Below are 144179 nucleotides of genomic sequence, written 5' to 3'. Positions count from 1 at the left end.
AGATTGAAGGGGGACAATATGGCTTTGAGTGAGGCCTGATAAAAGGGAGTTGCAATTGTCCGGGGCGGGAGATGACAAGAGCTTAGTTAAGGAGTTGGTGGTGTCAGTGGACAAGTAGGAGTGGATCCTGGAGAGGCAAAAGTTGCAGGATCGGATGAGGTTTTGGATATGGGTTGCAAAGGAGAGGGCCGAGGCCAGGGTGACACCAAGGCAGTGGGTTTAGAGGGTAGGGTGGATGGTTGTTTTGTCCATCATGATGTGCAGATTTGGGAGGGGTGCGGCTGTGCAGGATGGGAATATCAGGCGCTCTGTTTTATCCAGGTTAAGGTTCAAAAACCTGGCAGACATCCAGGAGGAGATGGTAGAGAGGCGTGAGGAGACCTTAATTTCTATATTAAAGCTTGTGTTTCCCCTTTAGAAACGGATCAGTTTTGCAGCAATAGGCTCTTGATTGTACATGGGAAATTCTTGCAATATTTCAGCGCTTACAGTAAGTACAGCTTCCGCACAGAATTTCTATAAGTAAGCTCCCCCCCCCCTTTCTAATGTCAAATATTAACATTTTGTGCCTGTCATCACTGACACTGTTTACATTATAAGCCAGTGATCCGTGTACAGTTCATAGTTATTTATTGTGGGATTACACTACGAGGAACATCAGTTGTCTTTTATTAATATGGTGAGGCTAGAGACCTATTTATACCTTAAGTAATCATTCTCAATATATCAAAGATTACAAGAAAATCCAAGTTATCCATGAAACAACAGAACAGCAGATGGATTGAAAACTTTCTATGGAGCATTTCATTTGCCAACCACTTTTTTTCACACACACAGTTATTTTCCTCACTTTTACTGCTTCCTAGTGGTTGTTATTAGAATAGCTTTACTACATTATGCACAGTACTCTGTATCATAGAAGTTCTTGTTGGGCTGTCATTCCCATGTGAACCACAAACAATCAGGGTATGACATTCATCCCACTTGGCGAATAAAGGTGATTCTGATTCTGTTTGAGCCAGCCAATGAGCGTGGATCTTGGTATCCCCAGAGGCAAACAATAGATTTCCCACAATTTATACCTGTAACTAGTGATGATCACTGGATGAAATCCCAATAGGTTTTATTCGGATTTCATCCAAGTAATTAACCACTTGCCGACCGCCCCCAGCCGATGGGCGGCGGCAAAGACTGGGCCCAAACGACCGCAATACGCCCATCGGCGGGGGCGGCTGCGGGAGTGGCTATGCGACGATCGCGTCATTCGTGATGCGATCAGCCGCCGGGGACTCGCTCCCCCCACCGCTCGTAGTAACCCGCCGGCCGTTCGGAAGCGCCGGCGGGTTACTAGCACCCGGATCGCCGCTGAACATATGTATAATAGGCTTTGTAATGTATACAAAGCCTATTATACTGGCTGCCTCCTGCCCTGGTGGTCCCAGTGTCCGAGGGACCACCAGGGCAGGCTGCAGCCACCCTAGTCTGCACCCAAGCACACTGATTCCCCCCCCCTGCCCCCTGATCGCCCACAGCACCCCTCAGACCCCCCCCTGCCCACCCCCCAGACCACTGTTTGCACCCAGTCACCCCCCTAATCACCCATAAATCACTCCCTGTCACTGTCTGTCAACGCTATTTTTTTTATCCCCCCCCCTGCCCACTGCCCCCTCCTGATCACCCCCCCATCCCTCAGATTCTCCCCAGACCCCCCCCCCCAGACCCCCCCCCCGTGTACTGTATGCATCTATCCCCCCTGATCACCTGTCAATCACCTGTCAATCACCCGTCAATCACCCGTCAATCACCCGTCAATCACCCCCTGTCACTGCTACCCATCAATCAGCCCCTAACCTGCCCCTTGCGGGCAATCTGATCACCCACCCACACCAATAGATCGCCCGCAGATCCGACATCAGATCACCTCCCAAGTGCAGTGTTTACATCTCTTCTCTCCTCTAAACACCCACTAATTACCCATCAATCACCCATCAATCACCCCCTATCACCACCTGTCACTGTTACCCATCAGATTAGACCCTAATCTACCCCTTGCAGGCACCCAATCACCCGCCCACACGCTCAGATTGCCCTCAGACCCCCCCTTATCAATTCGCCAGTGCAATATTTACATCTGTTATTCCCTGTAATAACCCACTGATCACCTGTCAATCACCTATCAATCACCCCCTGTCACTGCCACCCATCAATCACCCCCTGTCACTGCCACCCATCAATCAGCCCCTAACCTGCCCCTTGCGGGCAATCTGATCACCCACCCACACCAATAGATCGCCCGCAGATCCGACATCAGATCACCTCCCAAGTGCAGTGTTTACATCTCTTCTCTCCTCTAAACACCCACTAATTACCCATCAATCACCCCCTATCACCACCTGTCACTGTTACCCATCAGATTAGACCCTAATCTGCCCCTTGCGGGCACCCAATCACCCGCCCACACGCTCAGATTGCCCTCAGACCCCCCCTTATCAATTCGCCAGTGCAATATTTACATCTGTTATTCCCTGTAATAACCCACTGATCACCTGTCAATCACCTATCAATCACCCCCTGTCACTGCCACCCATCAATCACCCCCTGTCACTGCCACCCATCAATCAGCCCCTAACCTGCCCCTTGCGGGCAATCTGATCACCCACCCACACCAATAGATCGCCCGCAGATCCGACATCAGATCACCTCCCAAGTGCAGTGTTTACATCTCTTCTCTCCTCTAAACACCCACTAATTACCCATCAATCACCCCCTATCACCACCTGTCACTGTTACCCATCAGATTAGATCCCTAATCTGCCCCTTGCGGGCACCCAATCACCCGCCCACACACTCAGATTGCCCTCAGACCCCCCCTTATCAATTCGCCAGTGCAATATTTACATCTGTTATTCCCTGTAATAACCCACTGATCACCTGTCAATCACCTATCAATCACCCCCTGTCACTGCCACCCATCAATCACCCCCTGTCACTGCCACCCATCAATCAGCCCCTAACCTGCCCCTTGCGGGCAATCTGATCACCCACCCACACCAATAGATCGCCCGCAGATCCGACATCAGATCACCTCCCAAGTGCAGTGTTTACATCTCTTCTCTCCTCTAAACACCCACTAATTACCCATCAATCACCCCCTATCACCACCTGTCACTGTTACCCATCAGATTAGACCCTAATCTGCCCCTTGCGGGCACCCAATCACCTGCCCACACCTCAGAACGTCCTCAGACCCCAGCCCTGATCACCTCGCTAGTGCATTGCTTGCATCTATTTCCCCCCTCTAATCACACCTTGAGACACCCATCAATCACCTCCTGTCACCCCCTAGCACACCTACCCATCAGATCAGGCCCTCATTTGCCCCGTGTGGGCTCCTGATCACTCGGCCAAACCCTCAGATCCCCCTCAGACCCCCTTCCGATCACCTCCCCAGTGCATTGATTGCATCTATTTTCCCCTCTAACCACCCCCTGAGACACCCATCAATCACCTCCTGTCACCCCCCTAGCACTCCTATCCATCAGATCAGGCCCAAAACATCCTGTCATCTAAGAGGCCACCCTGCTTATGACCGGTTCCACAAAATTTGCCCCCTCATAGACCACCTGTCATCAAAATTTGCAGATGCTTATACCCCTGAACAGTCATTTTGAGAAATTTGGTTTCCAGACTACTCACAGTTTTGGGCCTGTAAAATGCCAGGGCAGTATAGGAACCCCACAAGTGACCCCATTTTAGAAAGAAGACACCCCAAGGTATTCTGTTAGGTGTATGATGAGTTCATAGAAGATTTTATTTTTTGTCAAAAGTTAGCGGAAATTGGATTTTTATTGTTTTTTTCACAAAGTGTCATTTTTCACTAACTTGTGACAAAAAATAAAATCTTCTATGAACTCACCATACCCCTAACGGAATACCTTGGGGTGTCTTCTTTCTAAAATGGGGTCACTTGTGGGGTTCCTATACTGCCCTGGCATTTTAGGGGCCCTAAACCGTGAGGAGTAGTCTAGAAAACAAATGCCTCAAAATGACCTGTGAATAGGACGTTGGGCCCCTTAGCGCACCTAGGCTGCAAAAAAGTGTCACACATGTGGTATCGCCATACTCAGGAGAAGTAGTATAATGTGTTTTGTGGTGTATTTTTACACATACCCATGCTGGGTGGGAGAAATCTCTCTGTAAATGGACAATTGTGTGTAAAAAAAATCAAAAATGTGTCATTTACAGAGATATTTCTCCCACCCAGCATGGTTATATGTAAAAATACACCACAAAACACATTATACTACTTCTTCTGAGTACGGCGATACCACATGTGTGACACTTTTTTGCAGCCTAACTGTGCTAAGGGGCCCAAAGTCCAATGAGTACCTTTAGGATTTCACAGGTCATTTTGAGACATTTGGGTTCAAGACTACTCCTCAGGGTTTAGGGCCCCTAAAATGCCAGGGCAGTATAGGAACCCCACAAGTGACCCCATTTTAGAAAGAAGACACCCCAAGGTATTCTGTTAGGTGTATGATGAGTTCATAGAAGATTTTATTTTTTGTCACAAGTTAGCGGAAATTGATATGTATTGTTTTTTTTTTTTCACAAAGTGTCATTTTCCGCTAACTTGTGACAAAAAAAAAATCTTCTATGAACTCACCATACTCCTAACAGAATACCTTGGGGTGTCTTCTTTCTAAAATGGGGTCACTTGTGGGGTTCCTATACTGCCCTGGCATTTTAGGGGCCCTAAACCGTGAGCAGTAGTCTAGAATCCAAATGCCTCAAAATGACCTGTGAATAGGACGTTAGGCCCCTTAGCGCACCTAGGTTGCAAAAAAGTGTCACACATGTGGTATCGCCGTACTCAGAAGAAGTAGTATATTGTGTTTTGGGGTGTATTTTTACACATACCCATGCTGGGTGGGAGAAATCTCTCTGTAAATGGACAATTGTGTGTAAAAAAAATCAAACAATTGTCATTTACAGAGATATTTCTCCCACCCAGCATGGGTATGTGTAAAAATACACCCCAAAACACATTATACTACTTCTCCTGAGTACGGCGGTACCACATGTGTGGCACTTTTTTGCACCCTAAGGCTTCTTGCACACCAAGACGTTGTGTTAGGTGCCACGTTAAGGTCGCATAACGTGCACCTAACACAACGTATGGTGCTGCAAAAGCCGACGGTAGAGTGAGCCGCGTTCGGCGGCTCGATTCCTATAATGTCTCCCAGAGTGGCGCTGATTGGCCAGCGGGACCACGTGATGCGGAGCGAGACACTCCGCATCACGTGGTCCCGCCGGCCAATCAGCTGCCGCCAGTGCAGTGAATATTAAGTAGCCATGTGCGCGGCTACTGTAGCTGGCTCTCCCCGCCTCCTCTCCGCCCCCCACTGCGCATGTGCAAACAGTCTAACGCGGCTATAGCCGCTCCAACGCCGTAGCATGCTGCACTTTGCACCGAACGTGCAGCATTACATGTAACGCAACGTGGGCTGTGTGAACAGCCCACTTGTGTTACATTGCTGTGCGTTGGGGGAGCGTTACAGGCGCACTAACGTGCGCCTGTAACGTCTTGGTGTGTAAGCAGCCTAAGTGTGCTAAGAGGCCCAAAGTCCAATGAGTACCTTTAGGATTTCACAGGTCATTTTGCGACATTTGGTTTCAAGACTACTCCTCACGGTTTAGGGCCCCTAAAATGCCAGGGCAGTATAGGAACCCCACAAATTACCCCATTTTAGAAAGAAGACACCCCAAGGTATTCCGTTAGGAGTATGGTGAGTTCATAGAAGATTTTATTTTTTGTCACAAGTTAGTGGAAAATGACACTTTGTGAAAAAAAACAATTAAAATCAATTTCCGCTAACTTGTGACCAAAAAAAAAAATCTTCTATGAACACACCATCCTCCTAACGGAATACCTTGGGGTGTCTTCTTTCTAAAATGGGGTAATTTGTGGGGTTCCTATACTGTCCTGGCATTTTAGGGGCCCTAAACCGTGAGGAGTAGTCTTGAAACGAAATTTCTCAAAATGACCTGTGAAATCCTAAAGGTACTCATTGAACTTTGGGCCCCTTAGCGCAGTTAGGGTGCAAAAAAGTGCCACACATGTGGTATCGCCGTACTCAGGAGAAGTAGTATAATGTGTTTTGGGGTGTATTTTTCCACATACCCATGCTGAGTGGGAGAAATATCTCTATAAATAGACAATTGTGTGTAAAAAAAATAAAACAATTGTCATTTACGGAGATATTTCTCCCACCCAGCATGGGTATGTGTAAAAATACACCCCAAAACACATTATACTACTTCTCCTGAGTACGGCAATACCACATGTGTGGCACTTTTTTGCAGCCTAACTGCGCTAAGGGGCCAAAAGTCCAATGAGCATCTTTAGGCTTTACAGGGGTGCTTACAATTAGGCACCCCCCAAAATGCCAGAACAGTGAACACACCCCACAAATGACCCCATTTTGGAAAGTAGACACTTCAAGGTATTCAGAGAGGAGCATAGTGAGTCCGTGGCAGATTTCATTTTTTTTTGTCGCAAGTTAGAAGAAATGGAAACTTTTTTTTTTCTTTTTTTTGTCAGTCATTTTCCGCTAACTTGTGACAAAAAATAAAATCTTCTATGAACTCACTATGCCTCTCACTGAATACTTTGGGATGTCTTCTTTCCAAAATGGGGTCATTTGGGGGGTATTTGTACTATCCTGGAATTTTAGCACCTCATGAAACCTGACAGGTGCGCAGAAAAGTCAGAGATGCTTGAAAATGGGAAAATTCACTTTTGGCACCATAGTTTGTATATAACCATAGTTTGGCACCATAGTTTGCTATAACTTTTACCCAATCCAATAAATATACACTGAATGTTTTTTTTTTTATCAAAGACATGTAGCAGAATAACTTTCGCGCTCAAATGTATAGGAAATTTTACTTTATTTGAAAAATGTCAGCACAGCAAGTTAAAAAAGTCATTTTTTTGCCAAAATTCATGTCTTTTTTGATGAATATAATAAAAACTAAAACTTGCAGCAGCAATCAAATAGCAGCAAAAGAAAGCTGTATTAGTGAGAAGAAAAGGAGGTAAAATTCCTTTAGGTGGTGGGTTGTATGACCGAGCAATAAACCGTGAAACCTGCAGTGGTCTGAATGGAGAAAAAGGCTCTGGTTCTTAAGGGGCGAAAAGACTGTGGTCCTCAAGTGGTTAAAGCACCTGTGCGGGTGGGCGAGGGGGTGGGGGTATATAAACATACAGAGCAGGCTTATTTAATCTGTCCCACGGTGCTTCCCACGATGCGTTCCAAGTGTGTCACGTGACTAAAAACACTTCCTTCTTCAACCCGGACCTTCTTTCATCCCGGTGCTACCTGGTACCTGGATGAAAGCCGTATAAAGGTGTGTGGAACGCGTGACCAAGCGTCGGGAGACGCAAAACGGCCGTCGCCTGTCACACCTGTGCCCACCACCCACCTCCTACCTAGGATCCAGCACCATTGGGATATGTAAGATCCACCCTGTTTGAACATATGATTGCACGCAGTACTGTATATTGTGGAGTTTTGTTTGCCACACATGCTGCCAGTGTTTTGACAATAAAATCCTGGACGGATGGTGCACGCCTCTGAACATTCTTTCATGTTGCATGATTATACTGTTTCTTCTGACATACCTAAGCGGAGCACACGTCCAGTGGCTATTTTTGGATACAGTACAAGTGAAGGGTCCCAGAGTGTTGCCTAGTGTGAATATATACCTGAGCTCACCATTAATATAAATGAGAAGTGCCACACGGTTTATCTTCTTTCTATTGCCATAGATGAAAGCCGAATAAAACCTATTAGGATTTCATCCGGTGATCATCACTACCTGTAACACAACCTCATATCAATAAAGAACATTTTGTTACCAGTTACTTTCCAGTTACCGGTTATTTTGTTACCAGATACATTCTGTACTGTCAACAGATGACTGGCCTCTTCTCAAGCTTATTATCTCCACTGTCAGTCACTGTATTGTGTTTTTATCTGCAGAGGATAGTTCAAAAGTTCACTAGCCTGCTCTGTAAAATCATTTAGAATGCTGAGTAGTGTGTAAACTGCAAATATTAGAGAATGATGCAATGTTATAAAAAACTATATAACTGAAAATAAAAATATCAGAATATTGTTTTTGCTGCTAATGTTCTAGTAATAATCCACACTACGCAACCAATTCATTATATCATATTTTTTATTTTTTATTTTCTTCAGTGTCTCTTTAAAGGCAACCTGTAGGGAAAAAAGTGCCCCATAAGAGTGGCTGGATGGTGCAATGGTTAAGGCTCTGCCTCTGGCACAGGAGACCAGAGTTCGAATCTCGGCTTTGCCTGTTCAGTAAGCCAGCACCTGTGCAGTACCTTAGGCAAGTCTCCCTAACACTGCTACTGCCAATAGAGCGCGCCCTAGTGGCTGCAGCTCTGGCGCTTTGAGTCCGCCAGGAGAAAAGCGCGATATAAATGTTATTTGTCTTGTCTATTTGTCTACTTACCTCAATACCCCATCCTCCTCCACAAGGCTGTTCCAACACTGTATCCCATGAAAAGATTGTCAACTAGGGCTTGTCGACGGCTCAAGCCTGGGCAGTAGCATAGACCTGCTTGGGCTTGGCATTTTCTACCGAAGCCTAAGAGGGTCTGTGCTACTGTACAGGCTAAGTACGGCTGCACGTTCACAATTTTAAGGGGTCTAAATGCTGAAACGGCCTGGCAGAGGAAGATGGGGGGGGGAGCCTCTGGAGGATCCAGATGCTTCCCTCTACTGAAGTTAGTATGCCATTTTTTTTTTTATTCTCGCAGGTTTACTTTAAGAGAGTAGATGACACCTTATAGGTGTGTTCTTAGTCATTATATGTCAGCTCATTGTTAATACAGTAATCCATAATGTATTAAACATATGGGGCTCGATTCACAAAAGTGTGCTAAGTGTTAGCACGTCTGTGAAAAGACCCTTAGCATGACTAAAGGGCTTTAGGTCGCACTAAGCTTAGCGCGCAAAGTTTAGTGCCGTGCAGTGCGCGCGGAACGGCGAAAACGGCGCACTAGGCACGCCTATAACATCGCACCGGGTGAGCCCAAAACGTCACACGGTGCGACGATTCAGGTGCACCTGGTGCAACATTATAGGCGTACTCAGTACGCCGTTCTGCGCACACCGCTCAGCGCTAAACTTTGCGCACAATGAGTAAAAGCTGTGAGCGGGCTAACTACTTAGCACTGTAGTTAGCACGTCCAAAGCTTTTAGGCATGCTAACTAAGTTAGCACGCTGTTGTGAATCAAGGCCATATTCTTTCTAGCCTGAAGAAACCACTTGTATATGCATATTGGCCCCTGTTCAAACAACTTTTTCTCCTAAGTTTTCTCCTAGTAGATATTTCACTACCTCATCATTAAAATGCCTTTTAAGCCACCAGCAAGCAAGAAAATACCTATTATAATTTTGACACTTGACAGTACTCTTTCACCTACTTGTTCATTAGCAGAGTGCTTCAAAGTTATTTTAACAAGACGTTAAAAAAAATGATCTCTTGGGAGAAAACTTAGGCGACAAAGAAAATTGTAAAAGATCATCTTTTATATGTCTTTGAATAAAAATGATGTGTTAACTGCTTACTGTTTTACATGTTGTTTATGAGAGCAGGGTACACTTTTACACATATTTTGGGCATAATGTAAAATCCAAGGCAACTGGACCAAAATAATTCAAATCATAGGAAATGTAAAGCAAGCTAGTTTAGTTAGCTCTTAAAATAGCTTTGCCCTGATGTCTTAAAGATGCTACTATGCACATACTGTACATTATAATCCTGCTCCGCCTTTTATTATTTTATGTGGAACAAAATAATATATGTACGTGCATGTGAGAAGAATAAGGATATGTGGAATATGTGGGCAGCACAGTGGATGGCACTCTTGCCTTGCAGTGCTGAGTTTGTATGTCTCTCCGTGTCTGTGTGGGTTTCCTCCGGGCACTCCAGTTTGCTCCCACATCCCCAAAACATACAGATAAGTTAATTGGCTTCCCCTAAAATTGGCCCTAGACTATGATGGACACATGACTATGGTGGTAGGGATAAGACTGTGAGTCCCTCTGAGGGACAGTTAGGACTATATATTCTGTACAGCGCTGTGGAAGATGTTAGCACCATATAAATACTAAATAATAATGCAAGGCCCAGGAGGCAATAGTGATGATCATAATGTGCTAATTACGATTATGCAAAATTATGCGTACATTTTCGCAATTACCTATATAGTTAAGTACATATTCGTAATTCAATTGACTTTGTATAATCATTCATAATTACATGTGAATATACGCGTAATATACGCATAGTTTTGTGCCAGCTTTGGCGGTGAATAGCAAAGCCCCCATACATGCCATTGCTACCAAAATTGCTACATATGTTAAAGGAATCATCAGCCAAAATAAAAAAAGAGGATTACTCACCTGGGGCTTTCTCCAGCCCCTTGCAGCCGACTGCCCCACACCGACTGCTCCGCTCTCCACCGTCGTCCTGGGTTCCCCGCACGGTGCAGAGGCCGACCGCAGGGACTACCACTGTCAATCAAGCCCACGTGGTACTCCGCCTGCGCAGTGTGTCGCGGACCACGTGGCCATGATTGACAGCGGCGGTTCACGCAGGCGCAGTAAGGCCGACCCCGCAGTCGGCCTCTGCACCGTACGGGGAGCCCGGGACGGTGACGGAGAGAGTGGAGAGCAGAGCAGTCGGCGTGGGACAGTCGGCTGCAAGGGGCTGGAGAAAGCCCCAGGTGAGTAATCCTCATTTTTTAAATTTTGGCTGACAACTCCTTTAAGGATAATAGTGGGTACAAGTACAAAAGAAACTATTTTTCAAATAGACCTTGTAGTTTTTGAGAAAATCAATGTTAAAAAGAAAAAAAAAATGTTAAACCCAGAAAAATGACAGTTTAAAAACCATTTTTTTTGTATTTTTAAAATCGGGGGTCTTTTTGAACAATTCTTGTTGTAACTTACACCTATTATTCTTAACATATGTAGCAATTTTGGTAGCAATGGCATGTATGGGGGCTTTGCTATTCACCTCCAAAGCTGGCACAAAATGACACGTAAATTACGCGTAAATGCATGCGTAATTACGATTAGGTACAATTAACTACGAAATTAATTACGCTATTATCCCAAAATTTTGCATTACAATGATGATGCGTAGTTACGTATTACGATGTGTAATTACGGTACGCTTGGGCGTAATTTCTGATCATCACTAGGAGACAATAACTACCTGGAAATGGTGCTTTACCTACTTAAATCTATCCAAACCCTAAATTAGCTTTTCCCAAATCTGTCCTCACAACCCACCATGAGGGTCATAAGCACAAATTTAAAAAAAATGCTATAAATGAAGCTTTTGGAAAGAGTTATATAGGCTATAAAGTAGACGAATATTTCACTTTTATAGCTTTCCCTGATTTGGTTGATGAATAGCAATTTCTGAGTTGTACAGATGCCTGTGCCCTCTTTGAATATTGTTTACTGAGGTTATTTCTATACAGAACAATGACCCTTTAAGGCATTATGCTGAGTAACAAAGTAATATCCCCTCCACATTCTTCACGCCAAACTCACTCACCACCACATGTTCTCTGTTTAAAGTGGGCCTGAACTCTTGCACGAGACAGAAGGAAAACAGAGAGAAATGCACCCTGTATGTATTTAGAGAGTTTAGCCTGTTTAATTTCCCCTCATTTGTGTCTAATCACAAGTTGTAATTTGATCTCCTCCCTGTCACATGACTGCTATGGCAGATAAGCTCATTTGAAAGCACAGGAGGTTAACAATATGTTTGCTTCCATGAATCGGGAAGTAGAAACAGTGCAGATTTATTTTAGGATTTGGGATCAGGTGTAACAAATACATTTTTTTTGTTTAAAGGTTATTATGCTGTTGCGTATCTTTTAGAGCAGAGAGGATTTCTGGGTTCAGTTGCACTTTAACCAAAGTCCCATCCATCCATCCAACCATTCATCATCTGCCATCACCTGAGGGACAGTTAGTGGGATGACTACAGATTCTGTAAAGCACCATGGAAGATGCCAGCACTGTAAAAATACATACAAATAATACAACTGATTCATGAAAAAAATAAGAGCAACCATATTATATTTTCATCAGCAGGGTGCACTGTTGAGCAGTTATAATGCATCATAATTGCAACTAAACACTTTTTTCCTTTTTTTGTTGTATACAATTTTTGTACAATGAAATATTTACTTTTCTTTTTACCATCCAGCATTGATCTATTCTGCTTTGCATTTGCTCACTAAGGTACAGATCTCTATTGGCAGATGTATACCAAAACTATAGTGCTATATAAAATCACAACAATTATAATAGCAGTAGTTTTTGAGAAAGAGTGATACCATTTATTGACTATTTATATAACTTTACAGATTGCAAAAGCAAGCTTCTGAAGCTTTGGCTTGCATGACTAAGTGGTTTTAAAAGCTTGCATTTTGTTAGCCATAAACTTGTAACATCTTTACTTCAAACAGGTGTAGGAAAATGTTTCGGGATCTCTGAGAGACTGCAGAATGCCCCGTTCTCTTTCAGACTTCTCTTGCATGGTATGATCTGAATTCCCTTTATTACTACTTATCACACCTAATTGATCTATACAGGTATATTGGGGGATTTTTCAGGACAAGTTAGGCTTTTAGTGATATTTTTGTTTAGTAATTACCTTATTTTCTATGCATTTTAGAGGGAAAGTAGGGGAAAAAATTTAAAGCCCTCCACTATTTCTCCATTTATATCCATTATAGCTTTACAATAAACAGTGCTCCGTATAAGTTAAACTCTTAACCCTTAACCCTAAAACACCCTAAACTCTATTCTACTACTTACTACGGGTAAAATGTTACCACATATGTGTTGTGTAGTTTTACTAATGCTTTCCCAAGTTTAATCATAATTTTGAAAATTAATTTTTATGTTGGATTGAGTTTGTCCCTACCTAACCTATTTCTTATGTGATGTGGGTCCAAGCTTTAAACTACACCAAAATGTATTCTACAACTAGTCCCAGTTAAAATGATACCACATGTGCCTTATTTAGTAACGAACTGGTGATGCACCCTCCACAGCTACACTGGACGATACACTTCCAGTTAAGCTTAAGTGGTTAATTACTTAATAAAAGTTATTTACCCCCTTGACTCCTTCCTCTCCATTCCTCTGTGACCAGGTGCTGGAAAAGGATGATAGGCCAAACCAATGTGTCAGGGCAACTCCACATGATCTTGTCCAGCCAAACCCCACTTGACATTGCTTCCATCACTCCAGTGGCGGCTCCAGGATTTTTTCTTAGGGGGTGCTATGCAGGTGCTGGACCAATTTCCGGGGTAGCTGATAACCTGCGCGTCGCGGCAAAAAATGGGCGTGGCCATGACCGGATGAGGGCGGAGCTAACTGTAATTTAAAGTGAACCCGAGGTGAGAGTGATATGGAGGCTGCCATATTTATTTCCTTTAACACAATACTAGTTGCCTAGCAGCCCTGCTGATCTATTTGGCTGCAGTAGTGAACTGAATTACACCAGAAACAAGCATGCAGCTAATCTTGTCAGTTCTGACAATATTGTCAGAAATCCCTGACCTTGTTCAGGGTCTATGGATGAAAGAATTAGAGGCAGAGGACCAGCACAGCAGCCAGGCAACTGGTATTGCTTAAAAGGAGATAAATATGGCAGCCTCAATATTATTCTCACCTCGGGTTCCCTTTAAAGTGCAATGCAAAGACAGTGGGCCCAAGTTTTGGTGACCCTTTCCCCAGAAAATTCACAGAATTGTGCAGGTTTTCTCAAGAAAATACACGTAATGTGAGCAGATTTGCCCAGAAAATATGTTCAATCCTGTCGGCAGATTTGAACAAAAAACACATTCAATCATGTTGCATATTTGACCAGAAAACATGTTCAATCATGTCGGCAGATTTGACCAGAAAATACGTGCAATCATGTGGCAGATTTGACTAGAAATACGTGCAATCATGTCAGCAGATTTGACTAGAAATACATGCCATCATGTCAGCAGATTTGACTAGAAATACATGCAATCATATCAACAAATTTAGTACATAGCAAGGAAATGAGCAGCGCTACTTAAAAACAGACTAGTGCCTACCTGCAAAAAAGTGCAAGCCCCAGTGTATATGCAGAGCTTCTGTTTGGGTTCAAGGTGCGTTTGTAGTTCCTGGGGGGGCTCAGCGCATCTCTGATGGAGGCCATTCGGAGGCGGCCTGGTGTTGCGCTGATCCACCTTTTGCGCATATCAACAAATTTGACTAGAAATACGTGCAATCATATCAGCAAATTTGACTAGAAGTACGTGCAATCATGTGGCAGGCAGACCTGGCCAGAAAACCGTTCAATCATGTAGCAGAGACTAGTTGCCCAGAACATACACCTGGCTGGCTGGCTGCCTGTAATAAAAAAAAAAACATTTACTCACCTGAGGAACTCCTGTCCCGCCCGACCTCCGTCCGCGCCGCTCCCACGTCCTCTGCCAGGCAGCAACTGAAACTCCCATGCTGAGCAGGGCTACAGAAAAATGGCGCCTGAAGCCCTGCACTGCAGACTCAAAGTCTCCAGAGCAGGGCTTCGGACGCCATTTTCCCATAGCCCTGCTCTGCCGCTGCCGGAGCTGCAGGCTGCTGCTGCCGGTGAACTGACTACGGCATCTATTAGGCACCGAAAGTCAGTTCACGCCAGGGGGTGCTTTGGGGGTGCTTGGAGAATTTTAGGGGGTGCTTCAGCACCCGAAAGCACCCCCTGGCGCCGCCCCTGCATCACTCCTATTGGAGTAACAGCTGTGGGCAGCCTCTGAGGGTGTAATGTGTAATATGCATGCAAAGTCAGAGGGAGAAGCAGAAGGACAACAATGACTGTGGAGGCACCCCGAAGGAATGTAAGTGGTGGGAGTAGCTTTTCAGAAAAGGCAGATGCTGCCACGTGTGGTAATTGTAATGTGAGGCCTGAGTTTCACAAAGTGGTCAAGATACACGTTTGCTGAAAATATTTTTTTTCAATATTGTTGTCTCCACTCTTAAAAATTATTAAGCCAATTTGTATTTCCCTTTAACTTTTCCACCTTGCAGCTGCCCATGTGCACTGCACTGCACCACACCACTGCCACCACCTTTTTAAAAAAATCTGCGTTACCATAGGCTAACCTGACTTCCGTCACACACTAACATAGGTTTGTACTCAGCCGGACTACTTCTGGCGCACCGCACCGCTTGTAATGTGATTTAACCCATAGACTTACATTGGGCGTGCGTCAAGCTGCGGTAAAATGCCGCACCATTCCAGTGTGAAAGGGCCCTAAATCTTTCTTCTCTCTTCTCCCTCCATCCTTATAATTAGAGGTGTACCGAACGGTTCGCCGGCGAACGGTTCCAGGCGAACATTGGGGGTTCGCGTTCGCCTGCGCCAGGCGAACTTTTACGGAAGTTCGATTCGCCCCATAATGCACTATGATGGTCAACTTTGACCCTCTGCATCACAGTCAGCAGGCACATTGTAGCCATTCAGGCTACAGTAAGCCCTGGAGCCCCACCCCCCCTTATATAAGGCAGCCTCCGGCGGCCATTACAGTCACTCATGTGCCTGCTAGAGAGAGGAAAGCTGCTGCAGACTTTTTCTCTTAGGGACAGATTAGTTAGGTTCTAGGCTGCTTTGCTTGTTCCTGACTGATTAATATTGCTTTTAAAGCACCCAGCAACAGCTCTTTTCAGAGCTCAACCTGTACATTTTTTTTTCTGACACTTTTGTTGCATGCACAGCCTTGTTAATTGATAGTGTGTGTGCCACTGCCAGCAGCCCAGCACATTCAGTGACTGACTGCCTGTGTGTGTGACAGGGAGCTGCACATTGTACTACCCAGTACTGCATATACCCCAGTACCTGTTGTGTTTACTTAACCCACCTCATCACTGCATATACCTAGCTTTGTGTTGAGTGAACCCAGCTCACTGCATCTAACTACCCAGTACCTGTTGTGTTTACTTAACCCACATCATCACTGCATATACCTAGCGTTGTGTTGAGTGAACCCAGCTCACTGCATCTAACTACCTGTTGTGTTGAGTGTGAACCCACCTGGCCACCTCACTGCATCTAACTACCTGTTGTGTTGAGTGAGAACCCACCTCACTGCATCTTAAGTACCTTTACTGTTGAGTGAACCCAGCTCACTGCATCTAACTACCTGTTGTGTTGAGTGTGAACCCACCTGGCCACCTCACTGCATCTAACTACCTGTTGTGTTGAGTGAGAACCCACCTCACTGCATCTTAAGTACCTTTACTGTTGAGTGAACCCAGCTCACTGCATCTAACTACCTGTTGTGTTGAGTGTGAACCCACCTGGCCACCTCACTGCATCTAACTACCTGTTGTGTTGAGTGAGAACCCACCTCACTGCATCTTAAGTACCTTTACTGTTGAGTGAACCCAGCTCACTGCATCTAACTACCCAGTACCTGTTGTGTTTACTTAACCCACCTCATCACTGCATATACCTAGCCTTGTGTTGAGTGAACCCAGCTCACTGCATCTAATTACCTGTTGTGTTGAGTGTGAACCCACCTGGCCACCTCACTGCATCTAACTACCTGTTGTGTTGAGTGAGAACCCACCTCACTGCATCTTAAGTACCTTTACTGTTGAGTGAACCCAGCTCACTGCATCTAACTACCTGTTGTGTTGAGTGTGAACCCACCTGGCCACCTCACTGCATCTAACTACCTGTTGTGTTGAGTGAGAACCCACCTCACTGCATCTTAAGTACCTTTACTGTTGAGTGAACCCAGCTCACTGCATCTAACTACCTGTTGTGTTGAGTGTGAACCCACCTGGCCACCTCACTGCATCTAACTACCTGTTGTGTTGAGTGAGAACCCACCTCACTGCTTCTTAAGTACCTTTACTGTTGAGTGAACCCAGCTCACTGCATCTAACTACCCAGTACCTGTTGTGTTTACTTAACCCACCTCATCACTGCATATACCTAGCCTTGTGTTGAGTGAACCCAGCTCACTGCATCTAACTACCTGTTGTGTTGAGTGTGAACGCACCTGGCCACCTCACTGCATCTAACTACCTGTTGTGTTGAGTGAGAACCCGCCTCACTGCATCTTAAGTACCTTTACTGTTGAGTGAACCCAGCTCACTGCATCTAACTACCTGTTGTGTTGAGTGTGAACCCACCTGGCCACCTCACTGCATCTAACTACCTGTTGTGTTGAGTGAGAACCCACCTCACTGCATCTTAAGTACCTTTACTGTTGAGTGAACCCAGCTCACTGCATCTAACTACCCAGTACCTGTTGTGTTTACTTAACCCACCTCATCACTGCATATGCCTAGCCTTGTGTTGAGTGAACCCAGCTCACTGCATCGAATTACCTGTTGTGTTGAGTGTGAACCCACCTGGCCACCTCACTGCATCTAACTACCTGTTGTGTTGAGTGAGAACCCACCTCACTGCATCTTAAGTACCTTTACTGTTGAGTGAACCCAGCTCACTGCATCGAATTACCTGTTGTGTTGAGTGTGAACCCACCTGGCCACCTCACTGCATCTAACTACCTGTTGTGTTGAGTGAGAACCCACCTCACTGCATCTTAAGTACCTTTACTGTTGAGTGAACCCAGCTCACTGCATCTAACTACCTGTTGTGTTGAGTGTGAACCCACCTGGCCACCTCACTGCATCTAACTACCTGTTGTGTTGAGTGAGAACCCACCTCACTGCATCTTAAGTACCTTTACTGTTGAGTGAACCCAGCTCACTGCATCTAATTACCTGTTGTGTTGAGTGTGAACCCACCTGGCCACCTCACTGCATCTAACTACCTGTTGTGTTGAGTGAGAACCCACCTCACTGCATCTTAAGTACCTTTACTGTTGAGTGAACCCAGCTCACTGCATCTAACTACCTGTTGTGTTGAGTGTGAACCCACCTGGCCACCTCACTGCATCTAACTACCTGTTGTGTTGAGTGAGAACCCACCTCACTGCATCTTAAGTACCTTTACTGTTGAGTGAACCCAGCTCACTGCATCTAACTACCCAGTACCTGTTGTGTTTACTTAACCCACCTTATCACTGCATATACCTAGCCTTGTGTTGAGTGAACCCAGCTCACTGCATCTAATTACCTGTTGTGTTGAGTGTGAACCCACCTGGCCACCTCACTGCATCTAACTACCTGTTGTGTTGAGTGAGAACCCACCTCACTGCATCTTAAGTACCTTTACTGTTGAGTGAACCCAGCTCACTGCATCTAATTACCTGTTGTGTTGAGTGTGAACCCACCTGGCCACCTCACTGCATCTAACTACCTGTTGTGTTGAGTGAGAACCCACCTCACTGCATCTTAAGTACCTTTACTGTTAAGTGAACCCAGCTCACTGCATCTAACTACCTGTTGTGTTGAGTGTGAACCCACCTGGCCACCTCACTGCATCTAACTACCTGTTGTGTTGAGTGAGAACCCACCTCACTGCATATAGCTAGCATACCCCCGAGATGGACAAAATGGACAAACCAGGTAGAGGAAGAGGTAGAGGCAGACCCAGAGGAAGGCCACCAGGCACCGGCAGGTCTGTGGCTGTGCGAGGTGGTGTTGCTGTGATTTCATGCGGACCTGCCCCAAAATACAGTGCTCAGAAGAAGGCACGTGCCATCACTTCCCAAAATCTTGAGGGGGTGATTGAGTATTTAACACAGAACACCTCATCTCCCGCAGCCACCAGCGCTACAACAAGCACCACATCCGCTGCATTTGACACTTCGCAGGAGTTATTTGGTGGTGGTGGTGAAATCACTGATTCCCAGCCACTACTGCAACAACAACAAGAAGGCGCAGGTACACCACCTCATACGTCTGAGTTAGGTGGCGATAGTATGGATGTAACGTGTGTGGATGGGGATGATGGTGGACCACCTGAAGTTGGTGCACTTGAGGAGGTGTCTGAGGAAAGCGCAGCTGGCCAGGAGGATTATGATGACGATTATACGGATACCACATATGTTCCCGGTAGAGGAGATGACCAGGGGGACAGTTCAGAGGAGGAGTCAGAGAGGAGTAGGAGGAGACGACTCCATGATAGAAGCAGAGGGAGCTCGTCCTCAGAAACAGCTGGGGGCAGTGTCCGGTGCCATGTATCGCCAGCTATGGCCAGGGAGCACACATGCCCTTCAACGTCAGCTGCTGCTGATGCCACCGTAGCGCCATCACCCCAGGGGGGCTCAGCGGTTTGGAAATTTTTTCACGTGTGTGTCTCAGATCGGAGCAAAGCCATCTGTTGTCTCTGCCAGCAAAAATTGAGCCGTGGAAAGGCCAACTCTCACGTAGGGACAAGTGCCTTACGAAGGCACCTGGAGAGAAGGCACAAACAGCTATGGCAAGAACACCTGAGTAAAAGCAGCACTCCTCAAAAGACAAGCCAAACTCCTTCTCCTCTTCCTCCTTCAGGTGCATCGTCTTCATCCACTTTCTCCCTTGCACCTTCACAGCCACCCTCCTCCACACCGCCTCTTCCCTTGAGCGGTTCCTTCTCCTCTGCCCACAGCAGTACCCAGCTGTCCGTGAAGGAAGTATTTGAGCGGAAGAAGCAAATGTCTGCCAATCACCCTCTTGCCCGGCGTCTGACAGCTGGCGTGGCGGAACTATTAGCTCGCCAGCTATTACCATACAAGCTGGTGGAGTCGGAGGCTTTCCGTAAGTTTGTGGCCATTGGTACACCGCAGTGGAAGATACCAGGCCGCAATTATTTTTCTCAAAAGGCCATACCCAAACTGTACCGTGCAGTTGAGAGGCAAGTGGTGTCATCTCTGGCACACAGCGTTGGGTCAAGGGTCCACCTGACCACGGATGCCTGGTCTGCCAAGCACGGGAAGGGCCACTACATTACATACACAGCCCATTGGGTCAACCTGGTGACCGGAGGCAGCAAGCAGGGAGTACGTGGCTGCGCAGAGGACCGACTTGTCACACCTCCACGGCTTGCAGGCAGGCCTCCAGCCACCTCCTCTCCACCTGCTATCACCGCTTCGCTGTCGTCATCCTCCTCCTCCTCCTCCTTGGCTGGTGCCGCCATCTCCTCCCCAGCTACACAGCCCCAGCACCCCAGGGCCTATGCTGCATGCCAGGTGCGACGGTGTCATGCAGTGTTAGACATGTCTTGCCTGAAAGCGGAGAGTCACACTGGAGCAGCTCTCCTGGCTGCTCTTAACAAACAGGTGGAGCAATGGCTGACCCCGCACAAGCTTGAGATCGGCAACGTGGTGTGTGACAACGGCAGCAATCTCATTGCTGCGTTGAATTTGGGAAAGCTGACACACATACCCTGCATGGCACATGTGCTTAATCTGGTCGTGCAAAGATTTGTGTCCAAGTACCCAGGCTTAGAGGACGTCCTGAAGCAGGCCAGGAAGTTGTGTGGGCATTTCAGGCGCTCTTACAAGGCCATGGCACGCTTTGCAGAGATTCAGCGTAGAAACAACTTGCCGGTGAGACGCCTGATTTGCGATAGCCCGACTCGCTGGAATTCCACCCTGCTGATGTTCTCTCGCCTGCTAGACCAGGAGAAAGCCGTCACCCACTACCTGTATCATTACAGTACAAGGACACAATCTGGGAGGATGGGGATGTTGTGGCCCAACAACTGGACACTGATGCGAAATGCATGCAGGGTCATGGAGCCCTTTGAGGAGGTGACCAAACTGGTGAGTCGCGATGAGGGCACCATCAGCGACTTGATCCCCTACGCCTACTTCCTGGAGCGTGCCGTGCGTAGAGTGGTGGATACAGCTGTGGAGGAGCGTGAACAAGAAGAGTTAGGGCAGCAGGATTCATTGGAGCCATTTACACACGAACCCGATGTTTCCACAACACCGGCGGCAGCACAGAGGGGGGAGGAGGAGGAAGAAGAGGAGTCGTGTGGGGAAGGAGAGGAGTCAGACTCTGATGATGGTGATGATGAGGAAGGTGTTTCTGTGGAGGAGGAAGAGGCGGCGGAAGGAGAACAACCGCGGCAGCCATCACAGGGGGCTTCTGCTGCTCCACGTTCCCGTGGTATTGTTCGTGGCTGGGGGGAGGAAGAGGAGTTGCGTCCCGTCACTGAGGAAGAGCAAGAGGAGATGGAGAGTACCTCTGCATTCAGCTTTGTGCAGATGTCCTCTTTCATGTTGTCCAGCCTGTTGAGGGACCCCCGTATCAAAAAACTCAAGACGAATGACCTGTACTGGGTGGCCACGCTACTAGACCCTCGGTACAGGCACAAAGTGGCGGACCTCTTACCAACTCAACAAAAGGCGGAAAGGATGCAGCACTTGCAGAACAAGCTGTCGATGATGCTTTACAATGCGTTTAAGGGTGATGTGGCTGCACAACGCAATCAAGGTACCACTGGCAGTAACCCTCCTCCTCCCAAGTCCACACAGGCAAGAACAGGACGCTCCAGCGATCTCAGGGTGATGTCGGACATGCGGACGTTCTTTAGTCCAACTCCTCGCCATAGTCCTTCCGGATCCACCCTCCACCAACGCCTGGACCGGCAGGTAGCCGACTACCTGGCCTTGAGTGTGGATGTAGACTCTGCGAAAAGCGACGATGAACCCTTGGACTACTGGTTGCGCAGGCTTGACCTGTGGCCAGAGCTGTCCCAATTTGCCATACAACTTCTCTCTTGCCCTGCCGCAAGCGTCCTGTCAGAAAGGACCTTCAGTGCAGCTGGGGGCATAGTTACTGAGAAGAGAAGTCGCCTAAGTCACGACAGTGTTCAGTACCTGACCTTTATCAAAATGAATGAGGAATGGATCACGGAGAGCTACTGCACGACCGAAGACTAAGTCAGTCCACTCCCCACACACAGCATCTCTGCCTGCAGGCCGCTTGACTGCCTTCTCCGCCACTACCAACAGGGTCCAGGACTCTAGGCGGATTCCTGAATTTTTAAGGCCGCTGCTAGCCGCGGCCGCTACACTAATTTTTCTGGTGCGTGTACATGTGCCCATCCCCCTTCGTGATCATTACCTTGCCACGGTGAAGGGGCTTGCGCATCACAATGAAGCAATGACCAGAGGCGTCCGAGCCATTAGGCAGCTATAAATTTTCGCCTAAGGCGACAGGAAGAGGCAAGGGTGCTTCTGCACTGAGTAGTGAGAGAAGAAATGCCTCTCAGCTGACTCAGGTGTCAGTTTACACAGCAGCAGCGGGGCTGACTGGACTTCAGCTCAATGATTCAAAGAACCACAGTAATGAATGAGTCAGTGAGAGAAGGCACTCATCCTAGTCAGGGATCCGAGGAGTACAGCATCATCAGCTCCTGAGTCCAACTCCTGAGAATTCAGTCCCTCTCTCTCTGCTACTGCTAACTGTGTGGATGTAGAGACTGTGTAGCAGCCAGGCATTGACTTCCCCCCAGGCCGCCTTTCATTCAATGATTTAGGGTTGGTCCTGTGTCTGCTGTATTCAGGTTTGTTGATGTAAGGCAATGTAAAATACTAGGCTAGCTGATAAAAGTGCAATTAGAGGGCAGGCTAGCTGGTAAATATACACAGCATGATGTAGAACTCGTCTGGAGGGTCAGTGGGAAAAAATCTGTCTGGTCTCTCTCCATTGTTATAATGACTGCATGTGCAGATAAGGTCTTAAACAGGTTGAAAAGTTTTGACAGTCCCTAGACTCCAGGAGGGCTGCTTGCTGACTTGTGTAAGAGATTGGCAGGGACAGCAGTCCTATTACCAGCAACTAGTCTCTGTGTAATGTGGGACTGCAATACAGATAAACTGCTCCATCTCAGGCTATTCTCAGTCTCACTCCACTCCTCCTATCTCTGTATGTGTATAGTGTATGTCTACTGTGTGCTGTGTATAGTGCGCTCTCTGTGTGTGTGTGTGTGTGTGTGTGTGTGTGTGTGTGTGTGTGTGTGTTGTGTGCAGTGTGTGTACTGTGTGTGTGTGTGTGTATGTTGTGTGCAGTGTGTGTACTGTGTGTGTGTGTGTGTGTGTGTGTGTGTGTGTGTGTGTGTGTGTGTGTGTGTGTGTGTGTACTGTGCTGTGCGTGTCTAAAGTGTGTGTGTGTGTGTTGTGTGCAGTGTGTGTACTGTGTGTGTGTGTGTATGTTGTGTGCAGTGTGTGTACTGTGTGTGTGTGTGTGTGTGTGTGTGTGTGTGTGTGTGTGTGTACTGTGCTGTGCGTGTCTAAAGTGTGTGTGTGTGTGTGTGTGTGTGTGTACTGTGTATAGTGTGTATGTTGTGTGCAGTGTGTGTACTGTGTGTGTGTGTGTATGTTGTGTGCAGTGTGTGTACTGTGTGTGTGTGTGTGTGTGTATAGTGTGTGTACTGTGCTGTGCATGTCTAGTGTGTGTGTGTGTGTGTGTGTGTACTGTGTATAGTGTGTATGTTGTGTGCAGTGTGTGTACTGTGTGTGTGTGTGTGTGTGTGTGTGTGTACACTGTGTGTGTGTGTGTATAGTGTGTGTGTGTGTGTACTGTGTGTGGTGTGTGTGAGTGCATGCCGCAATAAGTATATTTTATGGTGAAACGCTCTGCTACATAACAACTATTTTCTGGTGAACCCATGCCGCAATAAGTACATTTTCTGGTGAAACGCTGCTGCATTATGATTTTCGGGGGTCTTGGGGGTGGGGTTCACTACAGGAGTGGTGTTCACCATGAGGGGTGCGGGGTATGGGACTGGGGGCAATCACGGGGGGGGGGGGGGGGTGCCACAGGATTTCTCGCCTGGAGTGACAAAATGGCTAGAGACGCCCCTGGCAATGACCGCCGGCTATTTGAGTGTCTCGGGTGGGGGTGGCACACAAAAGATATTAAGGTCGTTGCTTCATTGTGGTCAGACCAAATTTGATCAGCTGGAAAGTCACTGTTCTGTCATTCAGCTACATCAGCCGGGCAAGCATATGGGCTGAAAAGCCACCATCACCTGCACTCTCGTCACGGTGCGCACCAGTCCAGCACGGCCGTCACTACACAAACGGCTGTTTGCAGTCACTGCATACCTTTCACTGCATCTGTGACTGCACATTATACCTGGCAGTCAGTGCATAACTTGCACTTGAATGGATACACTTTCAAACAATTTAAAAATACAACCATCTAAACTTTCAAACAATTTAAAAATACAACCATCTAAACTTTCAAACAATTTAAAAATACAACCATCTATCATTTTCAAAAAATTTAAAAAAAGGGCAAAAAAACTTGCCCTCTGTAAAACATTCTTGGCAAATGCTTTCGACTTGGTTTGTCTTCCGCTGGCTCAAGGGTCCATCTGACCACAGATGCCTGGTCGGCAAAGCACGGTCAGGGCAGCTACAGCATGGGTCTCAGCAGGCTCCCACTTCGGGCCGGAATCCAACCTTCATTCCCCACGGTGACAATGGCAGACTTGCCCTCCATAACGAATTCCCGTTAAAGGATTTAAAGTTAGTTCATTTCAATTAGGGCCGCAAAAGGTCCTCCTGAGTCCTGTATTGTTATTTTTGGTCACTACCTCGGGGCGGGCATGCATGCCTGCCTGCTTCCCTCCTTGCCTGGATGTGTGGTGGTAGACGTTGATCAGGCTCCAACTCCGGAACGCAATACAAGAGGGAGCTCGTCCTCAGAATCAGCTGGGGGCAGTGTCCGGTGCCATGTATCGCCAGCTATGGCCAGACAGCCAACATGCCCTTCAACGTCAGCTGCTGATGCCACCGTAGCGCCATCAGCCCAGGGGGGCTCAGCGGTTTGGAAATTTTTTCACGTGTGTGTCTCAGATCGGAGCAAAGCCATCTGTTGTCTCTGCCAGCAAAAATTGAGCCGTGGAAAGGCCAACTGTCACGTAGGGACAAGTGCTTTACGAAGGCACCTGGAGAGAAGGCACAAACAGCTATGGCAAGAACACCTGAGGAAAAGAAGCACCCCTCAAAAGACAAGCAGCGGAGAACAACCGTGGCAGCCGTCACAGGGGGCTTCTGCTGCTCCACGTTCCCATGGTATTGTTCGTGGCTGGGGGGAGGAAGAATGGATACACTTTTAAACAATTTAAAAATACAACCATCTAAACTTTCAAACAATTTAAAAATACAACCATCTAAACTTTCAAACAATTTAAAAATACAACCATCTAAACTTTCAAACAATTTAAAAATACAACCATCTATCATTTTCAAAAAATTTAAAAAAAAGGGCAAAAAAACTTGCCCTCCGTAAAACATTCTTGGCAAATGCTTTCGACTTGGTTTGTCTTCCGCTGGCTCAAGGGTCCATCTGACCACAGATGCCTGGTCTGCAAAGCACGGTCAGTGCAGCTACAGCATGGGTCTCAGCAGGCTCCCACTTCGGGCCGCAATCCAACCTTCATTCCCCGCGGTGACAATGGCAGACTTGCCCTCCATAACGGATTCCCGTTAAAGGATTTAAAGTTAATTCATTTCAAATACACAGCAGGGCCTCGAAAGTCCGCCTCCTGTATTGTTATTTTTGGTCACTACCTCGGGGCGGGCGTGCATGCCTACCTGCTGCCCTCCTTGGATGTGTAGTGGTAGCCGTTTCTCAGGCTCCACACCGGATTCCATCCCTCATTCCCCGGCCATTACCCGGGGTCACAAATGACAGACTTGCCCGCCTCCATATGATTCTCGTGAAAGGAATGTGGCGTCATCTTTGCCCGCCATAACTGGTTCTCGTTAAAGGATTTAAAGTACATTCATTTCAAATACACAGCAGGGCCTCGAAAGTCCGCCTCCTGTATTGTTATTTTTGGTCACTACCTCGGGGCGGGCGTGCATGCCTACCTGCTGCCCTCCTTGGATGTGTAGTGGTAGCCGTTTCTCAGGCTCCACACCGGATTCCATCCCTCATTCCCTGGCCATTACCCGGGGTCACAAATGACAGACTTGCCCGCCTCCATATGATTCTCGTGAAAGGAATGTGGTGTCATCTTTGCCCGCCATAACTGGTTCTCGTTAAAGGATTTAAAGTACATTCATTTCAAATACACAGCAGGGCCTCGGAAGTCCTCCTCCTGTATTGTTATTTTTGGTCACTACCTCGGGGCGGGCGGGCGTGCATGCCTGCCCGCTGCCCTCCTTGGATGTGTAGTGGTAGCCGTTGCTCAGGCTCCACACCGGATTCAAACCCCTCATTCCCCGGCCATTACCCAGGGTCACAATGGCAGACTTTCCCGCCTCCACAGGATTCTCATTGTAGCGGTACTGAACAAGTACACAGCAAGTAGAAAATGTAAATTAAAAACAAAACGTAAGCTTTTTAACAATGCCATGGAAAGTTGAGAAGGAAGTCACACATTACCTGACATCACTGAGTGAGGAAGAGCAATCACGCCATGTTGCGCAGTAGTCCAGCATGGCTGTCAGTACACAAACAGCTGTTTGCGGTGCGTTACACGGTGAGTTTGGTGTGTCAGTGTGAAGCAGTACTCTAATTACACTACCTGATTGATGTATACACATGCAAGATGTTTGAAAGCACGTTAGGCCTGCAATTTAGCATTCAATGTGATTTCTGCCCTTAAAACGCTGCTTTGCGTCACATCCAGATTTTTCCCCGGGACTTTGGGCATGTATCCCACTCCGCCATGCCCCCCTCCAGGTGTTAGACCCCTTGAAACATCTTTTCCATCACTTTTGTGGCCAGCATAATTTTTTCTATTTTTCAAAGTTCGCCTCCCCATTGAAGTCTATTGCGGTTCGCGAATTTTTCCGCGAACCGAACCTTCTGCGGAAGTTCGCAAACCCGGTTTGCGAACCGAAAATCGGAGGTTCGCGACATCTCTACTTATAATCTGTGTTCTCTCTCCTAACCCTTTTCATATCTCAAACTTTCATTTCACAATACAAATACTCCCACCAGGATGTACCGGCCTCATATATACTGTATCTTTTTTTCTGAGCACATTTAGCGGCTTTCTTTATTTTAATGCACATTTTCTAAGTTTCTCCACCTTTGCTGTATCTTTATTCACTTCACTATAATCATGGCTACAATTTTAGTCACATTTTTGACATTTCCACCAAAGGAAATATATTTACTTCATTTATATGAATTTAAAGTAATATGAGAACAGGTAACGTGCAGCAGCTGATTTTTTTTGGTCTCCTTTGTGTTCATTTCTCCTTTAGGCACCACTAAGTAACACTTAACAAACTGCATAGATGTGTGACTAGTTCAATATCATGCAATTATGGAAAGATTCTGTAGAATAATATAACCCATGAGTCATTTGCTGCTAAGTCTTTTTATTAAAATTCAGAATACATGTACATTAAATACTACTCAGTGACCAAAAGATATCCACTTTCCTAAAATATCTATTTATTATAGCCTTACTTGCTTTTCATAAATAAACAGTAATGCTTAATTTCATGATAACCTTTCTAACACCTCTCTCTCTCTCACACCTCTTTGTAATCTCTTTTTTCCTTATTCAGACCCAAGGGTGTATTTCTAAGCAGGCCAGATATACATCCTTTGGAGATTGTTGTCTTTCTTCAACTTTAATGATCTATTTTTTAGTTGTTTTATGCCAAATCCCTTTATTGAAATTATTGTAATTTTAACAAGGTCAGATAAAATTACAAAAATGATAAATGGTTGTGAGGGTCCTTTTACACTATGAAGAGTATGCTGCGATGTGATTGTTCTTCAATCGCACCACAATGCTGCAGAAAAGTTGCGTCGCACATTACCGCTGCACTGCAACCATACAACGAAGCATACAGTACCATGACAGTATGCCTCACTGCCAATGTAAACAGGCACATTACCCTATTCTGATGGAAAAAAATCCCATAGCATTGCACCGTGATCAATGTATTAGCCCCATAGGACTATCTGATCAATGTGATAACATGCATGACAACATGTAGTTGACTCCAATTGCATGTACTAGTGGAAACTTAAACGTCAACCAGAAAATTCCAGCACAATGTATTGGGTTTTGTTACTTGAGCTGAAACTGTACTGTACACAGATACTGTGTGATCTCAATGGAGAACATCTGATCCTGGTAGGAGTACAAAAAAGTTCCCATAGTAATTTGGGTGTCGGGGAAAGCCACTAGTAGAATATCGGTGAAATGACCAATATTCTATTATTGGGTATTGGATATTTTACTACCACCTAACCCTCTCCTCACACCAGGCCTCTCTCTAGTGATGCCTAGCCTTAACCCACCCCCTACTGAAATCATCACCTAACCATACCCTATTCTGATGCCTAATCTTAACTGACCTCCTACTGCAATCTTCGATATTCATCACCAAACCATACACTATTCCAATGCATAACCCTAAATGACCCCCCACTGCCACATTACTGAGCAGGAAAGAACACCAGGCAACCTAGGCAGGTTTCTCAGGCCTAGTGGGTGTTAAGGGGCCCACCAGCCACTTTCTCTGACCTCTCTCCACTTCAAATTACCCAAAAAAACACAAGGGGGTCCCAAATCTACTACCTAGCCTAGGGCCCCATTACATCTTAATCCATCTCTGCCACAATATCTGCTAATATCAGCGCTGCCTTCCGGAGCAAAGCACTCCCTCTGCAATATCTGCACTACCTGAAAAACGTTATTTATACACAGTCGTCTCGCTATAGCAGCAATTAACATTGCAGTCTATTTGGCGCCCATTTTACCAACCAACCAGCCATCAACGCCCAAATTACCTGCTTCACCTGGTAACGCTTGGCAAGTTCTTCTCAGCATGGAGCCTATATTAAGGGAGTTTGTTTTTCTGGGTTAATATGGCAGGTTCTTTTATAAGTTAAAGAGTAACTGTTAGGCATAAAATCGATTCTCTATTTTTATCTGGTAAACAAGTAATAAGGATGCTAACCAGGCAATTCAAAACTTAAAAATCGCTCTTACTTTTCTTCTCAATAGAATATCATTTACCAGGTCCTCTGGCGCAAAAGAGAAGTTGCAGTGCATGCTGTTTTTTTTCCTTGTTTACTTTCCTCCCCTTTTCCCCTCAGACATAACTAATGCAGCCTGATGAAGTTTCTTTCACCCCCGTTTTCCCCTTCCACACCTCTGTTCCTCTCTGATTGGCCAATATTTCTTGTGCTGAGAAGCTGAGAAAGTAACTCAGCTGAAATCCAATCCATACAAATAAACCAAGTCTGCAAAGTCACACAATGATTTGCGACCTTACTGTAGAGCTGTGTGGGAGTTTTTGGAGACTGAGAGGAAGCCATGCAAGCATACTAAATCTGAAAGATGAGAGCAAACAGAGTAAGGGAGGAAATTACATCAGGATTGGTTTCAGACACAGAGATTCCAAAATGGCAACTGACAGAAACAGAATTCTCTTTATTTATTATATAAAACTCACTGAAATAAAAATGTGGACAGTGCAATGCATATGTTATGTAAGTAGAGCAAGTATTTATCTACTAGCATATGTGGTGTTTTTATGAGATAGAATGGCTAACAGGTCCTCTTTAAAAAATAGTAGTAGACCCCTACCATGTTAGGATATTGCTATGCTACTTAAAGGGTAATAGTGTTGGGAGTACTGATAGCTTTAAGTGACAGGATATTGTTAGACATTGTGGGGAAGATATGGTTCATTGTGGGTTAAAGTCACCAGGCATAGTTTACAGCGAGTAAAATGTTAAGGGGAAGTTACACACTAATAGATTTGTGTTTTTCTTTATCCAGGCTTTATCCAGGCTTGGAATTCATGAATCTCTGGTTAAGCAGGGAAAGCCATTATTGCCTACTCCAGCTCTACAGCTTTCTGTGTCCCATACTTCCTCATTTGACAATTACTCAATATAATTATGTTACTAATTCATTGAGCAGCAAGGGTCAGGTGGAACGGGAAATAGTGGTGTGCCTGTCTATGCAGAATGGCAGAGCTGTGAGCACTGAATGATCTACCGTATATTCTGACACATACATCTATTGACATGTATTTATTTAATTTGTTTTTTGTTGGCGGTAGTCTACTTTAGGGGACCCACCGCAAATCCCCATAGACAATTTGAGCTGTGCGGAATGAATTTCTGCTTTCAGCTCGTCTAAACCCCCACAAGCCATATATCCACGGATAGCTTAAAATGTCCTTTAATGACTTATGCTATGGCAAGTTCGCTGTGGCATAATTTGTGGCAACGAATTCGATGGCAAATAGATGAAACTGACTGTGTACGAGGCGCCGAACGGCCGCAATCCCGGGTCCGTCGGCCATCTTAGTTCTGTGCTGCAGTATTTTCTCCCTCCTCATTGGAGGGATTGTTAGCTGGGGGCGTGATTTTAATATAATAGTATTCATTAAATAACCCATCTCTTGTATTTTTACATGTATTAATTATTTCCTGTTATTATTCAGTAGTTCGGTGGGAAGTACTTTTATTCCACAGCCACTAGGTGGCGTGTGGAGTACGCTTTATTTTTTACTGGCACGCCCCCAGCTAACAATCCCTCCAATGAGGAGGGAGAGACGAACCCGGGATTGCGGCCGTTCGCCGCCTAGTACACGGTCAGTTTCAACTTTTTGCCACCAAAAGTAGCATAATTCGTTAGAGGACATTCTAAGCTATCCATAGATATATGGCTTGTGGGGGTTTAAATGAGCTGAAAGCCAAAATTCATTCTGTATTCAGCACACCTCAAATTGTCTACGAGGATTTGCGGTGAGTCCCCTAAAGTAGACTAGCGCCCTTTTTTTCTCCTGATATCACCCTCTTATTGTCTAAAATACTTTCGAGTTAAAAATACTGTTTTTTACCTCGCACATTCAACACATCATTATAATTATGTTTTCAAAACAAAACCCACATGCCCCAACCAACAGTGCATTTATATAACCTTGGATTTCTTAAGAGCATACTGTATACAATGCTGAATTTTTCCACGCATTTCCAAAGGTTCTGAATGCTGTACAGTCTTATCTAACTAGGTAAATTAAGGCTACCTTGGATTCAGCTAATAGCCCTATGGTAATAGCTAAGTGTTAAATGTGCATACTTATAAGTGAACTCTGTAATAAAAGCTTCAAACACCACAGGAAATATTTATAAGTCACGGCCACATTCGATGCACAGAACATCATCATCCTGCTGAAGGAACTGCTGGCCAACAAGTGAAGCGGAGCATTTCGAACACATGAAACAGTGAGGGTGCCAGTGATGATCCTCAAATGAGATGTATTTGTCACCTCCTTGACCTGTGCAGAAGAAAAATATCTGATTACTTTGGCAAGTGTGAGAAGTGGTACATCAGTGTAAAGCAAAGTGCTCGGTCCATATAATGTAATCTACACGTCTTTATCTTAATACGTGTCCAGAATTGACTGCTACATAGCAACCAGCACAATATTTTGCTCGCTACTTATTTTAGTATGAACAGTGAGTCACAAAGAATGTGACACTAGGTAGACATATGAAAATAAATGTGAGACATCATGTACTAAAAGCTGTTGTGAAGTTCAAAGCATTGCAGCAGCATTGTAAATCAACACCAAAGCCAACATCTACTGTATATTACAAACAAATGCTAGATATTGTCAAATGTTCATTTACATTTCAAGGCCAATAGGTTCAGAAATGTAGACTGCACGCCAAGGTCCTCTTATAATTACATTCAATCTGTCTATAGAAATTATAACAATAGAGGGAATTCTAAAGTTATGCCATATTTTTGTTCCGAGAGGAGATGGTGTCAATGGAATTGAGTATAGTTGAAGCGATGTTTCCCATTAAAAAAAAAAAAAAAGAATTATCTATACTTCTTGTTCCATATGAACGTTGTGATCTATTTAGCATTCTATAGGATCACAATGAAAGAATGAACCACCTGGTATGCAAAGCTTTCAGTGCACAGAGTTTGTACAACTTTTACCTGGCTTGTGTTGTAGACTAGAGATATCCAAGTAATCCAAACTTTGCATAACTAAAAGCTAAACTAACCCCAAACTTGAAACTTCTAAATTCTAAAAGCATTCCTGTTTTTTTCATTTTGGCATTTGTTGAAGTTTAAAACTCCTTGTAAAAAAATAAACTGTCTTGTTTTGGGTGTGCCTTCATGGATAAGCGGGTCTGGACATGTCTGTATTCTCAGGGAATCACTTGATTTGCATGTAACTGAATAAAGAGCTGAGAACAATACACCAGCCCTCAAACCTGACACCTCTACTGGTGAGTAAGCTGATGCCCAGCTGGGAGGATAGGCCCAGGATCTAACTTCAAAGATGGTTTACCACACGACGTTTTGGAGATGTCACATCCGGTGAATATAGTGGATGTTCTTAACACAGGGGAGGGATTCAGCTAAATCCCCCCCCCCCCCCCCACTGCTAAATACATAGACACTTGCTCTATGCCATGGAGGAGGGGTCTTCTTCACTTGATATATCAGAGGAACTACTTTTGAAGATTGCTCTTAGAAGGATGAGATGGATAGAGAAGGCCCCTTGCATGGATGTTTGATGACATAGAGTAGATTGGATGCCTCCCATTATGTTTTCCCCATTCCCTTCGCTAGCACTTACTATTTTATATGCCATAACTTGTACATTTATTTATTTGTAAATAAACTTACCCTGTTCACCCTATAACATTGCATTTTTTAAATGTAAAAATCTGTTTTTATTAATTACTTGCCACTGTATACCGATCCTTACTGAGGCAAGACCCCAGCAGTTTGCTGACTTCCTGTTCAGAAAGTGAGGTCTTGAGATCACACCTGCGAACTACAATTTTACAGTATCTGTGTGAGCATAGTAATTAACACAATTCTCCGCCTTTCTCTTCTTCTACTGTAATTATGGGAAATAATCTAGCCTCATCAGTAGAATCTACAGAGAGCAGAAAACAAGCTGTAGTGTACTAGTACATTCATTTCACTCGCAAGAAAGGTATTTTCTATATCACTTTGCTTTTATAGACTGTATATTTAGGTATTAGGCATCCTGCACACTACATGCGATTCCAATTTGCATTTTGTAATCGATTTTAACATGCGATTCCGATTTACGGTTTTTAATCGGTACTGCATGCTGTGTATTTTGTGTTTTTCTTTTGAAAGCACCCAGGGAAAATCAGAAACGCAAATCAGAATCGGAATTGCAAATCGGATTTGCAGTGTGCAGGCGGCCTAAAAGTGATTTCTATCAGAATTTGACTTGTTTTGGGTTTACTTAGACTTTTAAAGTAAACCTGAGACTAAAGAAGGCAAACGTTTTATACATACCAGGGGCTTCCTCCAGCCCCCTTCACGCAGATCATTCCCTAGCAGCTGTCCAAAGCCTCCTGGATCATCTTGTAGCAGTCCCATTCTCCTCGGCCAGTTAGGTGTACTGTGCATCCACGGCCCGGCTGCGTGCCACGCTTTCATCGCCAGGAGCATTCTGTGCCTGCGCAGGCACAGAACGCTCCCAGCCACGGGAGTGTGCTTAGCCACACTGCACCTGCGCCGACTGTCTGAAGATAACAGGGCTGCTATTGGAGGATCCAGGAGGCTTTGGAGGGCAGTGAGAAAGCGATCTGCATGGAGGGGGCTGGAGGAAGCCCCAGGTATGTATAAAACATTTGTCATCTTTTGTCTCAGGTACACTTTAAGTAACTGACCCCACCCCTCTAACCGTCCCCAAGGTGCATTGAAAATAAAACTGTGCCAGCTGCCTAAAATGCCTGGGTACATAGATCTGGTCACTGCAATCAAGTAGGTAGAAATGTATTCTGTCTACACAAAGAAGCTAGGGTTAGAAAAGAATTGGGTCTTTTTGTGGATGGATTAGGGCTTATGCTACTCAGGTAGGTACTTCTAAAATGACATCTACTAACTGGCATTGTCCATTCCTGCTCTCTTACCAACCTTCCGTTTCAATTTTGGGTACACATCCCTGTTGTTTACAATGTCAGATTAGACTAGAGCAGCTGTAGGCCACAGCGGCCAGCTCTCTGTATGACATAACATATGCATTTTAAACACAAAAACCTATTATTACTGTTAATATTATTATTCTTCCCCTCTAAGGAGAGTAGGACTGTATGAGACGTGTATATGCCACTTACCGACAATAGGTTTAGCACAGGCACTGCATTTATTAGCAAAGAGATTGCCATAGCAATCTATGCAGTATGGATCATCATCTTTTGATGTGAACTGCTCTCCTGCCAGCATTTTCTTACAGTTTGTACACACAAAGCATTCAGTGTGCCACGGCTGATTTTCAAAGGAAATCCCTGATGTTGTGATAGCCTATTTAAAAGACAAGGTACAACTTAACATTGTTCTGCACAGTCAACATATCAATAAAAGCAAACGCAGGGGGAGGGGGGGGGGGGGAGAAAAGAGAAAAGTTAGATACTTACCTCAGTAGAGAGAAGCATCTGGATGAGCCAGAGGCCTCTCCGATTCGCATATGCTGAAAAGAGGCGCCGTAGTAATTTGGGAGCTGGGTGAAGCAGAATATCTGTAAAATTTCCAATATTATACTATTGGCCACTGGCTAATATAAGTACTAATAGCAGAATATAGAACATTATATGGATATTCACCTATCACTTTCCTTAACCCTCTTCTCACAATAACCCACATAACTACTCCTAACACTAACCTATTCCCTTGGTGATATCTGCACCTCCTTCTCTGTCTCCGTCCTTCTGCCGCTATTATTTGGCGGTAAATATCCAGCACCCAAATTATACACTGGATGCCATTATAGCTGCAATTAACATTGCAGTCTATAAGAAGCCCATTATGCCAGCCAGCTAATGCGCCCAAATTACCTGCTTCTATCCAATCCTTCTTTACCCCACTAATGCTTGCCGGGACCATCTTTTTCTTTGTGGATGCACTCCTGTCCATGTACAAGCTCAACTGCACTGCCCAGGTGCAAGTACGGCCCACGCTTGTTCACTAGCATGGTGCCACAACCGATTCTGTGCTACTGTGCAGGTGCGGGTCATACTTGCACTGCTAGAACAAATATGACAGCATGTGTGTTCAGAGGGTCTTAGCACTGTAACGGTAGGGTCAAGGTAGATGGGAAACAATTCTCTGGACTATCCAGATGCTTCCCACTAATAAGGTAAGCATTAATTTTATTTTATTTTTATTGTTTTGCCCAGGGTCGATTCTAGCCTTTTTGTCACTCCAGGTAAGAAGTCCTGTGTCACTACCCCCCCCCCCCCCCACACACACACACACACACACTAAAGAATATGAACCATGTGGTGTATAAGGTGGATGTTTAATACAGGGAGTCCCCCAGATACAAACAACTCGCCGATCCTGTCGCATTTTGCTGCACACCTCCTTCTGCACTTCCCCAGCCCTAGTGTATAAATGCAGAGTATATTGTATCAGAAGCTGTGCTCTCAACTCTCCACCAGTGCTGCTCAACAGGATACCGGATATCCGAATAGACTCGGATATCCGACTTTTTTAGGCCTATCCGATCGGATCCGGATTCCGGATAGCTGGTCCAGTATCCGGATAGCTATCTGCGGATAGTTGGCTGGGCTATACGGATATCCGCGGATAGTACGGATATCCGCGGATATCTGGACCAGTGAAACACTGCATGAGGTCCAGACGTCATGGGAGCCAATCAGAGGGCTCCCAGCAGAAGCACCAGAAACCAATCACAGAGGGGAACCCTGGCCAGCCCCACCTGACCTCATTAAGCCAATCAGAGGCCTCCCAGCCTTAACCCTGGCTCCCAATCACAGAAAGGAACACTGGCCAGCCCCCCTGGTATAATAAGGAGGGCTGCCATGATGAGACAGATCGTCCTGGCTTGCTGAATGCTTCCTGAGAGACATGCTCCTGCTCCATTGCTGGTGCCCTACAAAGGGCTGTACATAGTTATAAACCTAAGCTGTTCAGTGATTAACCCCTTCACTATCACTACAGTATAGTTAAATCATTCATTTGCTTGATTGATGTCATAAATGTGACATTAAGAGTGTGTGCTGCAGTGCTGCTGCAGCTGCCTGCTATGTGATTGTGTGTGTGTGTTGTACACACACCAGGCCAGGTGCTGCCTGCCTGCCACGAGCAAACACGTGCAAAGTGCCACGTGCAAACAGTACACATGCACAGTGCAAACACGTGCAAAGTGCAAACACGTGCAAACTGCAAAAATGTGCAAACACGTGAAAACACGTGCAAAAATGTGCAAACACGTGCAAAGTGCCACTTTGCACATGGCACTTTGAACGTGTTTGCACGTGTTTGCACTTTCCACATTTTTGCACTTTGCACGTGTTTGCACTTTGCACATTTTTGCACGTGTTTGCACGTGTTTGCACATTTTTGCATGTGTTTGCACATTTTTGCATGTGTTTGCGCGTGTTTGCACATTTTTGCATGTGTTTGCACGTGTTTGCACTTTGCACATTTTTGCACGTGTTTGCACATGTTGGCACTTGGCACTTTGCACATGGCACTTTGCCCTTGGCACTTTGCATTTGGCACTTGGCCCTTTGCACTTGACACTTGGCCCTTTGAACTTGGCCCTTTGCATTAGGCACTTGGCCCTTTGCACTTGACACTTGGCCCTTTAAACTTGGCACTTTGCATTAGGCACTTGGCCCTTTGCACTTGACACTTGGCCCTTTGAACGTGGCCCTTTGCATTAGGCACTTGGCCCTTTGCACTTGACACTTGGCCCTTTAAACTTGGCACTTTGCATTAGGCACTTGGCCCTTTGCACTTGACACTTGGCCCTTTGAACTTGGCCCTTTGCATTTGGCACTTTGCACTTGGCCCTTTGCACTTGACACTTGGCCCTTTGCACTTGGCCCTTTGCACTTGACACTTGGCCCTTTGAACTTGGCCCTTTGCATTTGGCACTTTGCACTTGGCCCTTTGACAGCCTTTTTTTGTGGGGGGGGATTTTAAGTCCCCACATCATTAATTAGTGTTCCCCTTTGAAAAAGAATGATGCTACATGCCTAATTGACCCTTACAAACCTTTTTAAAGCAATTTATAGGCCACTTCCGGTTTTCAATCCGGATATCCGAATCCGGTCGGATACTGGGGTCGGATATCCGAATCGGATTCGGATAGGAAAATTTTGAATTCGGATATCCGATCCGGATCGGATAGCGGGGTATCCGGATCCGAATCGGATTCGGATTTTGAAAAGGGGTATCCGAGCAGCACTGCTCTCCACTGGAGTCCAGTGTGGCAGAGAGATGGCACAGAGGGACACATGGGCAGCTGCCTGCAACTTACCTTACTGGACGCAGCAGAAGCTGGTGATAGAACACACATGGGGCGGGGCTTAACCCAGGTGCATGGCGCCGCCAGGACCAATGGCACTCCAGACAATGGCCTGTAATGTCTAAAAACGTCCCTGGTTTTGCCTCAGGTACCCTTGAAAGAATATGTTAAAGTGGAACTGAACAAGACAGAAGAAAAATATAGAGAAATGCACTCTGTATGTATTTAGAGAGTTTAGCATGTTTAATTCCCCCTCATTTGCGTCTAATCACAAGTTGTAATCTGATCTCTGCAGATTGCTGCAGATTTATTGCAGGATTTGTATCAGCTGGAACAAATAAATGTTTTTTTTTTTGTTTAAAGGTTATTTTGCCGTTGTGTATCTTTTAGAGTAGAGAGGACATTCTGAGTTCAGGTCCACTTTAAGAAAAGATATTTTCAATGTAAGTAAAACTATAAAGATCAGTCGTTTATCTGAAATTACCTTGCCCAGCTATTATTTGCTTTTATAGATAATCAGAGAGTTCTACATTAATTGTCCTTGATGATGATCAGGTGAGATCCAATCACATCATTTAATTACATAAAGTCTACAGAATCATTCAGATAACCAAATTATAAGTCAAAACAAAGTTGGAGGGTTGTTAAAGGAAACCTAATATGATATGGCTAAGAAAACAGACTATCTTAGTTCGTTTTAATAAATGGCAGTAGCCCGGCGGGCATAATGATAATCTTTTGTCTTGAGTAGTGTGTGAGTGTCACATCTGGCCAATAATTAGTCAATGGTGTGAAATGAACCATTTGAGCAGTATCCAAAATTATTTGTGCCTATGGTACCCTGGCCTTCCCCCAAAACACATAATGGGTACATACAGTATACTTGCAGAATTAATAAAACCTAAGTACGGTAGTTGTGTTTAAATTAAAGCTGAGGTTTAAACCAGCATGAATGCAGCCCTTTTATAGCCTAAAGCATTTCTAATAAATCCCAAGAGCCTGAATGGCATGACTTGAGAGGTAAGAAATGTGGACCTTTCACAAACAAACATGGAGACAATGGGAGCCCAAATGGTGTAGCATTTTTAATCAAGGGGAAATAAATCAAGGGTTGTAGGAGGGTACTCACAAGAGAGGGTTGCTAGGTAGTACAACCAACCAATAGAGAGTAACTGTCTCCACCCAGGTACAGGATACAGGATACAGGATACTTTACGGCTACTTGCACACCAAGACGTTTGCGTTAGGTGCTACGTTAAGGTCGCATAACGTGCACCTAATGCAACGCATTGTGGTGCGGGAGAGGACGGTAGAGTGAGCCACGTTAAGCAGCTCTATCCGTATAAGGTCTCCCAGAGTGGCGCTGATTGGCCGGCGGGACCACGTGATGCGGAGCGAGACACTCCACATCACGTGGTCCCGCCGGCCAATCAGTGGCCGCCAGTGCAGTGAATATTAAGTAGCCATGTGCGCGGCTACTGTAGCAGCATCTCCCCGCCTCCTTTCACCCCCCACTGTGCATGTGCAAACAGTCTAAGCCGTAGCATGCGGCACTTTCGGCAGAACGTGCAGCGTTACATGTAACGCAACGTGAGCGGTGTGAACAGCCCACTTGTGTTACATTGCTGTGCGTTGGGGGAGCGTTACAGGCGCACTAACGTGCGCCTGTAACGTCTTAGTGTGTAAGCAGCCTACAGGTGTAAAGTGAAGCAAAGATCAGCTACTGCTGTGATACTGGAAAGTGCTGGCACTTACACAGTGAGCATGTGAGGAAACGCGGAAGAGCCGCCGTCTCTCACAATGAGGCGGCTGTTTCCACGTTCAGCAGCGCGTCACAACGCGGAAAAACCGCCGCATGCCGCTTAGGCAGAGCGGCGGAATCTGCATTGGTAATGGCGGAATCCGCATCAGAGGCGGCCCCCGCACTAGATACATTGCATGACAGTACTGGTGTGGCTGGGACTGATAGTCCACCAAGATTCAGACTTACACGCGCGTGAGCACAGAGGCAGAGCTTAAATAGCAGTTAGAAGGGTGTCGGCTGACCAGCTGGGTCAGCTGACAAATTCCACTGCTCTCATTGGACCAGCAATTAGGGAGGTCCTGGAAAGGTCCTAGAGTATATATACTGCTGGTTGTTCACTTGCTCTTGGTCTGGCGTGCGATCACATATGTGGGAGCACCCAGATCCGTAGTCAGATCCGCAAGTGTGCCGGGACCAGCTGGAGCTGTAATCCTACACTTAGCTAGATTCTGTTGATAGCTAAAGTACTAGTTTGATTGTATTTATTTGTTATGACTTTTGCCTGCCTTGACTACCCTTTTGAACTCTGATCTTGTACCTCGATATTTCTGATACTCTGTTGCCGAACCCCGGCTCGTTCCTTGACTCTGATTCTGCCTCCTGATTTTGTACCCCGATATTTCTGATACCCCGTTGCTGAACCCTGCCTGTACTTTGACTCCGCCTTTGCCTCCTGATCTTGTACTTTATCTGTCCGTGTGTGTACGACCTGGCTTGTCCGACCTCGAGAACCGACCTTACTATTAGAGGCGGTTCCTCGTTCTGTTAAGTGACCCTTCCGCCAGAGGGTTACTTTCAGTATATCCTTCCCGCTGGCAGCCTGACTCCTCCCGCCTTGGAGAGCTCAGGTTTGCGGAAGGAATCTGTACAGTACGCCTTACTGTACTGAGGCCCTGTCCTCTAAGTGTTACTGTTACACCAAAACACTACACTCTACTCAGGTGAACAGAGGTTAGCTAGTATATCGGATTATCAGTGATACTGCAGATCACGTATAATCTGGTATACATCTGTATTCCCAGTGGTTCTGCAGATCACTGATAATCAGATCCTCTCTGTGCTTCATCGATCGTTACAGAACGCCAGACCCAAAAAACAGATGGAATCACGCGCTGATCCTCTGACTGTGCTTGCCACTTCGGTGGACAGTATCCATCAAGCACTGGGCCAGCACAAAGCCTTAATCGATGCCCTATCAGGCTCAGTGCGAACCCTCCAGACGTCAGTTGATTCAGTGCGATCCCCTCCTAGTGACGACATTCGCATGCCTGTACCTGATAAATTTTCCGGCCACAAATCTGACTTTCGGAATTTCAGGAGTAGAGTGTTATCGTATTTCGAATTGAGACCCCGATCCTCGGGGACTGAGACCCAACGGGTCACCTTTATTAAAACTTTGCTGGCTGGTGACTCCCAGTCATGGGCATACAACCTGCCTTCTACCAATATTGCCCTGACCTCGGTGGAGGAATCCTTTAAGGCCATGGCCATAATTTATGACGACCCTGACCTTGCCGCGTCCTCTGAGCGGAAGCTCAAACTTTTGCGGCAAGGCAGAGGCTCGGTCGAGGATTATGCGGCAGAGTTCCGTAAGTGGTCAGTCACCGCTAGATTCGATAACTTTGCTCTGATGGATTACTTCCTGTTTGGGTTGTCGGAGGAAGTCTCTGATCTAATGTTAACTGTACCCGAGCCCAAGACAGTCGATGAGGCCATATCATCGGCCATTCGAGTTGATCGTAGGTTACGCCATCAGAAGCAGGTTAGGGGTAGTCACCGCGTCAGGGTGACATCTTACGCGGCACCATCTGCTACACCCCTAGTAACACCTTCTCCGCCTGTCTCACCCTCTCCGGCTTTGCCTCCGCCCGAACCAATGCAGATTGGTCGTTCGAAGTTGGCCCAGGTGGAGCGACGGCGGAGAATGACGGAACAGCTGTGCCTGTATTGTGCAGCAGCAGGGCATAGGGTGCGAAACTGCCCTAACAAGTCGGGAAACGAGTTTGCCTAGGAGTAGTAGGGGGTGACACCCTAGGCACACAATTTTCACCCCTTAAAGAGAAAAAATTGCTTCTCCCCTGTACTATCACATGGGAGAATAAGTCCGTAGCCACTGAAGCGTTTGTTGATTCTGGCTCAGCGGCTAATTTTATGGATCTTGAATTTGCTCAGGAGTTGGGTATTCCCCTCACTCCAGTGAGTCCCCCCATTCAGGTCACGGCAGTAGACGATTCCCCTCTGCAACGGGTTCGCCCACTGTCACAGACCCCGGAGGTGAAGGTCGCCATAGGGGTACTGCATGGGGAACAGTTACGATTTTTTGTGTTACGCATGTCTACCTCCACTATTATCTTAGGCATGCCGTGGCTGCAAATCCATTCTCCGCACATAGACTGGGCTACAGGTCAGGTAACCAGATGGTCCGATCATTGTCACCAACGGTGTTTAGGGAAGGTGACATTGGGTCGGACCAAGATTCTTGTGGAGGGGGTTCCCAAAGAGTATGCAGAGTTCTCTGATGTATTTTGTCCTAAGTCTGCTGATCAGTTACCCCCTCATCGCCCGTTCGATTGCCCCATTGATCTCCGTGCTGGTTGTATGCCTCCTAGGGGTCACCTGTATAACTTGTCCGGTCCAGAGAAGATGGCTATGCAGGAATACATTCGTGATAACTTAGCCAAGGGGTTCATCCGGCCCTCCCGGTCGCCTGCTGGGGCCGGTTTCTTTTTCGTTAAAAAGAAAGACGGGGGTCTCCGACCTTGTATTGATTATCGGGGCCTCAATAAGATCACGATAAAAAATCGCTATCCGTTAGCCTTGATAGACGATTTATTTACGCAAGTCACAGCCGCAAAGATCTTCTCTAAATTGGATCTGAGGGGGGCATACAATCTAATCCGCATCAGAGAGGGTGATGAGTGGAAGACGGCCTTCAACACATCCGACGGGCATTACGAGTACCTAGTGATGCCCTTCGGGTTGTGCAATGCGCCAGCCGTCTTCCAAGAATTAATCAATGAGGTATTCCGGGAGGTTTTGGGTAGATTCGTGTTGGTATACCTCGATGACATACTAATTTATTCCAATAACCTCTCCGAACACAGGGTTCACGTAAAATTTGTCCTAAACAAATTAAGACAGAATAGGCTCTACGCGAAGGTGGAAAAGTGTATATTTGAAGTGACCACGGTCACGTTTCTGGGATACGTAATTTCCACCTCGGTCCTCTCAATGGATCCTGCCAAGGTCACAGCCGTGTTGGAGTGGCCACAGCCAGTGGGGTTGAAGGCCCTGCAGAGATTTTTGGGGTTCGCGAACTATTACAGGAGGTTTTAAGGGATACTCCACTTTAGTTGCCCCCCTTACCAGTCTCACGAAAAAAGGGGCGGATACCAACCACTGGTCTCCTGAAGCCGTGGCGGCATTTGCTTTATTGAAAAAATTATTTTGCTCAGCACCAATTTTGAGGCATGTTGACACGTCCTTTCCCTTCATTGTGGAGGTTGATGCCTCAGAAGTTGGGGTGGGGGCGGTGCTGTCGCAACGGTCTGGGTTGCAGGGCAGATTACACCCATGTGCTTATTTTTCCCGCAGGTTTTCACCTGCAGAAAAAAATTATGATATAGGCAACCGGGAACTTCTGGCTATTAAGTTGGCATTTGAGGAGTGGCACCACTGGTTAGAGGGGGCAGAACACACGATCACAGTTTACACCGACCATAAGAACTTGGAATACATCGAGGGGGCGAAGAGATTGAGTCCCCGTCAGGCCCGATGGTCTTTGTTTTTTACAAGGTTTAGGTTTATAATCACGTACACCCCAGGCAGCAAAAACGTCAAGGCAGATGCCCTCTCCAGGTGTTTTGAACCAGAAACGGCACAGCCACCCGCTCCTGAGTCTATCATCCCGCGGGAACTAGTGTTAGCCGCAACAGAGACTTGGGAGGATTGGACGGAGGTTTTGGGTCCATTTCAGCAGGACGTTCCTGAGGGAAAACCCGAGGGGTTATGTTTATCCCTTTGCCCTTTTGTTTACAAATCCTGCACCTCTTTCACGCCCATAAGAATGCTGGTCATCCTGGAGCTGCTAGAACGCAGGATCTGATTGCCAGGTGTGCTTGGTGGCCTTCTTTGGCAACAGATTGCAAAGAGTATGTCAGGGAGTGTGCGGTCTGTGCCAAGAGTAAACCCTCCCGGCTGGCATCTGTAGGTAAGCTGCAGCCTTTGCCCACCCCGAGTGAGCCATGAACCCACTTGTCCATGGATTTTGTGGGAGAATTGCCCAGGTCTGAAGGAATGTCGGTCATTTGGGTGGTAGTCGACCGTTTTAGCAAGATGGCCCATTTTGTGCCCCTGAAAGGACTCCCCTCAGCTCAGGAACTGGCCGAGTTGTTCATCATTCACGTCTTCCCGCTGCATGGCATTCCGGAAGACATTGTGTCGGATAGGGGAGTCCAATTTGTCTCTGGTTTCTGGAGGGCATTTTGCCGCCAAATGGGCATGAAGTTGTCTTTTTCGTCAGGCTACCACCCACAGACTAATGGGCAGACGGAACGTATCAATCAGTCTTTGGAACAATTCCTAAGATGTTACGTTGCGGAAGCACAGACTGACTGGGTAAAATTTTTGCCCTTCGCGGAATTTGCACAAAATAATTTGAAGAATTCCTCATCTGGGTTCTCTCCATTCCAGATTGTGACAGGGAGATCACCCACATTTTCCCCTTTTCCAGTCGTGTCATCCCCATTTCCAGCACTGGAGGATTGGCAGAGATCACTTAGGGACAATTGGGGAATTGTTAAGGGGAATTTGCAGAAGGCGTTCCAGAGTCAGAAGGGTCAAGCAGACAAAAGACGATCCGTGGAATGGAAGTTTCAGCCAGGGGAGTTAGTCTGGGTGTCCACACGTCACTTGACCCTGAAGCAGCCTTCTACCAAACTGGGTCCCAGGTTTGTGGGTCCATTCCCAGTGACTAAAAGAATCAATAACGTGACTTACGCCATTGATCTTCCTGCCAGCATGCGGGGCGTAAGGTCGTTTCATGTGTCCCTACTCAAACCTGCGGTCCAGGTGGGTTCCGCTCCTCCTCCCCCTGTGTTGGTAGATGACCAACCTGAATATGAGGTGGAAAAGATTTTAGATTCACGTGTTGTGCAAAACTCAGTACAATATCTCGTACACTGGAAAGGGTACGGCATTGAGGAGAGGCAATGGGTACCGGGGACGCGCATGCATGCAGACGAATTAAGGAGAGAATTTCATGCCTTACATCCAGAGAAACCTGGTGGGAGTTGTCCGGAGTCCACTCCTCGGGAGGGGGGTACTGTGAGGAAACGCGGAAGAGCCGCCGTCTCTCACAATGAGGCGGCTGTTTCCGCGTTCAGCAGCGCGTCACAACGCGGAAAAACCGCCGCATGCCGCTTAGGCAGAGCGGCGGAATCCGCATTGGTAACGGCGGAATCCGCATCAGAGGCGGCCCCCGCACTAGATACATTGCATGACAGTACTGGTGTGGCTGGGACTGATAGTCCACCAAGATTCAGACTTACACGCGCGCGAGCACAGAGGCAGAGTTTAAATAGCAGTTAGAAGGGTGTCGGCTGACCAGCTGGGTCAGCTGACAAATTCCACTGCTCTCATTGGACCAGCAATTAGGGAGGTCCTGGAAAGGTCCTAGAGTATATATACTGCTGGTTGTTCACTTGCTCTTGGTCTGGCGTGCGATCACATATGTGGGAGCACCCAGATCCGTAGTCAGTTCCGCAAGTGTGCCGGGACCAGCTGGAGCTGTAATCCTACACTTAGCTAGATTCTGTTGATAGCTAAAGTACTAGTTTGATTGTATTTATTTGTTATGACTTTTGCCTGCCTTGACTATCCTTTTGAACTCTGATCTTGTACCTTGATATTTCTGATACTCTGTTGCCGAACCCCGGCTCGTTCCTTGACTCTGCTTCTGCCTCCTGATTTTGTACCCCGATATTTCTGATTCCCCGTTGCTGAACCCTGCCTGTACTTTGACTCCGCCTTTGCCTCCTGATCTTGTACTTTATCTGTCCGTGTGTGTACGACCTGGCTTGTCCGACCTCGAGAACCGACCTTACTATTAGAGGCGGTTCCTCGTTCTGTTAAGTGACCCTTCCGCCAGAGGGTTACTTTCAGTATATCCTTCCCGCTGGCAGCCTGACTCCTCCCGCCTTGGAGAGCTCAGGTTTGCGGAAGGAATCTGTACAGTACGCCTTACTGTACTGAGGCCCTGTCCTCTAAGTGTTACTGTTACACCAAAACACTACACTCTACTCAGGTGAACAGAGGTTAGCTAGTATATCGGATTATCAGTGATACTGCAGATCACGTATAATCTGGTATACATCTGTATTCCCAGTGGTTCTGCAGATCACTGGTAATCAGATCCTCTCTGTGCTTCACCGATCGTTACAGAGCATAAAGGGTTGTTTGCGTGACCTTATTCAAAGCAACAGAGGGTATTGACAGGATTTGACAGAGTAATAAAAAAAAACTTCTAAATAGCATTTTTTTGGAGGGACTAAAGAAAATTTGCTTGTAAAACCTATGTTTTTAAGCTAGGTTCACAGTGGGACGTTGCAGAGCTGTGTTATAAAATTGTATAACGCAGCTTACCGCACTGCAATATAAAGTGTATGCGACTTTCACAATATTGCATGGTAACGTGTTGCGTTATGGTAATGTACTGCTGCAGTGCATTACCTCTAAACGCACACGTTACCAGGTACAGGAAAGCATACTTTTCATTGCATGTATGCTTTACTGTACCTACTTAATGCAGTGGTAACGCAGTGTTAATCTGCGTTACCACTGTTTTGATGCATTGCAAAGTTGCGTTGCAACTTTACAACACAACGTCTCACTGTGAACCTAGCCTCATTCTTTTATATAGCTGACAATTTCTCCACAGAGGTGCCAAACACTCATTCCTCTATCAAATGAGATTAAACTGTCACCTGAAGTGACCACAAAGTGGTCACTTAGGCAACATTTATTCCCCCCTACCCCATGTATGTACATTAAGCCATAATATTGGATTTCACATTGTGTTTGTATTACACACTTAGGGCTTGATTCACTAAACTGTGATAACTCAAATATCACACCTTATCAAAGATATCACACCTTATCAAAGTTAACACGCCTTATCAGAGTAGCATAGCGAACGTTACTTACTTATGCCTGCTAATTGGCAATGGCACTCGTCCTGCCCTGAGCCCCTGCGGGTTCGTAGTGTTCGCTATGCTACTCTGATAAGGCACATTAACTTTGATAAGGTGTGATATCTTTGATAAGGTGTGATATTTGAGTTATCACGGTTCAGTGAATCAAGCTCTTAGTGTGCAACACAAACACCCTGTAGATACAACCTGACTGAGCAGCTGCCATTTTGTCTCTATAAAAAGGAGCATGTCTTGTAAAATCTGAAAATAAATGATCTATAAAAATGTATTTAAGCAATTTACCTTTTTGCAGGACTGGCAGCGACTTGCAAACTGATTTTCAAAACATGGCACACAATATAAGCTGGACTGCTTGGGAATAAATGGCTTGTTTCCTAAAGGCTGCTGACAGCCCTGGCAGACAAAGCATGTTTCATGCCAGCTGCACCCTTTGTAATCCATTTTACGAGAACCTGAAGAAGGGGAGAATCAGGACACCATTCACGAAAAGTACACCAGCAAAATACACCAACAGAGACATGGTATAACTTCTTAAAGGCATCTATAGTTATTACGATGAATTCTATCAGATTAGTTTTGTTAGGTGGTTGTAATGTAAAATGAGCACAGAAACTCAAGGGCCTAGCAATAGAGGATGCAGAGGTTCTGAATGCACCGGGGCCTCTGGATCAGAGGGACCCACTAGGGGACATCCTGCAGCTCTTCATTGGTGTTATGCTGCTAATGATCACCTCTGCATGTCCTTTGAATCATGATAATCATTCACAAACTGTTTTCCTTGCCTGCTTACACCTCTCTGACACTGCAGCTGTCCTTGGAAAGTGTTGGTGCTCCATAACAATTGTTATGTAGAATGTGATTGAGGATGACCAGTGTGAAACTCGCACTATGGCCCACAGGCCCTTGGCTATGTCACTGGAGAAACTACAACATAAGTGTCATGTGACCACTGTACTTCAGAATACCTTAAATATGATGGTAAACATAAACAAAGGAAATGTTATAATGAGGCAGGAATAACCCAGGACTGCCAAGGCAGACATGTTATGCACTGTATTTAGACGCGTAAAACATTACCATGTGTAACTTAAAGAAAATAATGTAATAAAAAAGTGCTTCATTGGTGCAATAATTATGTATAAATGATTTAGTCACATGGTGACATTTTTACTGCTGGCAGGTGATGTCACCGGATGGAGATGCTGCTTGCTATTCTGTCAGTTGGAAACAGCTGTTATTTCCAACCATGCAACAAGGCTCCCACAGTGTGATGTCAGTACCTCAGTGCTGTGAGGTGCTGACATCACATTGTGGGAGGGGTTTCACCACAAAATCAGCCATACAGAGCCCCCTGATGATCCGTTTGAGAAAAGGAATAGATTTTTCATGGGAAATGGGGTCTCAGCTACTGATTGGGATGAAGTTCAATTCTTGGTTACGGTTTCTCTTTAACATTCATTCTTAATGTGCGTTAACACATTAGGCACATACAGTAAGTAATCCACAAATGATGACTTAACTCATGTCTCAATTAGGTGTATTTTCACCATTACATACCATTTACATGTGCATTATGTACGATATTATCATTTCATGCATGAACACTGTACTAACATGTGTATATTACCTGTGTATGTGTGTATATACGCATGGTATTACCCTATTGTATTATGCTATACTAAGACTTTATGCACACTATTCTAATTTAGTGAATATACCCCTATATTACATTGCCCGGTAATGGATGCAGAAAATAGTGGGTAACAATCATTAATGATAACTATGTAGCATCCAAGAGTATACAATACAAGTATCCTATAGTATAAAACCCCTGTGTCCCCTCCTGTGTGTGTCCGTGCTTTTGCACTACTGCCCATGCGCGACACTTAGAGCAGGAGGAGGATGGGGCCAGGGGCAAGCGTGTGCATACGTGGACGTGTGCTGCATATGGCTTATGAGGGAGAGAGAAAGTGCGGGGGTTGCGGCCAGATCCTAGCACCCGTTTTTAAACGGGCCTTATGCTTAGTAATACGATATGATAGTAATAGAAGTTATAACAACATACAACAATCCTGGTATATGCATAGGTAGAACCATTACACCATAAGCAGAAAACAATAGGGGGAAGAAGGTCCTACTGTTACAGGTTTGCAATCTAGAGGACTAGTGTAATGATCTGCTCAGCTGCCTGTGCAGGCAGGCAGTTTTTTGACCATTGTTTAGGTTTGCATGCTGCAGGACTCTGGAAAGAAGAGCTTCTGTCCGTTTTGCAGATTGTGCTTGCTGAGGAATTTGCATACGTTGTCATGCAAATTGCCTGGCCACATTCATTGGAGGCGTGTACTATAAGTACTATGTGTTTCCCACAATGCTTGGCTGATCATAAGGATTTAGTCCTGTGTAACACTCCTGCCGGGAGTGTCAGCCTTACCCTCTGTTTGAAGATCAGCTTAGAGTAATTCCTGGAAAACTGCACTAGGCAGGTTTCCTTAGTGCAGTTAGGATTGCTTATCTGTTTGTTTGTTCTGTTGCTATTGTCCTGTCCCAGCGGTGGTCGACAGGAAATGGTTCTGATCTCTGTTCTTGGAGTATAGCTGGTACAGCGGTTGCTACCAGCTATCTCTTCTGATCTGTCTCACTTGGATCGCGCTAGCATCTTGCGCTAGCGCTGTGGATCTTTCTGTTCTGTCTCCTTGGATCGCGCTAGCCACTTTCCACTAGTGCTGTGGATCCTTCTGTTCTGCTACTCTGTACCTGGATCGCGCTAGCCACTTTCGCTAGCGCTGTGGATCCTTCTGTTCCGTCTCCTGGGATCGCGCTAGCCACTTTCCGCTAGTGCTGTGGATCCTTCTGTTCTGCTACTCTGTACCTGGATCGCACTAGCATCCTGCGCTAGTACTGTGGATCCTTCTGTTCTGTCTTCCTGGATCGCGCTAGCCACTTTCGCTAGTGCTGTGGATCCTATCTCTTGCTTGTCCCTGTTTTCGTGTGTCTGTCTTGTCTGCTACGAACGCTTGCTGGAGGCTCGGTGAGGTAACAGTTAAGCAAGCGCTCGCGTCCTCTGTTACATGTTTGTCTTTTCTTGGTTAGTTAGGCGTGCTTGTCTCTATTGTGCTTATCACGTGGAGACCGCGCACGAATGCGTGCACTGTTGCGAATGAGTGCGGTGTTCGTGTTCAGTTAGCGTTTGTTATTTTCCTTTTTATTCTCATTGTATTATTTGCTGTGCCTTTGCTAACCTCGTATTCTGTTCTGATCTGCCTTGTGTCACGTCTGGCGATCGCACCTCTCGCGATCGCGTTCCTATTTCATATCTGCTGTTGTGTGTGCACTGTCGCGGGGTGGCGACTAGGTTGGCGCACACACATACAACCTGTCCCTTTGCTCGTTCTCATTCGCAATCGCCTCTCTTGCGATTGCGTTCTGCGCTTTGTACAATTCCTGTCTGGCATTTTTGGAGGTACAGAGGATTGGTTCCTCTGCACTCCCCAGCGCCATCTGCCGACAGAAATTTCCCTCTACAGGTGCATAGCACCTTTTGCTGGGTGCCTGCAATTACACGCTTGTGGAGGATTTCCGCCGTGTCAGCGCACGCGTTGTGCGCTGATCGTGGAGAAAGTTCCACAATCGTTACAACTAGAATGGAAACACTAGGCACAGATGGAGTAGAAGATACAACAATTTGGCTGGTTTAGGGTAAGACAAGTGTGGAATGTGACTCACTCTCTCTCTGTGTCCGGGAGCTCCTGCACAGTCAGAGTGTGTGTCACATTCCACACTTGTTACATTGTGTTTACTTAAATGTATCTATCTAAACTTCGGATGAGTCTGCATTTCTCTCCATGGAACTTTAAAGCTCTGTGTGTAACCCTTCCAATGCTGGTCTAGTAAAAAAAAATGCTGGTTGCATATAATATATATGCTGTAAATAATGTTTTAGAGCAAAGTTGAAATGCAGGGTTATATTCTGCTTCAAGCAATGGTTGTAGCATTCATCACCCAATGCTTTTTAAACGGTATTGTTGTTTCCCATTGTTCACACTAGCACTGTGCTCAATCCCATTGTCTCCTTGTAGCACCCAGGACCTATGGGAGGCAAAAATGTCACGCAACAACCGAGCAATGGGAAGCACTACTGAAGGTTGCCCAATGTTTTCTGCTCGCAAGCTGATTCTGACACCCATCTGAAGCAACCCTAATGCTATAAAGCCTGGTTTTATGTGCAGACTACTGCTTCAGTCTCTAATACCCAGAGCTTTAATGTAAGGTGCATTATTTTTTGTGTCCTGGTTTGATAACTGTTTATGCATGTAATAGTTTAAAGATAAAATTACCATGCTAGTGATCCATAATTTGACACGCTGCAAAATCTTGTGCAACGTTTGCATATTATGCCCTGTCCTGTAGCGAACCCTAAATTTCCCCCCACCCCCTTTCCTCCCGCACCTAAGAGTTCAGCTAAACACATCATTAATAATTCCCCTCATCCCCCATAGCACTTACCATAAGATAGTGCCTAACTTTAATTTTCTTTCCCTACCAAGCAAGCACCAATCTTATAATATGAACTTTCACCTGAACCTTAAACTATCCTGTAAATGATTTCATCTACCAATCTATAGTTAACACTGTCTTAAAGGGGAACTTCAGCCTAAACAAACATACTGTCATCAAGTTACATTAGTTATGTTAATTAGAATAAATAGATAATATAATCTCTTACCCACCCTGTTTTAAAAGAACAGGCAAATGTCTGTGATTCATGGGGGCTGCCATCTTTGTCATGGGGGCAGCCATCTTTTTGGTTGAAAGGAGGTGACAAGGAGCAGGAGACACAGTTCCAACTGTCCTGTGTCCTAATAACCCCTCCCAGCTGCACACGCTAGGTTTCAAATGTCAAATTCAAAATGTATATAAAAAAAAAATTGCACCAAAACAGCAGAACGAGAACAAAAAATCAGAAATCCCATCATGCTTTGCACAGCATCAGGGGAAAAAAGCCCGGGCAGTTTTCTTCTGTGCAGCTAAAAATGAGGCTTGTATAAGAGAAACAAAGTTCTGATGCTGTGAAACTGTTAAAGAAACACAAAGCCTTTTCAGTGCTGCTGAGTCGATTTTTAGTCCGGAGGTTCACTTTAACCAAACACTTTCCCCCAAAATTAAGTAATAAACCTTTCTAACCCAAACAGACCTTAACACTTTACACTACTCTGTCACTTAAAGGGACTCTGAGCGGACCCTTAAAATGAAAATCTGCACTTACCTGGGGCTTCTTCTATCCCCCCATAACATGCGAGGGCCCTCTGCATCCTCTGGGTCCCTTCTGTGGTCCTGCTGGTGGCCCCGTTAGCCTGGCGACTTTGGGCGAAGTCGTGCCCAACTGTGCATGTATGGCCCTCCTACACACCTGGTTCGTAAGCCTCTTGCGCATGCGCAGTTCAAACTATTAAGAACCCCTCATGCGGCGCAGATGGGCCGCGCCTGTGCAGTTACGCCCAAAGTCGCCAGGCTAACGGTGCCGCCAGCAGGACCGTGGAGGGGACCCAGAGGATGCAGAGGGACCTACAGGGGGCTGGAAGAAGCCTGAGGTAAGTGCAGATTTTCATTTTAAGGTTCTGCTCAGGATTCCTTTAACTCTTGTTCTTAATCATACTCAATCTTTGTAATAACCAAAACCATTGATACTTACTTATTCATGATATCTGACATTCAAATGATTGGCCATCCAAATTCTTGGTACCGAATTTTCCAGATTCATACATTGAATTTGTTACCCAGTTTACTTTGTTTTTACAAACATGAATTTCTAATGTCCAAATCTTTTACCAAGTCCATTTTTACAGAATACAGTACTTTAAACAGATAACAACAAGATTTTGAAAGCATTAAGTCAGAGAGGAACTGGGGATTTAATTTATGCCATTCTTGTGAGAGAATTATTTGAGCAATGGAAGACTTACCAGGCATAATGCTGGCCTTGCAGTTGAAACACTTTGAGGAATACTCATTAGAATAGCAATCAATGCACAGCAGCATCTCATCCTTGGCAGCAAACGGCTTCTCCACTAGGGAGCAAACGCATTTAGCACACTTGAAACAAGCTTCATGCCAGTGGCTGTCTTTATAGGAAAGATCCTAGTTGACACAAAGAAATCGAAGAATTACAGGACAATTAAAATCTGTATGTATTGGTAGCTGACATCATAATGTTATTATCTTATGATATATAACATAAAATGTTGCTGTTTATGTTTTGATTTGCTTGCTGATGATGTGCAATTCTGAGTTGATTGCTTTTATTTACAGGCTTGTGCTTTTAATGCATATTGGCCCATATGCAATTCAGCTTTTCTCCTATGTTTTCTCCTAGAAGATCATTTTTAATCATCTGTTTAAAATAACTTTCAAGCACTTTGTAATTGAAAAATATATGGAATATCTAATCATTTGCAATGCACAACATTATTGTTTGTATTCATTTTATAACCTGGTCAGCTGTGTTTGCAATGCTGACTTTCTGTTTCAGTGTCAGATGCTGCATGGCTGGAGCAAACAGAAGTCTCTGTTTGGATGGTTAAAGAGAATCTTTTAGGTTTTACGGCGCACCAGTCAGACTTTCCTTCTGAGCACAGAGTTGACTCTACCAACCTACAACTCCGTGTTGCTCCTCAGTATGGTAACTTTGTGGCCAGCACTGCAGCTACATTTTAAAAAGTGCTCAGTGTATAATAATGCTGCTCAGAGTATAATAATGCATTCACCCTCCCTACAGCCTTCCTAATACCTTTTATAAAAAGATATTTAATAAAAGCAGTGAACTTCCTATTGCAGGCTGGGCCGATGAACATGTGGCTTTTATAAACATACTGGTGAGGGTGTAGAAATGGTTAAAAGTAACTCCCACACTGCTGGAAGCTCCATACTTTGTATTCAGATCTCTGGGTCATGTGACTGTCCAAAGTGATCTCTGAAATGACTAAATAAAATCTGAAAATGCCGTAAGTAAAGGATTTGGGTTTGATTCAAAGCAGCTAATTGATTGCTGATTGCTAAAGCGGCACAGCTTAATTACAAGTGGTAGTGCTGCGTAGTGTGTGCTGGTAACTTCTGCACGCTCCTTTTAAATAACAGCGGCTCCTTTAATCCCGCCCTGAGCCCCGTAGGGTCTACTAGCTTTCTAGGACGTGATCCCCGCATTTTGATTAGCCCAATAGGCTGCCTGTCACTTGCACCCTGTATGTATTTAGAGAGTTTAGCCTGTCTAATTCACCCTCATCTGTGTCTAATCGCAAGTTGTAATTTGATCCCTCAGCTGTGTCAGCTGACTGCCAGGGCAGAGAGGATAATTTGAAAGCACATGATGTTGACTATATGTCTGGTTCCATGAAAGCAGAAGGTAGATTTATTACAGGATTTGTATCAGCTGTAACAAAGAAAGGTAATTATGTAACAAAGAAATGTTATTATGCTGTTGTGTATCTTAGAGCAGAGAGTAAGTTCTGATTTCCTTTAAGGATTGTAATAAGTTCTTTATTCATGAGAAAATTATATTATGAACATGTTTTATGATCTAGCTTTTTATATGGGGGGATTCTATACAATTTCAGTGTCTCTGAGTTAATACGGTAATTTTTTTTACCATAAGACCAACCTAGGTTTAGGGGACAAAAATCAGGGAAAAATATATACTAAACCTGGTGTGTTCATGGTGCAGGGGAGTCTTGTAAATCTTTCCCCTCCAAACTGTCCAGCTACACTAACCCCTGCTACCCCCACTGGCAGAGGCGGCCTTAGAGTATGCGGGGCCCGGGGCGAGTGTCATATGCAGGGTCTAGAGACACAGATATGCTGTGGATACACACATACATGCTGTATATGCGCACACACACACACACACACACACACACACCTACACACACACACACACACACACACACACACACACACACACACACCTACACACACACACACACACACACACACACACACACACCTACACACACACACACACCTACACACACACACACACACACACACACACACACACACACCTACACACACACACACACACACACACACACACCTACACACACACACACACACAGTATAGATTAGATAGGAAGGGCCCCCCTGTATAGGTTAGATAGGTAGGTGCCCCCATTATAGGTTAGGTAGATAGGTGCCTCCAGTGTAGGTTAGGTAGGTAGGTGCCTCCAGTATAGGTTAGATAGGTAGGTTACCTCCAGTGTAGGTTAGATAGGTAGGAGCCCGCAGTATAGGTTATATAGGTAGGTGCCTCCAGTGTAGGTTAGATAAGTAGGTGCCGGAGTATAGGTTAGATAGGTAGGTGCCCCCAGTATAGGTTAGATAGGTAGGTGCCTGCAGTGTAGGTTAGATAGGTAGGGTCCCCCAGTATAGGTTACATAGGTAGGTGCCTCCAGTGTAGGTTAGATAAGTAGGTGCCCCGCAGCAGCAGGGGAGCAGGCATAGTAGTTACAACTCAATTCTTTCAGCTGAACCCCTGCAGTAGTCTGTTAATGGAGACATAATTGTCAGCTTGGATGTAGGCTACTCTTCACTGAGGCTCCACCCCCTCCACCCCCTACTCTTTATTAAGGCTGACCTGGGAATCCATTGATCATCAGGGCTCGTTTCCACTATCGCAAATCCGCATGCGTCCAACGCATGCAGATTCGCACATGTAATGCAAGTGGATGGGCCTGTTTCCACTGTAGCGTTGTTGAGGTGCGTTTTTTTTCAGCGGTGAAAAAACGCACAAAAGAGCCGCAGGATTCGCCTGCGAGTGGAATGCATGCGAATCGCATGCAATGTATTTAATAGGGAAATCAAATGCGGTTTCCCCATGCATTTTTTGCCGCAAATTCGCATGCAAATTCGCATAGGTACGGATGTAAATTCACACAGGCAGTGACATGGTTAAAATCGCATATACCCTCACCTATGCGAATTCGCATGCAAATTCGCGGCAAAAAACGCATGGGGAATCACATCCGCATGCGATTTCATCAGCGGTGGAATCCAGGCGATTCTGCACTGCAATAGTGGAAACGAGCCCTCAGAGATATGCCTTGATTGATTGACCAATCAAAACATTTGTTTGCATATTGTCAATCACTTTCACCTGTATAGAATTAAATGCTATTACACCTGGAAAGCTTCCAGATCCAAGTGACATTTTTTTAACTGCTGTAGAAATGAAAAAGACATTTTGTCACCTAAAGAGAAACATAGTTTTTGCTGTAAAAATGATTTTACAAGATCAAGCTTATCCCTAGCACTGAGAGATCTAGACTCCCAATAATTGCTCCCGGCAGCAAGTTTGCCCGTCTCTGAAAAAGTGACAATTGGGAAATTTAAATAAAAGGCTCCAAAAGTTTAGCTTTTAATTATTTATTCATTGCTTCCTACTTTGCAAGTGCAGCATAAATTAAAAAGGTAAAAGCAGCTTCTTCACTGTCAATTTTCAAGTTAAATAATACAAATTGAGGCATTACCTTAGAGTCACATTCAATAGGTTTTTTACATCCTTCACATATATTTGCAAAGAGGTTTTCAAAGCATTTGACGCAGTAGGGATTACCCTCTTTAGTTGTATACTTTTGTCCATAGAGGGATTCCTTACATTGATGGCACTCAAAAGGCTTGTTATCCATTGCAAAACACCAACTGAAAAAAAAAAAGAAAAATACTAATTTAACAGGATAATAGCAAAAGTCTGTGGAGGTAGGCACAGAAGGAATCAAGCATTAAGGCCTGGTGCACACCAAAACCCTCTAGCAGATCCGCAAAATGCTAGCAGATTTTTTAGCGCTTTTTTTTTATTTTTATGAGGCGTTTTGCTAGCGTTTTGCGGATTGCTGCTGCAGATTTCAGTGTAGCATATTTCCTATATTGCTACAGTAAAGCTGTTACTGAACAGCTTCTGTAACAAAACCGCCTGGCAAACCGTTCTGATCTGCCGTTTTTCAGAACGGTTTGCTTTTTTCCTATAGTTAACATTAAGGCAGAAACGCCTCCGCAATCCAAAAAATGCCTCACCCCGGGAGGATTCGTTTCTGCAAAAACGCCTCCCGCTGTGGTGTGCACACCCCCATTGAAATACATTACCCTAGCGTATCCGCAGCCGCAAGGGGCTGCAAAAACGCTCAAAAAGCCGCTCGGTGTGCCCCAGCCCGGAGATAATGAAATATGATGACTATTTATACTCCAGTCTTTATCTTGTGTCACAATAGACATACCAAAGTGACATCAGATAGTTTCTATGATTACTGTGGCATTTGCCAGAGCTGCCATGTGGGGTCCATCCCATACAGTTTGCACATTGCAGCACTTAATGACCTAGTGCATACAGAGCTACTCCTTGCCCTTCAGTGACATACTTCTACCGTCCCTCCAATTGCCCACAGCCCTCTTGCTGACAAATTGTTGTTCCTGAGGGCTCGTTCCCACTGTTGCGACGCGATTTCGGCCGCATTCCGACGCTTGTAAAAACGCATGCGGATGCGTTTCCACATGCGTTTTTACCCGCGATTTCGCATGCGATTTCGCATGGCAGGGTGCCCTGCGAAATTAACCATGACACTGCCAGGGCTAAATAAAATTGAAAAAGGTGCAAAATCGCACGCGAAATCGCGGGTAAAAACGCATGTAACAAACGCATGCGTTTTTACTATTAAATACATTAGCGGCGATTCGCACGGATTCCCGACGCAGGCGAAATCGTTGGCTCTTTTGTGCGTTTTTTTCACGCTGAAAAAAACGCACCTCAACAACGCTACAGTGGAAACAGGCCCATCCACTTGTATTACATGTGCGGATCTGCATGCGTTGGACGCATGCAGATTCGCGATAGTGGAAACGAGCCCTAAAAGTCTCAGCCCTCCTCAGTAACAAAATGCTGGCCACATAAACTTCTACTTAGTAAGAGCTGGTGCACACCAGAGCGGTTCTGGAGCGTTTTTTAAAACGCTTGCAGGGGGAAAACCGCTTGGGTAATGAAAATGAATAGGATGGTGCACACCAGAGCGGGTCGTTTTTTCCACAAACTCTGGACTGCAGCATTTTTTAGATTTCTGAGGCATTTCTGCCTCAATGTTAAATTATAGGAAAGTGGAAAACTGCTCTGAAAAACGCTAGATCAGAGCGGTTTTCCAGGCGTTTTTGTTACAGAAGCTGTTCAGTAACAGCTTTACTGTAACAATAGTTGAAATGTGCTACACAAAAACGCTCCAAAAACGCTACGCATGTTTAGAAAGTATGCCTAGAATCGCTCTGAAATCTGCTTCAAAAACCTCTAGCGTTTTGCAGATCTGCTAGAGGTTTTTGGTGTGCACTGGGCCTAAGACTGTGCTTCCTCTCCACTCTGAGCTGTTTACTTTAAAATGAGCGCTGCTGGATTTTGGGTGCCTGAGATAGCTGCAAGTAGAATGTCAGTCAATGACTGATTAATCACAGGTAATTCCTACAGTAGAATATTGGTAATCTTTACAGATATTTTACTATGACATAACCTAACCTTACTCTCACACAAGCTCTCCGGCCTAGTGCACACCGGAGCGTTTCCGCTGCGGTTTGCGATCTGCTTGCGGGTGCGGATCCGCTAGGGTAATGTATTTCAATGGGCTGATGCACACCAGAGCGGGAGGCGTTTTGCAGAAACGCATACTCCCGGGCTGCTGCAGATTTTGGATTGCGGATGCGTTTCTGCCTCAATGTTAAGTATAGGAAAAACGCAAACCGCTCTGAAAAACGGCACTTCAGAGCGGTTTGCCAGGCGTTTTTTGTTACAGTAGCTGTTCAGTAACAGCTTTACTGTAACAATACATGAAATCTACTATACCAAAACCGCTACACAAAACCGCAAAACGCTAGCTGAAACGCTGCAGAAAAATAAGAAAAAGCGTTTCAAAATCTGCTAGCATTTTGCGGATCTGCTAGCAGTTTTTGGTGTGCACTAGGCCTCCTTCTCATTGCCTAGCCTAACTTTAACCGACCCCCGCCCCAGCCCCCACCGATGCCTAACCCTAACTGACCCTCCGTTTCTATGCCTAACCCTAACCAACCCCTCTTGATGCCTAACTCCAGCTAATTAATCGGCGCAAGCCTAATCCCAATATTTGTTAGGCATCGCAAGCTAAAAATTACCTCCTTGGTGCCGTGATAGCCGCAATTAGCATTGAGGTCTAAGTGGCGCACATTTTAACAAATCGCTGAAGGTGCCCAAACAATCTGCTTCGCTCCAAACCGCTTCCTTTCAGTAACTTGTTGAAACAATGGAAACCTGATATGATTATAATACTTCCCTACTCTATCCAAAGAACCACAATGGACAAAAAACCCCCAGAAAAGATCAATTTGAACTGGCCCATAAAAGATCATTACAGTTCTTGACCTATCTGTTTTCAGTCTGCTGCCTGGTCCATCGAAATTTACGGCAGTCGACATGGGGCCTGATCCAATTAACTTTTTCTCTGAAGTTTTCTCGTAAGTGATTACTATTGCTATTTCACATCCTATCAATAAAATGCCTTTTAAGCCACCAGCAAACAAAAAATATAAAACAATTTTGACATTACTTTTTTTTTACCTTCGGCTTGGTACTTTTTCAATTTCAGGGTGTTGAAAAGTTTTTCGAAGCAGAAAATGAAAATTATCTCCTAATGGAATCCACCTAACTAAGACACCAATTACCCAACCTATGCATAGGTAAGGTTGCCTGCAAAACATGCACTGTAGTCGAGTCACAAGGACAGGTTTGAGAAACACTGGCCTGGGAGAAACCTCTGCAATTCCACATAAATTTGCATTGTAAAAACATAGAATACTATACCACCTGTCATTGTCACATTATGTGAGCGCATATACACATTAAGTTCTATGCTCCTGATGTGGAAGCGAGTTTAGCGTGTTAGCGGATGGAACCCTGGCTGCGGCGACGACACTACACGGGAGCACAGGCACCGACCGAGCGCGCGGTGGAGGTGACATGATTGAGCCTGGGTACGGAAACCTGCCAGCTGGCCAACATACGGGGAGAGCCTGTTCTGTAAAACTCTATGCCTTATATAAGATTTGGAACAAGTAAGTGCAAAATGATTTTATTGTAATAAAACTTTTTAGCAGTATCACGCTCTGTGCGCTATTTTTATTGAGGTTGATCATCATAAGTGGACCAGTGACAAGTATTAGAATAAGAAGAGTAACCTAAAGACTGCCTGAGTGGTGAGGGATGACCCGGGAATAGTTTCAAGGCCCCTAGATTGGGTCTGAAATTGCAGTGAGTGAACCACAAAAGGGTGTGGTGGTGGCCTGTTCATATAGGAGGGAAGTGACCATTGAACTACCTAAGGAAAAGGAAGGATTGCAGTTTGTTGAAGTGGAACTGAGGACTGGTTCACACTGGCTGTTGCTGAACTGTCTATGCGGAGAGTGCAATTTGGCATTTTTTAGCATATAATATACTAGATGTTGTTTTATGGACTGGATTGAAATGGTTCCCCTATGTAGACTGTGTAGGTATGGCTCTCATACTACATGAAGGGTGGTAAGATTGGTCTGTGATCTTTCATTTTCCAAAGACTATAGTCTGATGTGTGTATGCACCTTAAGACAGGGGCTCTTTGCCATGGTGCACTTAGCAGTCATGTTGAGACACTTGGTTTTGGGCCTCGCAATATCTGATTATACAAAGGTCCCTGCAAGTGCTGTCGCTTTAAATGTCAGGAGGTTCTACCTGCAATTACTTCTAAGACAGGTGCTCTTTGTCAGGGTGTACTTAGTGGTCATGCATGCTGAGACACTTGGGGCTCGATTCACAAAGCGGTGCTAACCCAGTTAGAGACTTTAGGCGTGATAACCATTGCACCACTCTGGTGAAAAGACAGTTTAGGCGTGATAAGTTTAGGTGTGATAAGTTTAGGTGTGATAAGTTTAGGCATGCTAAGTTTAGATAAGTGTAGATAGCGCGCAAAGTCCCGCATGCAAAGCAGCGCCATTAAACTCTATGCGAAGTGCACCAGACTTTGCTAGCGCAAAACTTTTGATCAGCTGTGCACTGCGGTGCTAACCCAGTTGGTGCTTAAACTTATCATGCCTAAACTTATCACACCTAAACTTATCATGCCTAAACTTATCACACCTAAACTTATCACACCTAAACTTATCATGCCTAAACTGAGTTTAGGCATGATAAAGGGCTTTTCACCAGGGTGCTAACTGTTAGCACCGCTTTGTGAATCAGGCCCTTGGTCTTGGGCTTGCAATATCTGATAATGCAAAGGTCTCTGCAAGTGCTGTCGCTTTAAATGTATCAGGAGGCTCTGTACTGGAACACAATTTTGAGAATGGACGAATTTCCGTGTTAAACACGAAATTCTGATTTGGTTGTGCTACGCAAATTATCATAATTGCGAAAAACAATCGTAATTACAATATTCCACATAAACGCAAAATTTAGCGTAATTTCGTGAAATTTCAATTACTACCATAGTTGTAATTTTTGTGATTTTCACGTAAACGTAATTAGGTTATTACGCTCTTCACTATATATATATATATATATATATATATATATATATATATATATATATATATATATATATATTTATATATGTATATATATATATATATATGAAAATAAACATATGAGACTTTTTTTTTTGCTACTAATGTTCTATTTATTATTCGTACTTCACATACACTTCATTGTATCATAAGGTTGTTTTTTTTCGCTTCAGTGTCACTTTAACCACTTGAGGACCGCAGTGTTAAACCCCCCTAAAGACCAGGGCATATTTCCTGAAATTGGCCACTGCAGCTTTAAGGCCAAGCTATATGGCCGCACAACTCAGCACACAGAGCTTCCTGTTGGTGGACACACAGTGTTTTGTTTTGTTTTTTAACAAATATTTACATTATTTTTTTATTAATATATTTTGCTATTTTTCCTCTTTTTTTTTCTAAAACCCCTTCCTCCCCGCAGCTGGCCAATCCTGGCGATCGGCTTCTGCCTATGAGAGCCGATTGCTCTCTTGTGCCCCAGGGGGACAGCCGTGTCACTTTTATATAAAAGACGCCGGCTTCACCATCTAACAGTCTCCCAAGCGGCGATCGCCGCTCGGAGACTGAAGACAGGGCGAAGCTCCGCCCCCCCAAGCAGGAGATGCACGATCTCCTGCAGTAGCCGGCCCCAAGACTTGATGCCAATTGGCGTTAGGCAGTCCCGGGGCTGCCGCGGTAGTTAACTGTGGTATACAGTAAAGTCTTACTGCATGATGAGGCCGGATCCACACTATAGGCACTTTTGTGAGCACTTGTGTTTGATTAGTGCTTGTTGAGCACTTGTTAAAAAATTGCTCCCATTCACTTTCATTAAAATCGTCGTAAAAATTGCGTAAAAATCACTGCGATCGCATACGTCACGTACACGATCGCGGCAATCACATCGATTTTTACTGGGATTTTAATGAAAGTGAATGGGTTTTGTAATAAGCGCTAATTGCTGCGCTAATCAAACGCAAGCGCTCACAGTGTGCATTTATGCAAATGGGGAATGTAGACAGTTCCCTATTGGTGTGATCTGGCAATCCTCCTTAGGCAGCTCTCAGTATCCACTAGAGAAAGTAAAAACATGCAAAAGAGAGAGCACTCTGAGTGGTAAGAGATGGCGCCATATTGTTTTATATTAGCCTGATGAAACAGAGAAGGTTTTCTCTGAAAAACGCGTCGTTTTTACTAATAAATAAGCCCCTTTTTATACCTTACTACCTCACCACTCTCTATTTTATTTGTGGCAAGTCACAGCGGTTATATCTGCTAGCCACATGATACTACTCAGTACGCAACTGACATCGCATAGACGCCGCTCACTCCCGTTTCCGAACTGAGAACGTGACTCCCTGGTGGCCCTCCGGATTCCCCGCCTGGAGCTGGATCGTGAGCGTGGTCCCTGGCCCCTAAAGGGACAAACGCTATCAGAGGCTGTGTCCTACGAGCAGCCATTTCTGAACAGGTGAGACCTGTCTTTGGCAGGGTAGATGCTCCTATTTATTTGTCACAGTGTGGATTTGGCCTGAGTAGAGCAGAATGCAAAACATTACACTCGATCGTCATGAGGTAAGACTTGCATGTTCTTCTGCTTACTGCAGTTTAGTGAATCTGCCCCAAAGAAACACAACTATTTCTACCAGTATCTAATGAAAGCTTTTACCCCAAAGTGTTTGTTATACATCAGACATTGGATTGTGTGTGAATAAAGGCACATACTGTATATCATTTTCTTTTATGGTTCCCTAAGAAGCAGTGGATTGAGATTCACAGAGAACATCTACAAATTGATACCAGCAAATATGTTAAAATATTATATGATTTTTTTGTTTTTGCATTAAGCTATAATTTCAGCAATTAGCTAATTTTAGCTAAGCTAGATCAAGGACACCAAACATGTACTGTAATCACTGAATGTGTCAGTTTGGAGGCCTGAGAATGTATAGTTGGCTCACCTTGGAGATCAAGGCACATTAATTGTGCATCCCTGGAATTCCATTTCAGCAGCTCTTTTTAGGCTGGAGTTACAGTATTTTATTTTGACAGCTGTTGAGTTTTCTCACACATACCTTATATACTGTATTCACATATAAGCCTAATTTTGCAGCACAAAAAAATCCGCTGAAAAGTTACCCCCTCGGCTTATATGCGGGTCAGTGGAGCAGAACAAATGGTGGGACAGGTTTTATTACTGGCAGAGGAGGGTAAGGATCTAGCACAAGTGATCCTGCTCTTGCCAGCTGGCTCCCTGCAGTGTCTGTGCCCCTCATCCCCTGCAACATGGTGTGCAGAGTGCACTGCTCAAGACTACCTGTGTTCCCTGGCTTGTGGAGCAGAGCATGTCAGCGGTGCAATGATCAGTGATTCTTCCAATGTGGCAATCGCTGTGTCTCATATCTATGACACCATCTAGTGGCTTCTTGAGACACCACTGTATAAACCTTGAGGCACATCTGGCATTGGGTAGGGGGGGTTGACTTGTACTGGGTGGGCACATCTGGCTACTGTGGAGAGGGCTATACTGGGGAGGGGGCTTATAAATGAGTCAATCACGGTTTCCTGGTTTCTGAGGGAAAAGTGGGTACCTTGGCTTATACGCAGGTGTCACGGTCACTGGTACATATGGGTGATAGAAGATGTCCTGGCATGGTTCGCCAGGGTCCCAGGAATGGGGGTCTGGCGTTCTGTGCCAATGCACGCTGTGTTGCACGATGTGAATGCTAGCAGCGAAAGCTGTTGGCTTAGCGCTGTGTGCACGCGCGTAGGGAGTTTGTTTTGTGCATGTTCTTGCTGAGTTTGTTTGCGCATGCGCTCTTGCATGTACGCGCATGGAGTTTTATGCTATTTGCGCCAAGAGGCCTATTTAAATCTGGAGAGTGACACTCTCCAGTACTGTAGTATTAAAGCTTGTGTGTGTGTACTCCCGTGCGTGATTAGTTCTGCCGGTATGTCTCTTTGGATGTTGACCTTGGCCCGTCTGACTACTTGTTCCATTGCTGACCTATGCTTTGTACGACTACCCGCTCTGGTGCCGATTCTTGCTCGTCTGAGAACCCGTCCTGTTGCCGAACCCTTGCCTGTCCGAGATCCTAATTCATTGTCAACCTCTGCCTGTGTACTTGACCTCTCTGCTTGTGTTGCCTACAGGTTCTTCGGTGTGCCAAGTCATTGCAGTACCAGGGACCGTGGGAGTGCCACATCGCCAACTTGGTCACGAGCTGCCGGTTTGTCTCTTTGGATGTTGACCTTGCCCCGTCTGACTACTTGTTCCATTGCTGACCTATGCTTTGTACGACTACCCGCTCTGGTGCCGATTCTTGCTCGTCTGAGAACCCGTCCTGTTGCCGAACCCTTGCCTGTCCAAGATCCTGATTCATTGTCAACCTCTGCCTGTGTACTTGACCTCTCTGCTTGTGTTGCCTACAGGTTCTTCGGTGTGCCAAGTCATTGCAGTACCAGGGACCGTGGGAGTGCCACATTGCCAACTTGGTCACGAGCTCCGGCGTCACGCCATTGCGAGCACTCCTGCCCCTTGTTTACTGGAAATCCCTGTTCCAACCTTAGATTAAACAGTCAACAAGCCGAAAGGGTTGCTGCTCTCAGCTCACTGGTATCCTATGCGCAAGGTACGTAACAGGGGATCGGCTTATATGCGAGTACATATGGTAACTTTTTGATCGTTCATTTTATCTCCATGCTTTAATGGGTGCAAAATGTTTGCCCTCGCTAACTAGCCTTTACATAAGGTACATCTTTGGAAATACCAACATCATTGGTGAGTATGTTGTTTGGTATAGTCACTTCTCATGGATCAATCACTTATTCCTAGAAAGGAAAGAGGAGGGCGTTGTGCAACAGTTTCCATTGCTAGCAACAGAGAATACTCCAAGTACTCAAAACTAGCAAAATTAACCCAAAGAAAAAATACCCATAGCTAAATTGTAAAGATTTAGCATGCTGGATCTCTAAATGACATTGGGGGCAGCTGTACATAGGCCTCAGATGGCCTGCTTAGCCAAGTTCTGTCTTGTGTGTGCTTGAGGCTGTAAGCTCTAAGCATGTCAGTCAGCTGATTTTTGTTATAACCAAGTAATACATCCAGAACTTGGTGTGTTGCAGATGTCATCAACAACCGGGATATTGTAAGTAAAAACTAATTGTGCAGCTTGTAGCTCTTGAGCTTACTGTCAGCAGTGTTTCCATCACTCTGGAGACTGTGATATTTTTGTTGCACTGTTAAGTGCCTAATGCCAATTGTAAGACTATTTGTACACTTGTGGAGCAGAATGTGCTATTATTAATTTATCACCAATGCCCTAGACCAGTGATGGCTAACCTTGGCACTCCAGCTGTGGTGGAACTACAAGTTCCATGAGGCATTGCAATACTCTGACAACTCTAAGCATAACTCGGGGAGGCAGAGGCATGATGGGATTTGTAGTTTTGTCACAGCTGGAGGGCCAAGGTTAGCCATCACTGCCCTAGACCTTCTGGGGTGACATTCCTATTGTGATAAGAAATCATGGAAAGCTCACTTTTACAGCTTTTTTTGAAGCATTGATGTTTTTGAAATGTTAACTATGGTTGTGTTTAAGCAGGAATTTCTATATATCATGTAGTTGTGATCTCGTGATTCAGCTCTAAGGCAGAATTCATTTTATTTCATATGCATTTCTTCAGAAAAAGACATTCTTCACAATTCCGTTCAGATTTCTGGCTCTGCTCTCATAGTGAAATTCATTAGTTTCCTTAATTTCTCGCACTTATTAAACTAAATGATGCTGACATATACTGATTACAAGTCCGGCAGATTAAGTTCAATGATAATTACATTGACTGACTTCATACAGCGAATCTAGGGCAGAGACAGTTCATACTGTCTGACATCTAGATTAAGTGTTTAGAGGCAATATTTTTCATCTCTCTGAAGATGGCGAGGTATATTTAAAGCGGTGTTCTCATCTGTAAAAATAGGGCAAGAGGGAAGCTTCAGCATGACTGTGGGAGGTAGGGTAGCCAGTGCTTCCTAGATAGCCTTTATTGCCTGTAAAACCTTACTAGGTAATCATGCAGCTTTAACCACTTCACCACTGAGGGGTTTTACCCCCTGAGCACCAGAGCAATTTTCACCTTTCAGCGCTCCTTCCATTCATTCGTCTATAACTTTATTATTACTTATCGCAATGAAATGAACTATATCTTGTTTTTTTCGCCACCAATTAGGCTTTCTTTAGGTGGGACATTATGCCAAGAATTATTTTTTTCTAAATGTGTTTTAATGGGAAAATAGGAAAAATGTGGGGAAAAAAATAATTATTTTTCAGTTTTCGGCCATTATAGTTTTTAAATAATGCATGCTACTGTAATTAAAACCCATGAAACGTATTTGCCCTTTGTCCCGGTTATAAAACCATTTAAATTATGTCCCTATCACAATGTTTGGCGCCAATATTTTATTTGGAAATAAAGGTGCATTTTTTTCAGTTTTGCGTCCATCCCTAATTACAAGCCCATAGTTTATAAAGTAACAGTGTTATACCCTCTTGACATAAATATTTAAAAAGTTCAGTCCCTAAGGTAACTATTTATGTATTTTTTTTAATTGTAAATTTTTTAATTTTTTTTAATTACAAAAAAAAAAAAAAAATGGGGAGTGTGGGAGGTAATGAGTTAATTTTATGTGTAAAAGTCATTTATTTGTATGTGAAAAATGTGTAGGGTGTAGTTTACTATTTGGCCACAAGATGGCCACAGTAACTTTTTGTTTTAATGCGACCTCCAAGCTTCCTTCCGGAAGCTTGGAGGAAGAATAAGGAGGCTGGACACGTGAGTTTTTTCTCACAATGATCGCGCTGCCCATAGGAGAGCAGCTGATCATTGCGGGGCTTAGATCAACGAATGGGAATGGATTTTCCCGTTCATTGATCTCTGGGCGAGCGGGCGGCGGCGGTTTTACTAGCGGCGGGCGGCGTGTTTACGAGCGGGAGCGCGGGCAGCGTCGGGAACGCGGAAAGTACGTGTTTCTCCGTCCCTGGTTTTTAAAGGATGGAAAAAGGGGCGGAGAAATACGTACGCGCGGGGGTAAAGTGGTTAAAATAATGAAATATAAACTTTACAGTGTAGATATCCTATTGTGAGGAATGTACATGTCACAGCCAGCCCTGCCGCTGACTCACATAATGCTGATGGCCCTGCCGCTGACTCATGCACTGCGCAGGCCAGCAGGCGGAGTACGCGTTCTCAGTGCGTGCTCCACTGATGTAAACAGTAGCCATGTGTCTGCCTACGTGTCAGCTGACCAGCTGACCACCGCTTGTTCCTGACCACGTCTTCTGACTGGATTACCTGTTACCGACTCTGCTTGTACCTGGATTTGCCTGACTGCCGCCTGGATCGACCCCTGTTTGTTAAAGGACTTCCATGAACTCTGCCTGGACCGACATTGGCTAGAACCGACCATGCTACCTGTAAAGTGTTTGAACTGCCTAAACCTTTCTTCTCCAGCCTGCAGTCATCTGGCCATCATCTGGACTGCCTTAGCCTTCAGGCCTCAGGTGACTATATCACTTGTAATTGTGAATACTGTGCCTTGTATTACTCATACTGCCTTGTTTGGTGAACACTATCTGTCAGTCTGTATGCTACATCTACCTGCAGGGTAATTGTAGTTTTATGTAGGTAGGAGTTTGTGCAGGTGTTACGGGCTGGGCTATAGGTCAGTCATATGGGCATACAGCCTGACCTATAGCCATTGACCAGACAAGCCTGACACCTATGGTCTACCAGGGGCATAGCTACAGGGGAGTAGCCCCTGCCCAGAGCCGTAAGGGGCTGCTACTTTTGCTTCACTCCCTCGGATAAAGGGGTCTTTGTGGCTACACTTGTTATGGCTGTGAACATTACAATGTCCACACTTGTTTTATGACCCTGGCAAGGTGGTCCTCCAGGCTGTGAGGACCACCAGGGGAAGGCAAGGGGAAAGGTGCGAGCATTGTGGGGCCCATCAAAGTTTTGCTGGGGGTCGCATGATTTATAATTACACCCTTTGCGGTCAAGTACAAAAATATGCGGTCCCGTCCACACTGCAAACGCCTGATGGAAGGTTTATTGAGAGACTGGGACCACGAGAAAGCCGGCGGCCAGCAGGTAATGATTACATCTACCAATACCGCTGTTAATTGCTCCTCTTCTCCTGCCAAAACGGTCGCTCCTAGTGTATCTGCTATCGATCCACCTATACATGCCACTGACCATGAATTACAGGGTATAAGCACGCAGGTTCAGCTGCCCGGTTCCCAGGCTACTAGTAATCGGGCATCCTATCTGCAGGAGGGGTCCTCAGAGCCAGACCCCGCTTGGCAGTGGCCCACCAATGAAGAAATTATGGAACGCATACAAATGGCCACTGACTCCACTCACATGTCACAACCAAGTACTGACACTTCCCAGCGGCTGGTGGAGGGGCCTGCAGACGGACACCTTATAGGTTTGGGGGATTTAGCATACGATTCCAACAGATGTCAGAAATTTGCTGCTGTCTTCTCAAGAAAGCCTTATGTGGGGGAGGTTGAGCCAGAGATTGGCCTGAGGACCTCTTTTTCACAGCTGGAATCTCTTGTTGAGAAGGAAACAAAGGTGTGGTGGGATCTAACCACACTGAAGCAGTATGTGGCCGAAAAAATCATACCTAGGGGACTTCGCATTAGGAAAGTGCCGACCACAGTCTATTCTGATCAATTTATTATGGAATGGAATGTCATCTTAACAAACTGTTCCTTGGCCCTGATGAGACTAATTATTTCCTATGAGGAAGAAAAGCTTATTGATCTAAATATCAAAATCACAGATCTGAAAACTAATATTGTGAAATTTAGAAATTTTGAACAGTTTGATGTCCTGAATAAGAGGTTGCAGGATAACATCACCAAGTTAGAATCCATCATTACTGAAACAAAAAGATCTAAATATTTAAGAGATGTGGGAGATTACAAATCTAATGTTGTTTATGAGTGGGGAAGGTGGGAGTCTATGGCTAGGTCCCCTAAATCACCAAGACCCATCTTACGTAGACCCTATAGACAGCAGAACAGACGAGTAAGCTTTAGCTCACCTGAGGCCTCTGAGTTTTCGGACACTCCTGAGTCAGTTGGAGACAGTACCTCCACACAGGCTGCCATTACATCTGGGCCTTCAAAAAACGCTTTAGGCCGGGCCACTTATTACAGGAGACAGAGGAAGGGCCGCAGGAGGGGCAGGAGGGGAGGAGAAGGAAGACCAGACGAGCAGGTTTGAAACATAGAACCCACAGGTCTACATTGGTGGGTGATGAGGTGTGCAGTGTGGTTAATCTCTCCCGCCATGTGCTTTCTGAGGTGGAGGAGCGAGTTTTGGATAAGGGTCTTTCGTTTGCACCGACTAATCACATGGATGTATTTGACACTATCATAGATGTGAATAGGTTCGTACGGAGTCTTTTATTACGGAAACACTTTTCAGATCAGAACATGGGTAGAGCTGGTGAACAGGGGACTGTGAGTGGCATTACTGATATTGGGGATTTTGATGAGACAAGTGCTAGATGGGCTTTGGATCATCTGGCATCTGAAAGCACTGGAATAATCTCCCTTGATGATGTTAAGCCAATCCAGACCCGTAATCCAGATTTCTATCCTTTAACCAGCAGAACCCACCATGTGGAGACCTTCCACGAGTTGGTAGAAAGGGACTTGGTTGAACTAGAGAGTAGTCGTTTACCTGGTAGGTCCAATCTGTCACATCGGGAGCGGCAGGCCCACTTTGAACTTAAAAATAACTTGAATATTGTCATTCGGAATGCTGATAAGGGGGGGGGGGGGCTGTTGTCGTACTCGATAGTGATAGTTATAGGACCGAGGCACTGAGACAATTAGGTGACCCCACTGTCTACCAGAGACTGGGAGGGGATCCCAGGGTGCCCTTTCAGAAGGAGCTTATGGACTTACTATCCTTGGTCGTAGTCTGGGTGTTTTAGATCAGAAGGTGGTGGACTATTTGGTTGTGGCTCATCCGGTCACCCCGATTTTCCACCATCTCCCGAAGATCCACAAACCGGGCGTTCCCCCAGAGGGCAGGCCCATTGTGGCCGGCATTGGGTCCCTGGGGGAGCGCCTGAGCGAGTGGGTTGATTCTTTGCTCCAGCCACTGGTGAGACGTCTCCCGGGTTTTATCAGGGATACCAAACATCTCCTTTCTAGTTTGGGGGGCTTTACCTGGAATGAGTATCATACTTGGATCACTATTGATGTCAGGGCCCTTTACTCATGTATACCTCATGGTCCCGCCATAGAAGCTATTAGATACCACGTAAATAGATACTCTGCCTACTCCGAAGATCTTCGGACCTTCATTTGTTTGGCTGTCGAGTACCTCCTGGCCCGCAATTACTTCATGTTCGATGGCGGCTTCTACCTCCAGAGGTGTGGCGCTTCCATGGGGGCCAAGTTTTCCCCGTCCCTGGCCAACCTCTATATGGGGTGGTGGGAGGAGCGCTACATCTTTGGGGGTGGGAGCCGCCTCCTGGGGGGTGTTGCGTGGTACGGGAGGTACATCGATGACCTTTTCCTGGTGTGGAGAGGGGCACCTGGTGATATCCCCGCTTTTTTGAGTTATCTCAACTCCAATGCTCTCAATTTACAGTTTACCTCCAGCTGGCATGCTACCTCCATTGACTACTTAGACATTACCTTGGTGGGTGACCCTATTAGAGGGACAGTACAGACTAAAACATATCGGAAACCCTGTAGCGGGAATACCACCCTCCGAGCCACTAGCTGTCATCCAATGCATACTATTCGCGGGGTCCCCGTTGGGGAATTTATTAGAGCCCGCCGCAACTGCTCGGAGGCAGCCTGGCTCGGAGATGAGTTTGAGAAGGTGGAGGGGAGACTGCGGGAGAGGGGGTACCCAGAATGGATGATTAGGAGGGGCAAAATGCGGGCCAGCTCTAGGGACAGAGACCTACTTTTGGAGGGTGTTGGCCGGAGTGACACCAGAAACAATCCTAAACCCACATTCGTGACAACATACAGCGTTGAGTACAATAATATCGTTTCGATTTTGAAAAAATATCTCCCAATTCTAGAGGGTGATGAGGATCTACGTGGAGTCCTGCAGCAGGGGGTTAGATTTGCTAGTAGGCGTGCCCCCACCCTGGCCCAATCCTTATCCCCAAGTCTCTACAACTCTAGGTCGAGGGTCCCCACCTGGCTTAACACCATAGGATCTTACCGCTGTGGTGTTAGGACCTGTCATTACTGCAATGTCCATACCCGGACCCAGGAGGCTATCTCTGCCTCTAATGGTCGCAGATTTCCCATAAAACAGTTCATCAACTGTGGCACCCGTTACGTTATATATCTGGTCACTTGCAGCGCTTGTGCCCTGCAATATGTGGGGTGCACCACCAGACCTCTGCGTGCCAGGATTGGAGAACATTACTGCAGCCCCGGGTGGTTGAGTTCAAATGTGTCGCATGTGGCGAAGCACTTTCGCCAAGTACACCAGGGCGACATGTCCTCTTTCTCTTTTCATGGCCTAGAAAGGATTTCGTGGAATGTGAGGGGTGGTGATGCATCCAAACGGCTGAAAAGCCGTGAGGCCTTGTGGATTTTTAGGTTGGGTACGAGGCTCCCTCAAGGTCTGAATTCCCGATGGGATTTAGCTCTGATTACATAACATTGCTCATGAGCCCCCTCTTTCTTCTCTTCTTAAAATTTGTACCCTTATGCATAGTTGATTTTACTAAATATTTTTTTTAATATAATATTTGATTGGGGCTGTTATCTGAGGGGTCTTGCGATACAAATAATTGTTTTGACCTTCCGATCATATTTTTACTCTTGCAACCCCATACCCATGGGTTTTTGTAAATATCCCCTCCTATCTGTGGAGTTTGAGGGCGTATCCCTGATATTCAGGGCCGCCCCCTTCACAGGGGGTGGGTATATATGGGTACTTTGTGTCATCTTCACTTTAGCTATGATTAAGGACCAGTAGGTCTGAAACATGTCAGCTGCTGATGCGTGATTTGGTGTTGATTTTGGATATGTTACAATAAAGGATTCATTTAAGGACACGTGCGGACCCCCTCTTTCTGCTACAAAAATAAATACTAAAGTAACAATGCTACAAGTCTCACCTGTTAAAAATGCCTAGTATAGTATTCATTTCTAAAATAAATAATAAAAAGCACAAAATGTGTAGCTTACTCAGCATTCACAGTTACATCTGCAAAAAAAGCATGCAGTTTCCTAAAATGCATTTGTGCATTTTGCTTACGTGTTTGTGTTTTTGTATGCGCGCGGATTCACCTGCATTTTCATAGTATCCTTCTTTCTGCATATTGTAAATTGTATATGATGTCTACGTTTTTATTTTCATTCACAGTCAAGATACAGGAAAATAAACCACATCACTAGACAGATCTGCTTGAAAACGCATGCGGAAAACATACCAAAATTCAGCGTATATTAATTCCCATTGGAATACAATGAATGCGACTCATACGTGGTATGCAGGAAAAAATAACATTAGGAAGTCGGTGAACAACCCAAAGGTGGTGCACTACAGTGTGGTAAGGTGAGTTACAAAGCAGTCGTTACACCACATGCGTTACAAAGCGGCCGTTACACCACTGTGAACGGAGCCTAAGGCTTTAATGTTTAAAATTAAAACGAGCTACATAAATTGTATCTACTGTATAAGACATACATCTGAATGGACAGGAGTGGATAGTATTAATCTGCCCAGTTTGATACCTGACAAGGATTGGCCTGATTTTTGGCACGTTGATGTTCTCTGCAGATCCCAAACTATCAGACAAATAGGTCCACTCTCAGATCTCTAACTCACAGTGGATAATCCTATACCAAGATTATAGATTTTGGACAGTCTATGTCAGAAAATGTAGTGTGTACAGCTGCCCCCCATGTCATTGATGGCTAAATCACTAACGGCAAACAAGCACATCACACCATCTTTTGTTTTGCCCACATTGCAGGTAACAACTCACTCATTGGCCACCTGTCACCCCACCTCCCTCGCCACAGAACTGCACATGCTGCTCTGCATACCTGTACATGCCATTGTTAAAATTATTGCTCTAATGATCGATTAACAATCAATTAACGATCATTAAATGTGTCAGGAAGTGAGCACGTGTATGAGTCTTAACTCGTGTGAACTGGTAGAACCTCCTGTATCCCTTCACATAAAGTTTAAAAGAGTCAGAGCATGTCTACCCTGAAAATAGGACCTACCCTGAAAGAAAGGCTTTAACATGATTTTCCATGATGCTGGACATGTAAGTCCTACTCCAAAAATAAGTTCTCTCATTTATTCTAATACCGCTGAAAGTGGACCTGAACTCTTGCACTGGACAGAAGGACAACATAGAGAAATGCCCTTGTATGTATTCAGCCTGTCTAATTCCCCCTCATCTGTGACTGATCACAACTGTAATTTGATCTCTCAGATCTGTCAGCTGGCTGCCTCGGCAAAACAGGATGTTAACAAAATGTCTGCTTCCATGAAAGCAGGAAGTAGACACACTGCAGATTTATTGCATGATTTGTATCAACTGTAACAAAGAAAACATTGTTGTCTTTAAAGTTATTCTGCTGTTGCTTATCTTTAAAAGCAGAGAGTAAGTTCTGAGTTCAGGTAAATCACATTTAACAGTGAAAAAAATATTTTAAAAATGAATAAATTCTGAAAAAGATGTGCATAAAGAATCTGTTGACATTGTTTAAAATAGTTTAAAATAATAAAATTGATGTTAAAAAATATAACATGTCAGTGCAGTCAATCCAACTTAAAATGCCTAAAGTTGATAATTATATACAGTAAATAATTATATAAAAAGAAAGGAAAAATATATTTTTTTAAGTTGTCTTTCTGATATCTATTTTTATTTTGTACGGAGCTCTTTGCAAGTAAATGAAGTGAGTGAGCTTTCTGCTCCATAAATGAAGTAGAGCAGTGTTTCTCAACATTTTATTGGTATGTACCCCTTTTAAAACCACTTAAGGACCGTCTAACGCTGATAGGCGGAGGCAGGTTTAAGTGGTTATTACATGGAAACGGCCACTCGTTCGAGCGGCCTTTCCATGTCAGTTCACGGAGGGTGTCTCCGTGGACAGTGTGCGAGCTGCCGATCGCTGCTCGCACGCCTAATGTAAATGTTTACATCAATACAGCGCTGCTGCGCAGCAGCGCCGTAAGGCAGATCGGCGATCCCCGGCCTCTGATTGGCCGGGGATCGCCGACATATGATAGGCTGAAGCCTATCCGGCGCAGGACGGATATTCGTCCTGTGCCGCTCTGATGAAGGAGGGGAGGGAGGTAAGGAGAGGGAGCACGGAAAACGCTGCGGAGGGGGGCTTTGAGAAGCCCCCCGCTAATCACTACTAGCCGGCGGCGATCAGACCCCCCCGACAGGACATCCCCCTAGTGGGGAAAAAAGGGGGGAAGTCTGGACGCCCTGGCTGCCACACGATCTGTGCTGTGGGCTAAATAGCCCACGCAGCACAGATCAGAAGAAACACCCCTGGTCCTTAAGTGCCCTGTACTCACCAAGTACTCCCTAGTATAGTAAACATTATCACAAGTACCCCTTGACAAATATATATTTAATCATAATACATGATCATTGGTTCTAAACAATTTCCAAGCATTTACTATTGCTTTTAATTAGCTAAAACACTATTTTGGTGTTGTTTAACCACTTGCCGACCGCCCACAGCTGATGGGCGAAGGCAAAGTGAACGCCGAAAGGACCGCAATACGCCCAAGGGCGTTGCGTCCTTTCGGCATGCCAGGGTAGCGATCGCGTCATTGATGACGCGCGCTTCCCCCGGCAACTGGTTCCGCCCACCCGCGACGACAACCCGCCGGCCGTTCGGAAGCGCCGGCGGGTTGTTAACCCCGCGATCTCCGCTACAAAGCGTATATTATACACTTTGTAATGTTTACAAAGTGTATTATACAGGCTGCCTCCTGCCCTGGTGGTCCCAGTGTCGGAGGGACCACCAGGGCAGGCTGCAGCCACCCTAGTCTGCACCCAAACACACTGATCTGCCCCCCCACCCCCTGATCACCCACAGCACCCCTCAGACCCCCACCCTGCCCACCCCCACTGCCCACCCCCCTGCCCACCAGACCACTGTTTGCACCCAATCACCCCCCTAATAACCCATCAATCACTCCCTGTCACTATCTGTCAACGCTATTTTTTTTTTAAATTCCCTAAACTGCCCCCTGGGGACTCCTGATCACCCCCCCACCCCTCAGATTCTCCCCAGACCCCCCCCCCCCCCCCCTATGTACTGTATGCATCTATCCCCCTGATCACCTGTCAATCACCCGTCAATCACCCATCAATCACCCCCTGTCACTGCCACCCAACAATCAGCCCCCAACCTGCCCCTTGCGGGCAATCTGATCACCCACCCACACCATTAGATCGCCCGCAAACCCGCCGTCAATTCACCTCCCAAGTGTATTGTTTACATCTGTTCTCTTCTCTAAACACCCACTAATTACCCATCAATCACCCCCTATCACCACCTGTCACTGTTACCTATCAGATCAGACCCTAATCTGCCCCTTGCGGGCACCCAATCACCGCCCACACTCCCAGACCCCCCCTTATCAATTCGCCAGTGCATTAATTACATCTGTTCTTCCCTGTAATAACCCACTGATCACCTGTCAATCACCTGCCAATCACCTATCACCCATCAATCACCCACTGTCACTGCCACCCATCAATCAGCCCCTAACCTGCCCCTTGCGGGCAATTTGATCACCCACCCACACCATTAGATCGACCGCAAACCTGTTGTCAGATCACCTCCCAAGTGCATTGTTTACATCTGTTCTCTTCTCTAAACACCCACTAATTACCCATCAATCACCCATCAATCACCCCCTGTCACTGCTACCCATCAGATTAGACCCCTATGTGCCCCTAGGGCACCCAATCACCCGCCCACACCCTCAGACCCCAGCCCTGATCACCTCACCAGTGCATTGCTTGCATCTATTCCCCCCACTAATCACACCTTGAGACACCCATAAATCACCTCCTGTCACCACCTGTCACCCCCCTAGCACACCTACCCATCAGATCAGGCCCTAATTTGCCCCGTGTGGGCTCCTGATCACTTGGCCAAACCCTCAGATCCCCCTCAGACCCCCTTCCGATCACCTCCCCAATGCATTGATTGCATCTATTTTCCCCTCTAACCACCCCCTGAGACACCCATCCATCACCTCCTGTCACCCCCCTAGCAACCCTATCCATCAGATCAGGCCCAATACAACCTGTAATCTAAAAGGCCACCCTGCTTATGACCGGTTCCACAAAATTCGCCCCCTCATAGACCACCTGTCATCAAAAATTTCAGATGCTTGTACCCCTGAACATTGTTTTGAGACATTTAGTTTCCAGACTACTCACGGTTTTGGGCCCGTAAAATGCCAGGGCAGTATAGGAAGCCCACAAGTGATCCCTTTTTAGAAAAAAGACACCCAAAGGTATTCTGTTAGGTGTATGACGAGTTCATAGAAGTTTTATTTTTTGTCAAAAGTTAGCGGAAATTGTTTTTTCACAAAAAAGCGGAATAGTTTTTTCACAAAGTGTCATTTTTCACTAACTTGTGACAAAAAATAAAATCTTCTATGAACTCACCATACACCTAACGGAATAACTTGGGGTGTCTTCTTTCTAAAATGGGGTCACTTGTGGGGTTCCTATACTGCTCTGGCATTTTAGGGGCCCTAAACCGTGAGGAGTAGTCTAGAAAACAAATGCCTCAAAATGACCTGTGAATAGGATGTTGGACCCCTTAGCGCACCTAGGCTGCAAAAAAGTGTCACACATGTCATATGGCCGTACTCAGGAGAAGTAGTGTAATGTGTTTTGGGGTGTATTTTTACACATACCCATGCTGGGTGGGAGAAATCTCTCTGTAAATGGACAATTGTGTGTAAAAAAAAACCAAAAAATTGTCATTTACAGAGATATTTCTCCCACCCAGCATGGGTATGTGTAAAAATACACCACAAAACACATTATACTACTTCTCCTGAGTACAGCGGTACTACATGTGTGGCACTTTTTTGCACCTTAAGTGCGCTAAGGGGCCCAAAGTCCAATGAGTACCTTTAGGATTTCACAGGTCATTTTGCGACATTTGGTTTCAAGACTACTCCTCACGGTTTAGGGCCTCTAAAATGCCAGGGCTGTATAGGAACCCCACAAATGACCCCATTTTAGAAAGAAGACACCCAAAGGTATTCCGTTAGGAGTATGGTGAGTTCATAGAAGATTTTATTTTTTGTCACAAGTTAGCAGAAAATGCCACTTTGTGAAAAAAAAAAACAATTAAAATCAATTTCCGCTTACTTGTGACAAAAAATAAAATCTTCTATGAACTCACCATACTCCTAACGGAATACCTTGGGGTGTCTTCTTTCTAAAATGGGGTCACTTGTGGGGTTCCTATACTGCCCTGGCATTTTAGGGGCCCTAAACCGTGAGGAGTAGTCTTGAAACCAAATGTCGCAAAATGACCTGTGAATGTAAGGAAACGCGGAAAGGCCGCTGTCTCTCGAGGTGAGGCGGCCGTTTCCGCGTCCAGCATGGCATCACAATGCGGAAAAAACGCCGCATGCCGGAATCCGCATCAGAGGCGGCCCCCGCACTAGATACATTGCATGACAGTACTGGTGTGGCTGGGACTGATAGTCCACCAAGATTCAGACTTACACGCGCGCGAGCACAGAGGCAGAGTTTAAATAGCAGTTAGAAGGGAGTCGGCTGACCAGCTGGGTCAGCTGACAAATTCCACTGCTCTCATTGGACCAGCAATTAGGGAGGTCCTGGAAAGGTCCTAGAGTATATATACTGCTGGTTGTTCACTTGCTCTTTGTCTGGCGTGCGATCACATATGTGGGAGCACCCAGATCCGTAGTCAGATCCGCAAGTGTGCCGGGACCAGCTGGAGCTGTAATCCTACACTTAGCTAGATTCTGTTGATAGCTAAAGTACTAGTTTGATTGTGATTATCTGTTATGACTTTTGCCTGCCTTGACTATCCTCCTGAACTCTGATCTTGTACTTCGATATTTCTGATACTCTGTTGCCGAACCCCGGCTCGTTCCTTGACTCTGCTTCTGCCTCCTGATTTTGTACCCCGATATATCTGATACCCCGTTGCTGAACCCTGCCTGTACTTTGACTCCGTCTTTGCCTCCTGATCTTGTACTTTATCTGTCCGTGTGTGTACGACCTGGCTTGTCCGACCTCGAGAACCGACCTTACCGTTAGAGGCGGTTCCTCGCTCTGTTAGCGACCCTTCCTCCTGAGGGTCACTTTCAGACTATCCTTCCTACTGTCAGTCTGACCCCTCCCGTCTTGGAGAGCTCAGGTCTGCGGAAGGAATCTGTGCAGTACTCCTTGCTGCACTGAGGCCTAGTCCTCAAAGTGTTACTGTTACACCAAACACTACACTCTACTCAGGTGAACAGAGGTTAGCTAGTATATTGGATTATCAGTGATACTGCAGATCACGTATAATCTGGTATACATCTGTATTCCCAGTGATTCTGCAGATCACTGGTAATCAGATCCTCTCTGTGCTTCACCGATCGTTACAGTGAAATCCTAAAGGTACTCATTGGACTTTGGGCCCCTTAGCGCAGTTAGGGTGCAAAAAAGTGCCACACATGTGGTATCGCGTACTCAGGAGAAGTTGTATAATGTGTTTTGGGGTGTATTTTTACACATACCCATGCTGAGTGGGAGAAATATCTCTGTAAATGGACAATTGTGTGTAAAAAAATTAAAAAATTGTCATTTACAGAGATATTTCTCCCACCCAGCATCGGTATGTGTAAAAATTCCCCCCAAAACACATTATACTACTTCTCCTGAGTACCCCCAAAAATGTCAGGACAGTAAACACACCCCACAAATGACCCCATTTTGGAAAGTAGACACTTCAAAGTATTCAGAGAGGGGCATGGTGAGTCTGTGGCAGATTTCATTTTTTTTTTGTCGCAAGTTAGAAGAAATGGAAACTTTTTTTTTTTGTCACAAAGTGTCATTTTCCGCTTACTTGTGACAAAAAATAATATCTTCTATGAACTCACTATGCCTCTCAGTGAATACTTTGGGATGTCTTCTTTCCAAAATGGGGTCATTTGGGGGGTATTTATACTGTCCTGGAATTCTAGCCCCTCATGAAACATGTCAGGTGCTCAGAAAAGTCAGAGATGCTGGCAAATGGGAAAATTCACTTTTTGCACCATAGTTTGTAAACGCTATAACTTTTACCCAAACCAATAAATATAGGCTGAATGGGTTTTTTTTATCAAAAATATGTTTGTCCACATTTTTTGCGCTGCATGTATACAGAAATTTTACTTTATTTGAAAAATGTCAGCACAGAAAGTTAAAAAAGTCATTTTTTGGACAAAATTCATAACTTTTTTGATGAATATAATAAAAACTAAAACTTGCAGCAGCAATCAAATAGCACCAAAAGAAAGCTGTATTAGTGACAAGAAAAGGAGGTAAAATTCATTTAGGTGGTAGGTTGTATGACCGAGCAATAAACCGTGAAAGCTGCAGTGGTCTGAATGGAGAAAAAGGCTCTGGTCCTTAAGGGGTAGAAAGACTGTGGTCCTCAAGTGGTTAAATAAGATTTATCATTTTCTAAAACTCAAAATTTGTTATTCTTGGTTATGCATATCAGGCCCGAGTACCCCCTGGAACCATCAAACGTACCCCCTGGGGTGCACGTACCACACGTTGAGAATTTAGGAAGTAGAGCATGTCTTGGTCTTCTCTATTAAATCACTTGTTGGAATATAGTCTGTATTCTCATTAGTTCTCTCATGTGCTAGATATTTCCCTTGTTGAGGTCAGCTAGCAACTTTCCCAGCAGGCAAACTCTGATGCAAAGTCTGAACACAAAGTCTCTGATGCAAAGCGCATGCTGAACAGGTGATCAGCGATTATTTTTAAGACAAGCTGAAGAATGTTCTAATTTAATAATAATATTTATTATGGCAATTTGCTGATTTCACAGCTATATTTTCAGAAGAAAATCTAATAAGGAATAATGAATTACATCTACACCATCCAGAAAGTTTCATGAAATGGTGAAGATATAAAACATCAGAGAGGTGTTTTTTTCTGCCAGTTTTGGGAGCATGTCATAGGCATGATGGAAGGTAGGTTAGACTATAGGATAGGCATAATTAGTGTTAAGGAGAGGAAAATATCCGTGAACAGGGCTTCCTTCAGAACTCGGTGACATACAGTGTTGCCTGTCTTTATCTAAATATTTTGATCTTCAACCAGGCAATTAACATTTGGTAAAACTGGACATGCATGTTGGTGGACATCTCCCGGAATTTCTGCTGTGAAGCCAGAAGTGCCAGATAGATGGAGAGCTATGGTTTTCATGATCCAGCAGGATTATTATCATGAATGCTATAATATATGGACAGGGGTCAGATGGGATTCATGACATGGACCTCTATAGTATCTGTATGCAGAAACACTGTAGTGCATGCATGTACCCATACACACATCCTCTTTTTCACACACATAACATTTGGCTGGACAATATATGTGGCCCAGTGCATTAACTGAAATGTAATGTTCTGTCTTTATAAGTTATATTATGTTGTAATTTACACTAGCACTGTAAATTGTATATATCACCCATTTCTACCCCAGCTCTATACCTTCTGTGAAGGCATTTGTTTCATGGCTATAATACTACTGTGTAGGAGCATACAGGTCTCTCTGTGATTGATGGCAGTCTCACACTTAGCCTCCATCACAGTTATGTTACCATACTCCTATTTTGCCATGTGCTTTTGCAATTACTTTTAACAGTACTTTGCCGTGGTGGGACTAGCTACACCCCAGTATCCTCTGACTGATTGCCAGCACTGGGGGGGATCAGCAAAGACCTCGCACCTCACAGCAACGTATTTTTATTTCTTTCGTGCGTATATATGTGTATCAGTACTTAAGTGAGACTGACAGTTATGACACCTGTGTCAAGTCTCTCCTCATACTTGTATATATGTTTTTTGGAGACCTGTTGATCACTGGTTTACAAGACTACAATCCAGCTGATTGACCAGTGACTCCTCATGTCACTTATTTTGTACATGTAGGTTAGGTCCTTGTTGGGACATAGTTTGTGAATAAATATTACCTGTACTCCCATTCGGTTTGTTTATGATATATGGACAGGGGTCAGATGGGATTCATGACATGGACCTCTATAGTATCTGTATGCAGAAACACTGTAGTGCATGCATGTACCCATACACACATCCTCTTTTTCACACACATAACATTTGGCTGGACAATATATGTGGCCCAGTGCATTAACTGAAATGTAATGTTCTGTCTTTATAAGTTATATTATGTTGTGTCAAAGGATGTTGCTCAGTACACAAGTAAAAAACATGTGGCATGTAATAGCAATGCATGGAAGACGGACATGCTTCGATATAAAGACAGTACTGTATATTAAATAGGCATAGAGAACACTAATATGGAGGGATAGTTTAGGCAGTTTGCTGAATAAAATGCAATTAAAGTACAATGATCATTTTTAATTGTTTTAGGTGGCCTCTTACCATGCAAGCATGCTGTTTGACTATCTGACAAGCAGCAAGTCCTGCTCTATGGAAAGAGAAGAGGACAGAAACAGACAAAAACTTTTTTTTATAATTTTACAGCAAGCCCAGTCTACAGGAGATAATAGAGCAGGCATCCATGGACAGACACAACTACACACGTGAAAAAGGCATCTAAAATGGTTGCGAACTTTTGAATGATCATTTTAGATTACCTAAGTTGGCAGTGTGTACACAATCTCTAGTGACCCAGTTCATAAACTCAGTGGAGCCAGTTTCATTTTTATGAAAATTCAAGGATCAGGGCAGGAATCTTCATTATTTTTTTTTTTAAATAATTCCTCAATTTTGACCCAGGGTAGAATACACAGTTATCTTAAGCCCAAGTGGATGCCATATCTTTGTGACTTAGATGGGGAAGATATGTGTCTATGTGACATGCACTGTTTTTTTTGCAAGCAGATGCATTGCCATTCATCCGATATGGTAAATATTAGATCTTGAGTGTAGCACACACTGCAACACACCTCTGGTGTGATACAGAATGCCTGTAATATGCATATACTCTGTTCCTCTACAGTTGTGAACTGAGTCACATATAAGTGTATCCTCAGGAGCCAACAATAAAACTGATCCAATTCTTTATCACCCACCAAGCTTACCTCTCTCCTAAAAGACTGAATATGTTTGTTTGGTAACTTACATTTTGCCCTGTGTGCAGTACACAGAAAGCTCATTTTTGTCATATGCTTTTAAACTGTAACACTGTACAAAGTTTATGCAAAAAAAGTAATGAAAATTGGTCTATTTCAATCTAATGCTGCATAGTTGGGGTGCTGTAATCCACCACCAACAACTACAATATCATTATACTGCACTTACTAAAGGTTTTTTCTGCACGCATTTTCCGGTGCTGCTCTTCATATACCGCTGACCAATCTCTTCTTCCTTCCCTATGCCCAATCACCTCCATCAATGTAAAGCCCTCCCTGATGCCTAACTCTAACCTCATCCCTATTGTAAATGCCCTCTTTAACCTTACCCTCCTAACCAAATCCAGTAAATCCAACTTCCCCTAACCTATGCCTTAACCCTAGGCATCCTAAAATAAGACCTAACCTAAGCTAATACCTTCTGTTGCCTTCACCCTTTGCACTGAATCTATGCACTAAAGGTCATTTACCCATCAACAGTTATCTGTGCCAGGTGTAGAATATGCGTTCTGGCCCTCGGCTATTATACATATGGCTAACATGGTACAATACTCTACTGGTACTTCTATTATAAGTTTATTGTTGGCTATCAGCTATGATGTATAAATGGGATCCCAGCACCCAAAAACATACATCTGGCAAGAAAGAGCAACAAACCATCAGCTCTATGGTGGTGACAAGACAAGAAGAGCGCAAACTAAAAAATTAGGTTTCTATGAAATCCCAAGATATGCTTATTTAAGATATGCTCAAAAATAACTTGGATAATTTTTGACCATGCTCTCTTTTCATTTTTCTAAAACTCTTGCTATTTATGGCTAGGAAAACCATAATATTGGGCTAAACTTGGCACCTTCTCAGAGGTCTACTTGCATCTCAGTGAGAAATTGTAATGATTGGTGCTAGCAAGGTCAGAGTTCTGATTATCAGGTGATCTGCAGTATCACCTATAATGCAGGTATATACCTGATTATATGGTGATCTGCAGAATCACCAATAATACAGATATACGATACAGATGCTAAGTGTACAAGTAAGTAACACTATTTTATTGCACTGCGTGTAGTGATTGGTGCAACAGTATGTACTGACAGTTTTGGCAATGCCTCACAAGAGGAGCTGGTGGGCACTGTAGTACAGCACCTCTCACCAGAGACGAGGGCTCCCTGGTGAGACTAGAGTGGTCAGACAGAACAGTTCTGCAACAGACAGACAGATTACAGTACAGAATCGACAGGCAAAAGCAGAACTGTATCCAGGCAGAGTTTGGCAATTAGATCAGATGGGCAAAGGTACAGAATCAGTAGTCAGAGACAGAGTGTTTAACAGGCTGAGTTGGACACAGGATCAGATGGGATAAAGTACAGAATCACTAAGAGTAAGGTTGGTCAGAGCTAGCCAGAGTCATACACAGATAATACACAATTAGTACAATTTAAGCTATCAAGCAGATCCTAAGCTTAGTGTGAATTCCCAGCTCCTGCTGGTTCTAACACACTAGGGAACTGACTAGGGTCTGAGCGCTAACACGAAGTATTCACGACAGCAGACAAATTGCAAGTGAAGCCGAGAGGCTTAAGAAGCGGAGGAGACCCTCCAAACACGCCCATCAGCCTCAGCTAATCAGGAGAGGCTAACGTGCTGCCTGATGTCAGCCGACCAGCTGGTCAGCTGATGCGTCTCCTCCTGGCATAAAGGTCCTGACGGCGAGCGCGCGCACGTGCTAATGTGCCCCTGAGAACAGTAGAGACACGCGTCCCCGGCGTACTAGATGCCTGAGATGCGGAAAACCTGGCAGGCAGGGGCCCAGCAATGCCCGTGGTGGCCCCATCATTCCCCGCAGCCGACAAGCGGCGACCACCCACGCCCGTCCTCGGCGTGCTAGACGCCCGAGGCACAGGGAGACTGGCAGGCAGGGTACCAGAAGCAGCTGCGGTGGTACTGTTATCCACCGCAGCTGATAATTCACTATTCATTACATAACTAAAGCCCATCCCCATAAAAAAGTATAATACAAGCATTGGAAAACCCAGCTAAATTCAGTAAAAGGTTATTCTGTCCACTCCCAAGGAGAGGGTGGCTCAAATACACATTTAAAGCAGATTGATCTATGTGGATAACAAAAAATACTTTTTTTTGTTAAAAGTATTGATAAGCAATCTTTGTAGTTGTTGCCAGGTTTCATTTTACGAAATTATTTCTCTCTGAATTTGTATTCAAATCACTGTTCTCACTAATTTTATTTAAGTTATGAGTGCTTGAGTTTGACTAATGTGCTGCATTCTGAGGGACATTGTGTGCATGCTTATGTAGATGCCAAATACTCTGCATATATTGTCAGTTCCTTGGGACGTGGGCCTCTTACATCTTTTAAAAATGAAGCAAATAAAAAATACAAATAGTCTGAAAATTGAATGTTCTGCTAAGATCAAGCATGGAAGTTAAGGAGAACTATGACATGACACATGCAGGAATGACAACCCTTGGATGTCCCTCATAGCTGAACACACCTCCAATACTACTTAAATGCAATGATGTGTCAGCTTGTTAATTGTACAAAGCCACAATTTCTGTTTTGAATAGCGTTTTAGTAAGATGGCTTTTTGGCCCTTTTTAGCCCCTTACACACTCCTAGGAGTTCTATGAGCTTGCTAAGAAATTTGTAACTATAAAACAAATGACTGATGCTGTAGCAGGATTCAGTAGATCATATCACAAGGAAACAATACTATCTGAAAAGCATACTCAGTGGCGTAGCAATAGGGGGTGCAGTGGTACCGACCGCATCGGGGACCTTGGGCTAGAGGGGCCCCATGGGACCCAACCTCAACCACAGTATTCGGTTTTTTTGGTCCTGAGCTGATAACATTCACTTCTATAGATGCTTTGAATAGTAGTGATTATGAACATGCTGTTTCCCATCCCCTTTTTGCACCTCTGACACTGTGGTCGTCCTTTATTGGTTTTGGTGTGACGTATCAATTGTTATGTATAGCATGCTTGGGGAGCCCCAATGCAAAACTTGCACTGGGGTCCACAGCTTCTTAGCTATGCCACTGAGCATACATATTACCTTTGAAGTGCTTATGTGGAAGAAGCTTTACAGGAGTTAAAGGATTTTATGCTACTTGAGCAGCACAGATATGCTCCATTTAAGGTAGCAAAGTCAAGTACAGGAGTTGGGATTGCACAGTGCTAAGACCTTACATCCCTGCTGCTCTTCTTCCGCTATGAATTACAAATGCTTATCCTGATCACTGTGATCAGGCTCACAGAGATGTAGTCAAGAGTTCAGGACTCACATTAGAGCAGAAGCTGTAAATTCACAGGTTCACAACATTGAATAAGAGGCATTTCTTAAGGAAGATGTGCACAAGAAGATGCTGTGCGTTTAAAAGCAGAGACAGAACTTCCCGGAAAGGGTAGGAGAGAAGGAGCAGCCCTAATAGAATTATGTGTCTTTGAGCATGTAGTAAAACAATGAGAAGTTTACAACAGGTGCTGGAAATACATGTGTTTATTGCAACACATTTCAGCACCTGTTGGAATTTAGCATGGGTTTACAATTTTGGCTCTGTGGCATTACCTACATCAATGTTTTCTATTCCACATTGATCATCTAAGCCAAACCAATTTATTTATCAGTACATTGCCTTTCTGATGCTTCATCTAAACCCACCTAAACTTTAACCATGATCTCCCCACTTAGCATTAAATCCTTCCTAACACCATGCTCAAGCCTTACTCCCAAACATCAGCCCTGTGGGATTTCTAACCTCAACCCCATCCACTAAGACTAACTACTTCCTATAACCCTAACCCTATAACCCTAACAACTAAAACCATCCTTCATCTGCCCTACCCAGGGTCCGATTTACCATAAGGCTCTGTAGGCATGTGCCTCCAGGCAACTGATGATGAAAAGGCGGCTCACTCCCTCCCCAAGCAAAAGCCCTTCCTCCTTCCCTATGCAGAGACCTGATAAGAGTGTTAATGAGAGTTTACTCACCCTGCTCTCTGCATGTTGAGCTCTCCCTTCAGTCAGGTGTACCTCTAGCTACTTAATACTGATGTTCCTTTAGTTACCCTATACTTGGGGTTACCTCTAGCTACTTATTATTGAGGGTACTTCTGGCTACCTAAAACTAAGGGACACCTGTAGCTTCCTATGATGGGCAAGAGAATTAAGGTAGAATTGACAGCTGGGACAGACATCACACTTGTGGTGCAGTTTAGTAGGGGTTTGTAGGTTTATGGAGGGCGAAATCTAAGTTGCCAGGACATCTGTGCCTATAGGCCTAAACCCCTATCCCTCCTAAACTATGCCTAACCCTCCTAAACTATGCCTAACGCTAACTAATAATCAGCTTCAGTTGTCTTCTGGTTTTGGTGCTTCAGCTGTATAATGGCCAAACTCCCCAGCTCTAAAAGCCTAACATGGAATTTCGGCTATATAACAACAGAATCATGAAGGAAACCTGAGTGATTGGAGAAAACCCATACAAAACCCATACAAACACGGGGAGAAGATTGAAACTCCATACAGATATCGTCATAGATATATAGTTACGGTGGTTAGAAAAAAGGACATCCGTCCATCAAGTACAACAAGGAGAATAAATAAATAAAAATGATGTACATCCTGCACCCACACACATCCCAGTTGATCAAGGTAAAGGCAATGAAAAACCCTTACGTGGCTTGTCCAATTAATCTTTAGAGGGAAAATAATCCTTTCCAACTCCATGTGGCAGTCAGTAGTAGCAACAAACATGCTCTTGCTGCACTTCCTGTTGTAAGGACCAAATAGTATTCCTATGCAAAGCCAAAATAAATGTATGATCCTTCCACAGATGCCTGGAGCGTTAACCAAAGAATACTACAAAAACAACCTGCACATTAAAGGAGGCATGTTAACTATAAACACATGTTGCAAATGTTTATATATAAAAATCTCATACATAAGATCTGAAAAAGAGCAACTAGTAAGAAAGAGGGACAGAGGGATTTGGGTATAGAAAAGGTCCCTGTGAAAGAAAGACAGTTGGGACCTTTGATCCATGAATCATGATGGCTGCATTCATGTTTTACCAACAAAATAAAAAAAACCTACTTGATCAGATAACACTGCAACTTAAAAACTAAATTTACTGTTTTGTACACAAATGAAACTGATAGAATAAAGGCTTTTGTTCATGTTGTATACAAAATAAGAAAAATGTAGAGAAACCACAGGTCTCTAAGGAATACAGATCCCTTGCATTCCCTTTCCCTACTCCAGCTTTGTCATGTTTTTAAAAGTCTATTTTTGGATCAACCATAAAAATGCACATATTAAACTTTTGACCAGATTTCCTGCTAGAAGAAACGAGCAGTCTAACTTAAGCTGGAGAAAAACTTACAAGTCAGAGAGCCAGCAAAATATTAATCTAACACAAACACACACACACACACACAGGCAAATGTGAACATACACACGAACATACACACATGCACACACATGTATCATTTACGATTGATATAACTTGTACACATACATGAAGAAATGACGGCTGTAAAAAAGGCTGCAGTGGTTTGCCACTAGTAGAATCTCGTTAAAATTAGCCATATTCTAGAACTGAATTCTGATAATAAAACATCAGTAATATTAACCAATATTTTCTATGGCTGAACCTAACCTTACTCTCACACAAAACCCTCCCTCTACCAATGCTTAACCCTAAGACCTCCCCTGGTGGTGCCTAACCCTAAGACCCCCCTTAGTGGTGCCTAACCCTAAGACCCTTCCTGGTGGTGCCTAACCCTAAATCCCATTAGTGGTGCCTAACCCTAAACCCCTCTAAACATTTACTCCCCCCTCTACAGCAAAGCAGCGATATGCAGAAAAATATTGGTGCCCCAGGCCCTGGGGCTTGTGGAAATGCAAATAGCGACATTGCATAGGGAGCACTCCAGAGGCGCCCAATAGTAAATTTCCTTTCTTTGTCGCTAATTGGAGTTTTTATAATAGACGCCTATGGTGGCGTCTTTTTTTTCCGAAAGGGCTCCTGAATGTTAACATTTTTAAAAACAAATAAAAGCACATAGACTGGAATTCAATACACCGATGACAAGGGGAACATGAAAACAAAAATATAATCAGCAAAAACAATAGCTAGCAGATAACAGTAGCTAGTGCAACAGGGGTTTATCAAGGTGTGTGGGGGAGAAAGACAAGCTAAAGTTTCAACATAAATGATGGCTGCTACCTAGGGAATGTTATGAAGTAGGAATCTCTTGCATACCAAATAGAAAACTATAGGTAACAAAGAACTGAGGTGGATCTTAACCTCCTTGCAACCGCCTAACGCCATTTGGCAGTCACAAGGAGGCAGCCCCAGGACCGTGTAACACCAATTGGTGTCAAGTCCTGGGGCGGGGTTTTGCAGGGGATCACGCGTGCCAATGCGCGCATCCCTGCTTGGATGGCGGAGCTCCGACCCGTCATCAGTCTAACAGCGGCGATCGCTGCTAGGAGACTGTTAGACAGCAAAATCATTGTCTATTTACATTGTACAGCGCTGCGATCTACAGCAGCGCTGTACTGGGACAGCCGTGTTACTCGGCTGTCCCCTAGAGAGGCTCAGGAGCGATCGCTCTCATGGGCTGATGCCTATGACAGCTGATCTATGTAATTGGCTGGCGGGAGGAGGAAGGGGGGGAAATAATAAAAAAAATAAGGAAACTAACAAATAAATACAAAAATAAACATTGGAGCAGCGATCAGAGCCCACCAACAGAAAGCTCTGTTGGTGAGCAGAAAAGGGGGGGGGGGGATCACTTGTGTGCTCAATAGTATGGTCAATAGTATGGCTCTGCCGCGAGCTCTTAAAGCTGCAGGGCTCTAAATTGTTAAAAATAGCCTGGTCACTAGGGGGTGTAAGCCTATGGTCCTGAAGTTAAACTAAATGCTACAGGGGACATCAAACTTGGAGAAGGACTTAGGAGTACTCATTGACAACAAGTTAAATAATCGTACTCAATGCCAAGTAGTGTTGGGCGAACACCTGGATGTTCAGGTTCGCGAACGTTCGCCGAACATGGCCGCGATGTTCGGGTGTTCGCGCCGAACTCCGAACATAATGGAAGTCAATGGGGACCCGAATTTTCGTGCTTTGTAAAGCTTTTTTACATGCTACATACCCCAAATTTGCAGGGTATGTGCACCTTGGGAGTGGGTACAAGAGGGAAAAAAATATTTGAAAAAGAGCTTATAGTTTTTAAGAAAATTGATTGTAAAGTTTCAAAGGAAAAAATGTCTTTTAAATGCGGAAAATGTCATTTTTCTTTGCACAGGTAACATGCTTTTTGTCGGCATGCAGTCATAAATATAATACAGATAAGAGGTTCCAGGAAAAGGGACCGGTAACGCTAACCCAGCAGCAGCACACGTGATGGAACAGGAGGAGGGCGGCGCAGGAGGAGAAGGCCACGCTTTGAGACACAACAACCCAGGCCTTGCATGAGGACAAGAAACGTGCGGATAGCAATGCATTTTGTCGCCATGCAGTCATAAATGTAATACAGATAAGAGGTTCCGTAAAAAGGGGCCGGCAACGCTAACCCAGCAGCAGCACACGTGATGGAACAGGAGGAGGCGCAGGAGGAGAAGGCCACGCTTTCAGGAGCAACCCAGGCCTTGCATGAGGACAAGAAGCGTGCGGATAGCAATGCATTTTGTCGCCATGCAGTCATAAATGTAATACAGATGAGAGGTTCAATAAACAGGGACCAGAAACGCTAACCCATCACAGATGTTCATTGTTCATGTTACTTGGTTGGGGTCCGGGAGTGTTGCGTAGTCGTTTCCAATCCAGGATTGATTCATTTTAATTTGAGTCAGACGGTCTGCATTTTCTGTGGAGAGGCGGATACGCCGATCTGTGACGATGCCTCCGGCAGCACTGAAACAGCGTTCCGACATAACACTGGCTGCCGGGCAAGCCAGCACCTCTATTGCGTACATTGCCAGTTCGTGCCAGGTTTCTAGCTTCGATACCCAATAGTTGAAGGGTGCAGATGGATTGTTCAACACAGCTACGCCATCTGACATGTAGTCCTTGACCATCTTCTCCAGGCGATCAGTGTTGGAGGTGGATCTGCACGCTTGCTGTTCTGTGGGCTGCTGCATGGGTGTCAGAAAATTTTCCCACTCCAAGGACACTGCCGATACCATTCCCTTTTGGGCACTAGCTGCGGCTTGTGTTGTTTGCTGCCCTCCTGGTCGTCCTGGGTTTGCGGAAGTCAGTCTGTCGGCGTACAACTGGCTAGAGGAGGGGGGGGATGTCAATCTCCTCTCTAAAGTCTCCACAAGGGCCTGCTGGTATTCTTCCATTTTGACCTGTCTGACTCTTTCTTCAAGCAGTTTTGGAACATTGTGTTTGTACCGTGGATCCAGAAGGGTATAAACCCAGTAATTGGTGTTGTCCAGAATGCGCACAATGCGTGGGTCGCGTTCAATGCAGTCTAGCATGAATTGAGCCATGTGTGCCAGAGTCCTGCCAGAATCCTCATCATCCTCTTGTGAGCGTTGTGATAGTTGTGATGCATCATAGTCGTCACCTTCTTCCTGGTCTGCTTCTGCTGACCATTCGCGCTGAATTGTGGAAGTCCAACGTGCACCGCTCTGGCCCTCGTCAGTGGTGGCATGAAATTCCTGCTCCAACTCCAGCTGTTCCTCCTCCTCTTCTTCGTCATAGCTGCTGGGGCCAGCGTTTCCTAAACCAGATGGCCTGATGTTGGTATCATCACGCTGATCGTTTTCTCCTTCAGATTCCCCCAGTTGCATCATGACAGCTGTTTCCTTGATTTTCAACATTGACTTCTTTAGTAAACACAGCAGTGGTATGGTAATGCTGACTGAAGAGTTGTCACTGCTCACAAGCAACGTGGATTGCTCAAAATTTTGGAGGACTTGGCAGAGGTCCAACATGTTGGCCCAATCGGATCCACAGAAGCTTGGCAGCTGTCCGGATGTGCCTCGGTACTGTGCCGTCATGTACTGGACCACTGCACTCTTCTGCTCTCAAAAGCGGGCTAGCATGTGCAGCGTAGAATTCTAGCGCGTAGGGACATCACACAGCAAGCGATGGTGGGGGAGATTGAAGCGCTCCTGCATCTTGGCGAGTGCCCCCGAAGCAGTACTGGAATTTCTACAATGTTTGGCCACTCGTCGCACCTTCAACAGAAGATCGGCCACGCCTGGGTATGTCCTCAGGAACCGCTGAACTACTAGGTTCATCACGTGCGCCAGGCAAGGGATGTGCGTCAGCCTAGCCAACCTTAAAGCGCGAATGAGATTACTCCCATTATCACACACAACCATGCCCGGTTTCAGGTCCAGCGGTGCCAGCCACAAATCCGTCTGTTCCTTTTTTCCCTCCAAATTTCCTCCCATTTCCTCCCCTGTGTGCTGCTTATCCCCAAGGCAGATCAGCTTTAGCAACGCTTGCTGACGCATGCCAACAGCTGTGCTGCACTGCTTCCACGATCCTACTGCTGCTGGGTTAGCGTTTCCGGATGAGGTACAGCTTTGAGATGCGTTGGAGGAGAAGGAGTCAGAGAGGTAGGTGCTGCTGTTGTTATCCAGTGGGAGGGACGGCGGTGCAGATGTTTGCGGCGTGGGAAACACCCGCGCCGTAGCAGGTGAGGAATCGCTGCCAGGCTCCACAAGGTTCACCCAGTGCGCGGTAAGGGAGATGTATCGACCCTGGCCGAACGCACTCGTCCAGGTGTCAGTGGTGAGGTGAACCTTGCAGGCAACGGCATTCTTCAAGCTTCAGGTTATTTTGCTGACCACGTGCTCATGCAACTCAGGCACTGCAGAGCGCGCAAAGTGGTAGCGGCTGGGAACCACGTAACGTGGGATGGCCACTGACATCATGCCCTTGAAGCTGTTTGTCTCCACCACTCGATATGGCAGCATTTCGCAGGCCAGAAGCTTGGCTATGCTGGCTGTTAGTGCCACGTCCCGGGGGTCATTTGCTGGCAATTTCCTCTTGCGCTCAAACATCTCCGAGACAGACAACTGAACCGTAGGGCTGCACACGGAAGGGCTGTTGGTTGTTGTGTTTGATGAAGACTGGGAGACCTCAAGAGCAATATTCCGGAAAGTGACAGTGTCAGCGTCGTCTGATGTTTGTGAATGTTGTTGTGAACCACGCAATGGCTGGGCTACTGCTGCTGCTGAGGAGGGTCTGGTGGTGAGTCTGTTGACCCCAAGGGAGGCAGTGTTGCTGGTACCCTGTCCTGCCGCGTTTGCCCACAGAGTGGGATGTTTGGATACCATGTGGTGGGTCATGCTGGTGGTGGAGAGGTTGTTAATATTTTTCCCCCTGCTCAGGCGGGTCTTGCACACCTTGCAAATCACCATGGTACCATCCTCACTGCAGTCTTCAAAGAAAGGCCAGACTTTGGAGCACCTGCCTTGCTGGCGATTTCTGTTTGCACCTCTTTTGCGTCTCACTTGAACTTCCACGCTTGTGGTGCCTGAAATTTCGCGCCGCCTACCTTGTGGCACAAGGCGAACTCGTGCAGCAGTGGGTTCTACAACAGACTCATCTGTGCTGCTACGACGGCGATGTTCTCCTTCACATACAAAATCTGGGTCTGTGTCCACATTGTCCAAACCCTCCTCTTCCATCTCCTCAAACTCGTCATATGTGATTGTGGGCCGCCGCCGTGGAGTAGAGCTCCCCAGAACAACCTCTGCGCAGCTCACTCCAACGTCGTCTTCCAGATCTTCTCGGCCGACCTCCTGCAATTGAAACCCCTCCTGCCCAACTTGCTCTGGGATTTGGGTTTCAAAGTCCTCGGACTCGCCTTGCATTTCAGTGCGCGGTGCATTTCCCACAGTAAATGGTTGTGAATCCGGGCACAACATTTCTGGCTGTTCCATTGACCTTTGAAAGGTGGAAGTTTGTTGGGCTGGGAATAGCTCCTGCGAATACCCCATTGTGTCCTGAGGAAATTCTTCGGACTGGTTATTTGGCAGTTGTGTGCTTGGTGTCGCTGCCGGTTGTGTCAGCTTTGTGCCCACTGGCTCCTTGTAACTGGCTGAGGACTCGGACCTCGTGCGTGATGTGCTGGTGCTGCTTAACCCACTGCTGGACGCTTGAGAGGTCATCCAATTAATTATCTGGTCCTGTTCTTTTGGATTTGTGAGGGTTGATTTCCTGGACAACATGGGCGGTATTGAGTGGGTTTTCTTCGGTGCTCCACTGTGGCCTGTACGTGAACCGTCAGGGGAAACACCTCTTCCCTTGCCCCTCCCTCTTTCACAGGATTTCTTCTTCATTTTACTTATCTTTAAAGCACACGCTGACTGGCAGCAGTACAGTGGCAGTACAGAAATGCTATATAGTGGTGGGTGAGCGGTGTGCTACTATTCCCAGCAGCGACACAGAGCACAATGCTATACAGTGGTGGGTGAGCGGTGTACTACTATTCCCAGCAGCGACACAGAGCACAATGCTATACAGTGGTGGGTGAGCGATGCACTACTATTCCCAGCAGCGACACAGAGCACAATGCTATACAGTGGTGGGTGAGCGGTGTACTACTATTCCCAGCAGCGACACAGAGCACAATGCTATACATTGGTGGGTGAGCGGTGTACTACTATTCCCAGCAGCGACACAGAGCACAATCTATACAGTGGTGGGTGAGCGGTGTACTACTGTTCCCAGCAGCGACACAGAGCACAATGCTATACAGTGGTGGGTGAGTGGTGTACTACTATTCCCAGCAGTGACACAGAGCACAATGCTATACAGTGGTGGGTGAGCGGTGTACTACTATTCCCAGCAGCGACACAGAGCACAATGCTATACAGTGGTGGGTGAGCGGTGTACTACTATTCCCAGCAGCGACACAGAGCACAATGCTATACAGTGGTGGGTGAACGGTGTACTACTGTTCCCAGCAGCGACACAGAGCACAATGCTATACAGTGGTGGGTGAGCGGTGTACTACTATTCCCAGCAGCGACACAGAGCACAATGCTATACAGTGGCGGGTGAGCGGTGTACTACTGTTCCCAGCAGAGACACAGAGTGGCAGTAAACACAATGCTATACAGTGGTGGGTGAGCGGTGTACACAGAGTGGCAGTAAACACAATTCTATATAGTGTGGGTGAGCGGTGTACTACTGTTCCCAGCAGCGACACAATGACTGGGGGGACCCTGGCTAGCCTGGCTGGAGAGAGAACTACCCTGCCTGCCTACCCAAAGCTAAACCCACAGACAAATGGCGGAGAAATGACGTGGATCGGGTATTTATTTACCCGAACCACGTAACCCGTTCGGCCAATCAGAGCGCGTTCGGGTCCGAACCACGTGACCTGTTCGGCCAATCACAGCGCTAGCCGAACGTTCGGGGAACGTTCGGCCATCCGCTCTTAGTTCGGCCATATGGCCGAACGGTTTGGCCGAACACCATCAGGTGTTGGGTCGAACTCGAACATCACCCGAACAGGGTGATGTTCTGCAGAACCCGAACGGTGGCGAACACTGTTCGCTCAACACTAATGCCAAGCAGCTGCAGCTAAAGCTAACAAAATTTTGGGATGCATTAAAAGGGAAATAAAAACTCGAGATGCTAGCATAATATTGCCCCTGTTTAACTCTCTAGTAAGGCCACATCTGGAATATGGAATTCAGTTCTGTGCACCCCATTACAAAAAAGATATTGCAGTTTTAGAGCAGGTGCAGAGGTGAGCAACAAAATTGATACGTGGGATGGAAGGTCTCACTTATCAAGAAAGGTTAGATAAACTGGGTTTATTTAGTCTAGAGAAAAGACGCCTTAGAGGGGATCTAATTAACATGTATAAATACATCAGAGGGCAATATAATAGCTTGGCGGATGAGCTTTTTGTCCCTAGGCCTTCTCAAAGGACTAGAGGACATGATCTGCGCATGGAGGAAAAACGGTTTAGCCATTTATTTAGGAAAGGGTTCTTTACAGTAAGAGTGATTAAGATGTGGAATGCATTGCCACAGGAAGTCGTTATGGCAAACTCTATACCTGCATTTAAAGGGGGCGTAGATGCATTCCTTGCGTTGAAAGACATCCATGGCTACAATTACTAGGTAATGCCTAATGATGTTGATCCAGGGATTTTATCTGATTGCCATCTGGAGTCGGGAAGGAATTTTTCCCTTAAGGGGCTAATTGGACCATGTCTTGTAAGGGTTTTTTCGCTTTCCTCTGGATCAACAGGGATATGTGAGGGAGCAGGCTGGTGTTGTACTTTATACTGGTTGAACTCGATGGACGTATGTCTTTTTTCAACCAAAATAACGATGTAACTGTGTAACTATGTAAGAGGAACACATGAATTGATAAGACAGCTGCTAATAGTTTATTGCTACTCCTGTATTATCCTGGGGTGAATGGGTTGGTAGAATGGGTGTAGCAAAGGTGATGTTGCTCAATACTTACTCATTTACTCAATAGAAAACTTCTGGGTATATTCAATGGCTGGAAGTGTAATGGTTAAGGGATCTGCCTCTGACCCAGGTGACCTGGACCCTGGTCTTTTCCTGTTCAGTAGCCAGCACCTATTCAGTAAGGACACCTTGGGCAAGACTGTCTAACACTGCTACTGCCTATAGAGTGCATCCTAGTGGCTGCAGCTCAAGCCAGTGCGCCAGGAGAAAAGTGCGCCAGGAGAAAAGAACAATATAAATGTTATTGGTTTTATATGATTTCACCTATAGGAGAAATCATGTATGATCATCTCCACTGTATACTCACAAATGATTTAATGCTTCAATTTGGCAGCATCTCTTTCAAGTGTATTTAATGTAAACAAGGTTGGGTGCTCAGGTGTCAGCGAGAGCATTACAGACAGCAGGGCAGTCCCTGTTTCTATTAACATTCTCCAGATATAGCACACCCAAGTTCACCAGGAAGCCAGGCAAAGATAAGGGAATAATAACACATACAACATTATTTGAGAAATGTAGTTTTTGCTCAACATCAGATAAAATTCTAAGCTTGTTTGAGTATTAATACATTCACTTTGTTCTGTTGCCAAATGTTGGCTTAAAATCTGTAGGTGGAATTTTTAAGTTATTAAGAAAAGATTCTTTGATCTTTTAATAGGCTTATTTAGTATGGCAATGGAAATAGAGTGCCATAGTGTGGTCACCAATCAAATTACGGTTACTCTAGTCTAAAATAAAACTGAATGGCATTACGATACTATTAATGCCATACTATTAAATGGCATTGCGATACATTATTACCAGCCTTGCTATCATGGTGATATGTTGCCTTAAAATTGTCCTAGTACCTGGTACACAACATGCAATTTCCCGTCAGATAGATGGGCCAAATCGCTGTTTCCAGCAGGTCCAATTTGATTTCTGATTGTTTTTCTAATCAATTTTCTGATCACTTCTATACAAAATTGATCAGAAAAATGAACGGAAATCAGATCGGACCTGTCCGAAATAATCTATTACACCCGTCTATCTGACAGGAAATTGCATGGTGTGTACCAGACACTAGACTAGGGCAGGGGCATCTTACAATGGTAGGGATTAGACTTTGAGCTCCTTGACAATTAGTGACCACAATTGTTTGATGTACTGATGTCTGCACTATATAAATTCATAATAATAAATATAAATTCTACACTGCTAATGACAGAGGGTGGGGATCTTATATATTCACATCTTGCCATCTCCCTCAATGACCATAAACAATTATGTTGGAAACAATAGTCTATTATCTCTATAGTCTATTATCTCTATATCTCTATATCTCTAGTCTATTATCTGTAGTGTTAGGCCCCGTTCACACTTGTAAACACAATCATTGAATCATTGATCGCGATTTTGCATTACTTTGATGGGCGATTTTTCAGTGATTGCGTTTTGCAAGTCTCATTTTAGTGAAATAGAATTGCAATGCAATATGCAGAAAAATGCTGCATGCAGCACATTTGCTATCAGGGATAAGCGCGAACATGCACCAATCACTGCAGTAAGAGTAATCCCATGGGATTACTTGTGCAGCAGCGCACCCAATTCTGGGCAAAAAGCACAATGTATGAATGGGGCCTTAGGAAAGAAAACCAAGAAAACTATTTGGCAGAAAATTATTATCTTACATGACATGCAGACAAATTACAAATCCCATTGTTGCTCAATCACTGTTTAGACTCTTTCACACAAGTTCAAGACTCTGCACGAATCATCAGACAATGAGGCAATCCTTCCCAAACATGTTTTCACCATAACTGTAAAGTAAGCTAATGATAAAGCTGCTTGTCATAAATCTCTACATATTTGTAGCAATTAGACAGTCTGAACCCACTTCACATGTCCTTAAAAGGTAATAAGATTACTAAATTAGAAAGAAGTTGGTTAATTCAATGACACTGTTTAGCAGCATTACACCCACCTCGTTTCGAGTGGTGGACGAAGCGGGTGTCCGCCTGGGGCACAGTAAGGCAGGGCACAGTGATGGCAGGGGGATCGGTGGCCACACTGGGACTCGCCCACGGGGAGGAGGGTCCGACTTCTCCATCTCCTCAGGGCCCCCTCCACGCTCCCCCTCCACTGCAGAGTAAAAGCAGCAAGCCTGGTAGAAACAACTCACCTCTTTCAGGGCTCCATGCGGCTCCCCTCCATTACCTATACTGAGGACACTTATGCCTGGCTACCTATACAGGGGGCACCTATGCCTGGCTACATATACTGCAGACAACTATGTCTGGCTACCTATACTGAGGGCACCTATACCTGGCTACCTATACTGGGGGCACCTATACCTGGCTATCTGTACTGGGAGTCTAAATAACGCATGGCAAATAATGTTCATCACTTTGATGGTTGACTTTGGAAAAGAAAACCATCATGACCGTTCTAACACTGCTGGGGGCACCATGTCTCGGCAGGAATGTAGTGATGAGTAAAAATAAAATGCCGTACCTTGTAACATGAGTCCGCTGACCCAGACTCTATCCAGATGCCAGCTAACTGATCAGCCACTGCTGGATTTGATTTGCTCAGTTCATTTCTTTTTCTTTGGGTGAGTGGAAATTTGCATGGTAGGACATTTTTTTGTTTATCACTGCTCTAGGTCATTTCCACCAACCAGAGTGAATAATTCATCTAGGGCATGATACTCTGCAGTAGTTTTAGAGTTTGAATAATTAACTCTATAGCCCTGTACACACTCTAGATGGTTTTTGGCTGCAGTGGCTGGTCGCAGAATCTAGAATGTGTATGGTGAACGCTCATCACCATGGATGTGTTGGTAACAAATAGGCCTGGAAAATCATCTTGGCCAAGCGCAAGCCAAGTTCTCTTACTCACCTTGTATGCTTTGTGCCATGCCTCAGCCCTTCTCCCCCGCCATAGCATCAGTCACTTTTTTTCTCTTTTTTTAATGAAATCCGTAACTACTTGAGCTTGGAGTTTGAGCATTAGTTAAAAAATACAAAAACACCTCTAAGAGCCAAGTCATGCTTTTACTGCATCGTCACAAATTAAGCTTAAAGAGAAACCTTGACCAAGGACTGAACTTCATCCCAATCAGTAGTTGATACACGCTTTCTCGTGAGAAATCTTTTCCTTTCCTTAAACGGATCATCAGGGGCTCTGTATGGCTGATATTGTGTTGAAACCCCTCCCACAGTGTGATGTCAGGAGAATGGTACTGACATCACACTGTGGGAGCCTTGTTGCATTGTTGGAAATAACTGCTGTTTCCAACTTCCAAAAAAGCAAGCAGCAGCTACTTCCACTGACATCACCTGCCAGCAGTAAAAATTTCACCATATGATAAATGTCACAATATAAATCAGGGAGAGGAAAGATTGAAAGATACATTGAAAGGAAAGATGCAATCGCAAACACTGACTAAATCATTTATACGAACTTATTGTAAAAATTAAGCACTTTTGTGCATTATGTTATTTTCACTGAAGTTCATCTTTAAATCACCTGGTTGAGAACTCTTACAGAACCGCTTGCATCTGTCTTTATCAAAAGAAATGGTTCATTTTTCTTTTTAGTTCTTTCCCACTTGTATGCTTGTCAGAACTATAAGATCTCTGTAAACAGTCTTCTGTACTATATCCTCAGTTTAGAGTCAAGCAGTGCTTAGTAGTCATTGTAGTCCTCCTTAGTGGTTCTACACAAGTATTGCAAAAGCTGTTATATCATAAAACATGATATTATTTTAAAGATCTGGCTCCAGCCACAGACTCTGCTCACTGCAGAATAAACATGATGGGAACATTCCTTGCATTCTGAGATCGTCTATAGTAAGCAACATAATAATCTGCTGGGAAAGTATTCCTACTTCACTACACAAACATGCTTCCCTTTAAAGACCAACTTAACCCAGCACTGAGCAAGGAAAATTCTAATAGCACTCAGGCTGTTAACCGAATAGATATATGTGCTAGTCAGTGTACTACAGCTTGCTTCATGCCCTCTGTAGATTCATCTGCTTGGGGGTGCTGGGTCAATTAGAAGTGGTGATGTATCTACCAAAATAGGTATAATAGTAAAGGCCAGGTTGCGTTTCCCAGCATTGCGGTAGAAAACGTGGCTAAAGATTGTGAAAAAAGGCAGTGAAAAAGTGGAAACACATATTTTGTTTTTTTGCTGGAGGGAGTGGAAATGGGTTATTTATGTGTTTTTTGTATAGGTCGGGGTATAGTAAGTTAGCGTTAGGAGCTGGGCTATAGTATAACCGAGTGCCAGGGCGGGTAATTTAGGTGCTTGCTCTTTGTTATTGTTGCAGTCACTTCGCCATGTCATAGTCGAGAGCTGGGGTAGGGTGGACTTTAGGTCCCGAGTTATTGGGTTAGTGTTAGGCATATACGGGGGGCGGGGGTGGGGTTAGTGTTAGGCATAGGTAAGAGGGTTTCTTTTAGGGATATAGTATATGGGGGAAGGGTAGTGTTAGGAGTAGGTTGGGGAAGGTTAGTGTTAGGCGTGGATAGGGGTAGGTTAGTGTGAAAATTAGGTTACAGAGTAGGATAGTAGAATATTGGTAAAAATATTCTGCTATCGGAAATACTTTGCACTGTTTTACAGTTTATACTGGGTCCCTTCATTAAATATACGTCAGTACACAGCCCATCTCATCCATATTCATATACGAGAGATGAGCGGAAGCTTTGGTCATTCACTATGCTGACACAGCCTACTGAAGACTTGTAATTTACAGAAAATGAGTAGGGTGGTTTTGAAAAGACTTATAATTTACACTAAATAACATGGGCACTTTCAGAATTTAACAACTTCAATTTTGGGTTTAGTTGGGCTTGAAGCTATGATAAATATTCAGTGGTATGCTTGGCACATCTGTATTGCAGCTGTATTCACAGGTAGAAGTGTGGGCTACAATGCATCTTTCCCTGTCAGCGTTTCATGCTTCAATCGCTGCACTACATAATGTAACTGCTGGCTATAAAATAGACTGTGACACTTCAGAAGTAAATGAAACTGACACAGATCATCTCTCTGCTATTAAAGCCAGTCACTGAGCCATGATTAGATTTTTTAGAGTGTGACCTCGGCAAAATCCGATTCAAATGTACAGTAATATACTGTAACTTATATGTTATTAAATTTCAATGCATACATCTGTCTATGTGAATCTGTTCCATCTGCTTCAGAAGAGAAATCCGCTTGATTTCACAATGGCTAAGAGTCTATAAATAGAAGGCACATTCACGTAGGAAGCTACAGAGAGCCTGAAAACTGACACTACTATGCAAATAATACTGTAGAAATGTATACATGATGGAAGTGTAATATTTACATGCAAAAACTGCTTTGCCATGTATGCATTTCTGATTTTAATATGAAGAGGTTCCATGGCTATATATTTATATATATATATATATATATATATATATATATATATATATATATATATATATATATATATATGTGTGTGTGTGTGTGCAGTGAAATCGTTCATATTTTTAGATAGCCTTAAAGCAAACCTGAAAATGAACCGATGAGAAACAATTGTACGCATAAAAGTCCTACAGTTTTTGCGTACAGTTGCGTGCATTGCAAATCGCTGTGCGCTAGTTTGGTCGTGGGTGTAAACAAAAAAAATCGGTTAAGGAAGCATTTTATAGCAGCAGAAGAATATAGGTAAATTTACTAATATTCTACAACTTAATTGATATAGTGAAATATCAGTAATATTTGCCAATATTACACTATGACCTAACCTCGCCCTACTCTCACACAGAACCCTCCCCTGGTGGGCAATTAATAACTCCCCCAGGCAACTAATAAGCCTCCTGGGCAACTAATAACTCCCCCCCCCCCCCGGGACAACTAATAACCTTCCCACCCAGACAACTAATAACCATCCCCTCTCCTGGGAGCACCAAATGTTACACCCCCACCCCGGCAACAAAAATGGCTGCCCGCTATGCAATCTGTGGCTACTAATAGTGGACACTTTGTGCCCATTATTGGTAGCCGCAGTTCACATAGCGAGCTGCCCTGTCACCCGCTATTTAGCACGCACCCATTTTTGCCACGCTACATTTAGCTGCCCCGGAGTAGTTCCATGCAGGAATGGCAATACACATACACATTTATCTCATCCTGCCATGTGTCAGTTCAGGTACCCTTTAAAGAGAACCTGTCATGAATGGGCATTTCTTATATTCTGAAAAAGCGAAGTTTCATCTATAGTGAAGACCAGATCATAACCCACTCACTGTAGTGGATGGCGTTTGCCTTTATTTAAAGGCAGCCCAATCGGTCTTAAGCTTGTTACCATGTATTTCTCAAATTCATGAGCAGCTGTCAGAAATGCATAAATAAGAACAAAAGGTTTAATAAGTCCAGCCTCGTAGTACTGTGTAGTCACTCAGTGCAGATTATGCTTTTTATCATGCTTTTTTTAAAAGCCAACGTCAAATAAAATTACTTTCCATTACCAGCCACATCCTGAAGCACAGACTTCCATAGTTATAGACAAGACACAGAACATTTACTGTATATCGTGCTTTTCTCCTGGCAGACTTACAGAGCCAGAGCTGCAGCCACTAAGGAGCGCTCTAAAGGCAGTGTATCCTCGCTGAACAGGTGCAGGCTTACTGAACAGGAAGAGACGAGATTTTAACTCTGGTATCTGTAGGGGAAGAGTCCTTAAAGTGAACCCGAGGTGAGAGTGATATAAAGGCTGCCATATTTATTAATAATTACTAATTGCCTGGCTGTCCTACTGATCCTTTGTCGCTCAACCCTCAACAAGCATGCAGATCAGGTGTTTCTGACATCATTGTCAGATCTGACAAGATTAGCTGCATGCTTGTTTCTGGTGTTATTCAGACACTACTGCAGCCAAATAGATCAGCAGGGCTGCCAGGCAACTGGTATTGTTTAAAAGTAAAATAAATATGGCAGCCTCCATATCATTCTCACCTTGAGTTCACTTTAACCAGTACACGATTCTCTAACTGTGCCTCTCCCTCCTACAGCTTCAAGTAGAGCTGGGACAAGGTCCTCTAGCACCCAAGGCTGAGACACCAAAGTGCGCCCTCCATTCCTCCCACCCCAGCCGTCACACTGATTGCTATTAGACTAGGAGGCGCCCCAGGGCACCCAACCCCACCAACACCTTAATCTCTAGTTATCTGGCTTGCAGTCACTGGCATGTATCCCCTTTTCTTATTTCTCTCTCCTTCAAACACAATAGGGAATGATAGCTGAGTGAGTTGTATGCCACCTCCTACACTGCACCCTGAGGCTAAAGCCTCTCTCGCCTCCTGCTCAGCCCAGCCCTGGCTTAAAGCGGAATCGAGATGAAAAACTAACTATAACAAGTAACTTGTCTATATATCTTATCTAAAGTTTAGATAGCTTACACAGCAAATCTAGCTGCAAACAGCTTTAATAGAATATCATAATTTCTTCCTGTGATACAATGACAGCAGCCATGTTGTTTGTAAACATTACACAGAGGCAGGTCTATCTGCATCTTGAGCAAAAACACCTAATCCCTCCTCCCCTCTGCCTCTGAAACCTCTGGCTAGTAATACCTCCCCCTCCTCCTGCCCAGACTGAGCTCCCATGAGCCCTTGCTACTGTCTGAAAGTGCCTTGGCTCTCTGAAAACCTGTGGGCGTGGCTTGGTTAGTTTATAGGGAATTAGAGTATTAAAACAAAAACAAAAAAGTATTTGGCTTGAGGAATCCCCTATAAACAATAGGAAAGGAACACAATTATGCAATGTGTAAAAGTTCATCTTGGATCCACTTTAAAGAGCATGACACTGCAATCAAAGCAACATCAGCACCCCACGCACAGAAATCAAAGTCATGTGACCATATTCTGAAAGCCGAATTTTTCAATATGGTGATTTTTCATTACACAAAAAGAAGACACCTTTAGTTTATTACATTTCCACCAAAAAGTCAGCATATGGACTAGGGTACAGGGTCAGTGTTGAACTAAAGCTCTTTTTTTGCTTCTACTAATCCCAGTTCTTCCAGTGTGTGGAATTAGGAAAAACCAGTGTCTAAAGGCCCATATCCACAACATGATTTTTCCGAACATCTTTTTTAACAGTCGATTTTTCCCACAATATCACACATCTTTTTATGAAAATGTTTTTAAGGAAGGTTCATTCTTATACAACCACCATGTTGGATTAAATTGCGGAGGATCGTTCCAATCCTTATTTTTGAACAACCACCAAGTTGGATTAAATCGCAGAGGGTCGTTCTGTTTTTGAACAACCACCATGTTGGATTAAATCGTGGAGGGTCGTTCTGACTTTCTTGGGTTTTGCTGAGATCGTGTAGACGATCGTTTACATGAGCATTAATTATGACAGCGCAAACAACGCTTGCAGATTTGGCCAGATGGATCGGGGAATTATTGTTTGTCAGCAGAGATCCTTGATTCATCTTGCCATGATCTGCCCGTGGGTACTTAGCTTAACACCTTTGGCATCCCTGTGTGAAAGACCACTAACTACACTTTGGCACTCTGCTTACTACTAAGCTACCACCTGGTATATTTAGATTTGTACCTAAAGTTAAACGTCAATGTATGAAACCAGAAGAAATTTGTGAAAAAAAATACGTGATGCATTTTGTATACTAAATACTACTTTTTGTCCGCTACATTTTAACCCCTATTTGGGAACTTTTTTGCATTGAAAGGTTCCTGCGGCGCACTTCCTTGCTTATGCTCCCATGGCCGGGAGCGGTCTGCAAATGAACCAATATGAGTCTTAATGAACTACACATGCACAGAACGCTCCTTGCCATAAGAAGGCATTCAAGGAATCAGGTCACCATATGCGCAGTAGTGCACAACTTGGCTAAGTTGTGGACTTTACTGGGCCACGTGGTGGATCAAGGAAGAGGACAGTGAGGACAGCAAGGCACCTACTAGACTACAAAGCTGGAAGAAGCCCCAGGTAAGTAAAAGAACACTCTTTATTTATGACTTAGGTATCCTTTAATTCTTTTATCTGGGGCATCTGGCTACTTACCGTGTTTTTCGGACTATAAGACGCTCCTGACCATAAGACGCACCTAGGTTTAGAGGACAAAGACCAGGGGAAAAATATATATACTGAACCTGGTGCATCCATGATGGGCCGCTGCTCCCCGCCACTCCTGTGGCCCACTTTCACTTTCCTGACCTCTGGGTCATGACGCTGGAATGAGAGATTAATTCTCTCATTTACAGGCGGGGGAGAGACAGGGGGCGCGGCTATGGAGAGTTCCATGCAGCTCTGGAAACCCTGCAGGAACGACCCTGGTGGGCATTTTGATCAGGGTATCCCTCTCCCACATGTTTACCTCCGAGATAGCGACAAATATTGTCTCTAATCTTGGGGAGCTATAGCGCGGCAGGGGGGGGGGGGGCAGAGAGCAGTGGTGTGGGGACACAGAAACATGTCATGAGGCAGAGAACATGCCTCTGTGTCCCATCTGCCCCCCCCCCCCCCCAAAAAAAACACCTTGGATTCTCTTTAAAGATACAGCATGCTGGATCTTTAAATTATTTTGGAGGATGCTTGTACTTATGCTAGGTTCTCAACTGAGATGGCCAAGACCAGTCACCTTGGCTGAGTTTCTCTAGCATATGTACTGAGCTTTTTTTTTTTTTAAACAAAAAGGTTTTTATTGGTCAAATAGGTCATGGAATACACAATGCGAATAGGCAATCAGGATTACCAAGCATACAATAGGGCAGTTGTTACAGAAAGAGAGCATACAGAAATAGCAAATAACCATCAAAAGAGATTTACAGAAGTTCAGATTAAGGGTTTGTACAGAACACAACATGCACAGTAAAAATGTATTGTGTACTTTTACATTCCACAATTAAGAATACAAATGAATGTACATGCGGTGTGTAGTAAAAAGGTTGGAAAGTCCACAATAAGTAATTAGAGATTAAGGAGCATAGTGGTACCTTCATGCAGTTATTTAGTAACAATACCAGACCTCAAGCCCCGTCCTTCCACCTGTCCCAGATTAAGTGAAACTGTTTCAAACGGTCTCTATGGAAATAAACCAGCTTTTTATAGGGCAGATCCCTGTTGAGTCTTTTCCGCCATCGTGCAAATGTAGGGGATTTGGCTGCCAGCCAATCAAGGGCAATTTCTTGTCTAGCTGCAAATAGTGCTTCATGAATAAAAGTTTTGTTATTTGGTTGTATGCCTTCATCTGATATTATGCTTAGCACACATAGATTAGGGTTCATAGTTACTGGGCAGCCCATTTTATCGTGCAGGAAATGTATTACTTGAAGCCAGAAGGCTTGAATTGGGGGGCATTGTCAGATTAAATGGAAGAAGGTAGGTGAGCAGGTCCCACATTTAGGGCATATGTCGGAAGCATCCTGTTTATATTTAATTATTCTACCTGGGGCCAGATATGCCTGATGTAGAACATATATTTGAGTAGCTCTGTGATGCATACAGAGACCTTCTTAGGGGCCTCCAATGCATCTTCCCAGTCTTCAGTTTGCAGGTCGAGACCGGCGAACACCTCACCCTGAACTACTTCCTGGTCGCTATGACCCGGAGTAGTACGGCTGCGCTGGACCGGCGGTGCACGTCCTTGATCGCGCGCCTGTTGCCAGGCAGTTTCTGCGCATGTGCGTGACGTCATGAGTGACGTCACGCTCATGCGCAGAGAGTGGCCGGCAATAGGCACGCGATCAAAGACGCGCACCGTCGGCTCAGCGCAGCCGTACTACTCCGGGTCATAGCGACCCGGAAGTAGTAGCGGCCCATAGAGGTTTGCCGGCGAACAGTTCACCTACATCCCTAGTCAAGACCCTTTTTTTTTACCATTTTTCTTTGATTGGTTCCAGTGCTTTGCTTGACACCATCTCCTTGTATGGGTCACCAATAAGGTGTTTAGCTGGGCCCTTTTCCAGCAATGCAAGAAGGGGGTGTGGAGCAATGTGGACTAAGTTTTTCCCAAACTGTCCAAGAAAGGCATGGTGTAGTTGGGTGTAGCGAAACTGCTGGATGTTAAAGGTTGGGAATCGTTTACGTAAGTTAGAGATAGTCATTAATTTCCCCTGCTCAACAACATGTCCTGAAAAAATAATACCTCCTTTTTCCCAGTAATGCGGATCTGGTATTGTGGTAAATTTGGGAAGCAGTGGATTGCGCCATAGTGGGGTGTGTGGATCGTAATTTTAGGGTGGGTAAAGTTTGCAGGCGTGCTTCCAGATGCAGTGGGCTTGGGATAAGATAGTGTTTGTTTTACACCTCTAAGCAGGCCAAGAGCTACACTGTCTCTACTAGGGTCCAGGCTATACCCCAAGGCCTCGGAGTTGTATAAACCCCCAGTTACAAACCAGGAGGCCAAATGCTGCAGCTGAGCCGCAAGGTAATAGTGTTGAATTGATGGAAGAGCAAGGCCACCCATGTCACTGGGATTGGTGAGTAAGGAGTGTTTAATTCTGGCCCGCTTGTTGTTCCAAATAAAGGCCGTGATTAGAGAGCGGAGTCGTTTGAAGGAGTGAATCAGGATATATATAGGGGATTGATGCAGGATGTACAGTAATTTGGGTAGTAGCACCATCTTAACTAGGTTAATTTTACCAATAATAGAGAGGTAGAGCTTGGACCATACTTTTCATTTAGATTGAACTAATTGTATTAAAGGGAGGACTTCAGATTGTAAGTAGGTATGCGGGGGAAGGCTTATCTGAACACCCAGGTATTTAAATGATTGGACTGTCTGAAGGTCATGGTGGGAGGGGCAGGTAGTGGCGGGAACCCGATCTAGATGCATAAGGACTGACTTGGTTTTAGCTTAAGGCCAGAGTAGTAGCCTGATTCTTCAATGGTGGTGAGTGAACAGGTCAAGGATTCACCAGGGTCAGTGAGGTAGAGAATTGTGTTGTCAGCATACAACCCTATCTTTTCCTCCCTGTGAACAGTGCAGAGGCCGCAAATTTGGGGGTGAGCTCTAAAGCGGCAAGCCAGGGGTTCCACAGCGAGAGCATATACTAGGGGAGAGAGAGCCCTTGTCTCACTCCACGTCCTAGGGCAAAGGATTCCGAGATCCAGCCATTAGTGCAGACCCTAGCTTTGGGTGATCCATATAGCATATATACCCATTTGCAGAAGTTCTCACCAAACCCAAACCTGGCAAGGACAGCCCTAAGGTAGGGCCATTCCACTGTATCGAAGGCCTTAGCCATGTCTAAAGATGCCACTATTCTACTGCCGGAGTTTATGTGTGCCTGAATATTTTTCCATAAGCGTCTTACATTCATGGTAGTGTGTTTGCCGGGCGTAAAACCTGTTTGGTCTGGGTGTATGAGAGATTGTATTACTGAGTTTAATCTAATGGCCAGGGCTTTAGCCAGAATCCTAATGTCAGTTGGGAGAAGAGAGATTGGCCTATATGAGTCACAATATAGTGGGTCCTTGCCAGGCTTGGGGATGACAATGATTAGGGCCCCCTGCATAGAGCTGGGGAGAGAACAAGTCTCTAATGCGTTTGTGAAGGTCTGCAACAATAGTGGGGTCATTACTTCATCAAACTTTTTGTAAACTTCAATGGGAATGCCATCTAAGCCTGGAGCTTTTTTGTTAGGGAAAGTTGCAATTGCTATATGTAGCTCTTCTACTGACAAAGGGGCATCTAGTGCTTCACGCTGCTCCACGGATAGCTGTGGTAATTGCAGTTCAGATAAGTATATTTCAGAGTCTGTCTGAGTGGCGGGAGTACTACTGCTGTATAGAGACTTGTAGTATTCAAAAAATGTCTGGTTGACTTTAGTGCTACCTGCAACTGATATTCCCTGCTTATTAGCAATGTGTGTTATTACTGGTGGGAAGATGTATGATTTAGAAATTTTAGCTAGTAGAGTGCCCGCCCTCTCCCTTTGCTCAAAAAAGGCCTGCTTATTAAAAAACTATTTACTTTTCGTGACCTCTTCAATAAGCAATTTGTGTTTGGCAAGTGCCGTGTGCTAAGCTGATACATGATTTGGATCTCGGCTAGAGAAATATAGATTACGCAACGTGTCAATTTGGTGGATCAGGTCTTGTTCACATTTTTTAATGTCACTTTTACAGTTTGCTACTGCCGCAATAAGCTCACCCCGTAGAAAGGCTTCAAAGGTGTTCCACACCAACGACACATTCTCCTCATCTCTATGTGTGAAAATAAAATCATTTATATGTTTACTAATTTGATCATGCGTGGTGATAAGTTCGAACCAGAAGGGATTTAATTTCCAGAAGCGGTATGGGGGTTGCTGTCCCCAGGTAAATTCTTTGTAGATGGGAGAGTGGTCTGAGACCAAGCGAGGCAGCATGCCTACATCAGTAGTCGCCTGCAAAACTGCTGGGGAAACAAAAAAGTAGTCCAGGCGGGAGGCGGCTGCAAACATGGCGGAGTGGCATGTATAACTGCACTGAGTTGGATGGAAGTGGCGGCATACGTCCAGATAATGTAATTCTTTCATAAGATTAGCGAAATTGGTGGGCTTGTCTTGTTTGGGTGGATAACGATCATATGAGGGGTCACATACAGCGTTAAAGTCTCCCATTCATAGTGTAAAGTCACTTGGATGTGTGAGGATAAATTGGACGCCTTTTTTGATAACTGATGAGTTATAAGGGGGTGGGATGTAGATATTTAGAATTAGGATATGGATACCTGCAATCCTACAGTGTATAAAAATATATTTTCCCAGGTAATCCTCTTTCACTGTAAGTATTTGAAATGCAAGAGACTTTTTAACAAGTAATGATACACCTCGGGAATATTGAGAGTAGGAGGAGTGATATGAGCAGCATATCCAGCCACTTTTTAATGCCTGTGTCCTTCCACCTGTAAGGCGAGTTTCTTGAAGAGCTACAATGTCTGGCTTATGACGATATAGGTACGTCATTATCATCTGGCGTTTCATAGGGTCATTGAGACCACATTCCAATTTATAGCTTTTAATTTATTTAACGCCATTTGCTATTTTTACCTTATGGCGGGTGCATTTTGCCCTAGAGAAGTGCAAGTGGTGATAGTGATACCATGACCAAATATAAGGATTTACCAGTGCAGAAATCAAAAAGTTAACTTTATAAAATAAATAAAACCCACCCAGAACCCCTTATCCCACCCCGACCCATCAAAATGTAAATAGGTCCTTTGTCCCAGAACCAAAAACCTTTTAACAATTTACCAAGCGAGATACAGCAGTTACTGTGGCACTCGCTTGGGGGGAACCATAGAGCACTCAAGTCCACCCTGTGAGGGAAAAACCATCACCCTGGAGTTGCCAGCGCAAGCAGCGTCTCTCCCTCAGAGGGGAAAGGAGAACCTAAAAGTATAACATGTACTAAGCTTTAGATCAGTTTCAGAGCACAGGTCATTATTATTAGAGATGTCGCGAACCTCCGATTTTCGGCTCGCGAACCGGGTTCGCGAACTTCCGCGGAAGGTTCAGTTCGCGGAAAAGTTTGCGAACCGCAATAGACTTCAATGGGGAGGCGAACTTTGAAAAATAGAAAAAATTATGCTGGCCACAAAAGTGATGGAAAAGATGTTTCAAGGGGTCTAACACCTGGACGGGGGCATGGCGGAGTGGGATACATGCCAAAAGTCCCGGGGAAAAATCTGGATGTGACGCAAAGCAGCGTTTTAAGGGCAGAAATCACATTGAATGCTAAATTGCAGGCCTAACGTGCTTTAAAACATCTTGCATGTGTATACATCAATCAGGTAGTGTAATTAGTGTACTGCTTCACACTGACACACCAAACTCACTGTGTAACGCACCGCAAACAGCTGTTTGTGTAGTGACGGCCATGCTGGACTACTGCACAACATGGCGAGATTTCTCTTCCTCACTCAGTGATGCCAGGTAATGTGTGACTTCCTTCTCAACTTTCCATGGCATTGTTAAAAAGCTTACGTTTTGTTTTTAAATTACATTTTCTACTTGCTGTGTACTTGTTCAGTACCGCTACAATGAGAATCCTGTGGAGGCGGGCAAGTCTGCCATTGTGACCCCGGGTAATGGCCGGGGAATGAGGGGTTTGAGTCCGATGTGGAGCCTGAGCAACGGCTACCACTACACATCCAAGGAGGGCAGCGGGCAGGCATGCACGCACGCCCGCCCGCCCCGAGGTAGTGACCAAAAATAACAATACAGGAGGTGGACTTTCGAGGCCCTGCTGTGTATTTGAAATGAATATACTTTAAATCCTTGAACGAGAACCAGTTATGGCGGGCAAAGATGACACCACATTCCTTTCACGAGAATCATATGGAGGCGGGCAAGTCTGCCATTTGTGACCCCGGGTAATGGCCGGGGAATGAGGGATGGAATCCGGTGTGGAGCCTGAGAAACGGCTACCATTACACATCCAAGGAGGGCAGCAGGCAGGCATGCACGCCCGCCCCGAGGTAGTGACCAAAAATAACAATACAGGAGGCGGACTTTCGAGGCCCTTCTGTGTATTTGAAATGAATTAACTTTAAATCCTTTAACGGGAATCCGTTATGGAGGGCAAGTCTGCCATTGTCACCGCGGGGAATGAAGGTTGGATTCCGGCCCGAAGTGGGAGCCTGCTGAGACCCATGCTGTAGCTGCCCTGACCGTGCTTTGCAGACCAGGCATCTGTAGACCCTTGAGCCAGCGGAAGACAAACCAAGTCGAAAGCATTTGCCAAGTATGTTTTACGGAGGGCAAGTTTTGTTGGCATTTTTGTAAATTGTTTGAAAATGTAGATGGTTGTATTTTTAAATTGTTTGAAAATGATAGATGGTTGTATTTTTAAATTGTTTGAAAGTTTAGATGGTTGTATTTTTAAATTGGTTGAAAGTTTAGATGGTTGTATTTTTAAATTGTTTAAGTGTAGCCATTCTTCCTCCCCTCAGCCACGAACAATACCATGGGAACGTGGAGCAGCAGAAGCCCCCCGTGACGGCTGCCGCGGTTGTTCTCCGCGGCTTGTCTTTTGAGGGGTGCTGCTTTTCCTCAGGTGTTCTTGCCATAGCTGTTTGTGCCTTCTCTCCAGGTGCCTTCGTAAAGCACTTGTCCCTACGTGACAGTTGGCCTTTCCACGGCTCAATTTTTGCTGGCAGAGATACTAGATGGCTTTGCTCCGATCTGAGACACACACGTTAAAACATTTTCAAACCGCTAAGCCCCCCTGGGGTGATGGCGTTACGGTGGCATCAGCAGCTGACGTTGAAGGGCATGTTGGCTGTCTGGCCATAGCTGGCGATACATGGCGCCGGACACTGCCCCCAGCTGTTTCTGAGGACGAGCTCCCTCTGCTTTTATCATGGAGTCGTCTCCTCCTAGTCCTCTCTGACTCCTCCTCTGAACTGTCCCCCTGGTCATCTCCTCTACCGGGAACATATGTGGTATCCGTATAATCGTCATCATAATCCTCCTGGCCAGCTGCACTTTCCTCAGACACCTCCTCAACTGCACCAACTTCAGGTGTTTCATCAGCCCCCTCCACACACGTTACGTCCATACTATCGCCACCTAACTCAGACGTAGGAGGTGGTGTACCTGCGCCTTCTTCTTGTTGTTGCAGTAGTGGCTGTGAATCGGTGATTTCACGACCACCACCAAATAACTCCTGCGAAGTGTCAAATGCAGCGGATGTGGTGCTTGTTGTAGCGCTGGTGGCTGCGGGAGATTAGGTGTTCTGTGTTAAATACTCAATCACCTCCTCACGATTTTGGGAAGTGATGGCATGTGCCTTCTTCTGAGCACTGTATTTTGGGGCAGGTCCGCATGAACTCACAGCAACACCACCTCGCACAGACCTGCCGGTGCCTGGTGGCCTTCCTCTGGGTCTGCCTCTACCTCTTCCTCTACCTGGTTTGTCCATTTTGTCCATCTCGGGGGGATGCTAGGTATATGCAGTGAGCTGGGTTCACTGAACAGTAAAGGTACTAGGATGCAGTGAGGTGGGTTCACTCAACACAACAGGTAGTAGGATGCAGTGAGCTGGGTTCACTGAACAGTAAAGGTACTAGGATGCGGTGAGGTGGGTTCACTCAACACAACAGGTAGTAGGTATATGCAGTGAGCTGGGTTCACTCAACACTACAGGTAGTTATGTGCAGTGATGAGGTGGGTTAAGTAAACACAACAGGTAGTAGTAGGATGCAGTGAGCTGGGTTCACTCAACACAACAGGTAGTAGTAGGTATATGCAGTGAGCTGGGTTCACTCAACACTACAGGTAGTTATGTGCAGTGATGAGGTGGGTTAAGTAAACACAACAGGTAGTAGGTATATGTAGTGAGCTGGGTTCACTCAACACTACAGGTAGTACTAGTAGGTATATGCAGTGAGCTGGGTTCACTCAACACTACAGGTAGTTATGTGCACTGATGAGGTGGGTTAAGTAAACACAACAGGTAGTAGTAGGATGCAGTGAGCTGGGTTCACTCAACACAACAGGTTGTAGGTATATGCAGTGAGCTGGGTTCACTCAACACTACAGGTAGTTATGTGCAGTGATGAGGTGGGTTAAGTAAACACAACAGGTATTAGGTGTATACAGTGAGCTGGGTTCACTCAACACAACAGGTAGTTATGTGCAGTGATGAGGTGGGTTAAGTAAACACAACAGGTAGCAGTAGGATGCAGTGAGCTGGGTTCACTCAACACTACAGGTTGTAGGTATATGCAGTGAGCTGGGTTCACTCAACACTACAGGTAGTTATGTGCAGTGATGAGGTGGGTTAAGTAAACACAACAGGTATTAGGTGTATACAGTGAGCTGGGTTCACTCAACACTACAGGTAGTTATGTGCAGTGATGAGGTGGGTTAAGTAAACACAACAGGTAGTAGTAGGATGCATTGAGCTGGGTTCACTCAACACTACAGGTAGTTATGTGCAGTGATGAGGTGGGTTAAGTAAACACAACAGGTAGTAGTAGGATGCAGTGAGCTGGGTTCACTCAACACTACAGGTAGTTATGTGCAGTGATGAGGTGGGTTAAGTAAACACAACAGGTAGTAGTAGGATGCAGTGAGCTGGGTTCACTCAACACAACAGGTAGTAGTAGGTATATGCAGTGAGCTGGGTTCACTCAACACTACAGGTAGTTATGTGCAGTGATGAGGTGGGTTAAGTAAACACAACAGGTAGTAGTAGGATGCAGTGAGCTGGGTTCACTCAACACAACAGGTAGTAGTAGGTATATGCAGTGAGCTGGGTTCACTCAACACTACAGGTAGTTATGTGCAGTGATGAGGTGGGTTAAGTAAACACAACAGGTAGTAGGTATATGTAGTGAGCTGGGTTCACTTAACACTACAGGTAGTACTAGTAGGTATATGCAGTGAGCTGGGTTCACTCAACACTACAGGTAGTTATGTGCACTGATGAGGTGGGTTAAGTAAACACAACAGGTAGTAGTAGGATGCAGTGAGCTGGGTTCACTCAACACTACAGGTAGTTATGTGCAGTGATGAGGTGGGTTAAGTAAACACAACAGGTAGTAGTAGGATGCAGTGAGCTGGGTTCACTCAACACTACAGGTAGTTATGTGCAGTGATGAGGTGGGTTAAGTAAACACAACAGGTAGTAGTAGGATGCAGTGAGCTGGGTTCACTCAACACAACAGGTAGTAGTAGGTATATGCAGTGAGCTGGGTTCACTCAACACTACAGGTAGTTATGTGCAGTGATGAGGTGGGTTAAGTAAACACAACAGGTAGTAGGTATATGTAGTGAGCTGGGTTCACTCAACACTACAGGTAGTACTAGTAGGTATATGCAGTGAGCTGGGTTCACTCAACACTACAGGTAGTTATGTGCACTGATGAGGTGGGTTAAGTAAACACAACAGGTAGTAGTAGGATGCAGTGAGCTGGGTTCACTCAACACAACAGGTTGTAGGTATATGCAGTGAGCTGGGTTCACTCAACACTACAGGTAGTTATGTGCAGTGATGAGGTGGGTTAAGTAAACACAACAGGTATTAGGTGTATACAGTGAGCTGGGTTCACTCAACACTACAGGTAGTTATGTGCAGTGATGAGGTGGGTTAAGTAAACACAACAGGTAGTAGTAGGATTCAGTGAGCTGGGTTCACTCAACACTACAGGTAGTTATGTGCAGTGATGAGGTGGGTTAAGTAAACACAACAGGTAGTAGTAGGATGCAGTGAGCTGGGTTCACTCAACACTACAGGTAGTTATGTGCAGTGATGAGGTGGGTTAAGTAAACACAACAGGTACTGGGGGTATATGCAGTACTGGGTAGTACAATGTGCAGTTCCCTGTCACACACACAGGCAGGCAGTCACTGAATGTGCTGGGCTGCTGGCAGTGGCACACACACACTATCAATTAGCAAGGCTGTGCATGCAACAAAAGTGTCAGTTTGACACACAGTAAAAAAAAAAAAAAGTACAGGATGAGCTCTGACAAAAGCTAGGGTGCTATAAAGCAATAACAATCAGCCAAGGAGCAAACTAAGCAGCCAAGAACCTAACTAATCTGTCCCTAGAAGAACAAGTCTGCAGCAGCTGTCCCTTTCCTCTCACTAGCAGGCACACGAGTGAGTGTAATGGCCGCCGGAGCCTGCCTTATATAAGGGGGGGTGGGGCTCCAGGGCTTACTGTAGCCTGAATGGCTACAATGTGCCTGCTGACTGTGATGCAGAGGGTCAAAGTTGACCCTCATAGTGCATTATGGGGCGAATCAAACTTCCGTAAAAGTTTGCCTGGAGCAGGCGAACGCGAACCACCAATGTTTGCCTGGAACCGTTTGCCGGCGAACCGTTCGCTACACCTCTAATTATTATTGAACTATATATTTATATAGCGCTGACATCTACAGCAGTGCTTCACAGAGACCTTGGTCATGTCACTAACTGTTCCACAGAAAAGCTCATAATCTAATCCCCACTGTAGCTACAGTCTAATGTCCCTACCACAGACTAAGGCTAGTTTTAGGGAGAACCAGTTAAATAATCTGTACATTTCTGGATGGAACTGGAGTGCCCTAAAGATATCCACACAATTGCCACAGGTTCAGATTACAAATTGCTTCTTGTGACCGGTTCTTCTTAATGTAAACCTGGCCTTGATTTCAAGATAGGATTTGGCCTGTGGTATACAGCACTATAAAGTGCATGAAACTTCATGTGTATTTTGTGGGTCTCTGGTCTTTCCAGGGAGTGACATTTTTACTGTTTCTGAAAAGATCTTCTGTTTGTATGAGCGTATAAATAGGGATGAGCACTGTGTTATGTCAGTCGTCAGAGGACAGTTACTGGCATGTTTAAACAGGGGCCACAAATTGAAAGAGCATAGTGCCTGATTATTTCCCACTGTTCTGTTCCTCTACATTACAATCTGACCCCAAGGATGTCGTAAAGTAATTAAGACTATGACAGCCTGCTATATACATAATTGGATTAGATTAAATCTGCTGTTCCAGTACAAAAGAAGATTGTTGAAGCATGAAATAAAGAAAGGATCTACTCATAATTTAAAGTAGAGCACGGTGATACATTAAACAAGTGCATTCCCTAAGAAGTTATACCAGTTATTGCATTAAACTGTCAAATAACTGTTCTTTTACCTTGCCCGTCATTTACTTTTGATATTATGAGTGATCAGAAAACCTCCCACCCTTGTCTGTTTCAGCAATAATTTGCAATTTCTGCTAGGGCAGAAGCTAGCTATTCTATTACCTCTGACAGTGGTTCTATTGTTTCTGAAATTACCAATAAAGCAATTCCTCATTACCAGGAAAAGAGTCAAAACATTGACTGTAGAGAGAAAACTTTTACATGCATGTAAATACATTCTCTTTTCACCATGGAACTGCACCTGATAGTGGTAAATATGAAACTTTAAAGTGAACCGAGCACCTTTTTAGCACTCAGGACATTTCTATAGCACATGAAAAATGCATGCCAACAATCTGTTTCATTATTAAAATAAACTTTCATTTACCTTGTATTTTACAATCAAAGTAGTAGTATTAGCCTGTTTCAGCAGACCTGACCGTCCGCAGAGCTCTCAGGACGCTAATTCTTTTATTGAGCTAATTACCCATAAGTAAACAATAGCTTTTCTCTCAACAAAGGGGGTGGGTAATTAGGACTGTTTGACACATACTATGTCTTTAAAGAAACAGTCCTTCTGGGTAATTAGCTCAATAAAAGAATTAGCGTCCTGAGAGCTCTGTGAATGGTCAGGTCTGCTGAAACAGGCTAAAAATACTACTTTGATTGTAAAATACAAAGGTAAATGAAAGTTTATTTTAATAATGAAACAGATTGTTGGCATGCATTTTTCATGTGCTATAGAAATGTCCTGAGTGCTAAAAAGGTGCTCGGTTCACTTTAAGGGCATGTTCACACTAAAGAAAAAAAACGCAACATCTTCCGATCAGTGACTGCATCCTATGTTATTAATAGACTGTGCTCACATTATCAATGAGACCGTGGACGCAAAATACAACTTGCACTTGCAAAGTCCAAATCTGCTACATTTTCCACAGTTGCAACGTGATCATGCCGCAAATCAGACTCGATATAAGCATATGGGAATGGGCATTGTCCATTCCCACTAAGCTGGTCGTGGCATAAAAAAATACTCACCTATCTTGTGGATTTTTGGTTCTATCGGCACTGTTCAGTCTACTGCAGGGGATCGGTTTGCAAAAAATCAATGGGAAGCAGGGGAGGACTGGCCCAGGGGGACGGGGGGCAATTGCCCCCCGGGCCGCCCGAATCTTAAGTAATTAGGGCCGGCCCCTGCTATACGCAGCGGCCGCAGACATACCACAAGTGACAGGTTCGCAGTGGAGATCGCAACCTCGCGCGATATTTCCAGGCAAGTTGAAGTATCCAATCAGAGAAGGGACTGAGGCTGCTGGCCGTGGTGTGCCCTTGTGCGTGGCCGCGCCTGCGGTGGATGTGAGCGGCACAAGGACACAAATAGCTTAGGTCCTCTCCGGCCCGGTGGGTTGACCCTGTTTGACTCAGCCCCCCGCCTGGAGCCATTGCCGCCCGCAACGTGCTGCTGTGCCTGTGGTGTCAACGGAGTGAGCTTTCTCACTCTTCAACTTTCTGTGCTGGGGGGGCTGGGGGCCTGGAGCTGCGGCTACGAGTGGCTGGCTGGCTGTCCTGGCTGGAGGAGTCGGACACTCGGGGGGGACTGGGAGTCGGAGATGCCACCTATAGCTGCTTGCTGCTGTGGAGGAGGAGGAGATGTAGGACTGAGGAGACAGGAGGATAGAGGAGGTCGGGTCCAGGTCGCCAGAGGAGAAGGTGGTTTTTATAAATTTTGTTTCTGTACTTCTTCTCCCTTCTTGTCACTGAGTTACTCACATTTTGCTGCCTGCCTGCTACTGCTGTCAAATTCAATTCTCTGCCCAGGCCAGTGCCCTCTGAGTTTTTTTTTGTGTGATAATCATCCTCATTCTGACCCTGGCCTGAGGGAGAACGTTTTTTCTTCTTGTGGTGTGATTGGCTGCAGGGGAGGGGGGAGGCAGGCAGTTAGGCACTGTCAAACAGGTAGTTGGAGGGGGGGGGGGGGTAGGTGTCTGACAAGTAGTTTGTATGGTGGGTGGGCAGAAGTGGGGTTAGGCATCACCAGGTAGGTAGGTTTGTGTGTGTGTGTGTGTGTGGGGGGGGGGGGGGTGTTGTTTAAAGGAGTTATCAGGCATTTTTAATGAAATAAGTGCTACTTACCCGGGGCTTCCTCCAGCCCCACGCTCCCAGCATGTCCCTCGCCGCAGCTCTGCAGTCAGCCATTCGCTGTCGTTGCCTCCCAGTCCCCGGCGATGGCACCAGTCCGACCTGGATGTCGGCCTGTACTGCGCCTGTGCGAGCAGCACTGTCAATCACCGCCACGTGGACCGGAGTGTACTGCGCAGGCGCAGTAGTTCTGCGTCTGCACAGTACGCTCTGGTCCATGTGGCGGTGATTGACAGCGCCGCTCGCACAGGCGCAGTCGGCCTGACGTCATCGCCGGGGACTGGGAGGCAGCGGCAGCGAACAGCTGACTGCAGAGCTGCGGCGAGGGACATGCTGGGAGCTTGGGGCTGGACGAGCCCTGGGTAAGTAGCACTTATCTTCATAAAAGAAAAAAAGCCTGATAACTCCTTTAAGGTTAGGCATCAGACACAGACAGGTAGATTGTGCAGAGAAACGGGGTTAGGCATCAGGTACATAGTGTGTGTGTGTGTGTGTGTGTGTGTGTGGCTGGGGCTGTTAGTCATCACAATTTGAAGATTTGCACACAAGAAAGATATGGCTTTGGGCTGGGGATGCCGTGAAACGGGCCTCTAGTTTGTGTTGTCCCCCCAGGCCAAAAGGTCCCAGTCCTCCCCTGATGGGAAGCCTGCTGCAACAGGGAAACTCTCATTGGTTAATGGTGGAGCAATAAGAATCCTCCCTGTTGCTAAGCATGATTCAATGTGATTCAACAAGGATGCCCCTTTCTTCCTGATCTCTGGGAGCAAAGATGGATGAATGAGGACGGTGGTGAACGATGAGAGACGCCAGTGACGCCAGTGCAGCGGATAGAAATGACAAGCAATGTGAATGAAGAGAGCACATCCTGAATGGATGTGCTTACCACACCGTTTTCGCATCCGCTGTCACAGTGTGAACTGGCCCGAACAGATAACATATCATGTTACCTACACATATCTTTCACTGATTGCATAATAAAAAAAAATGCAACACTCTACGTGCTTTGTAACTATTATTTTATAGTCTCTAACATTCAGCAGAGGAAGGCTAAGTGCATGTGGTCTAAAGTAAATCAACAATACAGTAACTTTTTTGTTATTTCCCCCTCCACTGGATAAATTCATTCTAATTTCCTGTTGAGGTGTCTCTAGGGACTTGTACGGGAAGTAGAAGGAAATATCCTCACTGATGACAAACGCAATAATAATAAAACTGACAGTGTTCTATTCATTCCCATACTCTCCAACATTGCAAAACAAAAAAAAAAAGTCATCAGCTGTATTTTTTTTATTTGCAAATACCACAGAAATATAAAAAACCCATCCCTTAAAATATAAAACTATTACTATTTCCCATAATATTTACATTATGAGTATTATGCCAAACAAGCACTTTAAAGTGATTATCTTCATTCAAAGTCTTTTCACACTGAGTCAGCTGTTGCGACCAAATTGCAACTTAGCCAAGAAGTAGCACTGCATGTTGCCACTGTGGTGCGACCATACAGTGAAGCATACAGTACAAGCAAAGTATTCCTCACTGCCGCTGTTAAAGGGAAAGTCCAAGCAAAAAAAAAAAATGAGTTTTACTTACCTGGGGCTTCTACCAGCCCCATTTAGCCATCCTGTGCCCTCATAGTCACTCACTGCTGCTCCAGTCCCCCGCTGGCAGCTTTCTGACCTCGGAGGTCAGGGTCGCATTGCGTACATTTTTACGCATTCTCGCTAGTGCAGGAACATTAACATATACATTTTTACGTGTTAGTGGTGCAACGCATACATTTTTGTTCCTGCACTAGCTGGAATGTGTAAAAATGTATGCAATGCGGCCCTGACCTCCGAGGTCAGAAAACTGCCAGCGAGGGACTGGAGCAGCAGTGAGTGACTCTGAGGGCACAGGATGGCTACATGGGGCTGGTAGAAGCCCCAGGTAAGTGAAACTCATTTTTTTTTTGCTTGGACCTTCCCTTTAACACGCATGTTACATGGTTAACCCACAGCACACTGTACATTACTGCATCGGAACCTTCCGCACTCGATGTGGAAGCCCCATAGGCATATCATTGCATCACAATTAAATGCAGTGATATGTTCCGTTGGTGACACAATGCAACAGATTTGTTGATGTGTTTTCAAGATGTGTTTTCAAATAGAAAGATTTTGATTTTTTGCATGGCTACGCCTAGTAAATTCGTATTTACAACTGAACTGATTGGCCAGGATTTAGAAACGTTAACCACTTAAGGACCAGGCTATTTCTCAGTGATCTGTGCTGCGTGGGCTCTCCAGCCCACAGCACAGATCACATTGCAGCCAGGGCGACCAGACTCCCCCCCCTTTTTTCCCCACTAGGGGGATGTCCTGCTGGGGGGGTCTGATCGCCACCGGCTATTTTGGTTTAGTGGGGGGGGGGCTCCTCAAAGCCCCCCTCTGCAGTGATTTCCACCCTCCCTCTCTTTCCCTCCCTCCCCTCCTTCCCATGGGCGGCACAGGATAGCGATCCGTCCTGCGCCGCCTCTGATAGGCTTCAGCCTATCAGATGCCGGCGATCCCTGGCTAATCAGAGGCCGAGGATCGCCGATCTCCTTTACAGCGCTGAGTAGCAGCGCCGTGCGACGTAAACACCAGGGATTTCTTCCCCATGTGTTTACATTTAGCCTGCGAGCCGCGATCGGAGGCTCACAGGCTGTTCACGGAGACACCCTCCGTGAACTGACATGGAACGTTTCCATGTAAAAACACTTACGACCTGCCTCCGCCTATCGACGTTAGGCGGTCGTAACAAAGCTGTCATGTAATTTCAGATGTAATCTCAAATATGAATTACCAATTAAAAAAAATGGTAAACGCAATGTGGTTATATTGTGATGGTACATTGACATTGATACTTTAGCAGTGTGGTGCGACAGAATCCATTGGCATAACACGAGGCAAGCTGTGAGGTACTGGATATGGTACATTTATACAGTGGCACTGAAGCATACTTGTCATGTACTGCATGCGTCACTGCATGCCTTGCATCGCAAGTGTAACATAAAATGCAGTCATTCCCTATGCTGTGTTGCGTTCCTATTTTTACAGTGTCCCAGTGTGAAACTAACTCCACTTAGTAGAGACTGAACTGGATCTTTCCACAGGGCTATTTGGATTTGTAAAAAAATAATTAACTGGCAGCTTGATTAATTACTCAAGTTCTTACTTAATTAAAGATTGACTTCTGAAGCGCTGCGTAAAGATGTGGTTTATTCTATGTTAATTTCAATCTCTGTAGATAAAAAAATAAATTAATGGGAAAGTCTTCATTTCACAGTGGTGCGTTGAGGTGCAGTGCAAAGGCCACTTATGCGACGTCCACAGTGTGGTTGTGGTGTGGTAACACACTTAATGCAGTGCGTTACTGGTAATTGCGCACATTAACAGTAGAGGTGAAGCACACTTTTCATTGACTGTATGCTTCACTGTACCCAAAGCAATGCAGCTGTAACATGTGGTACTACTTTTTCCTTCCATTGCGTTGCGTTCCTGTTATACAAGGAACACAACACAATGTCTCACTGTGACTGTTGCAAAAATGTTTGCTCATATCTAGCCATGACAATTCAGGCCAGCTAGAGATAAGTCCTGGTGTGCTTTTAATAACCTGACTACAGATTGGAGGATTATACACATATTAAGTAATAGGGATCTAGCTATTCCTCCCATATTAAGTGTGGAGCAGAGGCTTTCATATGGTTCTATGCAAATAAGGAGCAACTTGAGGAGTCTGGAAATAAGGGAGGGGGATATGAAAAGCACACTAAATAAATATGACCAATGGTTCCTGCAAAAGCAAAGGCCACCAGGGGCATCATTTTAAATCTATAAATTAATTGATGCAGACTTGCACAGGGCCCTCCCACCATATTGTTCTGGGTGGGAAAAGGTAGATGGCCTAAAGCCGGATACGGATCTTTGGGCTAGAATCTTCCAGAAAATGTGGTGCTTTCCTAATACTCATAAACAGCTTGCCCAGTTTAAATTTATATCTAGGCTAGTGACCTTAGCCCGGTTAAAAACGGGCTAGGTCAGTCACAGCTGCAGCCCCCGCCCGCCGTATGCGCACACACACCCACCCGTCTGCCACGTGCATCCGCCGCATGTGCGCGCACCCGCCTGTCCATTGCGCACGTGCACACGTACGGCCGGTCGCCCCCTGGCTGTCCTGCTCCCTGTCCAAAGGGTGTCCCTGCGGCACATGTGCAGTAGCGCAAACGCAGGGACACACATGGACACGGGAAGAAGAGACACAGGGGTTTTATTATAGTGGATGGTATTTATCTCCTGTATGTATGGCCTGATATGGCCTAACCCTAGCCTGATAATGACACTTGCTGGAAATGCAAACAGAGCCTGGAATCCTTTGCACAGTATATATGATGTGGGAGTGCCCTGTGGTAAGAGGTTTTTGGAAGGAAGTGGAAGAGTTCTGTTACTTAAATTTGATAGCAGAGGTAGGCTTTGGGCCATTTTAACAATTTTTGGTGTCCAAGAGTCTGGAAAGCTTGAGGGTTGTCCGCAACAATGGTCACTGGTGGAATTAGGAGTAAGTATAGCAAGAAAGCGTATTATTCGAAACTGGAAGAATCCCAAACCTTTTTCACTTTAGGAACGGATGGGGGACATGTCAATTTTCTTGAGGGATAGGGAGTGGGCGGGGGCTGGGGAGGAGGAGGAAGAGGTGACTGGCGCAATAAACTGGCTTGCTGAGAAGCAGATTTAGGTAAATATTTTCAGTTAATTTTAAAGTACCATATTATATAGTTGAGTGAGGGTAAATGAGGGTATGAGAGTATGAAGATGTGAGGAGGAGGGGGAGGAGTTTGGAAAAGGTTCCAGAAGAGGGCTGGTGGTAGGGTGAATTCAAGAGGCATGTATGGTGTGTGGTGGTATTTGTTTGTCTTATTTGTGGTATGTTCTTTGTGTTATGATTAGTTTGTTCATAATACATTGAAAGCTAATAAACTATTAAAGTAATAAAGAAAACACAATGAGATAGAAGTGGAAGTGGGCATGACCCAACTGGAAACAAACAACTTCAATCAATTAGAGACAATATTACAAACCTTTTATTATTAATGCTTCATATAGCATAATTTAAAAAAACATAAAAATTTGCCCCCACCCCCCAATAACCCTCCTCACACCGTCTGACCCCCCTAAAAAGCCTGTACCACTAACTACCCCCATACCCCAATCTAATGGCAGAACAGTTGGAAACCAACCAAAGGGACTGATAATCTTAATTAATGAAGCATATGCATCTGCTGCACTTATATAAGATCTCAATAAACATCCAGTTCCAGTTAAATCTGAAGCAAAAGGGACAGGCACATTCCAGGATGCTTCCATTTGGATTCACAGTTGTTGGTTATACTTGTCACCATTTCAAACAAATTAACTGTACTTGTTAGCAGTCCCAACAGTTAGTGGTTCGCAATATTCAATATATTACATATCCCCTCACAGGCGCGGAGCTAGGGGGGGTCGGGGTAGGACAAGTGCCCCGGGGCGCCTGGTCCCCAAGGGCGCCCTCCGCCTGGCTGAGCTGCGGGTTTTTTTTTTTTTTTTTTTTTTCCGGCGGGTGAGGGGAGCAGCGCAGAGAAGAGAGAGAGCTGTGCGGACGGTGGGGAAGGGGGGCCATATCCCCCCTCCTTCCCTCACCTTAGGTGCTCTCTCCCTTCCTCGCTGTCCCCTCCAATGTCCGGGTGGCTGGGCTGGCAGCGGCGGGCGGAACTCACCTCCGTCTCGCTCCAGCGCCGGGCGGAAGTTCGGGTGCGCAGCCGCTGCTCTGGTCTGGACCAGACCAGAGTAGTGGCAGATCCGGCGCTGCGACGAGACGGAGGTAAGTTCCGCCCGCCGCTGCCAGCCACCCGGACATTGGAGGGGACAGCGAGGAAGGGAGAGAGCAGCTCTTCTCTGCGCTGCTCCCCTCCTGCTGGGGAGGGGGACACCTGACCTGGCTACCTACTCTGGGCACATATACCCCTGGCTACCTACTCTGGGCACATATACCCCTGGCTACCTACTCTGGGCACATATACCCCTGGCTACCTACTCTGGGCACATATACCCCTGGCTACCTACTCTGGGCACATATACCCCTGGCTACCTACTCTGGGCACATATTCCCCTGGCTACCTACTCTGGGCACATATACCCCTGGCTACCTACTCTGGGCACATATACCCCTGGCTACCTACTCTGGGCATATATACCCCTGGCTACCTACTCTGGGCACATATACCCCTGGCTACCTACTCTGGGCACATTTACCCCTGCCTACATATACTGGGCATATACCCCTGGCTACCTACTCTGGGCACATATACCCCTGGCTACCTACTCTGGGCACATATACCCCTGGCTACCTACTCTGGGCACATATACCCCTGGCTACCTACTCAGGGCACATATACCCCTGCCTACATATACTGGGCATATACCCCTGGCTACCTACTCTGGGCACATATACCCCTGGCTACCTACTCAGGGCACATATACCCCTGGCTACCTACTCTGGGCACATATACCCCTGGCTACCTACTCTGGGCACATCTTCCCCTGGCTACCTACTCTGGGCACATACCCCTGGCTACCTACTCTGGGCACATATACCCCTGCCTACATATACTGGGCATATACTCCTGGCTACCTACTCTGGGCACATATACCCCTGCCTACATATACTGGGCACATATAACCCTAACTACATATACTGGGTACATATACCCCTGGCTACATATACTGGGCATATATACCCCTGGCTACATATACTGGGCATATATACCCCTGGCTACATATACTGGGCACATATACCTCTGGCTACATATACTGGGGACACATACCCCTGCCTACATATACTGGGCACATATACCCCTGGCTACCTGTTCTGTGGACATCTCTACCCCTGGCTACCTGTTCTGGTGACATCTATACTGCTGGCCACCTATTCTGGGGACACCTATAGACCTGGGGCTACCTATTTTTGGGGAAGCACTGCTGTCAGATTGAGTGTATTTTGGGGAACTGCTGCCAGGTGAGAGGTGTCTACCATATTAAGGGGGCATTCTGCCTATTTATGTGAAATGCTGTCTATTTATGTGCCTCATGACTGCTGAATTTGTCTTGTTGGGGGCCTCATGGTTACTGAATTTGTCTTGTTGGGGGCCTCATGATTTGTTGGGGGCCTCAAGATCGCTAATTTTGTCTTGTTAGGGGCCTCATGATTGCTGAATTTGTCTTGTTAGGGGCCTCATGATTGCTGAATTTGTCTTGTTGGGGGCCTCAGGATTGCTAAATTTGTCTTGTTGGGGGCCTCATGATTGCTGAGTTGGTCATGTTGGGGGCCTCATGATTGCTGAGTTGGTCATGTTGGGGGCCTCATGATTGCTGAGTTGGTCATGTTGGGGGCCTCATGTTTACTCATGATTGCGGAATTTGTCTTGATGGGGGGGCTCATGATTGCTGAATTTGTCTTGGAACATGCTGGAAGGTACATACTGAGGGAGGGTGGGTGAGCGTGAGCCTGCTAACCTCCATGTACATTTGAAGGGGCGTGACCAAATGTGGAGCACCCATAATCACGCTCACATTTGGTCACGACCCTTCACCTTAGGGGGCGCATTAATAGTCTTTGTCCCCGGGCGCTGAAAACCCTAGCTACGCCTCTGTCCCCTCAGTATACAGCACAGATCAAATGCCAAAGCCAAACTGATAAATGGTGAGTAAGACAGTCTTGTGAATACAAGATGTAGTTATTCAAGCCCATCCACAAGTGTTAAACACGTATATGCTTGATAAGTAGAAAGCATTGCAGACAGCACATGGCAAACAGTGCCTGCGTCTGGCTGGCGGGGGGGCACCTCAAATCCCCCTCCACCGCAGGATTCCCCCTCTCCTCCCTCCCTTCCCCGAGAGATCGGAGGCTGCACAGGAACGGATCTGTCCTGTGCAGCCTCTAACAGGCTCGTGCCTGTCATGTGACAGCGATCCCCGGCCGCTGATTGGCCGGGGATCGCTGATCTGGTACAACGCTGCTACTGTTAGCAGCGTTGTACAAATGTAAACAAAGCGGATTATTTCCGCTTGTGTTTACACTTAGCCTGCGAGCCGCGATCGGCGGCCCGCAGGCTATTCACGGAGCCCCCCGCCGTGTATTGACAGGAAGCAGCCGCTCGCGCGAGCCGCTGCTTCCTGATTAATTAGCCTGCAGCCGGCGACGCATATCTGCGTCGCTGGTCCTGCAGCTGCCACTTTGCCGACGCGCGTTATGAATGCGCAGTCGGCAAGTGGTTAAAGGGGAATTGAAGTGAGAAGAATATGGAGGCTGCCATATTTATTTCCTTTTAAACAATACCAGTTGTCTGGCTGCCCTGCTGATCTATTTGGCTGCTGAAGTGTCTAAATCACACCAGAAACAAGCATGCAGCTAATCTTGTCAGATCTGACAATAATGTCAGAAACACCTGATCTGCTGCATGCTTGTTCAGGGGCTACGGCTAAAAGTATTAGAGGCATAGAATCAGCAAGACAGCCAGGCAATGTGCATTGTTAAAAAGGAAATAAATATATCAGCCTCCATATCCCTCTTGCTTCAGTTGCCCTTTAATCAGTGAGCTTAAGTGTAGCCATTGCCATCAGCGGTGCTGCTGTTGCTGTGTGATTAGTTGCCAAAATGTTCAATCCAGCAGCTCAATGCTCACAAAGCAGAAAGCATATAGTGAGTAGCTTCAACAAGTAAATAGCCAGCAAGTTCAAGTGAACAGTCCTGCTGCATGACAGATTATCAAAATGCAGCATATCACTGTGGTGAAGTCAGCACAAAGCTGGATCGACTGTCAGCAGAACTTTAGCAAAAGCATATAATATCAGCATCTTTGCCCACTGGGCTGTTACAAATCTGCTGCGCTGATAAAGTGGAACTGATGAATGGCGGCTAGTTGCTGGCGTGCTGAGGGATGGGGATGGCGGTAGAGAGAAACGACTAGGCCGGGTCCGCACAGAGGGAAGGAATAGAGGCCGGGGCGCAGCACACGCACCCTCGACCGGTTTCGCCAGACTTCCGGCTTCCTCTAATAATTGGTAAAAAAAAAAAAAGCAAACTAGGATGCAAACATTTGCCCAACAGCAGGAAGGCGCTGGTGAAGTCAATTCTTTGGTTGGAATAAGGCATATTATTGCTGCTGCTGTTAGTTTGCTAAAAATCTGCATCTGGAAGTTGCTTCTGCCTTGGGTGCTTTGGGTTTTTTTTTTTTTGAGTGCCGGTGATTTTTAAAAATGCCCTGTGCAATGAATCCTTATGGGATAGTTCATATCAGCACGTTTCGTCCGCTTTGTACTTAGTAAAGCACTGCATGTACCATTTTCAGGGTGATTTCCCTACAATGGAAGGGATAGGAAATACAAAAAACGCTATAGCTCACAAATTGTCCAGCAACTATTCGGCGATTGCGCTAGCAAAGTCTGGTGCACTTTGCATAAAGTTTAATGGCGCTGCTTTGCGTGCGGGACTTTGCAAGCGATCTAAACTTATCTAAACTTATCATGCCTAAACTTATCACACCTACACTTATCACACCTAAACTTATCACGCCTAAACTGGCTTTTCACCAGCGTGGTGCAATGGTTATCATGCCTAAAGTCTCTAACTGGGTTAGCACCGCTTTGTGAATCGAGCCCATTGTATTTATTCATTTCCGGGGGTAAAAGAGTTCACTTCCTGACTGACATCAGGAAGTGAAAAAAAACGTACGAACCGCTCTGTACAAAATTGTAGCATGCAGTGGAGCGCCGGAGGGTGGAGAAAAAATGCACCAAAAAACAGAAAATCGCTGTCGTCAGCAATTTCGATTTTAGATGTGAACAAAGCTTAACTTACTCAACTATTTACTGACTCGCTAACTTTATTCAAATGTATAAAGCTTGAATAGCACACGGTTTCCTGTGTATCAGTAAATGGAATGAAGGTCTAAGGAGCCCTTTGCAAATCGCAGCTCTTTCACATCATGTAGCTTTTTTCCATATACTGAATGCAAATCACATACGACTGGCATACCATGCTTTTTTACGTAGGGGATACTGTATTTTCCCCCATTAAAAAAAGGCAGATTATTTAAAAATCCAAAATATCTTATGCAAAATGCATACAAATACACAGAAGAAAGATGAAGAAAAATGCAGGAACAGGCATGGAAAAAAACTCACCCAGACACCCAGACAAGTGTCCTTCCAGCCTAACAGATTTGTTCTGAATGAGAAACACCCATATTTGTATTAAAATAAAATGTTTATAAGAATTAAAAATAATTTGTTTCAGTGCATGCATATAGATCCCTAGACAAATGGGCAGTAATCTATTCCCCCATGTTTGTTGCTTTTGCATACTGTGAGCATTTCTAAGTTTACTGCGGGGCGCGATACTCATATCTCAGTTCACTATACTATTAAACAATAAATGGCACATTAATCATACGTGTTACTGTTCTTTACATGTCTTCCTTTTTGTTTGATTTGTGATCGGTTTACGTGATTTGCTTACTAAAAATGAAATTAATAGGACTTCTGTAAAGAGCAGTACAACCATGGATGGAAAGTACTAAAATTCTGTATACAGTATTTCCCATTTCCCATAATACCTATTTGGGCTAAGCACAAACATTCAGTGCGTTATGGTTTATAATGTACATATGAATAGTGTATTGTAGAAAGCCACACCAATGTTGCTATGGTAACAGTTGTAGCCAATCTATAATCATTATCTAGGATGCAAGTTAAGACCTGCCACAAAAATAAAACTCACAGTTACATCAAGCAACCATCAAGCAACCCATTTTAAATCTCATTAAAGAGAACCCGAGGTGTGTTTAAAGAATGTTATCTGCATACAGAGGCTGGATCTGCCTATACAGCCCAGCCTCTGTTGCTATCCCAAACCCCACTAAGGTCCCCCTGCACTCTGCAATCCCTCATAAATCACAGCCACGCTGTGAGGCTGTGTTTACATCTGTAGTGTCAGTCTAAGCTGCTCCCCCACCTCCTGCATAGCTCAGGTCCCTGCCCCCGTCCCTTCCCTACAATCAGCAGGGAGGGAAGGGATGCAGGCGGGGACTGGAGTTCTGCAGGAGGCGGGGAGAGCAGCAGACTGACACTATAGAAATAAACACAGCCAGCTCTGACAAGCTGTTTGTCAGCAGCGTGGCTGTGATTTATGAGGGATTGCAGAGTGCAGGGGGACCTTAGGGGGGTTTGGGATAGCAACAGAGGCTGGCCTGTATAGGCAGATCCAGCCTCTGTATGCAGATAATATTCTTCAAAACCACCTCGGGTTCTCTTTAAAAGTAACATGAAGGAAGCATAAAACAAACTAAAAAGTAATCAAAAAAGCTTTAAATGAGTGATGTAAGCATTAAAACAATACTCTAGTCTTTTAAAATGTGTTTGAAATCATAAAAGCAGTTTCTTGTCGATCCCCCAGTAATGCAACAGTACAGTATTAATGCATACATACAGAAAGCCACACCAATTCTTTATCATAAGTGGAGAGATGCTATGGATCAGTTAGCATCCTTTTGTATAATCAGAAAGCAGAACTAACTATGAACAAAACAGGGTAGGATGAATAGAAATTAGAGCCAGTCCAGTTTAAGACATCTTGATTCATTCTTTGTATATAAACAAGCAACAGTTTTAAGATACTTACAGCTGTCCTTCCTCTCAGCTCAGCTGCTGAAGCCTTGCAGGGACCTTTCCCAGACACATACTGAAGTCTGGAGGCAGAGGTTCTGTAATTCAAGTCTTGTCAGATTTTGGCTCTCACACAGGCTTGGTTTCTTCACGTTTCCTTCACTGTCTGTCTCACATAGCAATAACGGATGTTTATGTAGAGGTCCTCAACTTGCAAATTAAAAAAAGCAACATAGATTTAATGAAGAATGTAAAGTTTAGCCTGTTTCCTTTTAACCATGGCCAGGACCCAAAGCCCTTGCACGCTGGAATGTTAGTGACTACATAAACGACTGGAATGTACGTCTGATGGCGCACACTTGTAAAGTAGGGGCCATGTTAATACTCAAGTAAATGACAAGTAAATGAGACGGCTCAGAAGGACACCTTAGTCACTACTACTTCCTAGCAAGGCAGATCAGCTGTTATTAAGTTACATAATTTTACTTGACATTAAAACAAATCATTTTGCTCTATAGTTCAAAACCACTCAGTGAGGGGAAAGGAATGCAGGCTGTGAAGGGGGCCGCTATTTCCTGTCGCATAATAACGCAACACAAATCAAAATAATAGGTAGAATCCTACAGTCTATAATTGCATTTTTGTCTTTTAAGCAACCATAAACAAAAATCCAACTATATATTTATATTTGTATATAAATAAAAACAAATGCATAGAGATCACCTTCTACAGATATTGTAAGGAAAGCCAGGAAAAGGAAAGCATAAGGGCTCAAATCCACTAGCAGCCTTTTCTAAGCGCTAGTGATGCGAAAAAGCTCTTGCTAATGCAATGCTATGGGAGATTTTTATATAATCACATTGCCCAAGTGGGATCACACCCAGAGCATTACAATAGCAAGAGTTTTCAAATCACAAAGTGCTCAGAAAATCGCTCCTTGTGGGTTCCAGGCCTCAGTTAGATTTTGAATTAGATTTTCTAGAGTATGTTGGAAAAAGCACGGTCTCATATCTGTTATGGGAACTGCTTCAATCTATGTAGTTTTTTTGTACTAATTTAGAGATGTATTGAAATTCTGCTGTCAATAAAGTCATAGCAAGTGAAATGAAGGACTCCGCTGGCACACAAAGGAAGCTCTGGGCCACACTCACACTAGAACTGAAAGCATGTAGTTTAGCAGAACAAAATTCTGGTGCCTGTACAGAATATACCAATCTGAGCCCCATCAGTATACCAATTTGAGCCCCATCATTATACCAATCTGAGCCCCATCATTATACCAATCTGAGCCCCATCATGCTACTATTGATTTGCAATAGACAAATGGGAATCGTCCCTCCTGAGGGATTATTCCCAATAGTTTGCTTGACCATTGAAAATCCTCCTATCATTAGGTGACAGGGATGGCAGCAAGTGCAGGGTGCAAATCGGGCAGCCTAACGGCCGTTTCGCACCACGGTGCTTCTTCTGAGACTACCCAATTTGCACCCTGAACCCACTGCCATCCATGTCACCTAATGGTAGGACTGTTTTGTTCTCCATAAACTGCGTATTGCACATATGCTTCTAAACCAGTCCATTATGGAATAAATGCTATCTATACACTGCAGTGCCAGACTTACTCCTCTATTCTGACCAAATGGACAATTGTTGTTTTTTCATGAGCACGCAATGTGGAACCATTGGGTGAGCCTAGCTTAAACATTCCTAGTCTGGGTTTGCTTGTCAACTTTATTATTACGTAGTGCCAGCCACTCGTCTCTTCTTACTTGTTACTTTGTGCAATGAAAATCCTCCCTGGTGCTCACTGCTCAGAGAGGATTCCCATTTGTCTTTTGCAAGCCTATTGGAGCCTGATGCTTCAGATGTGGCTCTGGGATCTGTATACCAGCACTTCCAGGGTGCACAGACCCAAATGGACAGTGGCAGCAGAGGTAAGTGGCAACTAGGGATGATCAATGAGATGCAAATTATTCCGAGTTGATGCAAATTTTTATGCAAATATATGCAGTTTGAAAATGGACCAATCAATTTAAACCCAGGTTTAAATTGATTGGACCTTTTTCAAGCTGCATATATTTGCATAAATATTTGCATTAACTCGGAAGAATTTGCATCTTTGATCATCCCTAGTTGCAACAGGTATATCTAGCAGGTGGCAACAGAAACTGAAAATCAGATGAAAAACTGATGCCCAAAGTAACAAACTGATCAGGAAAGGAAAATGAATCCGTTTTTACAGGATCAGTATTTCATCCATTACATTGTACAGAATTATGTCCACAATATAAAGCAAACCAAAGCACATCAGCAAGTCTACTACCTTCTGGATGTGTATTTTTTTTACATTTGAGAGTACTGCTACAGTTTAAAGCCTCATAGACACACTAGAAGGATCCTGACCCAGGCAGTTGTTTGGTGCCCCATTGGCTGGTAAACTAGCATGTGTACGTCTTGTAGTGATCCAGCATGCCGGCTCTTTAAACAACTCTGAGGAAAGCATTATAGCTACACTTTACTTTACTGTCAGAAGCCACTCACATGTATGCAGCCCGGTTATTGCTCCATCCCCCTAATGAACAGTACAAACTACTTGCCTGTTTCCCCACAGTTTTACCCTGGCTATCAAGCACAGTCGTGACAGACGACATTGACAGTACATGTGTACACACCCTTACTTACCCACACATGACAAAGTTAGCTCAAATTAAAGTAAGCAGCAACAAACTCTTCATGTGTATAGCTAAAATTCCAATGTCAAAACACTCAACCAAAGCCTAGACCAGGCATGGGAAAACTTGGCCCTCCAGCTGTTGAGGAACAACAAGTCCCACAATGCTTTGCAGGAGTCTGACAGCCACAGTCATGACTCATAAAGGCTAATGCATTGTGGGATTTGCAGCTCCTTAACAGCTTGAGGGCCAAGTTTGCCCATGCCTGGCCTAGACACAGTGACTCGCTGACTATGCAAATATCTTTCCATTTGAGGAAAATGTTTTTAATAGATGTATCAACCTTCCCTGCATTGCTGCCCCCCCCCCCCTCCCTCCTTCAGCCTTGTACTGCAAGGCCATCTATTTGGCTCAAGTACCAGGGAGCTCTACTAAGAATGAGATTGCTGATGCCAATACCTTCACGCAAGTACACTACCCTGGCATCAAAATCAGATATATAGATATGTATGGAGTATGGTTAGCACATTAGATGTTATGGGTCAAAACCCACATCGGATGAAGGCTTTTGACCAATAGCAATCGTTGGCCTTGGGGTCCCTCTTGTTCCCTGTCCCCAGCCCTCTAAGTACTCCACTGGATCCCTTCGTCGAATACTTTTCTGGACATTCCCCTGAGCAGCGTGGAGTGATTCATAATTGCACAGACATGAGTTCTGAACTGCACGTGCACAAGTAAGCACTTATCCAGAACCGCTTTCTTTCACTGTGCATGTGCGGTTCAGAGCTCGCGCATGTGCATTTCAGAATCACTTGCACTGCTTGATGGAACTTCTAGAAGGCTCGGTAGAGAAGAAGACTGGGCACAGGAAACAGGAAGGACCCCAAAGACAAGGAGCAGCATCAGGAGACCTGGGAGGAGGTAATCTAGCCCACCATGGGCTTCAGTCAGTACTTTTTCCCTGATTGAGTGGTACAGGGTTTTCTTTTACTAAAGCATGCAAAAAATGGCAAATGGCCATTAACAGTTCTTTTCTGGTGCTTTTGACTGAAAATTCTATTGCTGCACTTTAGAAGCAGTTATCTTAGAAAGCATAGGTCACATAGATGAATAGTGCTACATATTTCAAATGTATTAAAAAAAGTTATCCCTCCCTGGCGTTATGATTATTTCCAGATTTAGAGTCTAAAAGTCATGCAATTTATTTTTTCACAAGTTTTTAGACCCTACAAAAAAACAAAAGAAAAAACATACCACAGAGAGATCTGCAGCAGCTGCTGCATATAACTCAGGCACGTGATCTGAGCTGCGGATTTCCGTCCTGAGCCTGACTCGGGATTACTGCTAAGGAGGTTAAAGGGAACACAAGGTGAAAATATACTGATGAGATAAACAATTGTATTTATCCTCCTACTCCTAAAAATCACTTTGTAGACAACCCATTGCTTTATTTTATATTTAAATATTTACAAATTAGATTGAATGTTTAGTTGTACCTGCTCAGTGGCAGCCTATTAAGTGTCCCTAAATGAAAACACATGAAGTATTGACCTTTTCCTATCCCCCTCTGCTCTCAGAAGTTGTATTCTGCCAGGAAAACCTTTATGGCTGTAATTTGCTCATCGGTGATGTTTACTAAATTCCTGACAAGATACCGACAAGACAGAAGCTGTCACTTTCATGCCTAGAAATTAACTCTTTCAGGCAGCAAAATAAAACAGCCTGGTTATTTATATGTTTTGCATTATACATACATGTTTATCTCATCGTGTCACGTCGACTCGAGTACACTTTAAAGCACAGAAAATAGCAGGGTCATGTGAAAATGCAAGCAAGACACAGTGGGCATGCACTGCAATAAGAGTAGAATGACCAACAGTGCTCATGCACAACATACATAATGCAATGTGGAATCCTGCACAAATACATAAGTATCCCTTTGCATTGAGGAGAAGAAAGCTAGATTTGCTATGCATGTAGATAATAACATACGGCTGTTATACCCTGGTCTCTGTGGGGAATGGAAGGTCGGCACCTGTTACAGAATATAAAAAGAGAATGGCAGGAACAGAATGTAATTCTTGTTGCCATGTTGGCAGGCATGAGCATCAACAGAGTGGCAGGAGCAGAGTCATCGCCCCTAGAAAGAACCCGATCTCCACACACTCAGACATACAATACATTTTCTCCTAACATTAATATGGCTGTCTGCAGTATTAGATAATTTCCCATGACTGCTTTCAAGATAAATAAAGATCAAGTGAAGAGCTCTAATTAGTTCATGAACATTGGAGAATTCTTAAGGCCACGGAAGGGTAGAAGGACACAGAAGTCACACAGAGGAAAATCAAGTCTTCACTTTGAGATCTATTTTTAGAGGCCTATTTTGTTAATGAAAATATTTTCATTTTTCTACTTACTAAACTGTTTCCATGCATTTGGTGTACCAAAATACTGTATGTGTATAAATAATTATGAACAAACAGGAACATTTATATTTTATATTTAAATGTAAATTCATGAGACAGTAAAAAAAAAACTGTTCACTATTTGTTAATATAAATATACACAATAAATGCAGTATGCAAGACGCAGTAATGGTAATGCTTATATTTTGTGATATTTATTACGTATTCAGGATCAGGAATACTATATTTGGCAAATGAAAAAGCTAAAATATAATGTTAGTCATCACCTCCACATTAATAACCCGGTAACTCAATGCGGAGCACACAGACCCTCACTACTACCAGTCAGTACTACTGTAATGGAACAGCAGCATGGTTATCATGCTGTATGTAATTTGTGGTAAGCTCTAAACCCCACATATGGCAATGGTCCCACATGGGCTTAGTCATGTGACTTCCTGAACATATGAAATAAGACTTAGCCAACCACTTACATATGATACAGGTAAACCTCCTTTCAGGCTATGTACCCAGTATACATGCTGCAAAAAATTGTTTTTGATTGCAATTTTTTTTTATCTTGGGGGTTACTGTATGCATTTTACTCTGCATTAAAATGAACAAAAATTCCATATCTGCTGCTATGCAGCCTATCACTTAGTGCCTTGCAGTGTTTGAAGCCACTAGTCGATTGGCTGCACAGCAGTTACACTGAAGAGAAGGTAAAGAGGACCTATCCTACCACTGGAACAAGGTACAGTATGAAGCTCCGCTGCCACGCTACTCTGCAAGACCTGGGGGTGGGTGGGGAGAGATTTTGTACCAGATTTTGCTGGGTGGGTGGAGCAGGGATAGTTAAGTCATAACCCTGCCATTTATATTTTCATAATAATTAGCATAATTCCATATAAGTATGGTGGCATAATAGATAACACACTTGCCTTGCAGTGCTGGGTTCCAGGTTAGAATCCCAGCCAAGTCAATATTTTGTATGCTCTTCCCATGTATGCTTGGGTTTCCTCTGGCCCCTCCTGTTTCCTACCACACCCCAAAAACATACAGAATGTAAATTAGCTTGCCCCTGTCATACAATGTAAGTCTATGGGCCACATAATTGCTTTGGTGTGTGTGATTCACAATATGATTTAAGGCGCATTTTAAAAACCCAAAGGAAAAGGGGAAGAAACAAGAGGTGGGGGAATACATAAGGTTTATTTCCAGGGTTGTTGTGTGTTAGGAGTATATTACAAAAGGAGCAAAGCAAATCCAGAGGCTGGAAATGTAATAGCCTACATTAAATTATATGTTAGTCTGTGTGCTATAACTGTATGCTTGAAGGTATGGGGAGATGTAGGTATTTTGGAAGGGAATTCCAGAGGAGAGGAAAAGCTCATGAGAAGTCCTATATAAGTGAGTGGGAGGAGTTGATTCTAGTAGAAGATAACATAAGACCATGTGCAGAGTGGAGGTTGTGGTTGGAATAGTATATGGAAACTAGAGAGGGGCTACATGAGGGGAAAATAGTGTGGAAATGTTAAAGGTGGGTACACACATCAGATAAGTCTTTGGAAAATGAAAGATCACAGACCAATTTTACCCCCTTCCATGTAGTATGAGAGCATATACCTACACAGTCTATTCTATGGAGCTGAACTCCCCATCAGATAAAAATCTTTGCAAGATGCTGCACACAAAGATGCTGTATACATGCAACAGATCAGTATCTGCAAAAGATCAGTTCCTGCAAAATGCATTTATAGTCTATGATATCTGCAGATCTCATACACACCTTGTTTAACAGACATTCAGCCACAGGTACCTATCCTCCCCGCTGACAGCACCCACAGGGCCTCTGACTCACCACTGCCAGAAGCAGTGTTGCACTAAAAGACAGTACTTTCAGTGGCAGGAGGGACAGTTGTCTCCAAAAAAAACACTCTGGGCTCGATTCACAAAGCGGTGCTAACCCAGTTAGAGACTTTAGGGGCCTGATTCACAAAGCGGTGCTAACAGTTAGCACCCTGGTGAAAAGCCCTTTATCATGCCTAAACTCAGTTTAGGCATGATAAGTTTAGGTGTGATTATTTTAGGTGTGATAAGTTTAGGCATGATAAGTTTAGGTGTGATAAGTTTAGGTGTGATAAGTTTAAGCGCCAACTGCGTTAGAACCGCAGTGCACAGCTAATCAAAAGTTTTACGCTAGCAAAGACTGGTGCACTTTGTATAAAGTTTAATGGCGCTGCTTTGCGTGCGGGACTTTGCAAGCGATCTAAACTTATCTAAACTTAGCATGCCTAAACTTATCACACCTAAACTTATCATGCCTAAACTTATCACACCTAAACTGGCTTTTCACCAGAGTGGTGCAATGGTTATCATGCCTAAAGTCTCTAACTGGGTTAGCACCGCTTTGTGAATCGAGCCCAAGGCGTGATAACCATTGCACCCCGCTGGTGAAAAGCCAGTTTAGGCGTGATAAGTTTAGGCATGATAAGTTTAGGCGTGATAAGTTTAGATAAGTTTAGATCGCGCGCAAAGTCCCGCACGCAAAGCAGCACCATTAAACTCTATGCGAAGTGCACCAGACTTTGCTAGCGCAAAACTTTTGATCAGCTGTGCACTGCGGTGCTAATCCAGTTGGTGCTTAAACTTATCCCGCCTAAACTTATCACACCTAAACTTATCACGCCTAAACTGAGTGTAGGCGTGATAAAGGGCTTTTCACCAGCGTGATAACTGTTAGCACCGCTTTGTGAATCAGGCCCACTGTATTGCAATTAATTAGACACCTGGCACGAACTGGCAATGTACGCAATAGAGGTGCTGGCTTGCCCTGCAGCCAGCGTTATATCCGAACGTTGTTTCAGTGCGGCCGGAGGCATCGTTACAGATAGGCGTATCCGCCGACTTCGCAACACCCCCCCACCAAGCAGCACCATGAACATCTGTGCTGGGTTAGCGTACCATTTTCAGGAATATCTAATTTCTATTACATTTATAACTGCATGGCGACGAAATGCATTGCTTTACGCATGCATTTTGCCCTCATGCAAGGCCTGGGTTGTGTCTCAAAGCGTGGCTTTGCTCTTCTGTACCTCCTCTTCCATCCTGTGTGCTGGGTTAGCGTTGCCGGTCCCATTTTCAGGAATATCTCATTTCTATTACATTTATCACTGCATGGCGACAAAATGCATTGCTTTACGCATGCATTTTGTCCTCATGCCAGGCCTGAGTTGTGTCTCAAAGCGTGGCCTTCTCCTCCTGTACCTCCTCTTCCATCCTGTGTGCTAGATTAGCGTTGCCATTTTTAGGAATATCTCATTTCTATTACATTTATAACTGCATGGTGACGAAATGCATTGCTTTATGCATGCATTTTGCCCTCATGCCAGGCCTGGGTTGTGTCTCAAAGCGTGGCCTTGCTCTCCTGTACCCCCTCTTCCATCCTGTGTGCTGGGTTAGCGGTGCCGGTCCCATTTTCAGGAATATCTCATTTCTATTACATTTATCACTGCATGGCGACAAAATGCATTGCTTTACGCATGCATTTTGTTCTCAGGCAAGGCCTGGGTTGTGTCTCAAAGCGTGGCCTTGCTCTCCTGTACCTCCTCTTCCATCCTGTATGCTGGGTTAGCGTTGCTGGTCCCAGGGCAGTTTCTAGGCTAAATTTCACCCAGGGCGAGGGTGTAACCCCCCCCCCCCCCCCCACCGTGGAGCCAGGTATAGGTGCCACCAGTATGTGTTAATTAGCAAGGTGCCTGCAGTATAGGTTAGATAGGTAGATGCCCCCAGTATAGGTTAGATAGGTAGATGCCCCCAGTATAGGTTAGATAGGTAGGTGACTGCTGCAAAGGTTAGGTAGGTAAGTGACTGCAGTATAGGTTAGATAGGTAGGTGACTGCAGTATAAGTTAGATAGGTAGGGGACTGCAGTATAGTTTAGGTAGGTAAGTGACTGCAGTATAGGTTAGATAGGTAGGTGACTGCAGTATAGGATAAGTAGGTAAGTGACTGCTGTATAGGTTAGATAGGTAGGTGCCAGTATAGGTTAGATAGGTAGGTGACTGCAGTATAGGTTATGTAGGTAAGTGAGTGCTGTACAGGTTAGATAGGTAGGTGACTGCAGTACAGCTTAGATAGGTAGGAGCCAGTATAGGTTAGGTAGGTGACTGCAGTATAGGTTAGGTAGGTAAGTGATTGCAGTATAGTTTAGATAAGTAGGTGCCTGCTGTATAGGTTAGGTAGGTAGGTAGGTAGGTAGGTAGGTGCTGCAGTATAGATTAGGTAGGTAGGTGCTGCAGTATAGGTTAGGTAGGTAGGTAGGTGCTGCAGTATAGGTTAGGTAGGTAGGTGCTGCAGTATAGATTAAGTAGGTAGGTAGGTGCTGCAGTATAGATTAGGTAGGTAGGTGCTGCAGGATAGATTCGGTACGTAGGTAGGTGCTGCAGTATATATTAGGTAGGTAGGTGCTGCATTATTGGTTAGGTAGGTGCTGCAGTATAGATTAGGTAGGTGCTGCAGTATAGATTAAGTAGGTAGGTAGGTGCTGCAGTATAGATTAGGTAGGTAGGTGCCTGCAGTATAGATTAGGTAGGTAGGTAGGTGCTTCAGTATAGATTAGATAGGTAGGTGCCTGCAGTATAGGTTAGGTAGGTAGGTAGGTGCTGCAGTATAGATTATATAGGTAGGTGCCTGCAGTATAGATTAGGTAGGTAGGTGCTGCAGTATAGATTAGGTAGGTAGGTAGGTGCTGCAGTATAGACTAGGTAGGTAGGTAGGTGCTGCAGTATAGATTAGGTAGGTAGGTAGGTGCTGCAGTATAGATTAGGTAGGTGCTGCAGTATAGATTAGGTAGGTAGGTAGGTGCTGCAGTATAGATTAGGTAGGTAGGTGCTGCAGTATAGGTTAGGTAGGTAGGTAGGCGCTGCAGTATAGATTAGGTAGGTAGGTAGGTAGGTAGGTGCTGCAGTATAGATTAGGTAGGTAGGTGCTGCAGTATAGATTAGGTAGGTAGCCTTTCTTCAGCAGAATAGCCAATCTCACGCTGCTTCAATGTACTTCCTTTCCCGGCATCTGTCTCAGTAAAAGCGCCCCCTGTGTTGACATGCGGAACATCATCACAGGGGGCGCTGTTACTGAGACCGATGCAGGGAAAGGAAGTACATTGAAGCAGCGTGGGATCGGCTGAACGAAGGAGAGTTATTATTATACCTGCTCCCACCACCTCTGCGCCCAGCTCCTGCCACAATAATCCAGCGCCCTGGGCGATTGCACGTATCGCACGCCCATAGAAACGGTGCTGGTCCCATTGGTACCTCGACAGCTTTTCAGGATCTCATTTGCCTCCCCCCCCCACACTATTTCCAAGCCATTTTTCAGAAGTTTCCCTCATTTTTTTTTTGTGTTTTTTTGGCCTGTAAAGCAGGAATATTCGGGTCCCTATTGACTTCCATTATGTTCAGTATTCGGCAGGAATATGCCGAATATCTGGACCATGTTCGGCCCGAATATCTGGATGTTCGATCAACACTAAAGAGCATCGCTCCTAATACCCATGGATGAGAAAGTGTCTTAACCTCTTAAAGGGAACCTAAACTGAGAGGGATATGGATGTTTCCTTTTAACAGTACAAGTTGCCTGGCAGTCCTGCTCATCTCTTTGGCTGCCGTAGTGGCTGTATCACAATCCTGAAACAAGCATCCAGCTAATCCAGTCTGACTTCAGTCGGAGCACCTGATCTGCATTCTTGTTCAAGTGCTGTGGCTGAAAGCATTAGAGACACAGAATCAGCAAGAGAGTCAGGCAACTAATATTAATTTAAAAGCAAAAATACATATCCTTCTCAGTTTTGGCTCGCGTTAAGGACCACAGCCTTGAACACCCCTGGTGACCAGGCCATTTTTTTTACAAATTAGGCCACTGCAGCTTTAAGGTTTCGCTGCAGCGCCGCACAACTCAGCACACAAGTGATCCCTCCCCCTCTTCTGCTTTTACCATTTACACTAGTGCTAGGATTCTTTTCTACCAGATGTGCGTGTCTAGACTGTCAAATATTTGCCTAATATTTTTAGGACTGTTCAACCTCAGTCAGATGGAATGGTGATCATTTTTGCACTGCAATCTTCTGTAATTCCAGAGAGTTTTAATAGGGTTTACTTGTGGAGCCTGACTAGCCTACACATGGATATTTTTTTTTCTCCTTAATTGTGTACTTAGCTTTGCTGAGTGCTTGGGGTCATTATGCTGGAAGGTGAGCATTCTTCCTATTGACAATACTCCAGCAGAGGGAAGCAAAGCTTCTTTAAGAATTTTACAGCATTTCTCCTTCTATCCCAAAAGTGAATCAGTCCCTATTGCAAATATCGCCACAACAGTCTCCATTATCTACTGTGGATTTGATGTTCTTTGGATGGCGAGTGCACTGAGTGCACTTGGCCTTCTGCTACATACAGTGTCAGTATGTGTTAAGGCCAACATATACTTTTTCTTCTCATTGCATTAACACTTTTTATTTGGCCTCAGAATCTTCAAGACCATCCACAATTTTATTCCCGAGATCTTCCAACAGTACCTTGCCACCCACAATTGGTTGTTGCTCTTTTAAGCACTATAATGCTTTTTATATGTCAAAGTAATCAAAATAATTATCATCTCAGGTGAAAGCAATTTGGCTTGGTGTGCATTTTTTTGTTGATCTTTCATCACAGTCATTTTGTTTCTTACCCCCACTGAATGGTTGTTTATCTTTTATTTGACTGTGATAAGTTACATTGAGTAATCAGTTGTTAAAAATATTTTTGTGGGTCTTCATTTCAAGCTGCAAAGCAACAAAATGTGAATATCTTAAAGGGGGCAATTGTTTTCTATACTACTGTACGGAGTGTGACATGTTGAGTCCTATGGGAGAAAAGCGCTTTACAAATGTTATTGCATTGCATTGTATGTGGTGGGTTTAGCTGGCTAAAGAATTAAAAGGGACAGAATAATTAATTTCTGAAGTTACCCAAGGCTACCTCCAGCCTCCCGTAGTCCATGAAGTCCCTAAGTTCTCCTGCCAGCAGCTCCGTCAACTGCGGGACCCGGTCTAGAGTCCTGCGCAACTGTGCATGTAGGGCCCGGCCGTCCACCTTTCTAGATTATGCTACTGTTGCCAGGAGCATTCTGCACATGCGCAGTTCTCAAAAGTGAACTGTGTATGGGCAGAATGTTCCTGATGACGGTAGTGCGATCGAATGCGCAGTTGTGCACGACTTCTAACCAGGACCCTGAGGGGCTTTACAGACTACGGAGGCCAGAGGAAGACTAGGAGGGGGGGGGGGGGTCGACAGTATATAGGAAGCTCCTAAACTACAGTGGTTTGCAAAAGTATTCGGCCCCCTTGAGATTTTCCACATTTTGTCATATTACTGCCACAAACATGAATCAATTTTATTGGAATTCCACGGAAGACCACATGGTGTACACTTGAGAAGTGGAATGAAAATCATACATAATTTTAATTTTTTTTTTACCAATAAATAACTGCAAAGTGGGGTGTGCATAATTATTCAGCCCCCTTTAGTCTGAGTGCAGTCAGTTGCCCATAGACATTGCCTGATGAGGGCTAATGGCTAAATAGAGTACACCTGTGTGTAATCTAATGTCAGTACAAATACAGCTGCTCTGTGACGGCCTCAGGGGTTTTCTAAGAGAATATTGGGAGCAACACCATGAAGTTTTTGACCCTGCATATTTAGGCATGCGAAAGCAAATGCATATTTGCATGAGCAATGTCTCGTGATTAGCCAATAGGCCAAATTTGCAAAACCAGATTTGTCAGGTTCACTTGGTTGATGCACACATTTTCTCTCTGGTGTAATTAGCATTGCATTTTCTATCCTTTGGAGGCAAGTGGTGAATGGCTTGTTTTAGGAGGTGAGAGCCCTGGAGCAGGCTGTTTGCGCCTGTCCTCCCCTTATGTGTCGCGCCCAGGTCATGCGCATGTAGCAGAACGCAATGGACGTTAAGGTAAGTGCCTGTTTTTAATCTTGGGAGGTGTGTGTGGGCGGCTCTTCCCGGCGCTGGCCATGCTGGGGAGATCGCCTGCACCCCCAGCCTCCCCCTCCGGGGTACCGCTGTGTGGGTTCCAGGCGGTGAGAGAGCCTGGGACCCCCTCAGCCCCCCGGTTGTATGGGGGCAATGGGAAGCCTCCTCGTGGCGCCCCTGGATAGTGCTATGTAGCATGAACTAATTCCCGCAGGGCGATTGTTTTGCGGTTTTGGTTTTTGACCCTGCATATTTAGGCATGCGAAAGCAAATGCATATTTGCATGAGCAATGTCTCGTGATTCGCCAATAGGCCAAATTTGCAAAGCCAGATTTGTCAGGTTCACTTGGTTGATGCACACATTTCCTCTCTGGTGTAATTAGCAAAGAACACACAAGACAGGTCAGGGATAAACTTATTGAGAAATTTAAAGCAGGCTTAGGCTACAAAAAGATTTCCAAAGCCTTGAACATCCCACGGAGCACTGTTCAAGCGATCATTCAGAAATGGAAGTATGGCACAACTGTAAACCTACCAAGATAAGGCCGTCCACCTAAACTCACAGGCCGAACAAGGAGAGCGCTGATCAGAAATGCAGTCGAGGCCGAGCTGCAAAGAACTACAGCTCAGGTGGGGGAATCTGTCCATAAGACAACTATTAGTCGTGTACTGCAAAAAGTTGGCCTTTATGGAAGAGTGCTATCTCACTACCGAATTAGGAGTACTGGTAATAAATAATCTGTTACACAATTCCCATAGGGCTAGACCAATAAGTACAAAATTTGATCACCGATTGGGACCCG

At 45.0% G+C, this 144179-nt stretch overlaps 1 protein-coding gene across 3 annotated transcripts; it reads right to left on the bottom strand.

The window, feature by feature from the left end:
* Positions 1-30709: 30709 nt before the first annotated feature.
* Positions 30710-130624, bottom strand: FHL5 (four and a half LIM domains 5). 3 transcript variants are annotated; one of them, XM_068279406.1, is made up of 6 exons: positions 130289-130624; positions 55838-56009; positions 52283-52457; positions 46605-46774; positions 34147-34333; positions 30710-31298 (listed from the first exon to the last, which is right to left on the bottom strand). In XM_068279406.1, the coding sequence occupies exons 2-6, from the start codon at positions 55994-55996 to the stop codon at positions 31147-31149; spliced, it is 843 nt and encodes a 280-aa protein (XP_068135507.1). In that variant the 5' UTR covers positions 55997-56009; positions 130289-130624; the 3' UTR covers positions 30710-31146. The 3 variants fall into 3 exon arrangements, with proteins under 3 accessions (XP_068135507.1, XP_068135509.1, XP_068135510.1); XM_068279408.1 differs by lacking the exon at positions 130289-130624 and adding an exon at positions 128794-128823; XM_068279409.1 differs by lacking the exon at positions 55838-56009 and having other exon boundaries at positions 130289-130621.
* Positions 130625-144179: the final 13555 nt, after the last annotated feature.

This window comes from Hyperolius riggenbachi, chromosome 4 (genome assembly GCF_040937935.1).
Source record: "Hyperolius riggenbachi isolate aHypRig1 chromosome 4, aHypRig1.pri, whole genome shotgun sequence".
Classification (NCBI taxonomy): Eukaryota; Metazoa; Chordata; class Amphibia; order Anura; family Hyperoliidae; genus Hyperolius; species Hyperolius riggenbachi.
Note: the sequence above shows the minus strand (reverse complement) of the source record. Positions and strands in the feature narration are given on the sequence as shown.

Coding starts and splice junctions, on each gene's coding strand:
- FHL5 (XM_068279406.1), bottom strand. CDS start 55,996: ATGGATAACAAGCCTTTTGAGTGCCATCAATGTAAGGAATCCCTCTAT. Junction 46,775..52,282: donor CAAGGCCAGCATTATGCCTG/GTAAGTCTTCCA, acceptor CCCCTTCTTCAG/GTTCTCGTAAAATGGATTAC. Junction 34,334..46,604: donor GCTGCCAGTCCTGCAAAAAG/GTAAATTGCTTA, acceptor TCTTTTAAATAG/GCTATCACAACATCAGGGAT.